The 138,821-nt window shown below is 38.6% G+C and overlaps 16 protein-coding genes across 21 annotated transcripts in view; 4 read left to right on the top strand and 12 right to left on the bottom strand.

The window, feature by feature from the left end:
• LOC144658582 (T-box transcription factor TBX15-like) overlaps positions 1 to 7,435 on the bottom strand; it is an 8,856-nt gene extending 1,421 nt beyond the window's left edge. The window contains exons 1-6 of the mRNA XM_078519026.1: positions 7,065 to 7,435; positions 6,813 to 6,975; positions 4,567 to 4,668; positions 3,669 to 3,840; positions 3,236 to 3,403; positions 493 to 557 (exon numbers count right to left, since the gene is read on the bottom strand). Of these exons, the coding sequence (XP_078375152.1) occupies positions 493 to 557; positions 3,236 to 3,403; positions 3,669 to 3,840; positions 4,567 to 4,668; positions 6,813 to 6,975; positions 7,065 to 7,224 (830 nt within the window). The 5' untranslated portion in view covers positions 7,225 to 7,435. The remainder of the gene's footprint in view (positions 1 to 492; positions 558 to 3,235; positions 3,404 to 3,668; positions 3,841 to 4,566; positions 4,669 to 6,812; positions 6,976 to 7,064) is intronic.
• Positions 7,436 to 19,378: 11,943 nt separating this feature from the next.
• Positions 19,379 to 22,835, bottom strand: LOC144658588 (neuropeptide FF receptor 1-like). The gene is made up of 2 exons (XM_078519032.1): positions 21,977 to 22,835; positions 19,379 to 19,857 (listed from the first exon to the last, which is right to left on the bottom strand). Exons 1-2 carry the CDS (start codon positions 22,709 to 22,711, stop codon positions 19,474 to 19,476), a joined length of 1,119 nt encoding a protein of 372 aa, XP_078375158.1. The 5' UTR covers positions 22,712 to 22,835; the 3' UTR covers positions 19,379 to 19,473.
• A 4,646-nt stretch (positions 22,836 to 27,481) lies between these two features.
• On the top strand, positions 27,482 to 37,212 carry LOC144656509 (uncharacterized). The gene is made up of 7 exons (XM_078516730.1): positions 27,482 to 27,539; positions 28,254 to 28,395; positions 31,416 to 31,620; positions 32,256 to 32,427; positions 33,810 to 34,222; positions 35,386 to 35,547; positions 37,076 to 37,212. The coding sequence occupies exons 1-6, from the start codon at positions 27,482 to 27,484 to the stop codon at positions 35,542 to 35,544; spliced, it is 1,149 nt and encodes a 382-aa protein (XP_078372856.1). The 3' UTR covers positions 35,545 to 35,547; positions 37,076 to 37,212.
• A 106-nt stretch (positions 37,213 to 37,318) lies between these two features.
• On the bottom strand, positions 37,319 to 39,913 carry LOC144658573 (major facilitator superfamily domain-containing protein 6-like). The gene has a single exon (XM_078519017.1). The coding sequence runs from the start codon at positions 39,691 to 39,693 to the stop codon at positions 38,095 to 38,097; it is 1,599 nt and encodes a 532-aa protein (XP_078375143.1). The 5' UTR covers positions 39,694 to 39,913; the 3' UTR covers positions 37,319 to 38,094.
• Positions 39,914 to 41,663: 1,750 nt separating this feature from the next.
• Positions 41,664 to 48,792, bottom strand: LOC144658613 (uncharacterized). The gene is made up of 4 exons (XM_078519073.1): positions 48,686 to 48,792; positions 48,513 to 48,572; positions 44,189 to 44,595; positions 41,664 to 43,089 (listed from the first exon to the last, which is right to left on the bottom strand). The coding sequence occupies exons 1-4, from the start codon at positions 48,702 to 48,704 to the stop codon at positions 42,823 to 42,825; spliced, it is 753 nt and encodes a 250-aa protein (XP_078375199.1). The 5' UTR covers positions 48,705 to 48,792; the 3' UTR covers positions 41,664 to 42,822.
• A 4,556-nt stretch (positions 48,793 to 53,348) lies between these two features.
• On the bottom strand, positions 53,349 to 60,830 carry LOC144658590 (solute carrier family 35 member F1-like). The gene is made up of 7 exons (XM_078519035.1): positions 60,764 to 60,830; positions 57,351 to 57,648; positions 56,571 to 56,730; positions 56,323 to 56,479; positions 55,263 to 55,315; positions 54,680 to 54,834; positions 53,349 to 54,220 (listed from the first exon to the last, which is right to left on the bottom strand). Exons 1-7 carry the CDS (start codon positions 60,826 to 60,828, stop codon positions 53,993 to 53,995), a joined length of 1,116 nt encoding a protein of 371 aa, XP_078375161.1. The 5' UTR covers positions 60,829 to 60,830; the 3' UTR covers positions 53,349 to 53,992.
• A 52-nt stretch (positions 60,831 to 60,882) lies between these two features.
• On the top strand, positions 60,883 to 65,391 carry LOC144658614 (ras-related protein Rab-39B-like). The gene is made up of 3 exons (XM_078519074.1): positions 60,883 to 60,975; positions 61,259 to 61,582; positions 63,246 to 65,391. Exons 2-3 carry the CDS (start codon positions 61,390 to 61,392, stop codon positions 63,755 to 63,757), a joined length of 705 nt encoding a protein of 234 aa, XP_078375200.1. The 5' UTR covers positions 60,883 to 60,975; positions 61,259 to 61,389; the 3' UTR covers positions 63,758 to 65,391.
• Positions 65,392 to 66,854: 1,463 nt separating this feature from the next.
• Positions 66,855 to 75,732, bottom strand: LOC144658559 (uncharacterized). 3 transcript variants are annotated; one of them, XR_013571740.1, is made up of 6 exons: positions 74,069 to 75,732; positions 73,374 to 73,562; positions 72,864 to 73,088; positions 71,833 to 72,043; positions 70,525 to 70,679; positions 68,041 to 68,177 (listed from the first exon to the last, which is right to left on the bottom strand). XR_013571740.1 is itself a non-coding variant. In XM_078518999.1 (5 exons), the coding sequence occupies exons 1-5, from the start codon at positions 75,701 to 75,703 to the stop codon at positions 67,927 to 67,929; spliced, it is 2,511 nt and encodes an 836-aa protein (XP_078375125.1). In that variant the 5' UTR covers positions 75,704 to 75,732; the 3' UTR covers positions 66,855 to 67,926. The 3 variants fall into 3 exon arrangements, 1 of the variants encoding a protein (XP_078375125.1); XR_013571741.1 differs by having other exon boundaries at positions 70,525 to 70,676; XM_078518999.1 differs by lacking the exon at positions 70,525 to 70,679 and having other exon boundaries at positions 66,855 to 68,177.
• Positions 75,733 to 75,849: 117 nt separating this feature from the next.
• Positions 75,850 to 80,191, top strand: LOC144658617 (protein jagunal homolog 1-like). The gene is made up of 3 exons (XM_078519077.1): positions 75,850 to 76,121; positions 78,371 to 78,860; positions 79,878 to 80,191. The coding sequence occupies exons 1-2, from the start codon at positions 75,940 to 75,942 to the stop codon at positions 78,720 to 78,722; spliced, it is 534 nt and encodes a 177-aa protein (XP_078375203.1). The 5' UTR covers positions 75,850 to 75,939; the 3' UTR covers positions 78,723 to 78,860; positions 79,878 to 80,191.
• A 55-nt stretch (positions 80,192 to 80,246) lies between these two features.
• Positions 80,247 to 82,906, bottom strand: LOC144658612 (interleukin-1 receptor-associated kinase 1-binding protein 1-like). Its single transcript, XM_078519072.1, has 3 exons — positions 82,607 to 82,906; positions 81,344 to 81,615; positions 80,247 to 80,567 (listed from the first exon to the last, which is right to left on the bottom strand). Exons 1-3 carry the CDS (start codon positions 82,817 to 82,819, stop codon positions 80,294 to 80,296), a joined length of 759 nt encoding a protein of 252 aa, XP_078375198.1. The 5' UTR covers positions 82,820 to 82,906; the 3' UTR covers positions 80,247 to 80,293.
• A 1,057-nt stretch (positions 82,907 to 83,963) lies between these two features.
• On the bottom strand, positions 83,964 to 87,524 carry LOC144658576 (uncharacterized). Its single transcript, XM_078519020.1, has 3 exons — positions 86,821 to 87,524; positions 85,541 to 86,143; positions 83,964 to 84,879 (listed from the first exon to the last, which is right to left on the bottom strand). The coding sequence occupies exons 1-3, from the start codon at positions 87,047 to 87,049 to the stop codon at positions 84,251 to 84,253; spliced, it is 1,461 nt and encodes a 486-aa protein (XP_078375146.1). The 5' UTR covers positions 87,050 to 87,524; the 3' UTR covers positions 83,964 to 84,250.
• Positions 87,525 to 87,683: 159 nt separating this feature from the next.
• LOC144658558 (uncharacterized) lies at positions 87,684 to 128,314 on the bottom strand. 3 transcript variants are annotated; one of them, XM_078518996.1, is made up of 18 exons: positions 128,000 to 128,314; positions 126,338 to 126,436; positions 123,996 to 124,550; positions 123,479 to 123,595; positions 122,049 to 122,241; positions 120,320 to 120,468; positions 119,816 to 119,879; positions 119,560 to 119,705; positions 97,628 to 97,710; positions 96,709 to 96,795; positions 94,569 to 95,355; positions 93,927 to 93,964; positions 93,007 to 93,243; positions 92,666 to 92,714; positions 92,201 to 92,268; positions 89,424 to 89,524; positions 88,651 to 88,756; positions 87,684 to 88,127 (listed from the first exon to the last, which is right to left on the bottom strand). In XM_078518996.1, exons 2-18 carry the CDS (start codon positions 126,432 to 126,434, stop codon positions 88,041 to 88,043), a joined length of 2,964 nt encoding a protein of 987 aa, XP_078375122.1. In that variant the 5' UTR covers positions 126,435 to 126,436; positions 128,000 to 128,314; the 3' UTR covers positions 87,684 to 88,040. The 3 variants fall into 3 exon arrangements, with proteins under 3 accessions (XP_078375122.1, XP_078375123.1, XP_078375124.1); XM_078518997.1 differs by having other exon boundaries at positions 92,201 to 92,265; XM_078518998.1 differs by lacking the exon at positions 96,709 to 96,795.
• LOC144658600 (uncharacterized) lies at positions 103,886 to 110,326 on the bottom strand. 2 transcript variants are annotated; one of them, XM_078519051.1, is made up of 6 exons: positions 109,973 to 110,326; positions 108,318 to 108,416; positions 106,037 to 106,591; positions 105,461 to 105,576; positions 104,736 to 104,928; positions 103,886 to 104,030 (listed from the first exon to the last, which is right to left on the bottom strand). In XM_078519051.1, exons 2-6 carry the CDS (start codon positions 108,412 to 108,414, stop codon positions 104,017 to 104,019), a joined length of 975 nt encoding a protein of 324 aa, XP_078375177.1. In that variant the 5' UTR covers positions 108,415 to 108,416; positions 109,973 to 110,326; the 3' UTR covers positions 103,886 to 104,016. The 2 variants fall into 2 exon arrangements, with proteins under 2 accessions (XP_078375177.1, XP_078375178.1); XM_078519052.1 differs by lacking the exon at positions 109,973 to 110,326 and having other exon boundaries at positions 106,037 to 106,583; positions 108,309 to 108,416.
• Positions 112,288 to 116,086, bottom strand: LOC144656233 (vacuolar protein sorting-associated protein VTA1 homolog). The gene is made up of 5 exons (XM_078516474.1): positions 115,920 to 116,086; positions 114,418 to 114,468; positions 114,343 to 114,346; positions 113,688 to 113,978; positions 112,288 to 112,834 (listed from the first exon to the last, which is right to left on the bottom strand). Exons 1-5 carry the CDS (start codon positions 116,069 to 116,071, stop codon positions 112,634 to 112,636), a joined length of 699 nt encoding a protein of 232 aa, XP_078372600.1. The 5' UTR covers positions 116,072 to 116,086; the 3' UTR covers positions 112,288 to 112,633.
• A 963-nt stretch (positions 128,315 to 129,277) lies between the features above and the next one.
• Positions 129,278 to 136,175, bottom strand: LOC144658606 (vacuolar protein sorting-associated protein VTA1 homolog). Its single transcript, XM_078519064.1, has 6 exons — positions 136,051 to 136,175; positions 134,342 to 134,436; positions 133,416 to 133,549; positions 132,510 to 132,585; positions 131,818 to 132,114; positions 129,278 to 131,026 (listed from the first exon to the last, which is right to left on the bottom strand). The coding sequence occupies exons 1-6, from the start codon at positions 136,145 to 136,147 to the stop codon at positions 130,826 to 130,828; spliced, it is 900 nt and encodes a 299-aa protein (XP_078375190.1). The 5' UTR covers positions 136,148 to 136,175; the 3' UTR covers positions 129,278 to 130,825.
• Positions 136,176 to 136,335: 160 nt separating this feature from the next.
• On the top strand, positions 136,336 to 137,761 carry LOC144658610 (parkin coregulated gene protein homolog). Its single transcript, XM_078519071.1, has 3 exons — positions 136,336 to 136,498; positions 136,596 to 136,676; positions 136,808 to 137,761. The coding sequence occupies exons 1-3, from the start codon at positions 136,427 to 136,429 to the stop codon at positions 137,423 to 137,425; spliced, it is 771 nt and encodes a 256-aa protein (XP_078375197.1). The 5' UTR covers positions 136,336 to 136,426; the 3' UTR covers positions 137,426 to 137,761.
• Positions 137,762 to 138,821: the final 1,060 nt, after the last annotated feature.

Genomic DNA, 138,821 nt, shown 5'->3' with positions numbered 1-138,821 from the left:
TTTTAAAAATTGTTTTTTTTTTTTTTTTTTGACCCCAAAAAAATTTTTTTATATGTATCCCTACTTTCAAAACCCCCAAAAGAGGGGAGGTTTACATGCTCCCCCATATTCACTGGGTAATATAGATTATATGGATAAGTGCCCCAGCTGCGTTGGTCTGACATTGGGGTAAAGATTTGCTTTTTAGTCCTCAGCGCTTATGAAGTGCTTTCAAATAAAAAAAAAATAAAAAGGGTAAAAACTTAAAAGATGTAGTCCATATGTAAAGCGGCTCCTGCAAAATATGTGAACTGATCTTGGTTCTGGGTGCATATCAAACAAGGAATAGATTTTATAGATCGGGTCTAAAATACGGTTATGGAAAATCATATATGTTGGGCTGAAATAGGGTAAGTGTATTGTGAAACGGGCGGCACTCTCCTACCAAAAATTCCGAGAAGCTCCTTTGAGAAAGATTCGTATCAAACATGATCAGCTTTGTCGTGCACTAACCTTACTCTGCCTGAGTCTCTAAATCCTTTTGCAAATGGGTTACTGTCAATCTTTAATCGAGTAATCTGAGAGAAAAAACATCATATCTTAGGGCCTGATGAGTATAAAGGAAGAAAACGAAACCGTGGGCCACTTGATAATTTAAAACTGCATATGGGAGCAGAGGTGACCCCTCTGCTGCGAAAAAAAAGCCTGATCGCAGGTTAAGTTGAGAGAACACTCGCCTCTCATTATGGTCATTTTGGCCCGGGTTCGAATTCTGGACCTGGCACTATAATGTTGTTCGGTTTTTTTGTTGGTTCTTGTCCTTGCTCGGAGGGTTTCAGTTCTTCTTCTTCGGTTTTCTTTCCTAAACAAAACCCAACTTCCCAAATTCAAATTCCATTTTGATACGCGTACACTTAATAACGGCCTCCTGAAAGCTCTTCTGTATTAAGTGGGTAAATAAAATTACATAAAATTAAAATTACATTCCCTATACGTATCTCTCAATGCAAGCAACGCCTCATATTAATGCAGCCTTAAATAATCGCAAGAAACAGAAAGATATAAATCATCCGATTCAGATAACCTCTCAGAAACAATCCTCTTACCAAACCAATTAGACTTGCTTACAAGTCAAGCGAACGAGCCGAGCGCGACTAGAGCGCGAGAGCTATTTAAGAACAAGTTTATCTAATTCCTGCCATTCATACAAAGTCGCGGACCTTCAAGGCAAGAAGGCTCTATATTGCGCACAGTTGTCTTGGCCACACAAAAACCAAAATTCGTATTAACTCTACCTCTTTAATACGGACACTCAGTTCCATAACCAACAAGCGGATAATTTGTTTCCTTAGGTTTATTTTCATTGCTAAAGTTACCTGGATGAGATTGTAAAATTAGAACGATTGCGCATGAGTAGTATAAATTTCTTTCAGACAAAAGAAAGCAAAAACGCTTGTTTGTGAGGTTTTCAAGAGAGAATATATAATACAAACCCTTTTCTTAGTAAAAGATCGCGATTTTTAATACAGCCGCTACGTGAATTGAGCAAATGCCTTGTCGTTTACTCACAAAACAACGTCATAAAAACACGTTCATTGTCACTAAAGTGCGCCGGCGAGGAGACAAATGAGTCCTAATTGCCGCCATTAACAAAATTGATGTAAAACGTTTCCAAGTTCAAAGGCACCGAGTCCATTATCAGTGCATCGATTGAGCAATCAACGAGTAAGCGGCGGAGTAACGTGCCGACGAGAATTTCAATAATTCCGGCCAAGATGTGTTTACAGAGAGAGAATTGTAAAAACATACTGTTAGCGCCTGTTCAAAGGAAAACATATACTCTCAGCGCCTTGTGTGAAGTTGTTGTTTTAATGCTTTCACCACAATTTGAATGACTAATCGCCGACTTAAGTGCAGCGGTTTTTAAAAGACAATACCAAAGACTCTCTAAATACAAAATTTAGAAAGAAAAAGAAGAGACAGAATATAAAATTTATACTTGAGATTTTACCAAGTAGTTGCGCAGTTGAGAAACAAATGACTTATTGTAGTAACTGCCCACACACACGGTTATATTTGTGATGAGAAAAACAGAAGTTTTTTTAAGAGACCAAAAGGAAGCCGTTTAAGGTCTTTAACCTTGTAGATGACCATACTGATAAAACGTGCTATTTCGATGGAAAACATTTGGTTAATTACCATAATTTTCTTCTTCTCTCAAACCATTCTCCCTTTCAACTTTGAGCTTTGAAGCAATATTGCTCACACAAGCTTGACTATAAAGGGTCGAGAAATAAAAGCTTAATGTAGGGAATCAAAGGAATTCTGTACTGAAATTTTCCTAAATGGAATTTACTGGTGTGAAATTACGTTAATCAAGTCTATTTTTACTTATTTTCCAACTATTTCTGGCCAAGGGTGAATAAATACAGCAGGGCCAATGATAAGCTCATTGTTGTTTTGCTATTGTTGATGAGTTCAGTGCTTTCTTTTTTACCAAAAGACAACAGAGAATAAAACGCTGAGCGAATACCCTACACATCCCTTAATCAATGATAATTTCTTTGACGTCATATTTAGTTAACTCATAGACACGTACTACTTTGATTTGTAAGGCCCTATTCTCCCAGAGGAGACATAAGGAAGCAGATGATGATGACTTTGATTTGATGTTGTCATAGGTTTTTCTAGCCTACGGTTCAGCCGAACGTGTCACAAAACCCTCTTGCAACGCAGGCTAAGCCGTTTTTCTCTTTGACTGCCATAGTTCTGTCAATTAAACGACCGAATCCTTCTTTTATTCTCCTTGTTTAGCATTGAATTATCTCCTTGTGCAAGCACTTCGATACATTGAATTCTGCCATTCGCAACAAATCGTAACAACAGAAACAACCATAGTTTCAACGTGCTCTTTCAATCAAATAATTAGTTTCCCTAAACGAATTTTACATTCCTTGTTAGCATGAGTCAGTAAACGATTACGGGCAAACTTGCAAAATGTAATTGGCCACGCAGGGGCCGCCTTTAAGTCGGTAATCAGCCACGGGAGGGAAAGCATCAAACAAAACGATCAATAAACTTAAACTAATTGATATTCTGTGCTTAGCAGATTACTAACTGGCTTATGCTAAAACGATCAGACTGCTCATTTATAGTTTCTATCGAGTTTGATATCTGGCGATAGAAACTTCGAGCTTGCAGCCCATTGTTAAAATACACCTCTGTCATATTTGCGCACGGTTTAATCACGTGTTACCTGTTGATTCTGGTACGCGGTGACCGTCGTAAAAACGGTGTCAGGGAAGACGAACGTCTTTTTCAAAGAAGAAGGTCTCTCCACGTCCACTGCGACCGTGTCGGATGTGTCTTTCTTTTTAATAATGTGAATTCTCGGTTGATATTTGTGCATGGAGTGCAGGATAATCTAAAAATAAAAAACGAAAGAGATATATATATAACAAGGGAATTTATCAGTCCTCTCGTATATATATTGAAAAACTATAGGCACAGTTATTATATTATTATGGTCATTGTGTTCACAGAGGTTAACAAACTCCTTTTGTTGTAGGGAAGAGTGCTTACGAAAGATGACATTCACTTGAAAATGACCACTGTAAAGTTTCATAGCAATACTAATTACTTAAATGTTTGTAAAACGTTCAACGGAAACCCTTTCTCCAGTAACTTACATGTCCTTGTTGATCAAGCTCGTTATTGGTCAGTTTGACTTTATCGAAAGAAACAACTTGTCTCATCCACTCCTCGCCAAGCGCGGGAGAATCTGGGTGAATATACACGCGGCCTGGCATGGGCGCGTCAGCATTTCCCGCCACAACCCACTTGGAACTGTGATACGCGTACCTGTGGACGATGTTATTACTGAATTTAAGGTACGTAATACATACGTACATAGTTTCAGTATTTAGACACGAAAAATCACCAGTAAAATAACAAAATACATAGTTTTCATTTGTCATGCGAGTACCCAAAGCAGAAAAAATGCGCTTTGACCTTCTTTTTGCACATCCCAGAGAGTTACCTTGTCCTATACGGTTTTGAAGCAATACTATAGAAGGGAGCCTCTATAATGGAAACTTCGCCTCGGGTCAAACATCCAAGAGTTTGGTTGTACAAATATACTATTGGAATTTCAGTAACTGACGTGGAGATGATTTAAGTGTTCTTCGTTAGTTTATTTCATATGCAGCTGGGGCTGAGTTTCATGGCCAAATGGTTTTGATAGCTGAAAATTTTTCCTACAAATTTACAGCGTCTTGTGAGTGGTCCATGTTATGCTCCCACAAGACTCCCATTAAAGCAGTAGAGTCTCTGGCTTTCCAATTTTTTAAAGTTAGAATTAACAATTTTTTTTTTAATTAACAAATTTAGAGCCAGAAAAAGACGGCAATATCAAATCAAAAGTTCATCGTAGCGCGACCTCTGTACATACAAATTTCTTCGTTCTTTTACAGGAATCGCGTAGTCTAAATTCGTCATTTGTTTACGCCATTTTGCGTGTGCATTTAGGCAGTTGTTTTCTCTATATAGCGCGAGTCCCTTAAAAGTAATGACAGCCGAATCTCTCACCTGTAGCGTTTGTTGTCAAGCGGTACCACATCCATCATAAGCATGTAGTAACTTTTGGGATCCAGTCCTGAAACCTTGACACGGATGGCGGGAAACATGCGCCTAGAACATGAAGAATGAAAGCTTTGTCAGTGAATTTCAATTCTCAGTGGGAGCTTCAACCCAGGCTAAATGTTAAATGTTACATTTGCCAAAAGAAAAGAGGTTATCGTTGTTTTCTTCCCTACATCATGTGCGACTTTTGGGAAACACTTACGAAGAAAAAAAAAACCATGAGAATTTGAAAGACCGGCAATATTTTTACATAACGATATATTAGAATTGTACAAAAAATACAAGATGTAATTCTTTTATGAAAACACAGAACCTAAACCATTTTCATATGTTCATGTCGCTAATTTGTCATGACTGAGGTCATTTTATTGTCTCTCTCAGAGTGCTGTTTTTGTCTCGGTCATGTGCGCCGAAAACTGAATCTTCAATCTGGGTACGGTTTCCGAATTTCGTGGAAATTCCTCGCAATCACCAGCAGCATTTGAAAACCAATTGCACCCACCGAAAGAACTGAGGCATTCGGCGTAAGTTGCAGAAATGACGAATACATGTATCACCCATTGTCAAGCAAAAACATAAGTTATTAGAAAACAAAACAGAGCAAAAAGAATAAAAGTACAAATTGAAAGACAAAATATCATAAATCAGGAATACGTTTTTAATAAAAGTTTAATGCATGCCTTATAGTGAGAAGTCCTCATACCGAAACAAAGTAACGATTGGGTAATGTTATATGTTGTTGTTCGCATTCTTTCCTACTTGACACGGATTGTGTTAGATGACATGCTTCATTCCACGACCTTTCAACTTGTGTAATTAGAACATTTCTTGTCCTGTTTACCAGCTTGTTTGGTTCTTTTATCATTCAGGATAACCTTTTATACCAGGGCAGTCTTTTAGTTAATTTGTGTAATTTCTTGCTGCTTTTCATGGCAATAAAGTTTTGAGTGTGTGATCTGATCGGGACGGGTGGAACGGGTGTCTCATTCCAAAAGAAGGGGCTTGCATTGTGGTATAAGAATGCCAAAGTCCATTTGACTAGAAGTATTTCATCTGTATGTGATACAATAGGTTTAAGGTTATCGTAACTACCTTTGAGATGGAACAGCTTTTTTGAAGTGTGAAGTACTCCAATCATGAAAGAGATCATTTCATCAGTTTAATCGTTCCAACTGATAAACCGGGGTAAAGGCGGGTAAAAATAGAAATTTTCCGCGTCAGTTTTAAGACAATTAGGAAACAATTTTTTGGTTGATGATTTCGATACGATAAGTGCTTTTAATAAAGGCTTGTTCAGGGCTACGTACAGGGATTTTTGTAGAATCGTACAAGACTAAGCCAAATATTTTTTACGAAAAACAGTAAATTTCTGAAGCCTACCAAAGCAGACCATCTAGAATATGACAATTTTCTTGTCCGTGGAAGACATTTATTTTAATCTCGAGAAGCATTTTCCACATCTGAACTAGGCACGGAATTTGTTTGAAGAGTATTTTGAACCCTTATAAAATAAACCAGTGTCATCTGACAATTTTTAGTTAACTCGTTGGCAATTAAGCAAATGATTAAATGATGCGCTCTGTTTTCGTTTCTCTTTGATCTAGTGCCTACTCCGACCTTCTTAAAACAACGAAATTCTAGCATTTAATGGCTACTAGCGTTAGAACACCGTTTGCAACTAGCTGACCCGCAAGGACAAATTATACTAACGTTTCCATCGATCTGACTGCGCAGCGATACAGAAAGCAGGAGTGTGAAAAACGGAAGAGCTTAAAAGGACTTATCAGTTGTTTAGATCCTTAAGAAATCTCTAGTATTTCCGAGCTTCTGTAGTTGAAGCGATCAACTGTACAGTAACAAGATTCTTTGAAGGAAAATGATTCCTAATGTTATGACTGCGTGGAGCGAGCGGGTCTTGGTGCTGTCTTCTTCAGCCTTAATCCCGCACGACATCTCCTATCGTCTTCGTGTCCTGATTCATTCAGAAAAGAAACGCCCAAATGAACGTCAATTTTGTTCCTCATTGAACTCATTTCCGTTAATATTTGGCTGCGTAGCTCTGCTGTTTGTTAGGATTAAAAGTCCATTCTAAATTACTACCTAGTCAAGGCAGCGGTCCTAAAGCCAATTTCTTTTTAAAACCACTTCATAAAGATAATGGCAGAAGTTTAAATAGCTCTTATTACCCCTACCTGCCTGCTTTGGTAATTATCATTTCGGTGCCCAGCTCAAAGAAACGCTGCCACAAATCCCTCATTTGCAGCTCGATGGTGATGTCTTCGCATTCCAAAGTTTCTGTAGATCCAACACGGCTTTGCATGGCTTGCATTGAACCTAGAGCTTCGGTAGCCAGATCTGAAAGCAGAGAAGGAAGAAACATTGAGGTTGGCGGGTCGAATTGAAATGCGTGTGACTTCGACCACCCGATTGCCTAAAAAAATCACCTTGTTCAGAGTTCTCGGGTGATCCACGACCTGTCGAAGCTGCCATTCTTGTGGACAATGTCTGTTGGTTTGTGTGCTCGGAGGAAATCAGCGACTCAACGGAGAAGGCGTTCGCTCGAGAAGATAGATTGCCATTTGCGTGTGATCCCGTGTGATGCATGACAGTTTAAAACTATGATTTGTCTTGGAACGCTACACAGCGAGTCGGGGCCAGAGTGAAAACGACTTTACAAGATGTCTAATTTATGATGGAGGCTATCTTCTGATTATATCAATTAACCGTGATAATTAGATTTATTATACACCACAGTCATCACTCTCCTCGGAAATACCAGAGAACGCTCCTATGATGAGCAACCTAACCGGCATCAAAAGTGCCGCCTTGTCCACCCGTGGAGCGTGGGAATACGAGACTGTTATCGCCCGGTTCCTCTCCAATCACCAGCCAACTGCTTCAGCGTGAAGTTTCCGGTGTTTAGCGTAATTAGCCAGACAAAACAGACAAACCAGAAGTTTCCATGAGCGATGACGAAACACTGATTTCACCGCATAAGGACGAGACACCAGACAGCCGGCAAAGCGATAATTTGAAAACAACACTTCTGAACAAGCTGTTATCCCGCTAAAATAACTCCTGCAAACCTCCAATAGTGTTATTTTGCTATCAACTCTTTTCCTGTAAGTATTGGATTTTATTATTCCAGACAATTATTGTAGCAAGCAGAAATTCATTAAATTGTCATACGAGTAATTTTTTCCTGATGACCCTCATGAGCAATACTGCTGGTAAATTGTCCTAAATTTTTTTTCCATATGAGCTTTGACGGGGCCGGATTGGCTGTGAAAATGATGTCAACTCAAAATTAAACTTTTTAAAACCATTAAACGTACTCAGACTTGTGATTACTTTGTGAAGGAAAACAAACTCATAATTCTCTTAAGTGTTGATATTGTTCATCTTCGACGCTCATGTACTCGGGGTTATGGTATTGCCCCGGGCGGTATTTTTTTTTTTGTCGGCAAGTCGCACAATTGAAGTAATTAACCATTGGGTTATACGTTGTCATACGCGCTGGAGTGATAATAGACAACATAATGGTTTGTGGCGTGGAAATGGAGTGCCAAATTGTTGACGGAGTCGATTTACCCTCACAAAAACCTCTTTTCAACACGCGCTCACCATTTAGTCCGCTTTCAAAATATTATTACACGACACAAGTGGCTTAGAAAACATTGGGAGACCCTTGAGTAAACTCGTGTGGTTGGCGATGTTGTTGAAAATAAAAGACCTCACAGATGTTTCTTGTCCAAAAACATGTGTCATTCGTTTGAGCAATCCTTAAAATGTAGAATGCAAAACCCCCCCCCCCCCCCCCCCCTTTCCCTCTTTTTTTTTTTCCGTTACCCCCCCTAACCGCTGTTTTTCGTTTTCCTCAGGGTTCGAGTTACCGGGGTTCAACTGTAAATCAAATGGTTTCAGAGGACATAGATTCGCAATTGTCTCAGTATTGGACAATCAGCTCTCATTGAGCCCAGATCTCTTTCTCTGCAGCTTTCCTTAATTTCTTTTTGAGACTTTGAAGCTTGAAGTGTTTTTATACATCTGGCATTTTTGTGAAACGCAAGACTTCCAAACCCCGGGTTGTAAACTACTGAGGACATAAGGAATTTTTTCCTGAAATTCCAACCAAACTTGCAGAAAACGGAGAACTTGAATTTTGAAAGTCATTGTTTCAATACTTCAGGTCTAGATGAACACCTTTTTATCCAAAAACTTCTGAAGGGGTGTATGTCGGATCGACATAGTAGTTAACCAAAACGAGCTAAAAAGTTAGTTAGTACACCATGATTACTACTAAACAGTAAGGTAGAATCCCCCCCCCCCCCCCGGGTAGAACCCCTGGTTATCATAATCTCTCCGTTAACAGGAATTTCAAACTAGTGGAGAAATGATTCGTAGTCGGCAAAAAATTTTCAGGAGAAATTAAACCAGAACTGAAGTTACACTATCTTTTTATGGTCAGAAAGTTTCCAGTAAAAAAAACTACTTTATTTCAGTACAAATGTCCTAGACGAAGTTTACTTTAGGTTATCAGAGTTGTTGCTTTAGGAATTTACACCTTTTTACTTCATTAACAACGTGGAACAAGTTGCAAACAGAATCCCTAATGTTATCAAATTGTTCATTCATCCTTTAATGCGTTGTTTTCCGTGAGTACAAGATGATCGTTTCCTTCCAGACAAGGATTAGTCTGTCGGCAAAACAACGCACTTGACCAATGGTTTATAATCTCTATACTCTGCACTTTAAACAGCAAACTAAACTTTTGTAAAAAAAAAAAACTGTTGGTACAGGTCGAAGTGACTACGTCTTTGTGTGCGTTTTTTTTTTCTACTGCTTCATGGGTACAAAGTTTATTTGTATAAAACAACTCTATAAGCTGTGAACGCAATCAAAATTTTTCGGCCCCGTAGTTTTCACATAATGACGGAATCACCACATCGAAGCGGCTTAAAGTTTTTAATCGTTTTTTTGTTACCTTGAGAAGCAAGTCTTCTTCAGCCGGCTTTACTACGTCACACATTCCAGGCAACTTTTATCACAGTTGTATAAAATAGAAACTAACTGATAAATTGTACACAACTTTGTAACTTTACTCTCAATTTTCGGCCGCCAAAAAGACTCGAAAAAGATGGGTGGCTTGCCTCAGTCAGTCAGTTATTTCATTACAATCCCGCAGATCCACTGGAAGGCATCATGTGGTGGACAAGTCGTACAAAATGCTGAAAGCTATTTTGTACTCTGTTAGCTCGTCAAACGTTCTTTTACATAAATTGTCAGTTGCTTTGATTGCTTTTTCCCCTTGTAATTAATCTATAAATACTTGTGATCGATTTTCCCGACTCTAATACTTTGGCATTTTGTGGATCGCTTGTTGTTGATGACCCAGCGGTGGGTACAGTTGTAAAGACGATTTATGGATAATCCAGTGAAGAATAAACTCCATACCTCTCACGGACCGTGGATTATCACCGTGTTTAACAGCTTTTTTATTAACCCGTCTCTGTTCACTGCTGAGCGAAAACGTAAACCTGCCGCACACAAGCTGGAACAACATAAAACCTGCAACTGTTACATCGTATTGAAACGTCATTAAAGGCTTTGATGTATATTGCATGTGTAGAATAATGCGTGAATTGCCTGCCACTTGCTTTAATAGTTGATGAGGTTTTCTTTCGTGATTTTCAGTATAGGATTAGACGCAGTTTCACGGATGGCTAACGAGATATACATACATGGATTACTCCACGAAGAGCGCGTCCCGGGGGGGTACTCCATATACTGGCCTATACGGGGAGGCTCCGCCCGAAAGGGGTACCTTTTTCAGGCTCCAGGTATATAAACGGGTAGGGATTTCACAAGTTTAGGTATATGAAAGGGTAGGGAAATCTGCCATAATGATATTTTAAAAGGCCTTTACATTAAATATTTCGAGCAGACGCAACTTTTGGCTGTATCGTCGTAATTTATTTAGCGCTACATAAAAATGACAAGAAAACTTCCTGTTTTAGGTTAATGTGATGTCGTGTAGGTATATGAAAGGGGTGCCTTTTGGCAATAAAAGGTATACAAAAGGGGTACCTTTTCAATCAAAATGGTATATAAAAGGGTAAGGGGTTAGATATCCGGGCCGAGCCTCCCCGTACAAAACTTTTTCGAGTACCCCCCCCCCCCCGGGGAGCGCGTACGCGTGCGAAACTCCGTCGAAGGATAACGCGCGCGTACGATTCATTTGTACAAACTTTCTCTCATGTAATGACGACACTTCTTTCTACCAATCACGGAAGAGACATTTTTGAACCTGTTTTATATAAATATTTCCGCCTAACTTTTTATGCCCGGCATGATATGCTGCCAATTTATGATTGGAAAAGTCGAGTTTCCAATTGAAGTGCAGTTTATCGTGAGTTTGACTTTGGGCGAAACGCGGCGTCCAAGATGGATCTGGATCGAGAGAGAACATTTTGCGCGCAAGTTCCACGCCTCTCGCTAAATCTCTCAATTCGTGCATCGATATCTCTAAAATACAGAGGCTTTTAAGTCTAGGAACGTAATTGCAAACGTTCACTTTCCTTTGATATACCGTCTTGAGGAGGGGGTAAGGGGTACTAACCACAAAGCAGATAATGTACGTACAAATCCAGAGAATTTTCTAGGGTTAAAATCTTTCGAGGGGATAAAAGAAAGGGGTGCGTATTAAAAAGCAAAGGTTTTAGACATGTTACAAGGGTTGTTAGTTTTTAATTTTGCTAATGATTTTAATACAATATACATGTATTGGCGTAATGGGTACGCATCATCGTGTTATAAAGGGCATGGCTTGAGAAATTTTTACTGAACACGATGGGTTTTTTTTTTTCAATTTGTTTTAGTCTGGAACAATGTAGCACTGCCCCGTTTATTCGGTGATCATCATTGTTTGCTGAACATGTTATTTTTACTCTTTTTGGTTTTCAGTTTGAACCAACAATAGAGAGCGCATGTTATGAACTCATTTAAAAAGTAGAGGCTTTATCTGATTGTCCCATATTAAGCATTTTATTGATTTACTGATATATAGTTTTACAAATATTTTCCTCCCATAATAAGCTTGATCGTGCGTTGGCAAGGACAGAGAAATGCAATGCCATCCTAGAAAACTTTGCAAACGGCTGATTAATATGACAGTACTACAACTTTGTTACATGCGACTTTTGTACATATAGCGCGCGTTTTTTCACGTCATACAAAACTGTCATACAACTATTACTACATTACGTGGGGCTCTAAAACGTGTTTCAAAATCCCACGACCCAACCTCGTTCCCAGGGCTTTTCCCTTGGTAATTTGGAACGGGTGGGTTAAATTACCAAGGGAAAAGCCCTGGGAACGAGGTTGCCCAAGACTGTGATTCAGGACAATCGCAGGCAAGTTGTAGGTTTGATTTACATAAAACAGGCTTGTCACATGTAGTAAAGCTGCACCGTCTAACTATATCGTCCCAAATGCACATGCGTACATTGTGTCGCAAGCGCTTGCGTTTCCATTCTCGTCCCCAGAGTAGGCTATTACCGATAGTGCTAGCACTTTTTTTTGGCATTATTTGGCTTCGCGAGCATTTTCTTTTACATTTTATCCCAAAAAGCACTGCTAGCATTATTTTGGATTTTCGACTGATTATTTGTATAATTTTGTGTTAAAAAGCACAATCTGACTTTATTTATGGCGTCCAATGCCTCCCAAATGCATTTTGCCCTCTTTTTAGTTAAAGGAGCGGAGGAGGCCTGGGGCATAGGTTTGATAGGTCAGCGGTTGCCTTCTAGAAACCCAGTCCGTCACACTCGTTCCAAAGATGACGTCATCCACGTTGTCATCGAGGAACAATGGTAGAAAGCCAGCCAAGGCAGAAAATAAGAAAAATGTAACTGAAAATCTGAAAATGTAATATTCTATGCTTTACAAAAAATGGAAAAAAGTGAGCATTTTTATGTAACCCACGAGCACTTTTTGAAAAAATTAGCATTATTTTAGCACTTTTTTGGCAAAAAACAAGCACTGCTTTAAGCGTTTAATGTTATTTTACGAGCACTTTCGGTAAGAGCCTACCCCAGAGTCCACTATCCTTCGGTCCTTCGTGGGCTCTGGGGACGAGAATGTTGCGTTTCACGAAAAAAAAACACATGTGGTTGATGACATTTTTAATAAAGTTTCTATCTATCAAAAAACAAAATTATGCCATAGTTATGGCTGGGGTGAGCAGTATTACCTTACTGTTACTTATTTTCGCGGGACTTAATTTTCGCAATTTTCGCGATTTCCAAAAAATCGCGAAATAAAATACCCGCGAAAATTTGTTTCAAAAGTTTTCTATCGTATTTTTTATGTTAATTTCGTATTTTTGGCCAAATCGCGAAAATAAAGTCCCGCGAAATATGCCCGTTCTATTTTCGCGAAATTAAGTTCCCGCGAAAATAAGTAACAATAAGGTAGATGTTGCAAGTCAAGTCAAGTTGAGGGGGTCGGCTCTACATCAGGATTGGGTTCCTCCCTGCCGACACCCTATTGCAATAGTTTTTTTTTTCTCTTCTTAAATTGCAATAAAGTTGTTATAAACATGTTGTGATTTAATTGGATTGGATTGGATTTAATTTAATTTGGGGTTCCGATCCATCATAGATAGAGAAAGCAGGGATAATGTAGTAAGAAAGTCCCATCACCTTACAATTTCAATCATACACCTTCTTTGATGGTTTGACATACATTACATATATTACACGTTGTATCAGTGTTACCTGCAAAACTGTCGAATAACCAGTTTATTATTCCATGACACTGATTTTTCTTGTCATATAGTTCCAAAATAGCGCACTTCCTTTTCATACAGAATACTACAGCGTAATAGTGAGATACAATCAATTGTTAAGAAAGTAAATAAAAAATAATCAATTTGATAAAGCTCCAAATTCTTAGAACTAACAAAAAGAACCGCATAGAAATCAGTAATTCGGAGTGAAACACTTCTAGTTGACTGGATTTGTTGTCATTTGTGACTAAGCTCATGCCAAGCTAATTTACATGATAAGTTTGCCAGGAATAACAGCAATTGACGTCAACAATAGCAAAGATCGTGATAACAACTTTCAGAAGTAAATATTGAACACGAAACGTTGAAATAGCAGGAAAGAATGCTTCAGCTAAAATAATTGCTTGGATGTGTCAGTACGGATTGGATGTGTATAGTGTTAGGCAAAAACAACAAAAAGACGCAATCTTCAGCTGAGAATTCTTTGCAAAGCTGTTTTCAAGTGCGGTCCACTGAGCTCAATCAATTTGTTTCTTCAATTAACCCTAAGAAAATTCATTAACATTGTGGAATTGTAATGAAGTGAACGCGTGATTCATATTTTTGCTTTTTAAAGATTGATGCAGGCTTTCGGTTTCAGTCAATTTAAGAATATTCTTAATGGAGAAATTTCTGTTTAGCATGGCCAGAAGTAATTCTGTTTTGTGAAAGTAATTGTTTTAGTTTACATTTAACTAAGTGTTGATCAGAATAATACAGTGAATACTACAGCGTAATAGTGAAATACAATTAATTGTTAAGAAAGTAAATAAAAAATAATCAATTTGATTAAAGCTCCAAATTCTTAGAACTAACAAAAAGAACCGCATAGAAATCAGTAATTCGGAGTGAAACACTTCTAGTTGACTGGATTTACAATTGTTGTCATTTGTGACTCTGTTGTCATTAACAAGTCCATGCAAAGCTAATTTACATGATAAGTTTGCCAGGAATAACAGCAATTGACGTAAACAATAGCAAAGATCGTGATAACAACTTTCAGTAGTCAATATTGAACACGAAACGTTAAAATGGCAGGCAAAAATGCTTCAGCTAAAATAAAGAGATGTGTATACGGATGATCACTGATGATCAGTTGATCAGTTGATTTGATGTGTATAGTGTTTGGCAAAAACAACAAAAAGACGCAATCTTCAGCTGAGAATTCTTTGCAAAGCTGTTTTCAAGTGCGGTCCACTGAGCTCAATCAATTTGTTTCTCAAATTAACCCTAAGATCTAGAACTGTCATTAACATTGTGGAATTGTAATTAGTGAGCGCGTGATTTATATTTTTGCTTTTAAAAGATTGATGCAGGCTGATTCGGTTTCAGTCAATTTAAGAATATTCTTAATTGTGGAATTTCTGTTTAGCGTGGCCAGAAGTAATTATGTTTTGTGGAAGTAATTGTTTTAGTTTACATTAAACTGAGTGTTGATCATACTTTGCTTTCAGCCATGATAATTTTGAAAGATTGATTGTTTAAAGCTAAACCCAAAGGAAACCGCTCGTCTGATTTGTACATATGGTTTTCTTTTTACGCTTACTACAAAGGCTGACTACAAACGATTAATAGTCCACTTCAACTGATCGATTAAAAGGAAAGGGTCGTTAGAACAGGAGTAAATATAATTACCACGCTAAGTGTAATAATGCAAAAAAGATGATTTTAACAAGACAAAAGCCACGTTCACTTTACGTACAAAAGACATGGCGGTTAATTGTCTTCTGACTATAAAACTGAAAAAAAAGGCTTTTTGCGCAGTGCTACAAGTTTTAGCGGCTAAAAAGAAGGCGGCAATATTGTTGGTTTCTATTTTTACACCCTTAAACAAACAATGCTTTATTTATTAAGACCCTTGAGACATGCTTAATATCCTTTGAGAACAATTCAAACGATTATAAGATTAACCCAGATATAGATATACGCGGTACAAAACCAAATTCGTTTCAATCATTTGGTTTATCGTGTCACGTTCACAAGGATTTTCACTTGACGCTGAGTTTTACTGCAGCCATGAGTTATAATCGCAAAACTTTTCGATTTCTAAAACTTGAGAAATCGTGTGATTTCGCCAGGAGAAAAAACGACGTCGAAGACAAAATGTTGGACACTAAAATGAAAGTCTTGGAGAAAAAGGAGCGAAATACACGCCAGAAATTGTTCGAGATACGTCGAGAAAAGTACTCGCGATCGTTTTACAAGAGCCCAGAAAGACCAAAATTTGTTGACGTTAATGTTTGCGAGACCGAAGAAGATGAGAATAACAAACTGAACTTGATTACAGCCTCTGGCGTTGAGCGTACAAAAAACTCTTTGAGGCGAAGAGCAAGTGTGATAGAGGAACTAAACCCTGGGCAAGTGGTACGAGTTTGCGTCTCGTCAAAACTCGAAGACAAAGTGACGGGAGATGAAAACATGTTGGCATCAAGTTCGCTTCCTCCCATTGGTAAAGCGCCGAAAAAGAGAAGGCACTCGGTCGCCATTGTCACTAACTTCGGACAGCATAACATGGCGGATTTGTTTACATCAGTGACAAGTTACATGCAGTCCATATCAGAGGATAATGAAGAAGCCAACATTAGCAAAGACGAAACTAAAGAAAAACATTCAGAAACTGCACTTGATGAAATAGGTGCATGGAGAGCTGAGCAAGATAATCAACTTGACCCTTGCCTTGAACAGCTTAGCAATTTAAGTTTGCAAACTACATTTGCAGAAGAAACTAGCAAAGATTGCAGTTCAAATAAAAACAAAATATGTTGTGGTGAGAGAGTTTCGGGCTCAAATGATTCGAAATCAGAAGGTCTTGAAAAAACGAAAACCAGTTCTAGCAATTCTTCGTCTGCGCCATCCTCTCCTAAAAGGAAAGTAACTCACAGTAGACAGAACCATGACTTTCCATCTTCTTCTCGACCTCAGAGCAGTAGAAGCTACAGTGATAGCAGTCTTCAGGAACGAGTTGCTTTTAGAAAATGTAGCACACCAGTTCCTGTTTTGTCAAAAAAACACTCTCGAGTACGAAGGGTAGATCCCAACACCTCAGGGGCTTTCCGACTTGAAGCCGAATCGAAAATGTACGAAGGTGCAATGGGTCACAAGCGGCGATTCCGGAGTCTTTCAGCAGGGAACGGACCCCAAGAATCTGCTCTCACAGAGAAGGAAGCGAAAATGGCCGAGCAAGTTATCATAAGGCAAATTGAAATCAAAGAAGGGGCTGAAAAAATGAGAAAGCTCTCTATGCAGCGTTTCGGTGACTCGAAGGACGCATTAAAAGTTCCCCGTCGGCATAGTTCCGCAAACTCACCCACGTACGCACGAAAAAGACTGGAGACTACCGCAAATGACGTTAACAATAATCCCGAGGGATCCCCAAGGCCAGGAATAACCCGAAGGCACACAGATAATCCACAAGTTTTAAAAAAGATTGTGAAAAATCAGTGTAAATATGAAAAAGGACAAATCACAATGGAAAAGGTTTTATGTAAACTGTCGGGTGACATGCCTGATTGTAGATATCTACGATGTGATCAAAATAAACACGATCAGTAGTAAAGAAATTATTCTACATGACACGAGCGTGGGACAAAGAAAGAATCTGAGTCCCCGACGGGAATCGAACCCATGGCCTCCCAGATACCGGTTGGGCGCTCTAACCAAATTTTAACAGTCTTACTTTTGAAAATGTATGTAGCTTAGCATACGAAACGTCAAGTTTATAAAATGCGATTTTTCATAATGTTTATCACCGCTGTTTGTGTTATATTTTTAATCAAGTTACGATCAGTAATGTTATGAACTGTAATGGGAGAAATCATAAATATAACCCTTCAGTTCAAATCCGAAGGCGTTTCACGCACAAGCTGTATAATACGAATTCGAAGAGACTGTGTCATTGTTATACCTATATGCATTGTATAAGGTGAAAGCACAAGGTCAAAAGACTGCAGCGCTTTGGTATCAAGTATTTCTTATGAAACAATTGAAATGCAAACCTAAGGCACAGGGAACCCAAACGCTGTATTAGTTATTTATAATCTTAAAATAAAAATGTTCTTATTTACCTGCTTTCCGGTGTCTTCTTTTTGGCCGGTTTGGGGGAGATTTGAATCAGAGCGAAGGCGGTTTACGTTGTGAGTTTCAAACGTTAATCGGTCTGTCGCAATTTTTTATTATCTATTACTCTTCTCGTGACCGTTAAATTGAAACACGAAACTCCTCCGCGAGGAGGGTTAATAGTATTGGTGTTGGTAACAATAATAATTGAAACTTGAGGTGCGTCGTATTGACATTGGGACAAACTCGCAACGTAAAGCGCCTTCGCTCGGATACAAATCGCCCCCAAACCCAACCTCGTTCCCAGGGCTAAGGGAAAAGCCCTGGGAACGAGGTTGCCCCAAACCAGCCAAAAAAAAGAAACCGGAAAGCAGGTAAATAAGAACAATTTTATTTTAAAGTGATGTATAACTGATACAGCGTTTGGGTCCCCTGTGGCTAAGGCCGCTGGCACCAAATACGCTATATACAGGGGAGGATCCAGGATTTCAAAGGGGGGGGGGGAAGGGGGGGGTGGATGGCAGACCATTAGGGCCTAACCCTAACCCTAACCCTAACCCTAACCCTAACCCTAACCCTAAGTGGCGGCAGACGGCGAAACGTGGCGTAACAACAACCAGACATGAGCGAGAGCTAATTTTTCTTTCTTTCTTTATTTTATATTTCAAATAAAGTGACATTTCGAATTTTTTTTTACTGAAAAATGGGGAGTGGATATCCACCCTATCCACCCCCCCCCCCCCCCCCCTATATCCGCCCCTGATATAGCTAGGGCAGATTAAATGGCCAATACATTTGATAACCTAGCGGAATGCATGCATGGCCCGGGTATCAATGCAAAATGTCCCAAAACATAGTTAAATAAAAAATTGTCTTGACAAAAGTTGTTTATCCAATTGTGAATGGCAGGTTTATGAGATAGACAGTCGAGTCATCAGGTTAAGTTAATGTAGTGTGGTCAAAATTGTTGTATTAGCTGATGAATTTGACCGTGTTTTAAATAAAGATTATCTATCTACATTTAAATTTACACACGAGTGATCAATTGAGCCCGGAATTGAGTTGCATTAAAATGCCCACCAACTAGAAGGAACTGTGAGTCATGGCTGAGTTTAGTCTATTTTATAAAGTTTTGCCAAACACACGTTTTAAAACTTAATGTCAGCAAAGAAATTACTTCTATCAATTTAAATGACAAAACCATAGCTTCATTACGGACAAATATGTCATACATGCGTTATAATTAAAAGTAGAAAACAAAACAAAGTGACTTTGAAAACTGTTCATCTTAACAGTTTTTCAAAAACCCATATGGCAATCCATTTTAATATTCCTTAATTTTTGCCCTTTTCCGGTACCTTAGCTTCTTTTCTATTTAATGTCCCTTCACTGTTCTAGGTGGTTATTTATATATTTAACATGATGAAAAGATCGAAAAAGAGAATAAAGGGGTTGAAAGGAAAGGACGCAATAAACCCGGCAATAAGACAGACCACGAACATTGCGTGCTTGAGTATTGCGCCTGGATTGGGTCTCCTAATAATTCATCTAGTTGAAACCAAGACCGTGAAGTAGGTTTGGATACCCGGTCTAAATAAGCATAGATTTTACGATTTTATTTCTCCGTTTACTCCATAGTTTTTGCCTCGATTGAGAAGATATATCAAACACTCGAGACAGCGTTTCATCGGCTATCCAAATACCTCGAATTTCGTCAAAAATACTCCATGCGCGTTGTATTTTCAACTCTCTTCTCGGTGTTTTGATCTCCCAATAAAACACACCGTCTCTTGTGTTTGATTTATTACATAAAGTACAGTACAAGAATTAAGTTCTGATTACGGAACGTTGTCGTGTCTGCTGTCGTATTTGTCCAGTCCCTGAGTCTCTCATCCGCGCGCCCTTTATAGGGGTTGAACCCTTGTCGTATGTGTTTCATCGCCACAAGCATCTCATGCTTGTCATCATTGTCAGAGGCATGAAACCCTTTCCATTACGATCGCTTCACTTGTTGCAAACTCCGTTCCCTCACGAGTCTCCTTATATTTCACGAGGTAAACTCTTTTGAGCATGTTATTTGGGAGCCTATCTTTTACTCTCATTTCATCAAGCGTCTTCTGGTGGGTTTTTCCTTTTTTCACACATCGGAAAAACGCCTTAAATCCTTTGCCAAAATCCTGGTTTAGTGTGCCGTAGATAATTGGATGAGCAGCGCTGGTTGCAATAACGAGGAGAACGCAAAGTTTCTTAGCAACGGAGTTTGGATAACCAAACACGCCGAGAAGCCAGGTCACGTGATAAGGGAGTGTAAAAAGTGCATATACAGCAGCTATTACGACCAACATTTTTATCACCTGAAAAAAATAAAATGTTTAAAAACAGTGATTAAACACCTCCAGATATAGGACCAGTGTCTTGTTATATAGCGACGAAGGTGCATGGTGCATTGTACAATATTTTATATGTACTCTAGATAATTCATAATTTGAAATGAACATGATGAAATGATCTTAAAAATAAGGCCATCCCAAACCCACTCCCAGATCGATCTTTTACGCGGAACTAAGCTGCCAGTTGAAACTTACTATTAAACAAGCGCCTCGCTTCAAACAATAGATGAATGCTTTCTTCTTGACGGGGATTTGTCAACAAGATAACGCTAATACCACTCTTTCGAGCTACCAGGGCCGATATAAGCGACAGTAATCCTTTTGAAGGGAAATTTTTCTAGACTGTACATGGCCCTCTATTTTTTCGTATTTTTTCGTTCAATGAGCGCGATGGAAAAACGGCGAGAAAACTGCACGACAGTGCAAAACGGGAGGTGCGAGGGGGTGGCTCAAGCCCGCTTTGCTCACCGCTTCTCTCGCTTTCCTTGTGTTGAAAAATAGAGAGGCTGCTAGAATTTATCAACAAGATAAGGCTAATACCACTCTTTCGAGCTACCAGGGAGCTAAGCCGCCAGCATCTCGCTTCAAACAAAGGATGAATGCTTTCCTCTTGACGGGGATTTATCAAAAAGATAAGGCTAATACCACTCTTTTGAGCTACCAGGACCTATAATCACAATATTCCTCTTGACGGGGATTTATCTAGACTGTACATAGTTCTCTATTTTTTCGTATTTTTTCGATCAATGAGAGCGGGGAAAGAACAGCGAGAGAATTGGACGCTAGCGCAAAACGGGAGGTGCGAGGGGGTAGCTCAAGCCCGCTTTGCTCACCGACTCTCTCGCTTTCCTTGTGTTAAAAATAGAGAGGCTGCTAGAATTCAAGTTATCAACAAGATAAGTCTAATACCACTCTTTCGAGCTACCAGGGCCGATATTAGCGACAATAATCCTCTTGACGGGGATTTTTCTTGACTGTACACAGCCCTCTATTTTTTCGTATTTTTTTCGATCTATAAGCGCGGGAAAAGAACGGCGAGAAAATTGGACGCTAGTGCAAGACTGAAGGTGCGAGGCGGTGGCTCTCGCTCGCTTTGCTCAGCGATTCTCTTGCTTTTCTTGTGTTGAAAAATAGAGAGGCTGTGGACAGTCTAGAACTTATCAACAAGATAAGTCTAATACCACTCTTTTGAGCTACCATGCAGGGCCGATATAAGCGACAGTATGCAAATATCGACTAATGATGTTTGTTTATACAGTGGAGTATTCATTTGATGCATACGCTGATTTTATTCAAAAATAGCCGCTGCAACATGTAATTATTCTCTAACTGCGAAAAAATGTAGTAAACTTGGCGTTTTGATCAAACACTTTAAATGTAATATTTAAAAAAACCCGTCTCATTGAAATTATATTTTGCAAGTTTGTTCTTTATTTGACTAAGCTTTATTTGTGCCAAGTGCTGTTTGATGTCTAAATGTTATAATTATTTCTACCAACTCGACAAAAATAATACTTTTCTCAGGGTAACATCGAGTAACTCAACATGCCCAATATTATTTTATTAACATAACTATTATTTTTGACAGTTCATTGATGAAGGGAATACAGTTTTCCTGGAAAAAAAATAAGGTCTTTTGGTTTGGAACAAAATTTCCCTCACGTGGTAACCATAGCAATCCTCTGCTTTTAGTATTGCCTAATTGAAGCCTATTGTAATTTTAAAACCGACTTTAAAGTACCTAAAGCTGAACAAGTAAATTCTTCTTCCATGGACCAGGCAAAATCGTTTTTTTAAAAAAATGACTTCCAGGAAACATATACTTATCTTTGGAAAGCATTTTTTCTTACCGCTCAGTGGCCATTAGAGTCAAGTTAGCGGCCGCGCAATTCAAACTGTTTTTTACACTGATTCGGTCCCGAAAGTGCAGATACGTAGATGTGAAATAAATATGAACGTTATTAGCTGTGCGCTTTTTTAGTAAGATATTTGCAAACACAGAGAAAACCGTGGTGTAGGATTCAAATTTAAGAAATGCTCAAAAGAGGTGAGAAATGTCACATTGAACTAATTATAAATTTACCTTTTTGTTCCTTTCTGAGCGTTGCCTGCTTGATGTGACGTGGTCCAGCCTTGTGCTCAAGCTAAGATGACCGCATATGCGAGTATAACACGACACGATAATGGTCATAGGAATCACAAACTGAACCACAAACAAACACAAAAAGTAAAATCGCTCAAATTCCGCACTGGGCCAAACATCAGTGCAAACTGGACGGCCTGTTTGGCGTTCAGTCACGGTCAATGCGAAGTTGAACGGCAGAGTTATAAGGGTGGAGAAAATCCAGATGAGCAACAACGCATATTTGGTAATTTTGATGGTGAACCTTCGCCCTAAGGGATTAACTATGGCTCTGTATTGGTCAATGGTCATCAGTACAAGTGTGGCAGACGACGCAGTAATAAAGAGATAGGTCAACATTGGAACTATCTTGCATAAAAACGCCCCAAAAGGCCAAACGTAAGAGTTTTCTTGGTACGCCAGGCGAAATGGAAGATTTACCGTCAACACGGCAATATCGGCTGCGGCAAGATTACAGATGAACATGTTGCTAACAGTTCGCAGTTTTCTTCTTTTGACGACCATTCGGAACACGAGCACGTTTCCAACGACACCGAACAAAAAGACCAGAGAATAACAAAACAGTTTTAAAATTTTGAACGATAAACTCTCCGTCGGAAAGCTGCGGGTTTTAGTCGCGTTAAAAGTGTCAGTTGCGGAGTCGTTATTTGGAAGAAAAGGTTCCTGGAATTCCATGGTCAAAACGGGATTCTAAACTGACAATGTTCAAGCTGGTGACTTTGGTTATACTTAATGAAATCCGCGGAGTCTCACTTCACCGCCACCAGTTGTGGGCAAAAGATTGTGGTTCCAAGAGACTTTCTTCAACACCTTCACGGCTTTGATATTCATGAGCTTTAACAGCGCTCCAATGAATTTCTTTGGAATACAGATGGTACCGATAGCAGCTGTTTGCCTGACTTGAAAAAGGTTAGACAAAGATAAACAGAAACCGTGATTTTAAGCGGTTGCTGTGTTTTCTTTTCTATAGACAAACATTTCATGGGTTATACCCAAACCAAATATAATGACTAAATAATATGTAAATGGTTTGCAAAAACAAAAAACATATTGAAATTAAAATGTGCCTTATTTTTCAATATTCATGATCCATTTTTCGCCTTATTTAGTTAACGCTCTTTCATCGAGTTTAGTTAATAAAAATAGACCGCTTTTCTGAAGCTGTAGTTTTTCATGAATAAATGATGCGAAAAAAGTAACCAGAGACACATTTAAATGACTCTTTACTCCAAGCGTATTTATTTGCTCCGAACTGCATTGTTTATCAACAAGACCTAAACAGAAAAAGAGAAGGAGTACTTTTAACTGTAAGAAATTATACTTTATCTACCGGAGCAATTATATTGATTGACATCCTTTATGGGGAGAAAGAGAGCCGCTTGTTGAATAATTATCTCCAAGAGTTTTAATGATACCGCTGAAATTAAACTAGTTCGAGTCGTTGGAGACCTAAATCTCCCAGAAATGGATTGGTCAACAATCTCTGTTTTTCGTATTACTGAACAATAATAAACACTGAACAATACTAACGATAAGTCGATGAGCGTCATACTGGACGAATAGACGGTTTTTCTGGGGCTGCAGTTTCCATAAATAAATGATGCGAATAAAGCACATTAAAATGACTCCATACTCGAAGCCGATTTATGTTCTCCGAACATATTTATTTATTTATTTATTTATTTATGTTTACTTATTATATTTATCCAGGATAACCCTTCAGTGCATACGTACTGTTATCAACGGGGTCCTGCAAACTTAAATTAAAAATATATTAAATAAAATTACTGAATATATAAAATGAAATTCGTATAAAAAAGGGATCATGCACCAAGTAAAAACTCTTTAAAAAATACAATAAAATTTACAAGTAAAAATCTTCCAACGCTTTCCTAAATAAAAGTCTAGAATTAATGTTCTTTATCTTAAAGGTAGTGAATTAAAACTCGAGGCACCTATAATATAAAAACTACGGCGCGCAAAATCAAGTTTGACTTTGGGTAGTTTTGCTGTTTTCCCGGCCGTTTTTCTAGTGTTTACGGCGTTATGATTTAATCTTTCAAAGTAATTTTTAAACGGAGAACACACAGACTATATTGTTTATCGAAAAGACCATAAGACAATATTTGTCGATGAGCATTATACTGCACGAATAGACGACTATTCTGCCCCGGGCCCCCCGGGATTTTCTGGAGCTGCAGTTTCCATAAATAAATGATGCGAAATAAAGGAACCATTACAAAGACGCATTTAAATGACTTCATACTCGAAGCGGATTTATTTCCTCCGAACTACATTGTTTATCGAAAAGACCTAAATGGCGTGGGCACTCGAGAGTTCTCCGAAAGGAGTGACGTCATCGTGCGCGAACAATTGCTTAGCAATCTCGAGATGAACACTGTGGGCTCAGTCCGGTTTCAACTTATACGTGGCAACACTGAAAGTAACTTCAATCGATTTGAAGACAAAAGTGCAAACTGCTGAGTAAAAGTGAATCTAAGCTCTGATTTAGGAAGGGGGAGAGAGTTTACAATTTTATTTTAATAGTCACGGCAAATGGTTTTCATTTAGTTTATTTCTCTTTCGAGAAAGACAGTTAAATATTCTTTTCATGGGATAAATACTCACGAAAAGTTCATGTAAATTGTTTTCAGTCGATTAGTAAGTTACACAAAGTACACAAGTATCGTCGTAAAGGATTATCACCCCCAGAGCATACAAAAGAATCAATACTACCGCGTTTCCGACTGACTGATTTGCGGTATCTTCAGGGACAATTAGTATCAAACCTAGTGCGAGTACACAAAGTCACATGTCACGTCAAACTCGTTGCCAGAACTTCTGTTTCTATATATATACTGGTCAGCAAAAGTTTGGAGAAAGTGGTTTGGGGACGAGCTAGACTGCTTTGAAAGAAGGTAAGTCTAAATACACGTGCTTGTCGTTTTTTAATGACGTCCAATCACGTGATAGGCTCCCACGCAAACACTGGAAAGATTGCATGAACAGCCCAAAGGAGGGTCTACATAGGAGCCTATACGATGGAACAAAGGCAAGCCTTCGTTTGTATTGTAATTTTTTTCATATATAGTGACCAAAAAACCTGATAATTTTACGGGTTTTTTAACAAGGTTGATTTAAATTTCTAGCACAGTAATAAATTTTGGATTAGCTTTTACACTTGTTTCCAAGGATACTAAACTCGTTCGCAAGCATTTTAATAGCCTCAGAGATTATTTCTAACATTGCATGGTTGAACGTCCAGAGATATTAACAAAATACAGATTACAAACCTGCTTACAATATGATAATACACTTTCATTCAAAAGTACGAGGCGTAACCTAATGGGCTTGGAGATCTCGGGTACTGAATAAACTAAACTTGGCGTTCAAATATATTCTGCAAGTCGTGACGCAAACTGTATTGCAAAACTAGAAAAATATTTTTAAAAAAGATTTTCAAATTTTCTTTAAAAAGAAAAACCAGGACAGCTGGGTTTTTAAGCGACGTTCATTTATTTATGTATTTCATAATTTACAAAGACGCCATCTTTTTGCAAAGTAAATTATCCGACAACTGAATGCTTTTTAATTTCTTAATAAATACAAATAAGGAAATGACACCGGCTAAAACCCGTTACGAGCATGGTATGGTACATAGCTGGCATATTATTAATTTTATGTTGTATTATGCTTCACAAAACTCCGTACTTTACCGGCTCAATAATCAATCATTGTGATATTCTTATAACAACAAGATTATTCGTAATAATGATTATTAATAGTCATTGATAATTAAAAACATGAATGACAAGTTGGAGGAAAGCATTAGGATTAGCAGGCGTCATCAAGTATATTTTAACGTCCTTGCTGGATTAGCCAGATATTTAGTTTTTTGTTTGTTTCTTTTTCTTTTTTGTTCGTTCAGTTTCGAAAAACACTGGAAAAGGCAATAGACTGCTACTTTTCCAGAGTTTGTCCAATGACCAAATTTTCTTTGAGAAAAACACTGAAATAGAAAACTGTAAAAATCATTATTTGATAAAATCATTATTTGATAAATATGTTGTGTTTTTGTTTCCGCTAAATTAACTATTACCTTATTGTTACTTGTTTTCGCGGGACTCAATTTTCGCGATTTTCTTGATTTTCAAAAAATCGCGAAATTAAAGACCCGCGAAAATTAATTTTAAAAGTTTTCCATTGTAAATTTTATGTTAATTACGCATTTTTGGCCAAATCGCGAAAAATAAGTCCCGCGAAATATGCCCGTTCCATTTTCGCGAAATTAAGTTACTGCGAAAATAAGTAACAAGAAGGTAGAACTATATCCACGTCGCTCAAAATTTAGTTCTTGTGAGAATCCTATTTGTAAGATTTGATTTGAAGCAAAATTAAGAAATAGAAAACATTTTGCGTGTTTGTATCGAGTTATAAAAACATGGATGAAAGTTTTGGAGACCGAGAAATGCTGTGGGATCGACATAAGCCGCCTGCGAGTGGAGTGTTTCCACGGCTTTTTCGAGTTATCCCACACTTTCACAAAATGTATTCTAACTCCGAAAGAAAAATAAATCTAAATCACTCGTTTATTTCAATTATCAAAATGAAAGTTCTCTTTGCCCGCGCTATCATTGCACATCAACAGCTCGGGTTTGGTTTGTGTTCCTATCGAGTTTTTAGTAGACGCTCAGCCGTGTTCCATTGAAAATTCGTGAATCTGATTGGTTCTTTCATTGTTTTCCATTCGCTGATAAGAGCACATTCAAACGCGCGTTGCTCTTAAAAGGAAAATGTTTCTTGACTTTTGGCTTAAAATTTTAAACATCTGTAGGTTTGGGACTGCAATTCTTTAGAGTGCCTACTCAAATAATTAAACTACTCGCGCTCGTTTTCTACGAGCGAGAGACGACTTGGCCGCACCTCGTTCACTATTTGCTTAAAGAAAACTCGGGCTAATAGTCGAATTGTTAAATAGAAGTGCAACTTTTAGCGCCAGCTTTCTTACAGGGTGTTTTCTAAATACACTTAAGCAGAACTGAAAAAAAAAACCAGCAAATCTAAAATGTTAGGTACAAATTTGCTTTGATTACCAAGGGAGTACTGATCATTTCGCTACAAAAAGCTCAACACGATATAACAATGACCAACAATGCATTTTCATTACGTCTTACCTCAAACTGACAATTAAAACAAAAGTTGTACAATATGTACTCCTTCGCTAGCAGTGGTCGTCCATGCTTTTTAAGCTTAGGACGGTTTACATCAATAAGAAAAGTCTCAAAAAGCACTTTAGGTCTCTTAGTGACGAGGCCATGTATTGTTCTTAAAAACTTGCACTTAATGGAAAGTTCACTAAATGAGTTTCTTCACATTTAATTCATCGGTAATAAACCGCTAAAACTGCTGCGAATCTGTACTGCTTTTAGCATAGAATCGATGAACATGAATGCAATTTCTGTCTGGATTTTAGTTTTCGTGCTTACAGTTGTCACACATGAGGGTAAGTCATTAGTAATTTACCTTTTAATTTGACAATATAAAAATATTTTTCACTGTTGTGAGGTACGTGCGGATATATTGCTCCTCAACCTTGCGGCTTTTAAACCGGGCTAAACAAATCCAAAACAACCAACAGTTTTTTTTTACTCTTTACTCTTAGAAAATAAGACCATGTTCAAGTAACATTGCTACTGACCGGGTTTAAATGGTTGGGGGCTTTTATCGCGTCCAATTTTTTTACTGAAAAGAAAACCGCTATGGTTTATGAGTTGGAATAAATCCTTTCAACTGTACACTCACTTTTTTATTATTTTACAAAGGGTTGTTCGAAATAAAAATACCACCTCTTTTAACTCTCACATCTGCTTACTGAAGTATAAAAGTTTTTGTGGGATTCCGGGTTTTTGCCCCTTTCCTTCTCTACCCTTATTGAAATATAGGAACAGGAGAAAAATCCATGATTACTGTTTGATTTTTAACCATTTAATGGTCACATAAAAATCTTTTAAGTTTGAGCTTGTGTAAACTCCTTCTACCTTGCGCCAAGTACAGCTTTTCTGTAGCATGTAATTTTTATCAGAAAGGAGAGCTAATCTGGTTCGCAAAATTCAAACCTGCTCCTCCCGGAATTAGGACTAGCAAGAATTGCGAAAATATTATAAGTCTTAATATTATAAGTCTTCAACTTCTAACAACAGCGTTTCATTTTCTTTAGCATTTGGTCAAAGTTGTCCCGCCGCTTACAAAGCTATGGGCTGTTTCAAGGATTCTCGGCGACAAAGAACTCTTCCCCATAACATCTTGAATGAACGTGGCACCAAGGACTTCTGGGTAACCTATAACACGACTCTTCCAAGGTAATTGCTGTTTTCCAAAAGTGTACTGAGAATTAGAGCCACTATGTAAGCTTCAGTTTCCAGCTTAAGAGAATAAGTACTATCTCGACTCTGACAACAGTTTAATGAACAGAAGTTTTCATCGGCAAAAGCTAATTGCTATGAGCTGACGGAGCTTTTGCGAGCGTTCGCGCTTGTTTTTGATTAAGGTGGCCCGCGGGTATTTAGGAGGCTGACAGGTCCCTTTTTTAAGCGCGTTTTAAAACGGAAAAACGTGAAGCAATTGCTTAGATTTTTGAGAATCTGAAAGAATAATGCTTATATTATATACCTTTTTTTATAAATTTTTTTTTTTTTTTTTTAAAAAAAAACCAAAATTCAAAAAAACCCCCCAAAAACACATAACCAAAAAAAAAAATGATAAATTTTATGGCGATCAAACTCGATTTGTTTAAGTTATGAGCGATTCTCGGAAGCCTTTGTTTTTAATAAAATGCGATTATTTTGAAATTGCCACGGTGAATTTTTCTGTAATTACCCCAAAACGCTGCCAAACAGTTGAAGTTTACTCACAACAACTTACAGGAAAATCCACTCCGTAGATTTCCTGAACGAGCGACATCATAATTTTGCCTTTAAACACTGTTGTGTTTTGCGTCTGTCTTGACCGTTGCATATATGTGATACTTATACTAACCCAGTACCAGCCAGTTTTGAAGGTTGTCGAGCCGATTCGTCATACGGTTAGAATTTCGGTCGCAAAGTCGGGTACATTTGCTTTCCAAGTTCTAATCGCTTTGTAAACCTCGCATTTCGAATGAAATTATTCTGTTGTTGTTTGAAGAGAGGTGTTACTTCCAAATTCCGCACGATCTTCTACCGTCAGGGAATACATGTGTAGGAACGGTATTTGTCATTTTAGTAGTAACCGGGGGGGGAAGCAACTTCCCATACATTCTCTTATATGAAATCTGAGCGATGCTCTCACAACTTGCAAAGCAATCATCGGGGCGGTAGTTAGCGGATGTCTCTAAGGCGCATGAGCAGCTCCTTTCTTTGTGAACTTGCCAAAACAAAAACATGGGACCAGTGAGAGAGTTCGATTTTTTTTATATATGTAGTAATAAAAAAGACTTTCTAAGTTTTGACTTTAAAGCAGCGAAAATTTCTCCGGAAAGGTTCTTGGTGTCAATATGTGGTGTTTGTTATGAAATAAAACCATCACGGGAATGGTAATGAAAACGTGGCGATCGAATATTCCCGCGCTGGTCGGAGCTATTGTTCTTGCTCTATTGTTTGAGGTTGTTTGTTGACTTGGTCTTTCTTTGTTTTACTTCATTTACAATCCCCATGTGGGCCAGTTGAAAATCGTGGTACAAACATGTCAAACATTTGCATTTCAGCACTGAAAAGTAGCACGGCATCACAAAATTCTGCGTTCTTAAAACTACACGACGATGACGAAATTTTCGGATTTAAACAGCTGCTTTTAGATTTTTAGTTAAGAGAATTGAACCCCTTTATAATAAGTGATTCCACGACATAGCAGCTTCCATTTCGCGGGAAAAGATTGCCTGTTGCATCATCGTCCAAAAACCGCTGACTACATCGTGAATTGATCGCTTTGCAAGTTGTGAGAGCATCGCTACTCGGTCCCAGACCTCGTTTCTTCCCCCCCCCCCCCCCCCCCCCCCCCCCCTGGTAGTAACTATTTCAGGCTGTGTTTTTTCCAAGTGGCAAAATTAAGATGGTGTGGAATTTGAAAGCAACACCTCTCTTCGAAAACAACAGTATAATTTCATTTGAAATTCGGGGTTTACAAAGCGACCAAATCTTGGAAAGTAAATGTACCTGACTTTCCGACCGAAATTCTTCAAACCGTATGATAGGAACACGCTGAAACTCGGCACAAACCTTTGCTATATCCTGTTCTAGCTGCAGCTTTAAAAAAATGAAAAACAAATCGACAAATTTTCCGCAATTCTAAATAACGTCATTTGTTTGATATTTTCAAAAATTCGGCTGAAAACCATCCATCTTTATTGACTGCTAACATTTGATGTATATACACGATCTTTTTAACTTTTCCACACAAGATTAAGGTGACATCAGCCTTAAAACTGGCTGGTACTGGGTTATTATAAGTACCACATTTATGCGACGGTCAAGACAGACGCATAACACAACAGTGTTTAAAGGCAAAATTATGTTGTCGCTCGTTCAGGAAATCTACGGAGTGGATTTCCCTGTAAGTTGTTGTGAGTAAACTTCAACTGTTTGGCAGCGTTTTGGGGTAATTACAGAAAAATTCACCGTGGCATTTTCAAAATAATCGCATTTAATTAAAAACGAAGGCTTCCGAAAATTGCTCATAACTTTAACAAATCGCGTTTGATCGCCACAAAATTTATCATTTTATATAATTTAAGCATTATTCTTTCAGATTCTCAAAAATCTAAGCAATCGCTTCACGTTTTCCCGTTTTAAAACGCGCTTGAAAAAGGGAACTGTCAGCCTCATAAGTACCCGAGGGCCACCTTAAATGGCCAAGAATCCGAGGCTCTTAATTACGAGAACGGCGACTTAGGGTTTTATAAACGGGAAATTTAAATTTGAGTCCATGACTTTATGGCTAATTTGCATTATACGGTATGAAGACCAACATGGTGGCTGTCGTGAATATGGCCTTTTGCTTGATTAGTTGCAAAGCTGACAACTGCTGCTCAGTGTTTGTAAACGTAAAACACTCTCAGGGACTAGCTAGATATTAGCCAAACAGGTAGTTTAAAGACTGAAGTTTTATGCGCAGTATATAAATTATATCTTTTTAAGTAGAGAATTGCAAAAGAATAAGATATTCTCTTGAGACTTATAAGAAAATGGCAAATCCCGCCACGCGAGCACTCAAATTTGTGGTCAGGAAGCCAACAAGGCCCTAAAACACATCTACAATCTTAGTCAAATCGATACCGACATAACGCCCTGGCTCCAACAAGTTTCCCTAGTTTATGTTGTTGATTATCGTTTGTTTTATTTTAAAGCTTGGTCTGTCGTTGTGCGAGCAAGGCAAGAGACATGGGCTATCAATACTTTGGTATCCAGTATTACGGGGAGTGCTGGGCAGGCAAGGACTTCACATCCCCCAAGAGGAAAAAGAGTTGTATAGACGAATACTATAAAAAGTGTAACAAAACTGGTTCAAACAGGATATGCGCTGGAAAAACCTGGACGAACTTCGTGTACGAAGTAAGTGTACAAAACAGCATTAATATTATTTAGCTTTTAATCGCAATTTGTCTACGTGAAAAAGTTCTAGTTTACTTCTAAACTGTAATTAATTCGCCAAAGTAAAGTATGGCAAATTTGAGTCTAAATTAACGCGCATCTTGAAAAATGTTTCATTATTTAAAGGGCTCCTTCAAATAAATGATAGTTGCGTGCATTGGAAAAATGACTTGAAATATAGCGAGATAGTTTCTTGAAGATAAAATGTAAGGCTGATGGAAGTATATAAAAATTCCAATATTTCGAAGACACGGCCTTCTTTCTTCAGAAAGGCCATGAAAGGCCAAGAAAGGCCAAGAAAGGCCATGCCTTCGAAATATTGGAATTTAAATATGCTCTCATACCGTTTAATCAGCCTTCCGTTTTTACGTCGTTTATTATTTAGTTATAGCTGATTAGACCCTCTACAGTGGAAGGATCCGGCACATGATTTCGCCACGGTGGTCCTCTCAAATGTACTTTCGTTTTCGACAGTTTCTTGAATCCAATCATATTGCGGCCAACAGAACGTCTATAGTTATGTTTTATTTCAATCACCGCCGCGAAAATGTTCATTTGTTTTATCAATTTATCGTCTGGTAATGCTTCACTTTTAGGTAGCTACAGCACAGCCACTTACAAAAACAAAGCAAAGCAAAGCAAAGCCAACCACAGCAAGACCATTAACTGAAGTAAGCACAGCAAAGCCAACCACAGCAAGACCAACAACTGAAGTAACCACAGCAAAGCCAACCACAGCAGCACCAACAAAGCCTAAAATAACTATAAGTAAGCACAATTTCATAAAAAGACGACAACAACATCGCAAAGGAATGGCGCTGAATTCTCTACGCACTTTATTTAGCAGCCTGCGCGCGCACCTCACTTGCTTGCTACCAGTAACACGCGGCCAATATAGGAAAGTACAAAAAGCAAATTTTACGCGAGCGCAAGCAAAATTCCTGCCATTAAAGGGTCATTAAATCACGACTGAAATAATGTGTACATGGTGATTTGGTTGCTTTACCTTTGTCCATGAGGTTTAATTCGTGAACCAAGTACAAACGCAACCAACAGAGCATTTTTTGCGTTGTTGCCGTTCACGCGCGCCTGATCATGAAAAAAAAAAAAAAAAAAAAAAAAAACCATAAAATTCATTATCATTATCATTAATTATGCCTGACACTTTAAAACAGCTTGGGCCGTCCCCTTTTTTCTGCGTTTACCGTCGAATGCGTTTCCTAATTTTCGGTCCGTCGGTCGGATCCAAAAATTAATCAGGAGCAAACTGGAACTAAGAGCTTGGAAACAACGAACGTGGTCACAAAAACAACATGGCGGTAATGGGAGCCAATGGAGAACCGAGAAAGGTTAAATTGCCGAGAAAAGCGAAAACAGATGAATCCCAAACACTCTTTTGCAATCTGCGAGCATCCACGACTTTCCTGCAACCGCTGGAATGAAAAGTCTTGTGATATTTCTAATATCACAATTTTTTTTTTGGAACACCCCAAAATTTGTTTTCTTTTTCCGTCTTTTCCGGGTTAATATTTAAAAATCGCGTTTCGCGTTCCGGATCTTCTCAGGCTGTTGTTAAAAATGACAATATGGCGGATTGTGTCTCTGTTCGGTCGGACGACGGTAAACAGAAAAAATGGGACGGCCTTGACTTTCCAGGACGCCGAGTTGTTTGGCTTTTAGCAAAAATCAATTTTCGGCTTGCATTGCATTTGACTCAATCTTGAAAATCGCCTATATTTATAGAGCGATTTTCACTTGAAATTCGGAGGTAATTCGCGTTTTCTTTGGTTTTGCATTACTACACTTACTGACTGCACTTAGTGATTTCGCTCTACTTTCTCGACCAATCACTCATTAGTAAAACCAAAACCAATCATAGATCTATAGATCATGACTCACTCACACGGGTTTGCCATTCGGCTCGTTTATTCTTTTAATTTGTGCCTGTGTCATTTGTGATTTGAGACTGATAACTTTGGTTTTGGTTTTACGAAACTCAATCAAAAATCGCCTACATTAAAATTAAAACAAAATTCGGGCGAGTTTAATTACATACCAAAGCTTTCTCGGAAATTAAGCCGTCTGTCGTGTAGAGCAAATTGTAATGGACTAAACGCATCTCCCTGTGTTTCATCTCTTCTGTGTTTCAGAATGTAAGGTGCCGCTGGACATTGCGTTTGTCGTCGACGCATCTGGAAGCGTAGGAGTCCGAGCTTTCCAGCTTGTCAAGTCATTTCTTAAAGAATTCACACACTACTTCAACGTGTCCGCGAACGAGACTCACTTCGCTTGCCTTCACTATGACCACAGAGTTCACCCGGATTTTTCATTTAATGACACACAGTTCTACAGTCCGGCAGCCCTGGACGCCAAACTTGACAACATGACATATCCCTCAGGTGCCACGCTGACTGACAGAGCATTGTGGGAAGCCAAAAAGTTCTACAGAAAAGATCACGGTGCACGTGACTTTCACGTGATACCGCGTTGCGTGGTTGTCCTTACAGATGGTATTACCTGGGGTGGCAGTTTCCGACTCATACCACCTGTGCATTCTTTGAAGGTACAAAGTAGCCAGTAAACCGAACCATCTCTTAAAATGTCCTAACGCTTATAAATAAAGCACGTGTTCTGTGCTTACTCCAGTTATGGAAGCTTGGCAGAACTAGGAGCTCTGGGAACTCGAGCCGCAGGCGAGTGTTTCCACAGTTTTCAAGTTCTTCCGAACTTTTGCGTGTGTTTATGTAACTTGATAGCAACGCGGAGAAAACGTCTATTTCTTTTTATAAAACGCTGCGAGAAAAAGAAAGCAAGTAAATTCTCGCACCATCAACACGTCAACTGCTCGAGCTTGTTCTGTGTTTCTATTGAGTTGTAGACTTCAATATAGGGTCTCTTTACACGACCCTAGGTTGGCTATAACACATGATACCAGCCCGGGTCGGCTTGCCGCTGGAGTTTTCACTTGTATTTTCTTGGTGTACACACTCCAAACATTAATTTTTACATGAACCCAAGTTCCCTAGTACTGCTGGCGCTGGTAACCAATGTTAGTTTTTAATACCACGATGCTGCCCCGGGTCAGCTTTGTTGTCACGAAAAACTGGAAATGAGAAACTATAAAAAGAAACAAAATGCCACTTTTTTTAACAAACCCTGGTTTCACTGAACGGTGGTGGCTTATATAATGGAAGAAGAAAACAAACAAACATACTAAACATGGTTATTTGTAACAAAATGCTAACCCGGGTTGGCCATTTACGGACTCTTTACATGGAAATTGTAAGCCCTTCCAGCCGAATCAACCCGATCCGCAAAAAAGATTACCCGGCAAGAGGAATTAACTCGGGTTGGAAAGTTTTTTCGTGTAAACGCTTACAGAAGATTGACTGTAATAGGGTTACCCGGGGAGTGCGGTGATTCGTCCGGGTTAGCAACCAACCCGCCGGATGTGTAAAGAGGCTTCTTATTAAAGGTGCGGCTTTAGCGCGTACTTTCTTACAGGCTGTCTGTAGAACAAACTATGGAAGTTGAAATTACAGTACCTTGAATATTTAACAAAGTTTTATTCTTCTAAAGTATCATTTTTCTTTTTCTTTTCGACGCTTCGGGCCTCACGTTTCCGCCGAAAAGGACAAGGGGGAGGGGACAGGGAACCACCTACTACAAGGGTACAAGTGCAATTTGAAAGACTGTGAATAGAACTTTAGACTTTTGTTTGTACAGGTTGCATCCCACGTGAAAATCGTAGCTATTGGTGTTACTTGGCAAGTGGACGAAAATGAACTGAAAATCATGGCCGGAGACCGTCACTACGTGCTGGTGGACAGTTTTGATGATCTCGCTGACGCCATGGGTGAAGTCTTGGACAAAGTGTGTACTTAACTGGTAAGTGGCATTTCACAAATCAGTGCCAAGTTTAACAAAAAGGAAAACTTAGGTCTCCAAGCAGAGGTAGTCGACCCCCGATGCCGAAAATTCGAATTTTTTTTTCCGAGTGAGCGTGTGCCACTGATTTTTTCCAGCTTAATTAATTTATTCATATGTTTCTTTTCACACATTCTCTCAAAACTAATTAATTCTAGCAGTATGAGATCTTAACATCATTTGCACCAAGAAATTCCGAGCTCCCACGAGGCTCCTGTCCCTAAGTAAAAATAATAATAAATAAAAAAAAAAGAAAAAAAAAAAAAAAAAAAAAGACCCCCGGGACGCAACAAAGAAAAAAGGAGGAAAATACCCGGAAAATATATGAATTTATATATTAATTTCAAAAATATATCACTTCATTAATGTTCAATGTATGTAGCACTGCTGTGCTAATTGAGGACACTGTAAATAGATAAACAAATATAATTTCAGTATAAATCGAACAGAAACTTGTTAAAAACCCCAACTGGCAGGAGGTTGACCAGTTGGCTATTTACATAGCGTGGAGGAGTTGAATTCGGGACGACCAAACACAAATCCATCTACCCAGGACCTCAAGATTTCAAGCCCAGTGCCCTACCTCCGCTTTGGTTCTTGAAGGGTTCTTGTTCCAAAAGTGGTGTCCACCCCCCCCCCCCCCCCCTCACCCCCTTCTCTTTCCTCAATAAAAAACTGACATTATACAGTAATATAAATTTTTACTTCATCTGAAAGATATCATTGAATATTATCAGAAAAGTAAATAACTTGAGGAAAGTTGCTTATTAGCCCAGGTCCCCATTACACATGACTGACTTGAACATTGATGTCAGAAGAAAGGCTGCGAACAATTCAGGCTACAATGGGATTTGAACCTGTGACCTTTGCAATTCTGGTGCACCGCTCTAGCACTGAGCTACAGAGAGCTACTCCATTGGGAGTGTCTATCATCTACTAGTAAATTATGTTAGCCCGCAATGCATGCTAAGGGCTAGATAACTTTTATACGGATGAATCCTGCATGTATAGACCCAATACAAATATGGCGGCTGTTTATTTTCGGCTCCCAGAAAAATCATTTGTCAACGAAATTAAATTACTTTAACTTAAAGATAAAGTCAAAGTAAATAGTGTGAGTTCAAAGGCTATACTTCCATCTAATGGGAAGTTACAGGGTTATTTATATTGCCAAAAACATGAAGACGAGGCTAGGTAGGCCAGGGTGACTTTACTTTCATTAAGTCATTACTTTGCAGCCATTTAACCCAAAACACTGAAACTTATCATCATTCTCACAATAGCATAATATTTCATATATATTTAAGTGCCATCATCAGCGTTTTAACAAACTTACCAAACAACAAAAATGAATGACAACCATTTTTGCATAGGTCTATACTGATAACATTTCCTGCAGAAATAACATTTCAACTAAAGCCATATAAAATAACATTCTTTCTTATGTCATCCAAACACCATTTTAAATCAACATTTTTTTACATTGCAGAGATGTTATGGAGGACAAGACTGCATTTTCAGAATCAGATTTTTCATATGAAACACACCAGGCTTTTCATGCAAATTTGAGCAGAGGAAATGGGAATCATATAAAATGTACCAGTTAAAAAGGGGCTATTTAAACAATGAGCAAGAGAGCATAATCAGGTTTTGGAAGTTGTTAAATTGTATGCCAGTTACAAATTGCAGCAGAGGTTGTATTAAATTTTGATCAAATTGATAACTATATGTGTAATCCCCAATGTTTTATTTAACAATCTCTTAAAGTAAATCCAATAAAAAATGTTAAACTTAACAATGTTTGTGGTGCTTCATCGTATTTTAAATATCATTCCACGACTAGTATTTATAAAAAAAATTGCAAACTTTCAGTCCCCAGCCAGAGTAAACCTCTTGCATCAATACTTGCATACACTCATGCTATTACACTTAATAACTGACCCCAACATGTGTTTTGGGGAACACTGAGGATCTCAGGAAAACAAAATCCACTGTTCCCCATGTGGTATTTCCTGTAAGGTCAGTTATTAAGTTAACTAAAACCTTACAACTGAAAACAATTTTATGCTAACATTCAGTGATGCGTCTACATTAGTCACCTAGTACCACACACATCAAAAAAACCTTACAATATACCTTATTTGGGGGTGATTGAGGTCATTGTCCTGTGTTACTGCGAAATTTGCTTGGTCTATAAATAAGAGATTAGTAGTATTCAGGGCTCGAGACTAACGGTAGCTAACTAGCCAAAGGCTACTAAAATTTAGGTTTTGGCTACCAGGTTTAGCATTCCTACTAGCCATTGGCTAGTGAAAAACTCAGAAAAGTCAACTGTTCTTGATAGAAATCAATATACCTGACAAGTGAAAAATTACTTTTGGCTAGTAAAATCTACATGTCACTAGCCAGTAAACCAGTGAGTTAAAAAGTTAGTCTCAAGCCCTGGTATTCTTTTTCAGTGCACATGGCATACAAACAAAAATAATAATATTATTGTTCACTCGCAAGTCACAAATCATCTTCAGAGTCCAAACTTATCTCTTTCATCTCTAAATCCCAAGCATTGTTTATATCTTCTTCAAAATTACTCTGAAACTGGGTATAGTTCACTTGAGACTTTTTCTTTAACAACTTTTGTGAGATAACAAAAAATAGACAGGTAACTGCACTTGTCACAGCGAGACTTCTAAACAGCACTCTTGGCCCATATTTGCTGTACACAGCTCCTCCTCCTAATCCTGCAATAAGTTTTCCAAGACCAAAATGTGTTGCCGTAACCAGACCCATAACTGTAGCACGTAGCCCCTCGGGTGAAATCACACCTCCGTAAGATGTTGTAGCAGCCCACATCGCTCCAAATGTCACACCATGAAGAGGTTCAATGGCCAACACATACCAAGCGTTGGGTATGAATGAGTATGACAGATATCTAATGGTATAACACACAAGTGTAAGATATAAGACACCATGGTGACCAATCCATTTGATTAAACCTCCCGAGTAAAACATTATTGGGACTTCAGCTACACATGTCATACAAAGGGAGAGTCCCATAAGTAAATGACTTCCATTGATGTCTTGAAGGAACCAGAATAGGAATGCACCAATTGTTGTCATACAGGTACCCATGATGAGAATTGCAATCAAAAATATCACAATACGACAGTCTGAAAGAATGGTGCATACATTCTGGAAGATATTTGGTTTAGATTTTCCCTCTAAGTATTCCAATGGTAACTTGAACACTGTCATTACAGCTAGTATATTAAACAAAAGGAATCCACAGAATGCTATAAGGAACTGACTTTGATTTGAATGCTGGGCTGACTGATCAATTGTAAACCCTGAAATAACGGCAATGCTTCCCCATCCTACTGCACCCCACAGCCTCTGTTTGCCGTAGTCACCACCTCTGTCAATATCAGTCAAGTACTTTACAGTAGCTGCATCGGCGAGGGAGTTGGAGTTGTCAAACAGTGAGGACACAAACACAAGGATGATAAGAACTAAAAATGTATCGTTATTGTTTTGACCATTTCCTGTAGTGTTGACCATTTCCGACATATTCAAAACAGAATGATTTCCACAATTTCTGTCCACAGCAGACACTGAACAGTTTATTTTATCACCACACGGCCTCATATCACCAGTGGAACTTTCCCTTTCAGATTTATTCCAGAATGAACTGTTGCTACATAAATTTCTTGCCAGACTTAATTCTTCATTGGGGCGAACAAACAAGAGGGAAAACTGCAAAGTAGTCGAGACAATGAGCATTATTAGCATCGCAATTTTGTGTTTACGATACTTGTCTGCCAAAGCTCCGAATACAGGTGCTCCAAGAAGACGTGCCACTGGCTGCAAACCGATAATTATCCCTGTCTGTTGTGCTGACATTCCCACGTGGCGAAAAAACACTGGAAAAAAGGGCTTGATACAAGCTTGACCGCTGAACACGAAAAAGTAATAGAGCTTCAACACCAAAAGGCTTTTGTTGATGTGACAAAAGCGGCCCGGATCAATTTTCTTTTGCATTCGAATTGCTGTTTGTCCCTCAGGTCCTTTCATTTTGCCGTTCACAAATCGCACTTCATCTTCGGCAGCCATTTTGTTTTTCACAAAATGCGATTTACTACCAGGCGCTCCCTTGGCGCCCCCTCCCAGCGTTCCTGTCGTTCCTGGATTCCTAACGCTGTCCACAAGTTGCTCGGCAACTTTTCATGACTTTTTGGCGACTTATTTTGTGCAACTGTCTCGCATCTAAAAGCAATCTTATTCCATTATAGGAATTATAAGAGATAGGAGCGTCATTTAGTGTTTAAATTGGTCTTTACCATATTCAGAAGATTTCCGAATGTTTCCTGAAGGCCATACGAACATTTTCGAACTGGGGAGACTTCCGAAGCTTGCCGAGGCCATCCCAATAAATTGTTTCGTTTCCCATCGCCTCGTCTTTTGTGATGATGGGTCGGTCGGTCGGGCAAAAAAAAAAAAAAAAAAAAGGGTTCCAGAGAAGGCCGGGCTGCTAAGTAAGAAAGTCTGATTACAAAGTCAACTCGAAAACGTGGTCTTTTCGTTCGTTATTCCTTATCAAATGTCTAAACAGTCTTAAATAACGTAGTATCGATGTTTATTAAAGACAAAGACATCATATACCAATCGTTGTTAATAAAACAAGATCGTGTGCTTGAAATTGAAGTACTTGCTTCTTTAACTAGTGAATCTGGAATTTTTTTTTTTTTGCTTTTCGAAAAAAATGGGTCGGTCGGGCGATGGGAAACGAAACATTTTATTGGGATGGCCCGTATCATAGGATGATCTTTCAACTAAATATCGACAAATTTTGACTCTCAGTCGTCAGCAAACGTGCCGTCATTGTTAGCTTAACTTGTTAAGATTTTTCTTAAAGACTAATGAACACTGAATGAAGTGATTTAGCAACTCCTAGCTGTTGCAATAAAATTTGCTAAACCGGGAGTTAGAATCTTTCTTTTACAATTTAGCATATTTAAGAAATGTGGACAGTCTTATTGAGATTTCCGCTCATTTTGGTTTGTGTCGGGCATTTAGAAGGAGCGTTCCCTGCAGAACAAGTGGTATACAGCACAGAACGCTGGGCGCGAACACTTAACCCCTTCTTCTGTAGGCTAGCAAGAGCGAGAAAAGTCAGAGCCAACCTGATTCAAAAAATAAAAAAGATGAAAAAAAGATTGAAAGCCCAGCTTTTATCAGTGACTTGTCTTTGCCCTAAAATTCCCTATTCTACACCTCTACTAACAGCTGCTGATCTCCGAAATTAGTGGTGGGTCCAGAATGTTTAAAAGGGGCGGGTGGAAGTAAAATAGAAAATATGAATATTCCCGAGCGACGTACATCTTCTCTTCTGGTTTAATCTGCCCTCGATCGTGCCCGTATCTGGAAGTGAATCATGAAGCAAAACCTAAGACCAAGTTGGTCATCGCTTTCCTCGCTTAACTTCGAATATTTGGAGTGATGATGATAGGGCTATGATGCTTCTCCATCGCAGGTTACTCCCCCAATATTCTGTCAGGTTAATTGTCCCAACAATTTACCAGTACCCATTGATACTCCTGAGGGGGGGGGGGGAGGCACTGTGAGAGCACAACACAATGACCCCGGCCAGGGTGCGAACCCGGACCGCTCAATTTGGAGTTCAGCGTACTAACCATCTATTACACCGCCGCACCTCGGCACAAGCTGAATCCGAACTGCGACTTCAGCAGTCTCGTCGCTACGTGTGTACACTACTTTTATTCTGACTAATTGTCTTTCACTGCGGTTGTCACAAGTGTCACGTAGCAGATGAACCCTATATGTGATTGGTTAACCTACCTAGCAAACGCAAAATAATAAATTTTACGGGAATCACTGCCTCCCAAAAAGCACGCATCCTATATTGCGGGGGAAAAACACCCACCCCTTACGTTAAAATTACTTTTTGTGCCTGCTGTACACACCGGTTAGGTAAGTATAGAACATAACTAATCTTTGTTTCTATTATCCTTTCTTGGTTTGAGTCACTTACGTCTAGATATTACTGAACAACAACGACAACATTTTTGCAAAAATAAAAAATAAAAATTTTATTTGCTAAAGCAAAGAAACAACACAACAACAACAACAACAATAGCAACCAAAGAGACTAAGTTGGCTGCCTTATACAGTTAAGACTCGATGATGTACAGTTATGCGGACCGCTACCACTCGCTAAAGTTTTGACTTTTTTATCCAACTATTCGCGAACTATATTTTGGCTACTAATTATTCGTCCCTTCTAGCCTTGCTGGATTTCGATCATCCTCGTACCCAGGGTCTTCGTTCCCTTTGACCAGCGGCCAGGAAACCCGAGGAAACGATCGTTTCGTCAAGCGTGCGCAGTAAGGAACGAAGACTTAAGGTACACGAATGGATTTCGATTTGCCAAGCAATGAAAATAGTTGTCAAATTAATATACTTAATAATCCGGCATAAACTTTACTGATTGGCTATTATGACACCATACTGTATCTGGTCCTCGTCGTTTTGTTTCACAACACACTTTTAATTATATTAATTTTTTCTAGTTATAAAGCAGTATCACTGACTAGGCATAACGAAACCTACACTAAATAAACTATTCTTGTCAAACAGACAATTGTGCAAAATCTGAAGAAAAAAACCGGTAGGAAGCAGAGTGAATTACTTGATAAATAGTCACACCCTTGCGACCCGTTTGGTGACTGACTTGAATGAAGATTAGGTACCGGTGCTAAACAGGGGTCTTTCCCGGACATGAAGAAGTGACTGATCAAATGTCCCCCTGTGGAAGGGGGGGGTGGGGTTTTCTACTGAATGTTACTCCTGCTTTGGATATCATACGGCTTTTTGAATACGTTGCATTTTTTATCATTTTTTTGGACATCTCTGTAATTTTTTTAATAGGTTCTGGTTGCCGGATTTGACCAATCAGAATCCCCACAGTGTGGCGCTAAGTTGATACGTCATCATGCCGCCGGCGGTTAATAAAACTCTTGTTTAATTCACCACCCACACACATCACAGATTCTGATTGGCCAAATCTAAAGGAAGCCAACAGAACGTCGTCGTCATTAAGATGTAAAACACTTAGTTTAAATTTGTCTAAGCGGCAATCGTATGGCGCTCATCAGTAATAACTTTCATATACATTTTTTTTTACAAACAGCAGTTTCGATCAAATCTTGCGCCACGTCAAATCTAACCACAGATCAGTTTGACAGCTCTTTTCACCTCGCTGTTACCACAGTTGCCATCGTCATCATCATCATCATCCTCGTCGTCATCATCAGCATCGTCACTGCATTCACAGTCATCATCATCATCATCATCGCCGCTGCAACTGTTGCTGTTCCTGAACCGCAGAATAAAATGGCGATCCGGTCGTCCAGTGAGTATTTCAAACGCTTCTGTGTTGATGGTGTTAGCTGGACCAACTCCAAGGCCTACGACTCTGGCTCCGAACAACTGAAAGGTATTTAAAACAGAATCTCGAGTAAACATCTGTAGCTGATGAGGCATTATATTTTTACGCACTCAATCCCATTATACAGCTAATTCGAGAAAGGTTGTCGGAAAAAAGCACAAAGTGCACGCGGCAGCCGAGGTGGTCTGGGTAAAGTAGGGCTTCTGCACGTGCTGAATACTAAATCACAACGCGAATACACTTTTTCTTTCTCCGCATGTCACGGTCTCCACGCTGAGTTAGAAAAATGTCCAAACTCAAAAACGAAGAAATACTCAGGCTCGAGTGGAAAACAAAACTGCAAAATACTTGTTTTTTCCTCTAGGTATGCATCAGATACCAGACCACCTTCGCGGCACTTTTGCTATTTCCCACAACTTTTCTCGAATTATCTGTATACTAACAAAGTCTGAGTTTCGACGCAGATTTCAGTACTGATGACGTAGCTATAGAGATCCGTGTAACGTTTCTTATTATTGGCTGACTGTTTTTGAATTTTCGCGCGCAAGTAACAACCAATCACAGACACTACCCGGATCTCTGTAGAGTTACGTCATCACTATGGAATTTTTCGGGTCCAATCCCAGAGGTTTCTTAAATAGTAAAAGAATGGCCTTAAAAAGGAGTCATACCGGGTTAACTGACAAACGATAAAAAAAAATTGAAAAATGATGGCCTCTGAGGGATTTTTTGGAACAAGGGGACATGGTCATTTATTCCACAGGAACAAGGGATCGATATTTTTCAGGTTTTTAAAAACAAAGGTTATCTTTACTATTAACGGTAACGTTTCGTGAAAATTTAAGGGATTTTTATAGGAGTTTATAAATGGGAACAAGAGAGAAAATGCAAAATTTTAAAGGGATCATTGTGAGCAAATAGCACCGTAAGTGACAAATTATGCTTTGATCTCTTACTGAGAAACAACAAACTTCCAAAAACACGCCATTTTTATCACTTTAGACAGAAAATCGGAATTAAATTTGAATCAAGTGATCATGCAGATACTGAAGACTCTGTGAACGGATAAATGTGATTCCCGTGTCACGGAAATCATTTTAGAACTGAGCTGACTATAGATTGACTGTTAATTCCACTGACCGTTCTTAACTCCTGTGCAGGTTGCCTCAAGGACTCAGTGCCACCATAATTCACCCCATCAGTGAGAAATACAACCCTGCGAGGTACATTTCGGGATGTAGTATTAAACAACCTCTTTGCTTCTGTAATGGCTTCCTCGATTGTTGTAGCTCCCATTGTTAATTGTAAGCTGGTTATTTGTTGCTTGATTAAATTGCGCCATCTTGCTGCACGATCTTCAAAGCTTGACGCCATGCTGTTAGTGTTATGATCAAATCCAAATATGACGAAACGAGCTGCGGAGGTGGCTGAGATGGCGATAGCATCCACTACCTGCCGAAGAAATGTCTGCTGCTTGGTGAAATCACTTCTGGTTATACTGCCAGAGACGTCCACAGCTATTATAATATCTTGCTGCCTTGTACATACTTTAAAGAAACAAAAACAGATAGTTGAAGTGTTAAAATTGTATCTCCAAGGATTCTAGATCCAAAATAACAAAAAACTGTCAGAATATAAGTGTCACATCAAAATACTGCCCAACAGTAGAAAGTTGTCCCTGGTAGGAGGGTTACCCTCTCCTCAGAGCCATCTTTTGCCGAGCATTTATATGAGAAAAGTTGTCCCTGTTGACCGAGCCAAAGCTTAGCCCTCTCGGTTCAAAAGACTGGTGAGAGTTGTTTTTAAAACTCTTATATGGCTGCCTTTTCTAAAATCAGGAACGCTTAACTGAAACATCGATCAAGGCCATTTTTTGGACGAATTTACCGCCGATTTCGATTTTATATTATCCACCATTTTGTTTTGGCCGATTGTAACGTTTGTGTATGCTCTATACGCGTCACCTTGTCCTTGGTAGGCGAGGCAAAAATAACCAAACTGTGGAAAAAAGTTGGCTTCCTTCCTAGGGTCAACCTGCCTTCAAAGCGAATGGACACCCTGCCACCGATCCAACTTTGCATATAAACGGTTCGCAACTATTTCTAAAGAAACGTATGAAAAGCTCTCTCGCCCGGGGTGGTTCGGTATGGAGGGTAACCCTCCTACCAGGAACAACGTTTCTACATATGAACAGGCGCTTTAAAGTTAAAACCACCTTGCTCAGTTTTGGCCTTGAATGGATACCTAATCTGATGTACAGAGGTTAAAGATACCTAAATGAAGTTTTTAAACAACTTGGTTCCGTACACTTTTTAAGCCGGAGTATGTTTTTCTCTTCGTGTAATTTATTGGGGATATATGAATATTTATAAAAGTAATGAATCGAATGGCTTAGGGGGGGCCCGACCCCAAAAAAAACCCAACAAACCAAAGCCCTATCTGCCCACCATACTGGTGTACAAATGTGGTACACTGACATGGCCATTAAGGGCCTCGTAAAGGTGTTCAGTTGTGAAGTTTTCTGTACATTTTAGTAGTCCACTAGTACTAGACACTAGTTTTTATGACATTAGAGGTCACCAGATACAAACCAAACAAGTTTCAAAGAAGAACTGTTTAAAACACGGACTAGAGCTCCGCAAGCACTATACTGGACACACATGGCAACGTACAGTAGAGACAGAGGGGGCTTAATCCAAAGCTGGAACACCATCCAACAGCTGGCCAAAGACAGACAGTAGTGGAAGAACTTTGTTGCTGCACTACGTGCTAATGGGCACAATGGGCAGTGAGTATGTGAGGAGAGCTCCACAAAAACACTTGATGTAGCAATTCATCTCTTTGTTAACGTCAGTGCTTTAATGGTTAGAGTACATGCAGTGTTAGCATATCACTGTGACTTATCAACAGATCTGGCGTGCAGGAATGCCACAAAGTGTGCAAGAATCGTTGAACTTTAACAATATCAGTCAAGACACACTTGAAGCAAGTCAGGGAACGATAACTTAGATCCAAATGTTGAACAACAAGTTTGTCAAATGTTGTATACTAGCTACGTTCGTTACTTTAAAACAAATCGGTTTGCCATTTTTCGCCATCAAGACATAACAAACCTTATCGAATTGTATTTGCCGTTTTCCAGCGCTAAGCTAATATAACGTTTCAGCCTTTTATTTGCAAATAAGAAAGATTAGTACTTCTATGGCGAGGAGTTCGCTCGTGACGAGTTAACATTCTTAATCAAATATAAGTAATGACCACAATATTAACCTTACTTTGAAAGCTTTAAACAGCACGCTTATTTTTTGACGTAATTCATGCTAGTGCCTTCTTCAAAGTAAAAAAGAAAAAAAAAATGATATAAATAAACAGCTTATTCGAGCGCTGTGTTTTGAGCCGTGATTGGGGATTGTGGATAAAAACAACGCAATTGCAATCGGCTACAGTATTCATTACACGCACAATCACTTTTTAAAAGATGAAGAAAAAAACACTTGTTTAATGATTATTAATGTTTATTCAAAAGCATTTTAAGCATGAATTATTCCGCATGCATAGGTTCGTATTAGCCCGGTTATTAATAATAAAAAATACTGATTTATTTAGTAGGAAAATTATTGACTTCACACAATAAAGTTCAGCCGATTAACTGCTTACAATGGAGCAAAAATGGCAGAGAGTTTCAAGATCAGAAACTAATCTATGCAGTGCTTTGCGTGAAAGATATCTTGACAAAATTGTATCGTGCTAGAGTGTTGCCACAACAAAACGATAAACAAAGACTTATCTAAGTTTCATCGGTAATAGCCTTAAATTCATTGTTATTTTTATTTCGAACAAAATGAAACCATTGTACTTTGATTAGTTTAAATGACTTTATCAGTCGTCGTTTTTACACTTACTAGAGTTTTATTAGGCTTTATAAGTAGCGGACTTTATTAGTTGAGTTCATGCAGTTATGTCAACCGCTTTAGTTCCTTCCGTGTATATATCGGTGATTTTTTATTTAGCACGGCTCCAGATTTTAGCACTTTGACGTTATCTTATTTCAGTATTGCCCTCTGTAACCAATTCTCACCGGAGTATTAATTTATTAGCGCTTTTTCCCTTCCATGTTTTGCCCTCCTTGTTCTCGAGTTCCTGGGAGTCCCTACTAACTATTTCACCACATTTGTGGTTAACCATAACACTTCTGTTAATTTCACAGCCGAATTTAGCCTGTTGTGGTTGTTCTAAATTGGGCTCAAGCTCTCCTGGACTTTATTGTCTTTGTTGGCGACAGGAAACACTGAGTTATATCGGAGAAAAGGAAATTGTACCATTTTATACTGACTTGCCGGTTTAACCACCTTAACAGAAAAGGCAGCTTGCGTCGCGCAACAGTTTATATTTTAACATCTATAACTTTGATTAAAATGAGTGGGCTGTGCTGTGTCAGAGTAAGCGACCATAAATTACCTTTCTGTGAAGATTTTGTTCTCCGTCTTTAAACTACACTGTGTACTCAGATTTAACTCTACAAACTGATATTAAAAATAGCATGCAACATTCTGACTTACGCAACAAACCTATACGCGGACACATTGAACTAGCTGTACACTGGTTCACTCCGTTTCAAACAGACAATGTTGTTTTGCTGGAAAGCCTTGTATATTGGAACAGAATTCGATCGCTTGCAATACTGTTCTTTTACTCAGTGATTGTTTACTTCGCCTTTTCTTTAAGGTTTAGCTTGTTTTTGAAGGCAAGGAGGGATCATTCCGTCACATTTCCCGCCTATCAGGGGGGGCAAAATTATGGTGCGAATTCTAAGAGATTTTCTAGCTAGAAAATAACAGCCGACAACAGTCGTAAAAAATATACGACAATATAATTCATGCGAGAAAACATTTTCTTATCAGACAATACTGCTTTGATTTCAAGAAATTGCTAGCATGTTTTACTTGACTTCTACCTAAAGTTATGTCTGGGGAACCCGACCATTTAAACCCTTCATGGACATATTTTTAAAACTGACTTGAAAATATTGTATCGTGACCTTGAAACGTTTAAACTTATTATGAGAGTGAAAACTGACCGATACACTCCAATGTGCTTATTTCACTCGAGCCCTGTTCGATTGCGGTTATTTGCTCTAACGATTGACTAACGCGTCCAGTAAAATCGAAAAATGATGTGGTTAATTTAGCAACTGAAGTTGAAAACAAACTGAGTGTTTTTCACTTTTCCGCCGACGCACAACAGTTCCTTTAGAAACTTTCAGTTACTCGATCTATGCGTTGTCATGTTTGTTGCAGTCACCGTGCTATATCGTAGTGAAAACTGAACGATAAGTTCACACAGTCGATTTTAACTGCATTGGTTCGTAACAAAGGCGGTAACGTGTGCAGTAAATATTATAAGGATAGAGAAACGAACCCTGAAACAAAATAAAACTATATAGTTACTCAATGCATTCACTTACAAAACTGCCCTTCTCCTCCGCCAACGCACAAAACCACAAGCAAGAGAGCAGCGTATGTAACTGAAAAATAAAAAAGAGAGAAATACTTTAAAATCTGTTTCGAAAATACGTGCGTGTATCTCCTCCTCATAAAACAGAGAAAGCTATTTACGACACAGATAGAAAGTTCTTACCGGTTCTCGCCATTATCATCGATCTAGAGAGTCCGTACGCTTCTAATATCTGCCAAGTTTTTTGGTGGAATAACTAAGACACAATTTCGTTTTTATATTTAGGGCATACTGACGACCACTTAGAGTCTGTCATTTATTCATTCTGTCCCATTACTGGTTAGTATTGGTGCACTCATTTCCGCAGCCGCTCTGCGACAATTAGTTATTAATAGGTCAAGGACGGATATTTCATGGGAACATCATCTATAAGATCACATTTTAATTCTGATAGGTTTTTTTTTCAAATTTCATATGCACCATGCACCTAGGAAAGTTTTAGATTTTTTCACGCCTACAAGTTGTGGCAGACCTCGCCTTTCGTTTGAGACAATAACTTTTACAAACAACATTTAAGGGGAAAGTTATGATTATACGTGGGAAAAAATCCTGATTATGCAATCATCATTATGATCCTCTGTTCTAATTATCAATATTTAAGATTAATGTTAATAATTCCACGTCCTGTTCTTTGTGTAAGCGTGTATTGTTTTTATATAACGTAATAACTACACAACAAGAGAGTTTTTTCACTTTTCAACCGTATGAAAGATTTGCTGATGTCGAAGATAACACGCGATTTTAACAGATGTACTCCGCCAACATACTTCAAATGTAACAATTGGTTTCACTGAAACTGGATTTCTACAGATAACAAATCATTTCAAAATTATGAATAACAATGATATAATTGAGTTTATCTTAAAGATATTAATAACAATTACAAACGAATTAACGAATACAAAGGAACTGACAATAGCAATTACTGATAAGTGAGTTTTGCTTTTGGAACCACTACCTGAATGACACTACAGTAATTAGTGTCTTTGCACAATACGAAAAGCCTCCTTGATGATGTTCACTTACAACACTCTTCGCGAGTGAAAAGCTAGCGTAAGAAAAAGGGCCTTACAAAGTAATTTTGAAACGTAATTTTCGTTAATTTTTTTTTTATTCTTAAAAGCACAGTCATACAACGTGTGGCTTGCCACTGATCAGTACGAAGATGTTTTTTTTTTTCTTTTTCTTCTGCTTCGGGTTCAAACCCCAAACTTAAATATTATATTTTTCTTATGGTTAATTGCGACTTTTTCTCACGCAAACTGGCAGGTCCCTAGTCACGATGGTTTTTCTTAGTGCTTAGGAAACTTTAGATTTTGTGCAAGCATTAGAAAATGCTCTAATAATCTCTCTTTCAGTTTCACTATTTATGCAATTCTTCAGTTCAAGGATTTCTTAACAAGTTCCGAACGAACTGCGTAATTTCTCTAGAGTTGTTCGTGCTTTGATCACGTAACCTAAATGTCATCCCTTACATCATTGACGTTTTAAGTGTCACACAACGGTTCTGCTAAGTCATTTTACTGCATATTCACATCTTTATTTACCGCCAAATACTTGATATTTTCAGTACCCACAGTTTTGCTGTACATGTGGTGTAGAGCATTGTCGCTTAGCTGGTAGAGCAACCGCGGAATATTCGTACGGGAGTAAAGCCGCAGCGAGGACATAGTTTTCTTTTTTTAAAAATTCGTATGGGTCTAGTTCCTTAATGGGGTTAACGCCTTAAAAAATTCATGGCTCGCGTCCTGTACAAGACTAGAAGCTGTAGTAATATATATCAACTTCCTTTCTTGAAATGAAACGTTTCTGAGTGCATACTCATGTGTTTCGAAATCAACTCCAAAAAACAAGCTGGATGTTGTTAGCAGTCAATTGACCCGGCCGCAAGTTGAATGACAAATTTCCGTGCAACTTTAAATTTGTTTGACTGACAAATGAGAAAAAATGATCCAAAGTTTTGTTGATATTTAAGTCACTTTGATCCTTTCCCATCCAAACAAGATACACAACACTATTCAACAGTTGGTTGTCACTAAGCCGATATTACAAAGACTACCCCCAAGTCACACAGAAAGAGCTTAGATTGACTTGCTAACTGGTTGTTTGATTTTCCGGCAAAAAAATTTGCCTGTAAGACCTGAAGCAACTATGGAGATTCATGATACAATACTTGAATAGGTTCACATAGTAAGAAATAAGTTGCCAAATTTTAGCTTTGCTGTGTGTGAAGTTTCTCCATTATTGCAGAGGTATGATGAAATGGATTTTCTGAAAATTGCATCACAAATAACAGATGATTTTCCTTCAATATCGGCAGTTTCCCCTTCGGTTTCCCCTTTTAAATTTCTATCATATCAGTATAAAACTAAAAAGCCCAAAATATATGAAACGCTTCTCCTTTTTACATTTAAGAAAATCGACGTTGATTTGGAGCCGTTAGAAACTTTCGTCACGTTCTACCGCAGTGAAAAGTGCTGAACCGAAAATTGCCTCGAAAGATAATATAATATATTTCGTCTTTTTCTGTGTCTAAACAGCTTAGTTGGATCAATTGTTCGTTAACAATACATTTAAGTACGGAAGTCTCTTAATTTGTTTGTGGTTCACGCCCAGTAATAGGTTCTGTGCCGAAAATGACGTGGGTACTTCAATTAGCGGTTACCTGCCTGTGACCCAATAGCCGATTCCCTCTATAGCCGCGCCTGCAGGGAATCACGGTAGTTGTATGTGCATCGTTGCTTAGTCTCGCGCATGGTTTGATGAATACAACTACCGTGATTCCCTGCAGGCGCGCTATAGAGGGAATCGGCCTATTTAGAAGCCACTGAAAAGACGTCCGGCGCTCGGGTTTTCTAAAATAGAGCTGAGCCTTACGCAGGTGAACAACCTGTTTCGTCAAGTTGAGAGCTAGAGAGATCCGCTAAAAAACTTACTAACCCAGTAATGGCTATATTTTTCCCAGACTGGCTATACGACAACACTGGGAAATCTCGGGAAAACAAAAAATTGGAAAAAAAAAAAAAAATAATTCGGTTGGAGTAGTTTGCCCTAAATCCTAACAGGCTAACGATCCATTAGTTTTAATGTCGATTTCAGGCATTAGCCTGCGTTTTATACATATACAGTGGCATAAAAACGTCATTATAATTAAAATTGTGCTACGCTTTCGGAACTGCATGTACAACTGCCGAATCAGCACTGCTTCTCAAGACAGAGCAAAGTTGGATTAAACCGGAATCTGCGAAATATTGTCCAGTAGTGATCGATTTACTTTTTGAAAATCTGTTATATAGGGTTCTGATACAGCGTTGATTGGAGACTACTTTTCGCCTTCCTGCCGACTACGTAGCGCTAAAATTCACCCCCAAGCCCGGTCACCCTCATGATGCTGTTTTCACGTGGGAATTCTTTTAATATTTGCTCTTTTCGGAATCCTTTCAGGATAAAGCTTACAAGTTTGCACTTCATAAGTAAGAATTGGAGTGAGTTGACGTAGATGTGAATAGGGCTATCGCGACGTTGTTTAAGTTCACTCCTTCATTTGTCTCGGCGATATGACCAAAAGCTCAAAACAAAGGAATAATATCAAATACAAACGTAACAGGTAGTTGCGGTCGCTCACAAGACTGAGGTCTTCACAAATAGTAATTAGTTTGAGAGAAAGTCGGGCCCCTACAGTTGTGGTAAAGGGGGTGGTCACTTACGAGAGATGGTCGCTAAGAGACGTATTAAAACATGGCAACATATCACTTAAGATTAAAGACCGGCCGCTTTATAGAGAAGACACATGTACAGACCCTCGGATGACTCAGCAATGTGATGTCCATGATATGCTTGGTGATAAACTTGAGAACAAGATGACTTATTTCAACATGAAAACGCTGAAACTCTGAATGAGCAATACCGTTAATGTGCGAGTCTGCACGCACGTGCATCATTAGATATTTGTTATTTGCCCTCCTTTGCGTGCTAAACAACATCACGAGAGCAACATCTAATGGAGATGGCGAGAGTTGTAAAACTCAAGTTCCTCGGGAATGATAACCAGCATTTCTGGATATATCAAGACTGAAGACCTCAATTGACGGGACTGAAGTATTAAAATTGGATGGGTCAGTTTTTAAAGTCAGTATAATTTTGAAAAGAACTTATTTTAACGACGTTGCGTTATGTCCTTTTAACATGTAACGCATGACCAGCGAGTGTCAAATATTAAAAACAACAGCGTAAGGGTCTTTTGAAGTGTTTTGGGCGTCAGTCGTGCTCTGCGAGGTACCTTAAAGGATTTAAGTAATTACTTAAGTAATAATACTTCTACTGTCTTCCGCTCAGACGTAATGTTTTTAAAAACATAGTATCTAAAACGAATACATTCTTGCTCCAATTAGCATTATTTTTATCTAATTCAAAGAGCTGATGGGAAATTCAGGCAAAAAAACTTCCCGGCAAGTCATCACAACGACAAAAAAGCGAGATCGGGAGTGGAGCATGTTACATGTTTATGTTTGATGTGGAGAAAATTGTTGGGGGTTTTGAAACGGTCCATTCTTGAGCTTATTCATAAACTGGGAATGTATTTTTTTTGGAGGGGGGATGGGGGGGGGAGGGGGGGGGGGGGGGGGGGGAGGGGGAGTGCGGAGGTGTTTTAAAAATCACTACTCCGTTGCATCTCCCGGACTTTTTCCACGACAACCCGATCCTAGGTGTTTTGTAAAAGCCCTGGGATCAAGTTCGTTTTTCTAAGCCGGGTTTACTGACTGATAGATTGTCTATCTGATCTGCAGCATGAAAGCAATAAATAATTTAATAATACACTATTTATAATGATATAAAAATAATAAATTGAGTATTAACAAATAAAAATTATGTCAATGTAAATTATTAATAATGACAGACCTCAAAACATAGCCCATGATTTTTCCATTTTTCACATTACACACTGTTGTCTGTATGTACATACAGAGTTAAATATTATTTCTGTTTTTATTTGCTGGCTAAACGAGGGAATAAAAAAGAATAAAATGTAAATAAACAAAGCCCTTGCTTTTTTTTCTGTACAAGATCAATAAACACAGACAGCTGGCTTTCAAGTTTGCTATCAGTTATTAAATAACTAATTTAAGGTTATGAGTTATGCATGCACAATAATTGTGATCAATCAACTCAGAAAAAAATGGCTTGACTGCTAGCATTTCAAAGTCAAGTTCTGGAGGACATTTCATCTGTCCTTCCATGTCCCATATAATGCTGAGTTAATTACCAAATATATTCAGACATCCCTAGAACGTTTAAGCATTGTGTGACAACCATGATAGTGACTGCAAAGGTGCCTGGGATGATATATTCTATTCAAATTTCCCTCATAAGATTGATTTCAGGTCGTCTTACTTTAGTTAGCAGTTTTTCTTTTATACATGTCATAAACTATCATAAAGGAACAGTTCTTAATTCTTGACAGCACCCAGTAGTCAGTACAAACAAAGATGATGATGATGACGATGAGTTGTCTTCCATATGCTGGGAGTCTTCCTCGAGTTGTCTGTAAGATAAGGACTGGGTAACAGAAGAGCCAGGCTGGCTGGGTGTCGGCTTCAGATTGTATACAATGACCCCAAGTATTATAAATGCTAATGATCCAAGGTACAGTGCTGAGAACTGAAACAAATTTTAAATGTAAGCTGTAAATGTTCAGGCCTCACAATTTTCTTCACATATTCCTGGGGCACCAAACATAAGTGAGGTTTTTCTTTTCGTAAAAATGGTAAAAAATGTAAAATAATGTAAATTTTGTTTACAGTGGTCATGCAATAAGCTTCCACATAGCTAGTTTCAAGGCATGCCACTGAAAACAGAGGAAACAAATACTTATAATGAACATAACATGGTTAAAAATCCTAACTGGTAGGAGGCAGACCGGTTGCTATATACAAAGCATGCTTGACGATTTGAATTCAGGACAACCAAGAACAAATGCAGCTACATACTGGTAGGGTGGAGGGCTTGGTTTTTCAAGTCTTACAACTGAAACTACTCTTACTATTATAAAATTGCCTATTAGTAAATTATAAAGTAAGGTAATAACTTAAGAAAATCAGATTCACTCTGATCACTAACCTTGTAATGGAACAGTAATAAGCCACAGAGTAAACTATAGAAGTCTGCCGTCAATAAAGACAAGTTCACAACTGTGGCACTGCTGAGCTTCATGGCCACTGGCGTCAGATTGTAAAGTGAGAACAAACAAATGCCAAAGCCAATTATGAAGAAAACTGAAAGAAAAAACAAAATCGCACAGCTGTTTTGCCAGATATTCTAACACATTACTTGTAATATGGTGTACAAAAGAAATACTGTACCACTTTTTTGGTCATTAACTCTTTTAGAATACATTTTATCTAATATCAAACTTTTCAATATTGTAAGTCTGATATAAAATGTAATAAATATGAATATATTGTTATTTTTATTGCATGTACATCAAAATTGGTTATCCACAAACAAAAAAAAATGGCAGCAACTTTTATTCAAATTTCTCACTGTTATTAAGGATATCAATTTTCCAGTTTGGAAAAAAACTGCTAAAAAGCATATGTTGGCATTTAAAATCAGAAATTAAGAAGTAAATGATAACAAAAGTTAAACCAATATTAACCAAATGAATAAAATATGAAATAAAATAATTACTCAATCAACCCACCAACTTTATAGTCCCATTGAATGGCTGACAGTTGATGCCTCTCAAGAATCACCCTGTATAGAATATGACAGATAAGAATTATTCAACTAAAAAAAAGTAAGTAAGAAAGAGAATTCAATAACAATAAAAGTATTACAGAAAACTATGCTAAGTGATATCAAATGTTAATTATATTGGCTAAAAAAAAACAAGAGGAAAAGTTAGAACAACTTCAAACGACTTTAAAACATCATGCCATGTTCCTTCTTCACCCAAAAATTCCCAGGGTGTGCTCTCTTGTTCCCTAAAAGTATTTTGTTGATTTTTGTAATCCCTGTTCCCTTAAATATCAGAAACACAGCTTTTGTTCCCATGTTCCCAGCTTTTTTTCCCTACGCCATATACCCTCTCTTAGGGCCTCTTCACATGAGCCCGGCTTACGGGTCTCAGTTACCAGGACGGATTTTGACGTCTGTTCATATGGAAAATATTAGTCTGGTTGACAGGGATAAAATTTAAGAAACAAAACCAAAATAGTGACACATGAAGTTGCATCTTTCGCGGCTATCGTAGCTTTATCGACCCTTGTAACTTTTTTTATAAACCTAATTCGCATATTTCTTAAGTGGAAATGGATACAAGGCAAAATTATGCCATTTTGACCACCCAGTTACGAAAGGGAAGCTATTTTCTCAAAAAAAAAAGTTGCATCCCTGCGACCGGGCTGGAGTGTTCATATGGGAAAATTTTCTTCCCGGTTGCCGATATCTCAGTTGCAGAAACCAAGATATCAGTAACCGGGCTGGCTCGCCATCTCATATGAACAAATCAAAAATTTTTCAAAGAAAACAGGAGTGAGTCGAGATCTCGCTAATTGGACCAGCCCGGTCAACCGGGATCATATGAAGAGGCCCTTAGACAGGCAAATAAGTGGGTCTTGCATGTCCCTGAATTGTTCCTTGTTCCAAGTTATTTTATGGCCATGTTCCCTTGTACCATGAAACCCCTGGGAGGGAAATAATCATATTATTTTATGTCATATATACATGTACACTTAAAACGCATCTGTTTTAGAACTCACATCTGGATAGCCGAGATGATACTCCCAAACAGACCAATCATGCCAAGAAATTCAACTCTGCTAAAGTTCTTGACAACAAACTCTTGTGCAACATTGGAAATGCCATACAGAATGGCACCACACAACACGAGGACATCCCCTATTGCTTGATTTTTACCTGCCAAGCGAAACATTTGTAAATTTAATTAATCTCTTAAAATTCTAAAAATATATTCAAGATTAATCTTGTAAAAAAAATTCAGTCCCACCTGAGCCATAATAGCGAGAGCCATAATAATCTGCTACTACGAGACAAGCAATGCCAGCTAAACAAATGAACACTCCAGATACATGTATACATTGATAGCGTACTTTTAAAAATATCCATGACAGCACCAAAACTGAGACTGTAGAAAAACAGTCCAAAACCTGCAACATTATGAGAAATCTCATTTTAACCATAATAATATTATTGTAATAAAATAGATAACTTTACAGTTGCAATCCCAGTGACTGGACATTAATTAATTAACCATGGCATGAGTTGCTAATTATCAGTAAAAATATCAGTTTTGCAAAGAAAATACATAAACAATTCTCTATACACTGGCTTGTAAAAAACATTTGCTATTTGGGAGTCTGATGAAGAATTAAAGCATTTATTAATGCCTCTCTTAAAGACATCTGGGGCATTTGCATTGCAAAGTTCCTCAGAAAGATTGTTCCATAGAACAGCATCACTGTCAACTGAAGCTGTGGTTTGGGTAGTCTTTCCTTGGTTTTCAGTAGAGAGATAAATTATAGGCCCTTTAATTAAACTACCAAAATGACAGTTTTCTCTACCCTTTTCTATACTCCAGCTCATGGAAATGCCTGCCTTTTTATATATCCACAGCCTGATAAAGGTACCCCTTTTCGAGCCTCCCTGTATGGTCTACTATGGAGTACAACCCTCTCCCAACCCTCCCTAGGTAGAAATCTTGAGTCTTACAATCTGTCTTAGAAAAATCACTGACTGGACTAAGTTGCATTCTTAAAATGTGACTGACCTGAATGCTAGTAAGATTTGTGTACTGGTAAGCTTTCACTACCAAAAAATTGGCTTCTACATCACAGAGTGCTAACAGAAAGTATTTCCATCCCGTTTCTTTTAATCTGGTTTTGAAATCCCTAGGATGGCAAGCCAATGCTGTTGTGTATACAAATCCTAATAATAAGTAGTTCAGGAAACTTTGTGTGGTTGGAATCTCGATAGCGTAATTAGTCACTAAGAGCTGACTGAACACTCCTGTACCACAAACAAGCCATGACAGCAGCTGACCAAGAGCAAGAATTGAGAGGAATTTCCTGAAATGTAAAAAGTATTGCTTAGAGGATAGTAAAATCCCAAAGAGGGGGAGGGAGGGGGAGGGGGAGGGAGGAGGAGGGGGGAGGGGAGGGAGGAGGGGGGAGGTAGGGAGGGGGAGGTAGGGGAGGGGGAGGGGGGGAGGGAGGAGGAGGGGGAGGGAGGGAGGAGGGGGAGGTAGGGAGGGGGAGGGGGAGGAGGAGAGAGGGGGAGGGCGGGAAGGGGGGGACATGAGTCAAAGGATGGGGTCTTTTTAGTTAGCCTAAAGAGCACGGATTTCTTCTGGAAAACCAGGATCAAGGATCGGGGATCGAGGATCGCAAAGTAAATAAATCTATATACCCCATTAATCTATTAAATATTAATAAGAAAATTGATATATTTATCTTGGCTATAGCTATTTAATTTTATTTTTATTTTGTTTCGATTCAATCCTTGATCCTCAATACCTGACTCTCAATCCTGGTTTTTCCAGTAAACCTAAATAGCATTCCATTTAAAGCCGGCCGCACACTAGAGCATCTAGCTGAGCTAGCTGCCTTGTGTGCCGTTTCTCACCAGATTTCTCTCATGTGCGGATATTTTTCATGAGAATTTTACCTCGCGAGGCCTTGAGGAAAATATCTATCGTGTTTGATATATTTTGCGATGTGAGGGCGACGTGAGCTATTGCTCAGCCAGAAATATCAACTGACCAATAAACACACGCAGTATGCTCACATGATTCAACACAGCGGCTTCTGAATCAAATGTGCTAAGCACTTTCCTCGCTGTCTGCGGTAAAATGTGCAGTGAGTAACTGGCTGAGCAAACGGGCACGTGAGGCGAATAGCTCAGCTAGTTGTTCTAGCGTACGGCTGGCTTTACCTGAAGATGGCAGTTATCGCATGGCTCACTAGCCTGCGAATACAGCCGCCTCTCATTCGCATCCCGCAACGAAGAGAGACGTCTGCGATTCACGGCCAGAAATTCCATACTGATGACGTTAACCACTAATTAGATTTCCCACACCACACGCAGTTGGTCTTGCATAATTATATTTTTTGTTTTCAGCCGCACATTACTTGCTTGATCACAAAAACTTTCAAGGCAGTCAAGGACACATTTAGGGGTCATTTACACCGGACAACTTCATCGCGAAAATTAGAAATCCCTATACGAGTTGCACATTAGTAAAATTTGGAAAAATAAGCTGCGAAATCACTAAATGACATTGATTTGGAACTTGAACGCAACTCTCGGAGGTGTTGGGCCGTAAATACCGGTACCGCAACGATCATAACAATTCTTCTGAGTTAGTTTCTTCTTTCCCCACTGTTTGTCAAATTAAAATTCTGTTTTTCTGTAGCATTTATTCTTTGGCTGTGATTGGTTCAGGTCGTTCAGGTTATGTGTGTTTCACATTTTTGTTGCTTGTTTGTTTTGCCGGCTGCCTTTATGTCAACAATAAAAGTTAGGTGACAAAATTGATCTATTTTTAATGGCCGCAGTGGCGCGTCCTTTCTGTACATCTTTTCCAACTTTGAGGTCGTTCATCTTGTAATAAAGCAGTTTCTTTTTGTTTCCCAATTACATATGAATTATAGATATTATAGAAATTCTAAGGTATAGCTTCAGTGTAGTTTCACGATCCTTCCCCCGGTAAACTTTTAGTCCGCAATAACATCCGGTTTTTTACCCGTTTTTTACCGTTCGTGTAATGAAGTGTTATATTTCGCTACATTATGTAAATTAACTAGCTGACCAATCAGCGCTCCTGTCCGGAATCTGGACAGATTTACGTCATCAGTATGGAATTTCTGGCCGTGAATCGCAGACGTCTCTCTTCGTGTTTCGCTCTTCGTTGCGGGACGCGAATGAGAGGCGGCTGTATTCGCAGGCTAATGGCTCACTGCCTGACTAGCACTTTAGTTAGCCTGAGAAATTATGGTTACTTTCATTTGCAGGTAAGGGTATTACTATATCAGGGATCCATATTCGCAGTCGTCCGGTCGTCCGAGACGACTAAAACATCGTATGGACGACCAAATGATTACATAAACTGGTCCGCTGGACGACTTAAGTTTGACTTAATGAAAAAAAAAAACAATTATTAAGTTTTCTTATGAGTTACTTGCGTTCTGACCACTTGTCATTCATTCATAACTTTTCGAAAACAGAACATAATTTGCAACTTTCTGTCGCGATAAAATCATAATTTTGGCCGCCATCTTGGCTGATGCGGTATTTTCCATCAATGAAATTATTGCAGGCTCAATTTTCAAGCTCTCAACCGCTGATATTTTGTACTGCAGCTGCATCCGCGGATCCGCGTAAACACGAGGCGATCGCATCAGCTGATGTTTTGATCAAAATTTGCCGTTATCTTGGTCTGGCGCCGCCAGCAAAGAAAATAAAGCAATGTTAACACTTCAGAAAAACAAACCAAATATGAATAAGAAGAGCAAAAGCGTTCTTTTCTTCCGTGGTTGCAGTCGAAGAGGCCCTGGCTTTCATTTGTGGCCGCATCATACGCTTCCGCAACATCGCAAGCCGCTTGGGGGCGTGATGTTTTGTGAAATTTGTAACCGGCAGCCAAGGTAGACAAGTAAAAAGTCTCATTAACAAATACTTGTGAATCAAACTCTATTAAAAACAGATTCGTTGTCTTGAAGATTTCATGTATACACAGTGTTACATACATGTGATAATAACAAAAAAGTCAACTTTTCATTTACTTGTTGTACGGTCGCCATTCTTCACTTTTGAACGGGCAAGTAAAATTTTGCCAGGGCAAGTATGTCATCTTGCATACTTGCCCGGCTGACGACTTGGAGAAAAAATGAATATGGATCCCTGCTATATTATTATTTTATACAATTATATATTTAAAAGATAAAGATATCCTGTTATTCCTGTACCAAATGAGTAAAAAAATTAATTTAAGCTTGTAAAAGAAAAAAAATGCTGAGCTGAACACGTTTCATAGCCGGCCGCTGGCATGCAGTACTGCCGGCCGGCGCGCAGTGGTCAACAATTTTAAAATGGTTGATCGACGAAACATTTTGACTAATTTCTCTCTTGTTTTTTACTGACAAAAATGATTTAGAAAAAAATTGCTTCAATTGAAACACTTACCGATTGAAAATTCTGTCGTAAAATGGCAGACTTTCAACAGCACGTTCGTCCTGTTCGTCCGCCATCTTGGAAATAGGCCAAATTCTATATTTGGGCATGATGACCAAATTTGAAATCTACTGAATTCGAGGTTGTTTTGGAGGAAGGAAACCTTGTCGGAAGACATCGTTTCGAGTTGTAAAAGACTTTTATATGTGCTTGTCTTTTCAAAGGTAGGACATTTGTTTTAAACTTTTCTCAATTTTAAGCGTTTATTAAGCTGGGATATGATATTGCTGATACTTTTTTGGCTCAAGTATGGCTATAGTTGCCTGTCCGTATCTCATTCTGCTCACTCCAAAATCTAAATTTAGAAATTAACGTGTATCTAATTCAATTCTTTGTACTTTGTACATCTTTGGCTTATATTCTTTGCTAATGCTTGATTGGGAAGGAAACTAAACTTTGCTCGACTGGATAATGCAATTAATTATTCTGTTTTGTTTTTCATTGCAGAATTTTCCAGATCTATTAAAACAAGGCGTACTAACCGGTGGTAACCATGTTTTTATAATTGCAAATGGATGAATAATTCTTCACGTTTGTAAATTTGAGGTGTTGTAGCTCGATAATTGTACAATTTGAGAATGAGTCGCCAACGGAGTGCTGATGCGGCTCGATTCAAACCAAAATATTTTTACCAGTTCAGGATTATATTAATCGGAGATAGCACTGTTGGAAAATCGTCTCTTTTGCGTCAGTTTACCGAGGGACAGTTCATAGAAAATTCCGATCCAACAGTCGGTGTGGACTTCCATGTCAGAGTTGTGATGCTATCATGTGAGTTACAAGCTTCTTCTTATTGCTATTACTGTTACATTAATTATAAGCTCTTGCTTGTTGATATTGTGACTGGAATTTTCGCCGAGAAATTTAACCTTCAATCGCTGCATGTGTATCTTTTTCCAAGATGAAAATCGATCTTTAACTTGTTTTGCGGTTGCTTGCCTGCTGAAGTTAAAAACAAAGCTTGGGACTATTTTGCAAAGATTTTGCCATCAAGAACTTCCAACTCGTTTACATTTATTTTTAGTAGCTGCATTTTTGAAGTCAGAATTCTCACGGGAATTCTATATCGTTCTTATCCACTCGAAAGCGTTGCATAACTAGTATATATGATACCGTACTCTAAATTTTCTTTATATACATTTACTGCATATTTGACCCGTTTGGGCGATGAAAAAGAGAGAAAATATGCTTTTGGACTTTTGCTAGGTGTCTTAACATCATTATTCTACTGAATAAAAATTGTCTTAACCTGCTAGATCCTTGGAAAAATGTACTTGCTAATTAATTTATTGTAGATACCAGTAAGCAAATACTGACATCTTTGAGCCTCTTTATAACCAATGCAAGGATTTAGGTAATTGGATTAAGTTAATCCGGCTTCTTTTTTCTCTTTTTAACTTCACTTTCCATTAGCTTGAAGTGAATATCCCAAAAATCCTTGCTTGTACATGTAGTATTTTAGTGAAACTGACTTATTAGGAAACATATATTAAGTGCCAAAGTTAAATTTACATTTAAATAGCATTTTTCTCATTTTGCATACATGTTGAAACAAAGGCATTTTAATTAGGGGAATTTATGAATATCATGCTGTTGGGTTCATGGTATGTGTGTTTTTGTGTGATGCATTATGCTCATGTGAAACTCAATAGCAACACAGTTAATAATTGTTGGTGTTACTATTGTTATTGGATGAGGTTGAATCCCGGGGGGGGGGGGTACTCTATATATTTTTGGGTGGGGGTGTGCCGCTGGGACTTCGAAATCCTTACCCTACACTAGACCCTGTTCAGCTGATCTCGCAACCCTTTAATACTAGATTAAACACCAAAAATCGCTACCCTATCCCAGACTTGCCATTTTCAGAACTGTCATCATCTGTCAACAACGTTGCCGCGATTATTTTTTACGTTTAAGAAGGTCTCTTCCTCTTCCGAGTTTCTATTCCTATTCTGGACTTAATTCCTAAATATGACAGCAAGAATTTTCAAGGCAAAGCTGGTTTAAAGTGTCTTTCAAAGCCTAACTTTGCCGGAAGAGAGGACTGTCATACTTTTGGAATTTGTCCTTTTATATTACTCTCCTTAAAATATCAACATGTCAGGTAGTAAGTCACTAAAAATCATTGTTGTTAGAACTGGAATTTAACTATACAAGTTAAAGATGTCAGACATATTATAATCAAAATATTATGTCAGAGTAACTCCCCAACTTGCATTCAGACAGGGCACGTGTCCTTTCAAACCTATCTTCTGCTCAGACATGTTATTGTTTTAGTATTCAGATGAGTAAATTGACCTCAGGTGACCTCAAATAACAAGTCTGAGCCAATGATAGGTTGGACAGAACACTTGCCCTATAGCAGCTACTGGTTGTAGAAACGGTTTATTTCAGTCATGATTAATTTTATTGTGCCGTTGATCTTGTTTTATAGCTGATGTAAGAATAAAACTACAGATCTGGGACACTGCAGGGCAGGAGAGATTCCGCTCCATTACTTACTCCTACTATAGAAACACTGTTGCATGCTTAATAGTTTACGACATTACAAGTAGAGAGTCATTTCTTAACGTCAAGGACTGGTTAACGGAAGCAAAACAATGTGTTGAAGAGTACGATGTTGTATTCATGTTGGTTGGTCACAAAATTGACAAAGAGTCCAGGAGGGTGGTTTCTACAGAGGAAGGAGAACGCTTTGCCGAAGCAAACAATATGATGTTCATTGAGACCTCAGCTAAGGTTTTATGTAACATTGAGGAAGCCTTTATCAGTGTGACTGAGGAAGTATATAAACGAATGGAAAGGGGAGATTTGGGATTGAGAGATGGATGGGACGGGATCAAAGCTCTGCCAATGCGTCCCACTGATGTTCTTGGAATTGGACATGCTGCTTCCGCTGAGGACTTACTGGAACAACAGGAATCTAGACGGTGCTGTCCTGGCTGATCTGCCGTGACACAGATTATTCAACAGTAATATGAGAGCTGCCTTGACCCTTCACCCACAGAAAAATGATTAGTAGAAAGATAAGTAGACTTTTCAGCAAAAAGGACATCCTTTTCATATGCATGGCAGTTTCCATATTGGTGCACTGAAACAATGACATGTATCTCATTTACTTAAAACTGAAACTTACATTGTTTGAGAGCACTGGTATGGCTGGGCTGTCATAAAACCTGTGTCCGACCTCTCTATACCATTAATTATTTTGAACAGCCCCCCAAAAATCTTGATTTTAAAACCAAATATTCCATTGGAGAATTCTACATATTTGTTATTCAACAAAAATTTTCAAATTGATTTTGGAGAAAGAGTTAAGTCAGTAATAAAATGATAAGTCATTAACAATGCATTTAATATTGAAATATTTCTAGCTAGTGGGAGAACTACACAGATAAAACTAATCACCTACTACTGTAATGGGGAAATTTCACATGCTCTGAAGTAATTCTCATTGGGAAGAATACTTAGGCTTATAATCGTTAAACTGTTACCCAGAGGAACAAGTTTTACTTTTATTGGTCAGAATCCAGTCACGATAACTGTAAGCAATGATGGTGCTGGTGTGGAAATATATTTTGCAAGTGTAAAGTACTGTGAGGTCTCTGATTTCATAGTACAAGTTGGCAATATTTTGGTACGTCCTTTATAAGAGGATACACTAACATCGTACTGTTTCCCTGAGTGACGTGATTAAACCACCTTAGGATATTGATGATAATTTCTAAAAGGAATATCAAGCACTGACAATATTGTAATAAGTCACAGTATAAGGGGGCTGGCTTTAAATAGCTAACACCCATCAAAAAACATTTTCTTAAATCCAAAATTGTGTGGTTCCAGAAAATGTCCATACTCTCCCCATAGAAGGGATTGACTATTCCTGTGGGTGGGAGGGGTCTCAAGAGGCTAAAAACTAGGAAATGTATGAAGCTTAATTGGAATTTCCAGAGGGGTGGGGGGGTCTTAGGAGAAAACCCTTCCGGGGGGAGGTATGGATAATTTATAGAACTACACATTCTGAAGAGTACTTTACAGTTTCTCATTTCAGTGGATTTTTTTTAGAGGGGGGGGGGGGAGGGACTGGAAGGGCAGGGGAAGTGGGTTCCTTTAGCCATAGATGTTTGATGTAGGGCAAAAAAACTGTTTGAAATATTACAAACTGAATTATTAGACGTATACTAATAAAATATTTTTAAATATTGTATCCAGTTCTTAAATTATGTACCTCAAAGTTTTTTTTACTGTGTTGCAATGTTGTGAAAAGATACCATAATATTATCGTCCGCTGTTTTATTTTTTGGTGCTTTTAATTTTTTTTAAATTCATTTGGTTATTTTTGTTCATTCAAGTGCACAAAGGATTTTAAAATTTATAACAGCTTGGATTGGTACATTTAACTGGGTAAAAAAAAGTGTGACTAGGCAGGTTAGTCAGTGGACTTAAAACTCAAACACTGGAGTTTCTTTTAACCTCAGTTGAGGGGTACCGGTACGAACCTTCATAAAACAGCACCTTTAGAGGTTTTAAACCTATCTAAATTTATTGAACTTTCAATAAAATAACACCACTCCTGCAAATACTTTGTGTTGCTTGTCTGAGTTGAGAGTATTTTTGCTCAACCTCACTGACTCTGCTTAGTTTCCTGGAAAGGAACTTTCGAGAATATACAGAGGAATGAAAGGCCATTAAACCCCTCTAAGGGCCTCTTTACACAACCCCAGATTGGTTGCTAACCCGGGTTGAATCACGCAACAGCCCCTTTTCAGTCAATCTCCTGTAAGCGTTTAAATGAAAGGTCAATCCTGCCTCTTGCCAAGTAACCCTCTTCGCAACTTGGGTGACCTGGCTAGATAGGTTGGCATTTTGACATAACTAGCCATGCATGCTTGTTTTTTTCTTTCATTATAAGCCACCACCGTTCAGTGTGACCTGGGTTTGTTAAAGAAACTTTAAAGTGGTGTTTTGTTTCTTTATAGTTACTCATTTCCAGTTTATGGTGACAACAATGCTGACCCAAGTCAGTATTGTGGTAAACTAAACTTCAATACAACCAGGCAACTTGGTTCATGTAAAAATTATTTTTTTCCGCAATTGGCAGCAAACCAACCCAGGCTAGGCCCTAAAATGGGGACTCCCTTGTGACCAGAATAATGTAAGGTGTAGAAGGCTTGGTGGTTAGTGTCTAGAGGACCTGGCTCAAGCCTTACCAGGGTCCTACTCCAACTATGATGAACTACAATCTGACAAAACCTTGGCACAACTGCTGTTTTTCTCACTTGATCACATGAAAAAATTAAATAATACCCCCTTCAATTGCTGCCTACTTTTGCTCAAACTGAAATGCACTACACAAGGTGTTGAGGAATTGTGCTATTCGACTTCGAAGTGGGGGTGGGTGTTAGCCTTTTGTAGTGGCAAGAGTGAACGAGAGGCAGCTATATTTGCAGGCTAGGTGAGTGTGCCAATGCATTTTGTCAATGATTGTTGGTACAGTATATATGTTTGGACATAATTTTTGTAAGAGTATTTTATTTTGACACTGGCCAAAACCACCAGAAAAAAATTCAGGGCTTCAACGGGATTCGAACCCGTGACCTCCGCGATACCGGTGCAATGCTCTACCAAGCCCTGAATTTTTTTCAGGCTTCTTTATTCCAATTGCTTAAATTGGTAATTCACTGCGATGATCATTTATCACTTTCATATACATCCGCAGTTCATATATGAATCATTTCATATACATTACATCACTAATATTTTTCTTCAACTATTTGTAGAGACATGGTTTTCCCACCCCGAGACATGCTTCAATGGCATTGTCTCAACTCGGGTAGAAGGACTGTGAATTCTACATGTAAAAGCAGGGTGTTTCAGCCCTTCTAGCCGGTGAACTCGGTTAGCTGGGGCACCTTTCCTCCATGTAAACAGGACCTTAGAATCAGTACGACATTAGTAGGAGGAGTCAACATTTTTTTTTCAGAGTATAAAGACATAAATAGAGGTTTTATTCCTAGTAATTAAATCAACACCACGATAAACATCTACAAACATTTTTAACATTTTAATTTGCAAATTATTCACACAAATGCAAACATGATCATTATCCTACTACATGTATTTTGAAATACCCAGAGTCTTGACAGTAGAAATTTATATTTGTGTGAGGGAATGAGCATATTTTTTGTGTGGTTTCTCTAGTTTTTTTTTTTTACCAAATCATAACCTTAACACACTACTATGAGCAGCCCTTTTTCTCCTGTATATGGTAGAGTGAAAAACAAAGTAATATGAGTGGGAAAATGTCCACACGAAAACTAGCCAAAATTGTATACATTGTAAACTTTATGAGAAAACTCTTAGAATAAGTATAACTGAGAAATCTTTGAAATAGTATGTAACTGTAATGATCACTAGACAGTCAACTACACAATAGTGACATTTGAAGAAAGAAAGGTTAAACTAAAACCTATCAATACCCACATCCTGAGATTAAACTTTACTAACAGTAAAACTAATTATTGCCTAACAACCACCGTAACGTGCATGTCTCTTAATTTGCAGTACTGAGAGCTGAAGATAAGGTGCTGATCATAATCACTCTTAGAGCTGAATATTATGCTGAAATCTGCTTTAACTATGAAAGGAAAGTAACAAGAGCCCTTTGTTATGTAATACACTAGGAACTGTAAAGTTCTGCAGAAAAAAAATGAATGCTCATGAAAGTGAAAAAAATTATTATGTACAATGTCGTCCCAAAAGACATGCTCATGCCTTGGATGCCAATAACAGATAACAAGAAACCAAAGTAACAGAATTGTAAAATTAATTTCCCTTTTTATCACATTTTTTGTCATAACCTTGTGAACAGTACAAGCAAACACTTACACCTAACATGGCTCATCCTCGGTGTAAGAACCTGTGAAACTCACCGGTGACGTAAAACAAAGAACGAACAAAGCAACAAAGAGCGTCAAAAACAATAAAGAGCAGGAAAACAAAAGCTCCAAAACAAAGAAACATATCACAGGTTCTTACACCAAGGTAAACCCCCTAACATCTTATGTTATTCAAACTATACAAAATGTTATATGCTACACATTAAATTATGTATGCTATAATGCTGATATATCAGCATCTTCAGGAATGAGGCCAAGACCTTTGAGAGCATAGATGGCTGCATTTGCCTTGGCCTGTTTCTTGTTGCCGCACACAACAGCAGGTTGGTACTCTACGCTGTTAACTAACACTTTAAACAGAAACTGTTTGTGGTGTGCAGGTCCATGGTCGAACACTAAAGAATAGTCTGGCAGTTGCCATTTTCTCTTGCTGCAATACTCCGCCAGGGCAGACACTGGGTGCTTTCCTGGAAAATAAGATTGAGATACAAAATTAGCGCGGGTAAAAATGGACGAATGCTTTACAAAATGCACATTGCTTCACCAATATGCGAGTCTTGATTTAACTTTGTTCATGTTAACTCTCCACCTCACAAAAATATGCTGTGCAAATTGTAAACAACAACAGGCAAAATGCTAATGTATCCTTTGAATGCATTATTTGGTTTGTCATGAAACACTTAGTGAGAGCTCAATCTCCTTACCAGAGCCTGGGTTCCCCTTGACCAGCGGTTGGGAAACTCAATGGCTCTTGGCTGATCCAAAACCGGAACCAGCCGGATGTCCTGGTTCCGGTTTTGGATTAGCCCAGGGTTTGTGGTGAAACCAACCAGTTTTCAACAGCCAATCAGATTTGGTCGCCTTTGTGGCGAAGCCCAGAGGTCCCGATCCCTGTCGCAGACAAGAAGGATTGCAGCCTCTGGGGACGAGATTGGCAAGAGTTAAGACATGTAACATGCATTACAACCAAATAACCGCCACAAAGAAGGATACACTGGAACACAAGTGGCTATCTCACAGAACAAAACAGGCCTAGTTTGGCCCTTTGCCCCCATTTGGTCCCCTGCAGAATGTTATTGTGTATATTGATATTTTGAAGTTGACAGTGCTATCCAAACCTTTCTGTGACAGAGGCAAAGATTTGACAGCAAGGAAAGAAAGATATCCACCAATACAAACAGGTTTATAGTTACTGTAAAACACAGCAGAAGATACAATTGCAACTTGGTGGTTGATACCAAAAATATTTTTTTGTCTGGAATGTTATACAGTAAGTTTTTTTGTCTGGAGAAATCATGCTCACAGCATGCTTGCTGCACAGCTTCCCATGAAACCTAATATTGAAATCAAAGGGCCACTTAGATAACAAGAACAAATCAGATTGCAGAAAAAAATACCAATGAAAGGGACCATACATGTAGTCTCAGCAATTAATTAACTGGTAATTGTGGCACAGTGCCTAAAAAATTAATAAGATTTTACAAAAATATTGCTCTTTGATGCCATGCCTCATAATTTTTCATGATTCCTAACATGAACTTGCATGCATAGTATTCAAGAAAACAGCCACCACTGACAAAGAGATTTGTGTGTGCCACTGCTGCAAATAACATTGGGTTTCTTAAGTTGTCTTCTTACTATAAGTGGTCATAATGTTTATCCTTGAATTGTCAACAACACCTTCATTACCAATGATGTTTTTAGCCGTTTCCCGGGAAAACAGATGGATATTAGTGAAGCTAATACAAAAATTGGAACCCCAGCCAACTGGAGAACAATTATACAGAAATGGTTTGAGCATTGTATAAAAAATTTCAGGTGCCACGCTTACTTCTTCGAGAATGTGGAAATGTGGTTTATAAGACGTCATCCTTGTTGTATCGGTGGATATAAATCTTTCATTGTAGTCCATTCCAAAAATGAGGAGAGAAGAGGGGACAAGTTTGTAATATCACAATCTTTGAAAAGGGAACACGTCCATTGTCATGGAGGTATTCAGTGTTTGGTTAAAAAAAAAAAAAAAGAAAAAAATGAATGATTGAATAAAATGAACATGGTTAGATGATCGTTCATTTACAGAGCTATAAATACACATTTTGAAACAAATCAATAAACATTTAATATTGATTTGTTTAAAAGAGTTATACTTGTAGCCCTGCAATAATTACAGAGTTGTCCCAGTCCTCTCCTCATTTTTGGTATGGACTATGTGGGTGACCTTGGTTCTGGATCTTTCATTCTTGAATGCTAAGATTTCAAATTTCAGAACTACAGCTTAACTCTTGAAACCACTTGACTTGCATTAAGAAAGAATCGCAATAATGTAAAAATAGAGGTGTACATGCCCAGTACCTTTACAATTCATCTAATTAAAAATGTTTAGTCTACAATGGAGATTCAAAACAAAGCATTCAGTTGATTATTTTTCTTTCATTCAACATATTTTGTATTTTTAACAATAATATTGCAGATATAAAATGTGGTTACCGGTACATGTATTTGAGCATATATTATACAAAATTAACGTATGTGCAACTTAAAAAAAAAACACGTAAGTTTTGAAAACAATAATCTGATTATTACCCATGATCAGATGACATGCAGATCACACAACATCGTGCAGAATGTAGGGCTTGGACCTTAGAGTTTATGTGTTCTTGAAAATCACTGTAAAACCATCCCAAAGATGAAAGTAGTAACAATTTGATGATTCATTGAAAAGAATTTAGCTCTGAGTGAAAAGTTCTGAAATTCACTTAGGATTCAATCAAGAATGAAAGTATCCAGACACAAGAGGCACCCATTCATATTTACCTGACTGCATCATTAACAAGTCTTCACATGACGACCATATGATGGAACAAGCTCCTTGCTGTGCTAAAATTCTCAGCAACATCGGATCAAGAGGCATTGCAAATTGAATTGCTTGTATACAGGCGTCACTAGGAAAGGGCTGAAGCCTTTCACTGCTGGGAGAGATTTATTTGTTTTTATGTATTAGTGTAGAATGGCACAATTCACTGGGCCATTCTACACTGTACATTGATGATGATTTTCATGCTCCATTGCTTAAGCCGGACGGGTTCAGGTACATGAACAACTGTAATAGTCCTAGGGCTTGTTAACACTGGTGAAGGGGGTTAAGTTACTGTCCCTTGCACCTAAGTGAGAACACATGCCGTCGAAACATGTTCTAAATGGGTATCAAACAAGGCATGATTGGTCGTCAAACATCTGAAGTTTAGCAGACCGTAACGCAAACTTTCACACTCTAAATGCTCACCAGGTACACTGAGTACGGGTGAAACTTAACACTAGAAGTGATTCAAGTGAACCTGCAAATGCATATCGACACAGATCAGGATCAATTTTTTGGTAGAAGTCTCTAAAATTATCCAATCTTTCCGCCATTTCAAAACTGGAATGTGTTGAACTTTCAGCGCAAAAGTTGCCGTTATTGTCTGCCAAACTTTAAATGTGATGACCAATCATGCCACGATTAATATCCAATTAGATCATGTTTTGGCAGCACATGTTCATGCTTAGATGCAAGTGACGGTAAAATAACTAAAGAACAAAAAAAAAATGAAATTAAGGGGATAAAGAACATTAATCAAAATGAAAAAAGAAATAAAGACAGAACCAGTTTACATTGTGTAGAAAGCAAAGAGAAGCAAAGACGTAGAATAGGCTTTTATTTGGACAGCAAGCAATTCAAATTCCAATGCCTCTGCAGTTAAAGACTAATCATGCATTGTGAATACATTGTACATCTTACATGCACATGTAAATAACCCACATATTGAGTACTTAATGTGTAACAGCATTACTGAATGGCAAATAAGCACACAACTACTATTTAATTATTACATCATTCTAATACTGTACATCAGCTTCACCACAAAATGTTTAGATAGAAATTTTGCAAAATTCAAGACAAACATACATTGTAAACTATTTCAATTTATTTTAAGACATTTTATAAGTAACATTAACTTTTGCTTTTCTTCACAAAACCACACTAAAATTTTATTTATCTTAGTAATACAAAGAAAATTAAAATGATACTGCAATAATACTTATTGAATCAGAGAATTAACCAAATTTCTTTAGGTAACATACCTTGCAGGTCCAACACAGCAGAAGCCCCTTTCTTTGCGGCCTTTTCCTTCCCAGCGCTGAGACCTTTCCTGTCAATTTTGACAGTCAGAGCAATGGGTTCAGCATATCCTTCACCCCTCTTACCAATCACTTGACCAGGTTTCCAACCCATCTTTTGAAGAAGCTTCATCCCAATGCCTCCACTTAATGGTGTGAGGTTGTGAAACATGTCCTACACAAAAGAAAATTATAGACAATGTTACTCGATTTACACCTCTACTGCCTTGCTACTCACTACTGCAAAATTTTCAAAGGCAAATTTCTCTTAAAAATCATCCAAATGCATCTGATTGTTTCTTAAACAGTGGAATCGAATAAGCTAACATTATAGCTTGCACATTCACCAAGCAGTGAAACCATTCTTTTAAATTATTTTCAAAAAGTTACATCTACATAATGATTTGTATATCACACCACTTAAAACTTAATATGAGATGTCATGTGTGTGTTTAACCTGATAATACATGTAAAAAGTCTGTCCAAGCCTAAGTGGCCCATACAGCCGGAGCTTATCCCGGTTTCCGTAGCATTAAGCGACTAGGAGTATTGCTACTCCCCCCTGGATGGGATGCTAGTCCATCGCAGGGTTACCCCCCAGCAGTAAGTTCGCCGGTACCCATTTATACACCTGGGTGGAGAGAGGCACTGTAAAGGTAAAGTGTCTTGCCCAAGAACACAACACAGTGCCCCGGCCAGGCCTCGAACCCGGGCCGTTCGACTCGGAGTCAAGCACGCTAACCATTAGGCCACCGCGTCTCCACAAATAATATAATGTAATAATACATGTACAGTGCTAAAAAGATACCATGAAATGTGATACACTGATAAATAGAGACCATGAAACTACACTGCTGTAAGTCCATTCGACAAGGACATCATTAAGTTTACAACTTGCTCAGTAATATCAACTGTATTCAGATCAAGTGTTGTACATGTACCTGTAGTTAAGTTTCAAATAAACATCAATTTGGTTGTAAAAAAGTACAATGTACCTTTTTGGCCCATGCCTGGAAGCCTCCTTGCAAATTTTCCTTTGGTAGAAGATTCTTCACAAGTTCTCCAGTAAACTGCCCTGGCTTTACATTTGACTGGCACCAATTTTGCATCTTCATTTGAATTTCCTGTAGTGTCAATAAGGCTTCAATATCATTAGGGTTACTCTGAAGCCGACGCTGGGATTCCATCCGCTTTGCAACAAGCTCACTGATGTCAAATTTCTAAACAAAAGAAAAAAATTAGCCAAAAACATGTCTTGCATGCATCAACCTAAGCAATTACACTAACCATGAAGCTGCATTAAGTTTTAGGTACATTTTGCGCACTCAACTGAGTGAGAAAAACGTTTTCCGCTTCATTTGTACCTCAGCCTGCGGAAAACAACACTTTCTTTCAACATGAACATAATTACATATCAATCAAATGAAAATGAAAATGGCTGCACTACATGAAACAGTAAATTCAAAGTGACCTGACAACTCAAGCTCATATTAAAGCAACTTTACCTCAGCTGGAGGTGGAGCAAATACTTCGACTTTGGGCTGTGTCTGAATGGCAGAGCCATCCACATCAGTGACTACACTAGCTCCATCACTCACATCCTCTTTTTCTCTGTGCCTACTGCCACATGACACTGGAAACTGCTCCTGTAGAGGTTTGTTTGGGTCTACAGTTGGCACAAGGGGTTTGTTGACCTACAGACAATAACAATGTAAGGTCAAGTTATTTCATTTCTCATGCATAATTATTTCTGGCTTATGTAACTGGTCCTCAGTTTATTAATGCCATATATCAGCTTGTGGAACTACATGTACATGTAGTTCTGGCCGAACTATGTGTACTCTTTTTCTTGGAGTAACATTTGCCAACCCTTCCATTTCTGAGTGCATTGTTTTCACTGCAAGGACACACTGGAAGTGCTATTACGATGGACAAAATTACAACAAACATGTGACTCACAGTCACAATGTTTGTTATGCCATGTGAATACACTGTATACACAAAGACTTGCCTTTCAAGTTTTCATTGACATGATCAGTGATACAAAATGTACCTTGATCTTATAAAAATAATATAAATTGAAGGTTCATGTAAATAGGCTAGCAAGTGTCAACAATCTTTGGTTACAGTCAACAGATGTCCTTAAAAAAAATATTAATTGGATATTTGCAGCCCCGACTGCATTTACTTATCAACTTACTGGGAAGATAACTGGTGGTATGGTGATGTCAGGCTTTTCTTTAACCAAAAATGGGTGATGTGCTACAGGCTGCAAGTTATCCTCCTCTGTTTTAGCAGCTGCACCAGCACCGTCATTGCCAACACTCTCCTTCTCCTCCTGCAACTTCTTACAAAACTCAGTTAGTTCAGCAATAGTTTTGCCTCCGGCTCTCTGAGCAACCTTTACTTGCTGTGTGGAGAGATCACTTGAAACAGGTTTATCAATTAAACTGGATACTTTAGTCACTACTGCTGCACTTGAAGCTGGTAGTGTGTTACCAGGCTGTGTTTTTTCTTTTGACTTTGACCGAGTTCTGCTTTTACTCCTGCTTCTTTTTCTGTCTCTTGAGTATGAGCGGGACTTTGACCTGGATCTCTTTCGCCTTCTTTCTCTGGATATAGATCGTGATCTCCTACTTCTTAACAATGATCTTGATCTAGAACGTGACCTTCTCCCCCTAGATCGTGAACGTGACTGTCTCCTCCTTGATGAACTCCTTCTTCTTGAACGTGATCTACGAGATCTGGAGCGTGATCTTGACCAGCGTCTTCTAAAAGAGCCTACACCTCTTTTCCAACGAGGGGAAAACCTTCGAAAATTATTCCTAAATACAGGAGATTTCCTGCGTGACCTAGAGCGTGATCTCCTGCGTCTAGGTGACCTTGACCTTGAACGTCTAGGCGATCTAGACCTGGACTTGGAACGAGAGCGTGATCGCGACTTTGACAAACTTCTTTTGCGGTGTCTTTCCTTGGAACGTGATTTTGATTTTCTTTTAGAAGACTTGTTTTTGGAGTGTGACCTTGATCTAGATTTCTTTTTATGCAATGATTCTTTAGAGCTTGACCTCGACCGTCCTTTAGTTTTTCTGTCTCTAGAGTGGGACCTTGAATGTCTTTTTTTAATGCTTCTAGAGGACTTAGTATCAAGTGACTTTGATCTACTTCTGGAGTATGACACACTCTTTTTTCTCTTCAAATTATTAGTTCCACCCTCTGAACGACTTCTGCTGCGAGATCTGTCTTTTTCTTCTTTTGCAGGTGTTGACATTGTGTCTAAGCGACCTTCATCTTTGTCTGAACATACATTTTGAACAGAACTCCCAAGCTCTGTGTCCTTGCCATCCAAAGTTTTTGATTCACAAACTTTCTGATCATTGGGCTTTTCCTCAGAGGCAGCCTTTGATAAACACACTGTTCCATCCGTGCCATAAAAGTCATCTTCCTGCGTGTCTGACTTAGCACCGTTGCCATCGACCGTTTCAGGAGTTTTTTCTTTCTCCAAAACAAAATCATGTTCAATTTCTTCTGGTGTCAATGGTGATTTAGAACGTCTCGAGCTTCCATTCGAACGAGACCGTGACCTTGAACGAGATATTGAGCGCGACCTGGATCTAGATTTATGTTTTCGTTTTCTGTGTTTCTTCTTGTCCTTTGATTTAGACTTGGAGTGTTTCTTGTGCTTATGTTTTCTTGAACGCTTCTCTTTTGGAACGTCTCCATTCTTTTTGTCTACCTTTGACGAAGAATCGTCATCTTCGTCTTTTTTACCACTCTCTTCCATCAGGTAAACCGATTTTAAAACGTTCGCAAGCTCATCAGAAACGAAACTCATCTCTTTTTCCAGAAAAAAAATATGGCGGCAAATTGTGATAATCAGGTAGGCATGCGCTCTGCATGAAGCCGCTGACCAGGGTCGTTGTGGACAGCCACTTTAAGGACCTTTCATGTGATCATACATGGAGTACTGACTGAGAAAGATTAGTCAGAACAATCTGGGTCTTTGTTGGTAGTTTTGCTGGGCAAACTCGCGTTTTTAATACCTGTTTAGGTGTAAATTTTACAGCAGTAATGGCCTCAAGAGATGGGCCCCGTGCTGTTGGCACGGATGGTTCAGACTTTGCTCACAGGCAGCGTGTAGCTTCGCACTACAAGGAGAGTGTTCAGTGGAAAAGCAAGATGAAAGCTTGTCTTTGTTTCCATTTAGTTCTGATCACGGGTGTTGGCGGTTGGATTCTTGCTGCTTACAGTGGGTGAGTTCAAGATAAAAATACAGCTGCAGGGCCCAGATTTATTTTTGTACAAGAGTCATAAAATTCATGATCCGCCATTAGCTCAAAAACAAAGTTCAAAATTGATTACAAAATTTATTGATAGTATGCACGTGGTAATTATTTCCGTCTAGTTTGACCCCCTTTAACTTTCTCAAGGCTGTAAATATCCTGGAAATATGTTTTGTTGCAGTTTGTTAACGAAAGGACACATTTCCAATACAACAAAGTCACCTATTTGGTTGGGCATGCATTATACTGCTGTGTGAAGCATCCCCTGAAATCGGTGTTTCAAACAATGCCAATTACCGGTAACCCCCTGCCATCCCCTTTCCCCAATCCCCAATATTTTTTTCTGGTCGCCCTAACAATTCATTTAGATAGATAGATAGATAGATAGATAGATAGATAGATAGATAGATAGATAGATAGATAGATAGATAGATAGATAGATAGATAGATAGATAGATAGATAGATAGATAGATAGATAGATAGATAGATAGATAGATAGATAGATAGATAGATAGATAGATAGATAGATAGATAGATAGATAGATAGATAGATAGATAGATAGATAGATAGATAGATAGATAGATAGATAGATAGATAGATAGATAGATAGATAGATAGATAGATAGATAGATAGATAGATAGATAGATAGATAGATAGATAGATAGATAGATAGATAGATAGATAGATAGATAGATAGATAGATAGATAGATAGATAGATAGATAGATAGATAGATAGATAGATAGATAGATAGATAGATAGATAGATAGATAGAAGATAGATAGATAGATAGATAGATAGATAGATAGATAGATAGATAGATAGATAGATAGATAGATAGATAGATAGATAGATAGATAGATAGATAGATAGATAGATAGATAGATAGATAGATAGATAGATAGATAGATAGATAGATAGATAGATAGATAGATAGATAGATAGATAGATAGATAGATAGATAGATAGATAGATAGATAGATAGATAGATAGATAGATAGATAGATAGATAGATAGATAGATAGATAGATAGATAGATAGATAGATAGATAGATAGATAGATAGATAGATAGATAGATAGATAGATAGATAGATAGATAGATAGATAGATAGATAGATAGATAGATAGATAGATAGATAGATAGATAGATAGATAGATAGATAGATAGATAGATAGATAGATAGATAGATAGATAGATAGATAGATAGATAGATAGATAGATAGATAGATAGATAGATAGATAGATAGATAGATAGATAGATAGATAGATAGATAGATAGATAGATAGATAGATAGATAGATAGATAGATAGATAGATAGATAGATAGATAGATAGATAGAAATAGATAGATAGATAGATAGATAGATAGATAGATAGATAGATAGATAGATAGATAGATAGATAGATAGATAGATAGTTTATTAATACAACTTCGCAACCTAAAAGGTTGAATTATGTCATATTTACAAATTTATAAAGCTATAAAAACTAACGATAATTTATTTATAACATACTCCTTGCAAAGAGAGAATTTTGCATGCATGTACATTAGTGTCTTGGGCACGGAACTTTATAAAATGCCAGGTGTGGGGGACCTGCAATGGCCTTGCAGAAGAAGAAGTATCGTTTATTAAAAAACTAACCCTTTACTCGTACTCATCTAATGCTACAGAAAGTGAAGCCCTGGCCAGTCTTGTTGTTTCCTGTTCTTGGCCACGACACTTTCCTCTAAAAATGCCTTGTTCAAACCAAAATTTACATCACATGTAAATGGGGTAACCAGTCAATGATGGACTTGTAGCAACAAGGGCGAATCGACCTTTAGGCGAAACTACTTGTAGGCGAAACAACCAAATTCCGACTTGTCCCCAGCTGTCTCTTATGCGAGAATTGCAAGACGCGAAGGATGAGTCTCTTATGCGAGAATTGCAAGACGTGAAGGATGATAATTCCCTAGTAGACTCACAACAGGCTCAAAAGATGACTGGGGACAAGTCAGGAGTAGCAACAGTGTATAATACTATTCACTACATTGCAACAGCTGTTGACAAGTATTGACTGTGAATGATTTTAGCCAATCACTCAAAGGTTGATTTTATAATTTTAGTGGTTTAGAAATGTTTCAGTTTGAGAGACTGAGCAATAATAATTTTAGGCCTAAGTAGTGAGCTTATTCCATCTAGTGACTACCTTATTGTTCTCTTTTGACCTACAGAATGGTAAAGGCACGTCCACAGCCATGGGAATTGGCATGGTTATTAAGCATTGTTCCTACAATTGTAGGACTTGTAAGTCTCCCAAAGAACAATATAAAGCAACTGTATGTCTATGGATTTGGAACTCTTTTCATTGGAGTTGGTCCTTTAGTATATGGTGCCTGCATCATGGTACAAAATATCTTTTTCAACGTCAGTCAGGGACGAGCCCCAGCAACTCAAGAGTTTCAGAATGCACCAATGAAAATGGCAGCTTCTGCTTTCATGATCCAGTTTCATGGAATCAGCTTGTACTATGCAAACAAGCTTATCAGTGCTTGGAGTTCCAAAGGAGAGAAAAAGACCTCATAACAATGGATCAAGAAAAAACAGTATGCATGTAGTAGCTATTTTAACAGAGGGAATGAAGAAAACACTTTTATCAGGAAATGGCTGGAGCAAGAGTTCAAAAACAACAAACAAACATAAATAACTGGCAAACAAGTTAAGGTGGCTCCATAGGGTTTTGAGATATCACGGCGCGCGCACAAGTGATACCCATCAAGAGATCATTTTCGCGTTATTTTTTTAACTAGTTAAATAAAAGCTGCCGAAATATTAAAAACAAGGACTAAAATATGTTGTGTATTATTTTTTTTTAAATAACGGCCTTTGTTTTTGAGCTATATCTACTCAAAAAGTCCTGTTTTTTGGTGTTTTTCTGGCTTTGATCTTAAATTTCTTTAATTTTCTTCGGTGAAAATTTTTTAAATTCTCCCAACGGATTGAATGTGATGAGAAGTAACTTTTAAAAACAAAAAAAGTAGGGGTTGTCCAGGTCGTTTTTGCGTTTTTGGTTATTTTGTGTTTTTTTGACTTAGCCAAAAAACTGGCTTACAAATTTTTTTTTAAAAAAACGGCAAAAGGGGCAGTTAAAAAGGTATTACATCTATGCCAAATTTTAAGGAATTTCACCGAAGGAAACTCTAGTAAATACAAGGGGAAAATTTCTATTTTCGCCCGAATAATAATTACGTCATCAGAATAGAAATTGTCCAAGATCGCTATTTGAGCATGCGCGAACTTTCGAACCATACGAGTTGATGTGTAAAGACGAGCGTTCCCCGTTGTTGTCGGTTTTTGTGCGAATATCTGTTAACCCAAAGGTTAGTTAGAGACATACTTTAATCCTTTATGTAGCAGAATCTCTGAAATTCTGCTCGAAGTATCTCACAATCGCGGAGACTATTCTTTATTTTCTCTTTTGCTTTCGATCGTACGAACTTTACAAAAGCGACCAGAAGCACCGCGGACATTGTAAACACCTTTTTAGGGTGTTGTAAACTCTTTTATCTTCTCAACACAGGAAAGCACGGGTGTTGTTTCATTGACAGGAAGCAAGTCTGGCGTTTTCTCGCCGAAAATTTCACGCTCGCGTGAAGCCGCCATGTTTGTTTTGATTTGCCGGCATTTCAAGCTTGTACTCATTCTTCGCGCGGTCAAGAAACCCTATGGAGCCACCTTAAGCACTGTGGCTTACATGTATAACAAAGCTATACAAAGTTGTTGTTAAGAGTCATGCTTGCTACATGCAAAATGACCTAGAGTATTCTGCTGACGACTAGTCTTGTATGTAGATGGGACTGATGGCCATTTAAAAGCTTATCACTAGTTGACATATTTTAAACTCACTGATATCTGAAAACTGTTCTCAAAATGACATTGAAAACAACAGTGATAGCATTGGTAAGTTGACTGGCTACTAAAAATAACACATTGTATAGTTTTTTATTTCATAAAAACAGCTTATTGAAATAAAATTGTGCTCTATGCTTTAAAAAGTGTTTTATTTCAATCTATAAATTTATACACAAAAATTACTCTAAAGAGTTAAAAGAAATGTCAAAATATTATGCCCCCTTCAAAAGCATTTTTACTATGGTTTACTTTCTTTTGCGAACTTTTGCCTTTTCTCTAATCTCGAATATAACAAAGATCTTAACAATGACTGTCACTGTTGTGATAGCAACCTTCTGCTGAAAAGTTAGTTGTTCTTCTGCGTTGTCGCCGCGTGATGGCTCTGTGTGATTTCCTACAAACTCTTCATAATGTTCTTCCCGTATTAGAACAGGTGGACCAAGGCACTGATTGAACATTTGAACAACTTCCAGTGCTTTGTTCTTTGCATTTCTGACCGCACAAACACAGGCTTGCCGTCTGAAATAACAAGGATAAAAATTAATGTCAGGCACTTCACACATGGCAAAAAACACAACAGGTATGACATAGCTCTGACAGAGACACTGAAAAAGCTCAGGGCACACAAGTAATAGTCTCTTCACAGATGTTTCCTAATCCCTCATGGTTTGTATTTTACTTGAATGTGTTTTCTCAAAAACTTTAGAGAAATTATAGAAGGTCTGTGAACAGAGTACACATGTCAGGACCCTTGAAATATTAACCATTGATAGCTAGACTACGAGCAGTCCCTATTTTTTCGCAGAGTCCGTATTTTTTCACAGAGTCCGTCGAGCATTCGCCTAAAAAATAAATGACTGCGCGAAAAATGAGGACGAGGGGGGCGTGACCGCGCGAAAAATGTCCCCATTTTTCGCGCGGTCACGCCCCCTCGTCCTCATTTTTCGCACGGTCATTTATTTTTTTGGCGAATGCTCGACGGACTCTGTGAAAAAATAGGGACTGCTCGTAGTCTATTGATAGCATGTGGTGACAGTTTCTGAATTTAAACCAGTAGTCCATTTGTGAGCACTCGAAAATTAATTCGATTGCTTTATGGTACTTAACCATTCAGGGGGGTGGGGAATTCTGATCCATTCAATAATTTCTTGGAATTCAGAACTTGTTTTTAAAAAAATATATTGTTTGTCACCTTTAGGTTTCACCTGAGATATTGATATTTTGTTCATATTTTCCCTTGTATTCAAAGTTTATTGTTTTCCCTGTAATTGTTAAATTATAGGACCATGACATACCTTAATGAATCAAGCTTGCTGGCTGTATGATATAGCACAGGGCTTGATACTCTGACTGTCTCATCAAGTTTTTCCACAAGTAGGTTACACACTTGTTCACACTTAGAAAAATCTTGAAACTCTACGACTACTTCAATTTCCATTTGATATAGCTTCTCAATTCTGTTCAATGTTTTATGAATTGTAAAGTCTTTGACGTGGTTAGATTTAAGTGTTTGTAGCACATAGTCCACTCTGCGATTTACACTGGTTTTAACTTCTTCAACAGACTCCTATTCAATAAAAGAAATTGGTAAGTATTGAATAACAGTCATACATTGTGTATGTGGTTTCCTATTCTTGGTGACTGTTATGTGTGTTTGCTAGAAATTTCATAAGTTTATATGCTTTATAAAGCTGTTTTGAAAAACGTTTTCCTACAGAGGTGCTCTTTCACCTCCCGAGAATGTACATATTCATGATTTCAACATCTACAATGTATATTGCTTAGACACTGTCACTTTTGATCAAACAACAGTTACCCATAATAAACACCTTTCATTTTTTTCCATATGCTTTTATGCTTCTGTAACCTGCTCCTCTCAGGGCCATTCCATTTTATATCCATCCCCCTGCCCCCTATAGATGAGATTTTCTGACTTCAAACGGGCTTTGAAAGTCATTTCTGAGGGGGTAGCCCTCTCGACATTCTTTGATCTTTTGAATATTAATGAAGGGGTTGGGGAAAAGTTGACTTTTTTTCTGAAGTGGTTTTGAAAAACCGGGCTGTTTCTGAAGGGGGTGGGGGGAATCTGACTTACCGGTACCTCATCAATAAGGGAGGGGGGTGGATATAAAATGGATTGGCCCTCAACACGGCTGTATATTTGATAACTGCTTTGGCTGGTCTTTTTGGGCATATTCTCAGCACCTGTTGTATTCTATTAAATGAATGTAGACTGGGTTTATATAATGATGAACTTAAGCAATTGATAAAATGATCTGTCAGTTAAAGGTGGTTGAACCTTTCTTGTTATTGAAGGCATCAACATGATCACACCAATGCAACACTTGGATATTTGCCTGGTGTTCTCAGTCCAACGATAAAAGTCTCTTTAATCATGGCGCAGTGGTATACCTCCAGTTAAACTGCTGTCATGACACCCAAGGGTTACATTCCGTTGCCTTTAAAGACTTTAGACGAGACTCCCACTCCCTTTACACTTTTCTGAAACAGTTTTCCAACGTTATTCAACTCAAAGAAAAGCAGAAGCAATCGCTTACCTTAGCGTTGGAACACACGATCGAGACCTTCGCTTTATCTGGAGGCAAACTGACCTCTCCAGTTTCCGTTATCTGAATTTCTCGCCTGTTTTCAAACGTTCCTTCGTGTTTACATTCAGTTTTTGCCTCGTTGACACCTTCATTTTCACCCGAGGAAGTAAACTGAGCAAACACCTGCGCTGGACTATGCTTCTTAGATTCAAATCTGCTCATTTCGTTCCTTGTATATGTCAAGAGTTGTACAGAACGCCGTTGAGAAGTAAAGCTTTTAGCTTGGTTTGGCTTTTCAATTCTGAGGCTTTTCTGCACAGCAACGACACAGACTCGCTTAGAACCCAGTACTCCCGAGCAGTTCGCGGCCAACTTCGTCCCCAGGGTCTTCTCCGCGACGTTATTTGCATCTCAACTTCCAACTTTATGAAAAGAACACTTCTTCGGTCTCTTCGCATATAAATACAGCTAATCAGCTAGTGGCTAATTCGAGAAAGGTTTTCGGAAAAAAGTGCACGCTACAAGACAGAAAGGTAGAATGGGTAAAAGTTGCGGTGTCTGACATTTGCAGAATGCAGTTAGCCTACTATTCACTCCGGTTAGCAGGCTGGCCTAAATAGCACTTCGGTTAGCCTGCTCCTTACGGTTAGCTTTCAATCATGGTAAAGGTAACACAATTTATATTCTCTTAGTCTGCATTCTGCGTTCTGCATTCTGCATTCTGCATTCTGCAAATGTCAGACACCGTAAAAGTTGAGAGCTACTGCACGTGCTGAATACTAATAAGATGACAAACGCGAACAAGTTACTTACCCACGCATGTAATCGGTAGTGCACTCTGCTAATTTTTGCTCACAAAATTTTGAGAAAGTTTTTTCACTTAACAATTAGGCAAATGCCGCGAAAAAAGCAATAATTTTTACCTTTATTTATTTATTTATTTATTTAGAATTTTTTGGTAAAAATAGAAAAATGCGTTTTGTTTTTGAAAAAACAGCAAAGATCGATAAATTATAGAGAAAACATATGGCCGTCTGGAAAAGGCTTGTGGCGCCAGCCGTCCATACACGGTTTGCTCTATTTTATCTATCTCGTAGATCTCGCTAATTTTTCCTCTCGTAGATTTACGCACATAAAAGTCAACATTGAAACTGTCCCATTGAGGCTAACCTGCGATCAGGCGTTTTTTTTTCTTCCCCCGCTTAGTATTAGGGGCCCGCGCTGGACTTATACGTTGTTCCCTTCGGCCCTGACGTTGACTTATCCCTCTGAGAACGTGGCATGTAAATATAAACAATTGAGGGTGATCAAACAACTACTCGACAAGACTCAAGGCCATCCAATACATTAAACAAGGGATTTATTCATCATATTTTTTGTTGTTACAGTAACAAATCGATTCCACATTCTATTCCCTTAATATTGATGTCAAAGTAGCCGTGTATTCCTCTCTTGACTAGACCTTTCCCGCATTTCAACGAACAATGGCGCTGAGTCGAGGTAAGGGTGGACAAAAATACAAGAGATGTATGAAAAATGTCCACCCCAACCTCGTTCTGGTGTTATTGCTCGTACGCACTGAAGTGGAATGCGGTGAAGGTCTATTGTGGATACATAGTTTCTTAAATTTTGCTCCACTTTAACTCATAAAAATTAAATCAAACTTTGTTTTGCAGCTTCATTCCAGTTGTAAACGGAAACTTCCCTCAAAGATATAGATTTTTGCTTCGTTACGAGCCTATTTATCTTTAAACTGATTGCAGACACTTTTTTGTTTGCTAATGCTTTTGGGAAAGGATGAATTCTCTTGTGTCCTATAGTGCTTCCTGTCTCGGGAGTTGATATCCAGCCATCTTCAGTTTCCAACTTCAATTCGTACTCCATAACTAACTGCCCAGATTTCTCAACATCTTCCATGAGTACAACAGAACCATTCAGGCTTTGAAATGCCTTAAACTTCCATATTTTTTCCATTCCCACATGCAGTTTAGGGCTTACGAATTTGCTTACAGGGTGTTTATACAACAGTGCAATCGCTTTGCCCAGTTCTTCATATGCGGAGAGATCTTTCTTGGGTACCAACCCGTGGGTATCGGGATTGAGGTTTAGAAGCAAGGTGCATCCATGTCCCACGCTTGTCAGATATTCGCGTACAAGCCTGCGGATACACTTCACTGAGTACTCCGTGTTAGGTTGCCAAAACCAAAAGTGTTGACGAATCACTGTATCACAATTAGCAGGGCAAAATAATTGACCCCAGGGATTTCCTTGAATCACTTTTCCTGTATAACAAAAATTATGTCATGAGAACACATTCGCAGCCTGTTTTTAAAACCAATCCAAGCGGAAGGACGTAAAAATTAAGAGCTCTCTCGTCCTTATGACAAAAGTAATTATGTGCTTTACTAAATTTTGTTAGTTTTGCTTTTGCTGAACGCTTCGTATCTAATAAACGCCTCCCTTGAAGTGTATAGTATGTATTAGACGCTTCCCTCTAATAAACGCCTTGTGTCTAATAGACGCCCCCCTCCGAGAATCTTCTAAAAACCCAAGGAAATGCTCCAAAGAGTAAAGTCATGCCATTTAATATTTAGTTTCATGCTTTACTCGGAAATCAAAGAGGCCAACAACGCCAACATGGTTGACCCCGATGACGATGAAAACATCGATAACATGTTCGATATCAAACTATGAACGACATCTCTAGGTTTCGCATTAGCAAAGATTAGATAAGTCTCCAACTCACAAACCCTGTTTTTAATCTTACTCCGCTAGCAAACTACGCATCCTATTTGTTACAGTTAAGAAATAAACGCCCCTCTCTAATAAATGCCTCATATCTATTTAACGCCTCTCTAGGACACCTAAAATTTAATAGACGCCTGGACGTTTATAATATCATTAACCGCACTTGTAGTTATTTCAGTGGAAGCCTACACTCACCGTCATTTGTCTTCATGGAACATTTTCCTTTGGGTACGGCATACCAGTGAGGTAAAGGCGCCATGGCATTCTCGTTGCCAACCCACCGCAAGCCTTGATCCCCGGCAAAAGTGGGACATTCGTCACACAACGAGTTATTTGCGAGCTCGCGTATGATTGGTCCAACATTAGGACTCACCCCTGGAACAATACCAGCATCAAACCAAATATAGAAAGGATCTTTATATGGTGAGTTCGCATTGAATAACTCTCGCATTTGTTCTTCTACCACTTTTTGATAGCGCTCTTGAGTTGATGCGTCCCCAGTTGTATAGTTGTCCACCCCCATATACCAGTTGTTGTGCACGCTGTAAAAGAATCCATAGTCCAGACCATACTTTTGGCTGGACTTCATAAAATCAGACAGGATATTGCCCTTGCCGTCCCGCCATTTTGTATATTTAACAGAGTATTTGTAGTTTGTTTCGCTCGGCCACATTAGGAATCCACTGAAGTGATCAATAGTAAAAATGATGTATTTTGCGCCAAAGCTTTTCGCCGCTTCAGCCCATTGATCGGTTGAGAGCTCTTGTGGATTGAAGGTGTCTGCAGGCGCCACAGAACCTAAAATAATAAGAATACAAAAATGATGGGAGACCTTAGTATTCTAGCAGATGTGTAGTTACGGTAATCGTCAATTCACAAGGGATGTTCGGAGACAGCGAGTCTCGCTTTCTGGATACCCTCAACATCAAGGATCGAGGGAAAACAACACTATTTGCTGTGATTCCGTCGGGAGGGGGTACTCCCAAATATAAGATGTGTGTGTGGGGGGTTCGATTTTATACATAAGTCTAGTGTTTAAGCTGTTGCTTGTTACAATAAAACTGTATTCACTTTTCCCCTGGGAGTTTAAAACATTGCCACTTAAAGGTCTTGTCCAATCGAAAAAGAATTAAACTTAGTTCAACTGACTGCCGCTTTGGCTTAAATTTAGAGTAGAATTTATTGTTTACATTTTCTTAAAGCGAACCAGTTGAAATCGGTGTATAAAACTTGGCCAAATAATAAATTTTTACAGTGCGTCAAAACAGTGTCCATGTTTTGATACATGTTTAACGTTCTGAGCGCAAACATGACGGTTGCAGCATGTAATTGTACGTGGATTATGGGTAGGACGTTTTCCACTAATTTTTATTGAACGAATTATTTTACAGAAATCAAAAAAACAAAGCCCGGCTACGGAGTTCTGCCACTTTACTTTATACCTCTACTAGTATGAGAAAGATTGTATTACCTACCTGGTTTCATGTAGCGGTCAAATGTTTGCATGTTGAAGTGAACAATTGCTCCTACTTCATAATCCAACCATTTTGCTTGCGTTTTAGTCGGCTTTGCTACCTTGAATTCGCTTGAACCTTTTACGCAATGGATAGACAGAATAATGCTAAAACATAGCAAGTTGTGAAGGTTTGTTATTTTCATAAACGAGTGTCTAATACCATTTTTCTGGCCGATAAAGGATGCCATTACTTTTGTTTCGCAAGTAAGCGTTATGACTAAAATTGAACAATCGTTCTCACATTGACGACGGGATTTGAAAGCCTGGTGCGAAAATTTATCATAAAAAGAACTTTAGAAACACAAGTGCAAATTAAGGTACCTGCCTAGGTACCGGTGGTATAGCGGGCTGGTTTATTTGCGTTTCAGGCTTCCATTAATAGCGCAACCAGCAAAACAGGCAGGAACTAAACTGTGTCAAGTCTGTCAACCGTGTATCATGGGAAAAGATTTCAGCCAACCATATTCGTACAATGTACCTGCACATGTTCTTTGCAGTTTTCGCGCCTTTTATTAGTTTGCCAAACTTCTCAGCCAGTGTAACAACCAAACACGCAACCAATCACGCTTATTCGGACGAGCCAATCACGTGACCGAGTCCGAGATTAATCCAAGCGCCTTCACAATGTGGCCATTATCGGTGAATGCTCTGGGAACGAGATTCAATTCGAATATGGCTATTCGGCGTGCTTGAATTGTCCAACCAGTACAAGTCAACACAACGTTAACAGACAATAGTCCAAACAAAACCAATTCAACACCTCTTTTAGGTTTGTTTTTAGTATTTACCTGGCAAACGTTCAGGATAAGGAATGACAACAACTTTCAAAATTCTACGTTTAATCATCTTTTGAAATTCTACCCATTATATATCGTAATGATATTTTTTAAATTTTGTTTAATATATATAATATAATTCTCTTAGAATACGGCTTAGGAAAAAATGGTTAACTTACAGTTTGAATATCTAAAAGTAATAAAAAAACAAAACACTAAAATGTGATTCAGTGTGGAGGTGAGAGTATTTTTAAAACGGTCTTAACTAAGCAGGTTTTTCCGTCTGCACATAGAACCGTCAACAAAATACCTATCAGTGGGCCCTAGGTTCGAATGAAAACTCTGTTCATTCCAAGTTTGAACGAAGATAAAAGTTCTTCTCTTGGCATCAATCTGCTCGATTTCAATTAATTGCTGTCTCGTGTTTCTGACTTGAAGGTGATTTGAGCTTCTCCAGTTTAATTTCCAGCGATGCACGACTTTCCATTATCTGCGAATAAAGAAAAGAAATAAAAAAATAATGGGGTAACTAAATGTAATTATTATACATTGGTGTCACCAGCTGATTTTGTGCTCACGGCACCTTCTGTTTCTCTTACGTCATACTTACAGACATGATTACATATGGGTGACGTCATACCTACAGACAATAGTTTTATGTGCAGAAGTGACGAAGGGTGCTATAAGTATATTTTGTGCGCGCTCTGTCCAGGCAGCTCAGGGGCTTTCGGTTGGTTACCGGCCTCAGCCCCCTCGGCTTCGGCAGATATGCTTTGGCCTTGATATCGCTATCAGCACCTCATCCAATAATTGTTAATTCACAACCAGTTACAATTAATGTAAATGAAGAGTTCCAAATCCGTTCTGTACCGCCTTCCGTTGATGCTTTCATCATAGAACAAAATTGTAAATTCTTTTTTGGTTCTTTTCGTGTTTGGTGCCACAACAGAGCGGGATTTTTTTTCAAAATAATTATAAGTATCTATAATTACTCAGTCCCAGTGACAGCCTACCGTTTTAAGGTCCTCTTGAAGTTCGCTGTTAACTTTTGAAAGTGCAGCATTCTTTTCCTTCAGATCATTAATTCTCGAATTTAATTTGTCCTCCTTGGTAAGGGGCCTACAATGAAAACAGAATAAAAGCAATAAATGAGTATCGGATTTGGCAATGGAATGCATTTATCGTCCCGAATTTTCTAACCTTTGAGTTCTCCAACCTCCTGATAACTCGAAACAAAGGCCCGGGGGGGGGGGGGTACTCGAAAAAGTTTTGTACGGGGAGGCTCCGCCCGAAGATCCAACCCCTTACCCTTTTATATACCATTTTGATAGAAAAGGTACCCCTTTTGTATACCTTTAATTGCAAAAAGGCACCCCTTCCCCCCCCCCCCCCGGGAACAAAGGAAAGGAATCTGAGCCAGTCTTAGCATGTGAACCTCACTTATGGTGGATTTCCACTGACGCGTAAATTTTTACGTGCGTGAAAAAAATTAGAGACAATGTATGAACGGCCTGCGTAAACGTGTACGCAAGCCGTTCATACATTGTCTCTAATTTTTTTACGCACGTAAAAAATTACGCGTCAGTGGAAATCCACCTTTATTCACGTTTTCTTTATTAAAATCCATTTCCAACCTCGTCATCATAAGACATTCTCACTTCCTAATGGGTTCCACACATTTGTGATTTTGTTTCCTGTATTACAAAATTAGTCCATTATTCTTGGGTTATCTGTGATCAAAGCATCCCAGGTAGGAGCAAAAAACTTGACATGACACTAAGCTCACCTTACAATAACTTTTGGCGGTTCCGTTTTTAGTTTTCTTTCTTTTTCTCCATCTTTGTCTAGTCGCCTTCCTTGTTTCAAAGTAGGAGGGCTTGGAGGTTTCTGTAAGAAAGGTGAAAATTGAAGTATAGCGGTAAACGATGACCACAATTCCTTGTCAAAAATTAAGAGACTCGGCAAAAAGACCCCTAGCCTGGGTGCCAGAGGCCTTTTTACCGAATGGTAATGAGGTTATGTTATGGGCCGCATTTTCTCACTCGAACACTCACTTGATCACTCACTGGATTCTGATATCAAACCGCAATTAATTCATCATTAAACGAGAAACGTGCTGACAGAAAGGTCCTTTAAACGCATTCAGCACATGTCAATCAGAAACAAATTATTTTTTAACCTCGTTCCAGGGTCTCTCTCTTTCAGGGAACTAAATAGAATTTCACAAAACAAATAGAAAGAGGATCATTTACACTTATCCTCTGGTGATAAAAGAGAATAGAATTCGCTCAACGAAGCCTCAGAGCATAGGCTATCAATGACCCATTCACGTAAGAAAACATTCAAAGACGCGTTTTAGTGAACACAACATTCATGCACGTTTTTGTTTCGCGTCACATCATCTTCGTGTCACGTCATCCGTTCTTGATCTTTTTGAGTCGTGCAGAAACGCGCATCTCTCCCTCAAATTTTATTCGCTGCTAAAAATAACGCTATACGTGCTGGCAGAAAAGTAAACATATTAATAACAAAACAAATTTACTTAATGCTAAAAAGGATCAAAGGTTACACTTAAATATTTTTGTGATAAAATACGGAATTCGCGCTATGAACTTCATATAGTTACGCTTAAACTGTTATAAAAAATTATTACGCTCGCCTTGTGACGTGGTTTAGTCAACACAACATCCACGGCACGTTTTTGTTTCGCGTCACGTCACCTCGTGTCACGTCATCCGTTTTTTCGACTTTTTTGCTTGTTTACAAGCGAAAGTAGGAGAATAACAGTTATGTTAGGGAAAATTTCACATTCTTGTAAACTCTCAAGGGATTTTTTTAATTTCTCAAGGGACTGTTTTAATTTCTCAAGGGATTACTTTCAGCTGTGGGTGATCACTTGCGATCTCGTGGAAAAAACGTGACTTGTCACATTTACAAACGTTATATAACAATTTTAAAAGTGACATGTCAGCTTTCTTATCTCAACGCACGTGTGTCTGAAAGGCGATCTATAAAAAGCGTCGCACAAACAATGGATTGCGTAACTAACGCTAAAACACGAATAACTAATCACTAGCACTTACATCGTTTAAAAAATTACAAACGTCAAAAATAAACCATACCAAAAAAACTCGCTCTTTTCAAAGATATTTTTGAAGTTAAAACAAATGCAAGAGATGGGGGCTTCTTTTAGCTTAGGAGCGGTTAAAAATTAGGCCAAATTTGGTCGCTACAAGCGCCATTCTATTTCGTCATCAGCCTAGGTCGTTAGGGGCGTGACCTCTCGTTGACAGCAATGTTGCATGAATCGGCTTTACAACATGCGATCTTATCGACGCAGTTCGAGTGGAATTTCAGTCAAAGACAGCAAAATTCTTTCGTATTTCATCTTCAAATATAATTCGAAAGCATTCATTGTATATATGGCTTTTGTTAAATCCTTCTTAAGCCCACGAAGAAGCTGTCTTGATATCCGACCCTCGCAGAGCCTAGACAAAACGCAGCTTGAGTGTATCGATTTGTTTACGCCGCAATTATATGCGCAATGTTTTCTCCGACAGTAGTCGGAAATATCTGTATTTTTGTTCGTGCTTTTTCGTCGCAAAAACAAAGCGTCGAACGCATATTTTGTTGTTTCATTTGCTAATTTCGCTGCCGTAATCGACTGCCTCGAAAGGTCCTTGCAATTTTAAAGTATAGAATTGTCAGATCTCGGTGAAATTTGCACTGTTTATTTGTGTAATGTTGAGAAATATGTGTATAAATACCCGGCGCAGACGAGCCATTTTTGATAAAATTATATGGCTGCATTTCCTCCGCGAAGATAGGAAATTGTTAAACTAAACTACAAAGCAACTGTAATGATAAGTTCGAAGAACAATGCACAGGATAAACCTTCGACTCATACTTCATGCAAAAAAGTCGGTATCTCGAAGAGACTTTGATTCATCTTTTGGAGTCGAGCAGATACACGAAGTGTTCGGGCGTATCTTTTCTCTCAAATTTTTTCCGCTGCTCAAAAATAACGCTATACGTGCTGACAGAAAAGTAAACATATTCACAAAACAAATTTACTTAATGCTTAAAAGGATCAAAGGTAATACACTAACCGGTAAATATTTTGGTCGTGAAAACTGAATAGCGCTACGACCCCTGCGAGCACGAGCCATCAATGACGCAACTCACGTGGAAAAATAAAGCAAAGTGAGATTGTTTTACTTTATTGGACACTTATTTAGAAAAAATGCGGAGGTCGGCACTTCATTCATCGAATTACCATGAGGTTGCTCGAAGAGCCTTTGATTGACATCGAAAGGACTGTTTGGAACTTGAACTGAACTCCATGTGACGTTGACGACAAACTTTTCATTTTTTTTTTTTTGCGGGAAAGACACAATTTGTGACCGGCGAAGCCACGCCACGATTGCCGCTGACAAATAGTGTCTTTTCTGCAAAAAAGAGAAAGAAAAAAGCCTCTGCCACCCAGGGTTAAAGCCGACCCCGGGACATAAATTACTATGGAGCAGCCAGTGGTACCAAAATAATACAGAAAGCCCAACCTACCAACTTGGGAACTGGTCTGGGCAGAGCTTCCTGATTGTGAGGCGGTCTGCTAGGTGTAGTAGCAGCTGCTGCCAAAAAAGATACAAGGATAAGTGGAGACTAAACATTGATCAGAATCTTACATCTCATCAGAATGTCAATGTAAACACAGCTATACAGGTTATGAGAATTAAGTAATTGAACACCAGTGAAGGGTTGTAATCAAGATGCACAGACACAAGGAGGATTCGTTTGTTGGTATCTGGCAAGTGAAGACTGAGGTCAGTTCCTCGTCTTCCTAGCTGATTGCCGAGCAAAAAAAAAGAAATGAGAAAAAAAAATTCTCTTCTGTGTTTTGCTTCTCACTTAGACAAGGTACCTGACAAAAAAGTATAGACAAAATGAACCCTGAAAATATCCTCAATTACGATCGAGAAATGATCAGAGAAAGAGTAAGCAGTGTCAATGGATTCTAACCCATCTTACCTTCACTGGGAGGTTTCTGAGCAGGTGGAGGTTGCGACCAGACTACCTCCTGAAACAGGAAAAACACAAACAAAATAAACAAAACATCAAGGCTTCATTGGTTTCTCAGGAGATGTGCAACACCAGGGTTCAACTGTATGTAAGCAGTGGTGAGCTGTCTATGTTTCATGTTAAAAAGAAAAAGTTATACAAAAGAGGATTCCTTTGGTAAAAGAAATGACAACGTTTCTAATTTAAAAAATTTTTCTGTTGCGCAAAGTGACTAAGAGTATTTGTTTGTGAGATGCAGTTGAATTACTACAAATTTATGTCACAAGAAAAAAATGATCAAGAAGTCTTACACGAGAATGGTCCAGTGAAAATGATCTTCTGTGCTGTCCAGGACGAGGGGATGAACCTCTTCTTCTTTCTCCCTGTGATTCTACAAAACTCTCAAATCTGCTGAAGTCAGCAAAATCTTCCTGCTTCTCTACTTTAGTATGATTCTCTTCTATTTTCTCTTTGCTTCCGGTGGAACTCTCATCTTTGTGCCTTGGTGTTGATGGTTCACTCTTTGCTGGAGGTACACTGTCACCAGTCTAAAAACAAATAATTCCAAGCGTATTTGTTATAATGCAGTGGGTGGGGTGTCAATTGGTTCAAGGCACATGTTCTGGGTAGTGTATGAAATGAATTGTGCTTATTGCCTTAAGTAACAGTCAGGTTGAAATGTTTATAATCACAAGGATTGTCAGGGCCAAAATGCCTATCAGTGATTAAATGCCTATATGCAACTGCCGGTATCCTCGTAAGATATGCTAGGCAGCCAGGTTACAAACACTTTATGACATTTTGTCAGGCCGCATCAAATCGACAGCACCTTTTTTCTCCTGCATGAGCGTAGATTGGGAAACTTACCCAACAACATGACATCTGGGCTAATAGCGTGCTTAAATATCTTAAAATCTAGTTGGCAGGAATTTAGGGTTAATCTGTATTCAAACTTTGCCTACTGGTTGTGCATCTTACGGGAACTTTACCAACATCTGCATTTTTTATTATTTTACACACATGAGTGGGTGGATAGAAGCACAGGGTGTTCATTAGGCATCGGAGATCGGAGAATTCTCCGGCTAAATTTCAAAGGCCTGTACCTATTTTTTTATAAGATGCGTAACCTTTAAAAATCATCCTCCGGTTACTTTACACTATTCTCCTCCTATTACAATTCTTAATGAAAACCCTGGAAGCACTAGACACTGTCAGAATAACATTCACATACCTGACTTGAAAAGCTTGAAGATGAAGATGGTGGTGTACCTAAACACACAAAAACATTAAAGATAAGTAATTAATATTATTAACCATTGTAGTCACTATCTGTCTTCTCATTGGCTAAGAGCCTACAGCTAAATCTGGGAATCAGCGCAACCTACAGACTAATCTGTTGGCGGCAGTTTATTGAATAATCTGTAGGTTGGGTGCAATGCATGATTTCCAGAGCAATTTCAAGTTCATGTATGGTGAGTGGCATCTTGCATACAGCAAAGTAAAAACATGGCTACAAATCGATTCCCTTCTTCAACCGAGCAAGAAATTAAAAAATGCTGGATGATAAAGGCTCAGAAAACACAAAAAGATCGACAAAAGTTGCGAAGGAACTGTTCCACAAACACCTTGAGGTGAAAAACATTCAGGAGCCGGACATTAAAAAGGGATTAATTAGCGCAAGTGTTGAAATCGTTTGTCATTATTTTCTTTAAAACAAAACATCTGTATAAACTTTATGCTGAGGTTTGAGATAAGAGGATAATGGGTTAGTGTCAACACTCTCATGATAAAAATTAATGTCCACTAAAAAAGAAACCCATTTCACCTTGTAATTCAATTTTAACTAGTACATGGCTGAAACAAATCACTGTACCTCTATTTTCCTTGGCCTTTGTAGCAAAGAGCTTGTTGAGATCCAACGAAGAGGACCTTGAGTGACCTTTCTTGTTTCTAGGTGGTGGGGGTGGGGGATCCTTTTTTCCTTCTGAAGACACAGAGCTCGGACCCTCTTCATCCACTGGTGTTGAAGGCAAACTAGACTCATTTTTATTATTAATTTTTACATCTCCAGTTGACCTTGGTCTCTCCCCACTTCTCCTGTTTACTCGATACACTACTTCTTCCTTGCCATCATCTTCCTTTGGCCTTTCTTCCTCCTCTTCCTCCTGTGCTAGAGGCGGAGGAGAGGGAGTCTTTAATCCATCAGGTGAAAGCGGTGACGTGGGAGTGTCCTCTTCAGGTGACGACGGAGGTGATGACGAAGGTCCATGTCCTTGATAGATGAACTTACTGGTGGGTGTCCAGCCTTCACGGGCTTGTTTTCCTGAAGGTGGTGGCAGCAGCTGACCAGGACGAGCATCAAGCAGGCTCGGTTTGATCACTGCTCTTGGTCTTGCTATCTCAATCTCTGCCGTTACTGCTTGGCTAGGACTGGTTGGCCCAGTCTGCAGTGCTTCAGCTTGCTGGGCAGGAGATTGAGGCATGACAATATGAAGAGGATTCACAGGTTTGGGACCAGCAAGATTGGTATTCCTGTGTGCAGGTCCATCTGTAGCTGAGTCTTCTAATGAAGTTGGATCAGAAAGCGATCTGGGCCTTGCAGCAGTGTCTTCATCTCCTTGAATGTCACCTCTTTGTGGTATGGGTTGGACAACGGAGTGCTACAATAATAACACACAGTTGATAACATTGATCATCATATGTACAGTCAAACTACTTCTTATGGACACCCCTATAATATGGAGACCTCTCTTATAGGGGCAGTTGACTCGCTCTGAAAACGACTCACATTAACTCTATTATAATACAGACACCCTTCCCTGACCCTTTGGTGTCCATATTTATGAGGCTTGACTGTACCTACAGATAGCAAATATGACAACAAGAAAATGCACCATGACTTTTACAGGCCTGTGTAAATATATATTCTTGAAATTTGATGACTTTTGTGAATTTTTTCTAGATACTTTTTCCATTACAGCATAGACAAATTTCTAGTCATCCATCACCAGATCGTCCTCCCCACATAGGGAATGAGGTCAGAAAACTGTAATCAAAACTTTTCTGGAATTTTTCCAGATTTCCAGCTTTCAAGCTCTCTTTGATTTTCCTTATACACTGTTTTAGATTCCTGGGGTCAGTTGTTCAAAGGGCAGATATAGCGCTTTCCACCGGATAAATTGCTGTCTGGTGGATAACTGCTGACAAAACAAACTATTCTATCCACTGGATCTAGTGTATAGTGTTCAGAGGCGTTCCCAGCCTTTTTTTTGTTTGTAAGCCCTGGCGTGGCATAATTCAGAATATTGGCAATATGGGCGCAAGAGCGCCCATTTGGAGCGACGAAGTCGCGACTTACTAGGGGGGTCGGCGGGCATGCCCCCCCGGAAAATTTTGAAAATTTAAGTACTCTGAGATGCAATCTGGTGCAATCTGGATGCTTAAATTTGGCAAATGCCAGGATTCCATATTGAACAAGAAATAATAAATATTAAACAAAATGCAGCTGTGGTCAAAGAAGTAACGAGAACGTCATAAAACAATAGGTTTAATTAGCAAATCTGCACGTGCATCATGCATTTTGGTACATTTCTTTGCCGTTCTCTGCAAAACAACAACGTCAAATGACCAAATTCAAGGTTTAAAAGAGAACAGTTTTGGGTCTCGAGAGCGAGTTGTGATCCAGTAATGCTCTTGTAAATACGCCTTTCAACAAGTCTACACTAAGTCGTGAATCGTTCTAATACAACTTAAAAAAATTATTATACTGTCCGAACGACTTGTAAGCCGGTGCTTATTTGCTTAAAGGCAGGTACGTGCCTGGTGTTATCCACCCTATTGATAAACTTGCCATGGCCAGTTTGTGAAAGTTGACATGTCAATTCTGTGCCTGTCATTTTTAAATCTTGATTGGTCCAATTAAATCGATTTCATCATGGTTCTTGGTTACAAAATGATCTACATAACCGTAAAAAATAATCATGACAACATAGTCAGAATGTCAAGTCACTTACTGCCTTCTTCCTTACAGCAGAGTTGCTAAAGTTAGCAGGTGGCGAAGTAGCATCGTGACTGTGAGAACCACTAAAATGATACCAGTGCTGTGCAGACAGACAGACAAACAAGTGCAAGACAGTGGGTGCAGTGCTTGGTGATATCACAATCATGTATTTGTTATGCAGTGCAGTGCTTAATTATTACAAGCAGAACTGAATAAGTCATCTTTACAAAACCAATAGTAAACTACTGACAAATAGCTTAACACAAATTAAGTCTCTACTGCCTTGAGTAAACACACATTATGCTCAATTACTTCCCTGCCCAAGCCAGGGCATCTGAGAGTTGACTGAAAAATTCTCGAGTGGTTACGGGTAATTGTTCCTTGTGTAAAAATTCAACACCAGTGACAACCAATTAAAAGCAATACACAGCTCTTTGCAAAGCTACAGGTTGTATGCTATCAATATGGCATTTTTCATGTCAAATCACAGATTAATATTTCTCTTGAACAGAAAAAGAATTGAGTCAACCAATATATTGCATTCTTCTAAGGATGCATCGCCAAGGAAACACAAGGGAGTTTATATAAACTTCAGCATGCATCTGGCAATTAACAGGATCCATTAAGTTTACCCATCAGTGCCAGATATACAGGATCCATTAAGTTTACCCATCAGTGCCAGATATATGGCAGAAGTTTCATCATCAACTCTCTCACAAAGCAATGCTGGTCATGCTGGCACACATTATGAATGACAAATTACAATTATTTTAATGTACTTAATAAAATTAATTGTTGAATGAGTACCTTCAGATGATGTTTGCTATTAAATGAAGAAGCATCATGCATAATTTGAGCCCAGATTTTTGAAACTAGATCTCAATTACATTTGACATTCCACCGAGAAAGTGACACTTTATATGGAGGCTTACCTCTGGAGAAGAAACCCTCTCTCTCACTTCATTTTCTACATTTTCCACTTTTTGTTGTGAAGTTTCAAGTGGATGTATACCCACTGGAAAACAAAAACAAAAACAAAAACAAATTAAAACATTTCCAGAGGCTGTTGTTTTTGGATATTCAGACTGTGTTATTATGGTGTACTTCTTTGGCATGCCAACGTAGCAGCTGCAAAATGATACAAAAAGTTAATAACATAAATTTACTCAAAATATCATTGGTTTTCAAAATATTGCTGATCAGGCATCCCAGTTATTTTCAGTCACTTAACATACTTCATATCCACACACACACACTTCCAACTTCACACCCGCTTTCAGTGTAACATACATAGCTATCTTTCTACATCCATCTTCCGTCTTTTGATTTGCTACAGGTTTGAAATTAGCCAATCAATTCCGATGCATACCGGTGTTGGTTTCATGCAAATGAGCCCACAAGTTAAGAAGGCCATGCTATCAGACTGTGATTGGCGGATTTTAGATCCGTCTTGTTTGTTTAGGACGTCAAAAGATGGATTTAGATAGAAAGTCACTATGCACGTAACACTGAAAGCAGGTGTAATAGCATTGCATTAATCTGGTTTAGTTGGACATTAAGTCTCACGAATAACTGTTACTTCAGCCTTGTGTTTGCATCAACCAGTCTAAACACAGAGCCTTACTCAGTACAGCCAAATCCTGATAGCTCAAACCCCTTTTTTAGCCTCAATATCTGCAACACCCCATCAACCTGGACCTTTGTCAATTCCTCTCGAAGGTTCAGGTTATCGGGATTCAACTGCATTGCTATTTAACATTGTACCTCCAGCTTCCTTCTTCACTGGTAACAAGACAGCAGGCAAAGTTGATGGCAACTCCAAGCCATGCCGCAGTGCTACCACAAGATGCATCGCAATACAGAACTCATCTAAATTAAGAGCATTATCCTTGTTTATGTCTGACAGTTGCCTGGAAGAAAAAGAGCCGAAAATAACTATAAATTATTGTTTCACACCTGGCGTTAATAAAACTATTTAATTCCCAAATGAACAACAGCCACAATAATTGCTAGAACTCACCATATTTTGGACAGCACCTCGACTGGTAAGCTAGACTTCATGAAAGTCCCTTGCTCTAGGACCTGAAAAATTAAAAGTAAATGATGGAGGAATAAAATAAATCTGTGACTACATGTACATGTTGGGCTAGGTCACAGTTTTTTAGGTTATTCTATTCGGGTTTGGTGGGTTTTTTCTGTTCTCACTGCTTGCCCTTTACATTTTATTCTGTATGTTATTATCCTCTTTTAGAATTCCGGTTGATCTGTAGTCTCACTTATCGTCCTTATGTCTTTATCTCTCTTATCCCATTTTTTATTTATTTATGTATTTTCTACTTTTCTCTTCACTACTATACTCTTTACTCTTACCTCGACTTCTATCTTATCTCTCAAGTCAAACTTCCTCTCTACTACACATTACATTTTTTCAACTCGACGCAATCGTGTACCCAACTGTTGTATCCTACTCGCTGGACACCACTTGAATCTGCTTTACTATTATGACTCTACTCCCGCATCTACGTCATGTACGCTACTTACTGTTACTGTATCTTTCTCTCTCTATCCTCTAACGTTCGTGGACTGGTCTCCTCTCACTTCTATTGTCTCCGCCATGCTACTGTACGTTTATATAAGCTTATGTGACTGTTCTCTCTCTCCACTCGACTCAACTGTACTCTACTTACTGTACTCTACTTGCTCTAGTCTACTATACTTTTCGGTCTCAACTTACGCTCTCTCTCCCTCTCTCTACTCTAGTTTTTCGTCTTCTTCTCGCTGCTCTACTCACTCCTCCACTCTGCTATATTTGTCGGTATCTCTTAGCTACTCACTCATACTACTCACTATTCCTGACTTTCCCTCTATCACTTACTCTCTCTAATCTACTCACTCACTCCTTCTCCCTACTCTCCACTCACTCACTCACTCACTCACTACGGCCCTATTTTATTCTAAACTTTACGTAAGCATACGTTTATAACTTACTTCTAGGGCCCTACGTTTTCATTCCAAACTTTACGCTTTACGGCTCTACCTTTTCATTCTTAACTTTACACTTCTACGGCCCTACGTTTTCATTGTTGACTTTACACTTCTACGGCTCTACGTTTTCAATATTCTAAATTTAACTTCTACGGCCCTACGTTTTCATTCTAAACTTTACACTTCTACGGCCCTACGTTTTCATTCTAAACTTGACACTTCTAAAGCCCTAAGTTTTCATTTAAATTTACGCATTTATGGCCCTACGTTTTCATTCTTAATTTACACTTCTACGGCCCTACGTCTTCATTCTAGACTTAACACTTCTAAAGCCCTAAGTTTTCATTCTAAACTTTACACTTCTACGGCCCTACGTTTTCATTCTAAACTTTACACTTTTAAAGCCCTAAGTTTTCATTCTAAATTTACGCATTTACGGCTCTGCGATTTATTCTAAACTTTACACTTCTACGGCCCTACGTTTTCATTCTAACTTTACACTTTTAAGCCTAAGTTTTATCTTTTACATCTAGGCCTACGTCTTCATTCTAGACTTAAACTTCTACGGCCCTACGTTTTATTCTAAACTTTAACTTCTCGGCCCTACGTTCTTTCTAACTTGACACTTCTGCCCTATTCTTACGCATAGGCCTTCCTTTTACACTTCTAAGGCCCTACGTTTTTATTCTCCTTCTGGCCTTCTCTGCTTGCTTCTGCCCTAAGTTTTATTCTTTTACGCTTTACGGCCCTACGTTTTCATTCTATTTATCTGGCCCTAGTTTTTATTCTAATGACACTTCTAGAGCCCTAAGTTTATCTTGACTTCGCCCTAATTTTCTGTGGCCCTACTTTTTCTTTTACTCTAGGCCCTATATTCTAAGCTCGGCCCTAATTTTCTCTTGAACTCTGCCTATTTACTATTACGCTTCCCCTACGTTTTCTCTTACTTCTACGGCTCTACGTTTTCTTTCTAAGCCTAAGTTTTATATAACTGCCTACTCTTAGCTTAACACTTCTCGGCTCTACTTTTTCTAACTTACACTCGCCCTACTCTTCATCTAGCCTCTCGGCTCTACTCTTCTAATTTACACTTCTACGGCCTTACGTCTCATTCTAGATGAACTTCAAGGCCTATCTAATTTACGCATTTACGGCCTTACGTTTTCATTCTAAACTTTACACTTCTACGGCCCTACGTTTTCATTCTAAATTGAACTTCTAGCCCTAAGTTTTAATCTAATTTACGCATTTACGGCCCTACGTTTTCATTCTTAACTTTACACTTCTACGGCCCTACTTTTCTTCTTACACTTCTCGGCTCTACTTTTATTCTAAACTTTAATTTTACGGCCCTACGTTTTCATTCTAAACTTTACACTTTTACGGCCCTACGTTTTCATTCTTAACTTTACACTTCTACGGCCCTACGTCTTCATTCTAGACTTGACACTTCTAAAGCCCTACGTCTTCATTCTAGACTTAACACCCGGGGGGAGTACTTGAAGTTTTATACGGGGAGGCTCCGCCCGGAGATCCAACCCCTTACCCTTTTATATACCATTTTGATAGAAAAGGTACCCCTTTTGTATACCTTTTATTGCAAAAAGGCACCCCTTTCATTTACCTACACGACATCACATTTACCTGTAACGGGAAGTTTTCTTGTCATTTTTATGTAGCGCTTAATAAATTAAGACGATACAGCCAAAAGTTGCGTCTGCTCGAAATATTTATTGTAAGGCCTTTTAAAATATCATTATGGCAGATTTCCCTACCCTTTCATATACCTAAATGTGTGAAATCCCTACCCTTTTATATACCTGGAGCCTGAAAAAGGAACCCCTTTCGGGCGGAGCCTCCCCGTATAGGCCATTATAGAGAGCACCCCCCCCCCCCCGGGACTTAACACTTCTACGGCTCTACGTTTTCATTCTAAACTTTACACTTCTGCGGCCCTAAGTTTTCATTCTAAACTTTACACTTTTACGGCTCTACGTTTTCGTTCTAAACTTTATACTTTTACGGCCCTACGTTTTCATTCTGAACTTTACACTTCTACGGCTCTACGTTTTCATTCTAAACTTTACACTTCTACGGCTTTACGTTTTCATTCTACACTTTAGTGCATTTCATTCTTAACTCTACACTTCTATGGCCCTACATTTTAAGTCTTAACTTTACACTTTACACTTCTACGGCCCTACGCCGGTTTTCCTGCTAAACTTTACGCTTTTACGGCCCTACGAGTCGTGTCGAGTCGAGTCGAGATGGAGTAGAGTAGAGTGGTGTAGAGTACAGAAGTATAGAGTAGTGTCGAGTAGAGTAGAGTCGAGAAGAGTAGCGTATAGTAGAGTCGAGTAGAGTCGAGTCGAGGTGGAGTAGAGTAGTAGTTGAGTCGAGTCGAGTCGAGGTGGAGTAGAGTGGTGTAGTGTACAGTTGTATAGAGTAGAGTAGAGTAGAGTAGAGTCGAATCGAGTCGAGTAGAGTAGAGGTGAAGTAGAGTAGAGTGGTGTAGAGTACAGTAGTATAATGTAGAGTTGAGTAGAGTAGAGTCGAGTCCAGCCCAGTCCAGTGGAGGTGGAGTCGAGTCCAGTCTAGGCTTTGATTGGCCGGTCGAGTTAGTCGAGGCAGAAAAAACTCCACCAAAATATCGTATCCAATTTTGGGACACATTTGTATTTCTATTTTTTTTTGGTTAATTACAAGCTCTAAACTTCAAATTGGCAGAGCAAAAGTCTTTCGTTGGCAAAATCACGGCAACTAAACAAAGAATAGATTTTTTTTGAGCAAGGCAAATGACACTTTCATGCAAACTGAGGAAAACTTGAAAAAAGTTAGGCCAATGTGTTTCAGTTTACCCGAACACAATCTTTTTTAATCTTCTCAAATTTTGCCCATCCATACCATCCATGCCGCTTTTTGGCCTTTCTGTGTTTCTTTTGAGTTCTTCTACAGTTTTAAGCCATTGTGATGTTTCAGCTAATTCTATGACCAGTCGGTCAGTGCCGAAATTGCCTAAAATTGCGTGACATAGCCCCTTTAAAACAAAGAACATTTGATCCTATTGTCTTTAAATAAACCTGTACCTTTATCTGGAGTACTAGTTGTACCTATCGGTAAGTGCCAACAAGCGAAATACTCATGTTTGTTCATAAGAACAGATATTGAATGGTTTTTGATAGAACTATATTTGAAATGACCACTGTTATGGTAAATTGTATTTTAGTTAAAACAAAGAACATTTGTATTTTAGGTAATATGCAATAAAAGGGCTATTTCTCTGGTGTTCATAAATGACACAGGCTTGATAGCCTGCGTAGCAGGCGCCGTAGTTTCCAGCGCGCGTATTCTCGCGATCGCGCACTCTTTTAAACACACTAAAAAACGTACACAGATGTCTGCTACGCTAACTTGAACGGTCAAGGATTATTTGGAGACAAAATGACTGTTTATTCAAGTTAACATTACATTTGCCGTTAGAAGCAAACAACTTTTGACTTTCTTGTGTGTATGACATGCAGTAATTTTAGTGAGCGTCGCTTTGAATTGATGTTATTCCTACGCGGAGCGAAAATGCGTGCCAAATATAATATAAACGGTATTTGATTTGGAATAAATCATCGGTCAGAAATTACTATAAATACAATCAACACTAAAAGGAAGCATTTACCCGACTTCAGCATTCTCATAAGTCATCTATTTGAAGTCAACAGTCCGTTTTGATTTTCATGTTTCTCTCTTCGATCGTAAATCAAAGGACTCCAAAGTCGAAAGATTATTTCATCGCTTTGAAGACCTTGATCGAATATTCTGTAGGGTATTCTCTTTCGATTTATAGTTCCCTAAAGGTGTATTTATCGGTAAAGGAATGAATGACCACATTGAAAATTTTAACAGCGAGCCGCGTGGACGCCATTTTGGTCATTTGCTCTCTAGCAAGGAGTGAGAGACTGGGAACCAGTTGGGAAGAACAATACAACCCAAATATGGGGTTTACTTACACCCAAATATGGTCAAAAAAGTCCCTTACGCAGAACGTAAGATTTTCTCTGCCTATACACTCATACGCACACGGCTCTATGATTCTGCCGCCTCGACAGCCTCACCTCTTGGCTCGGCTGTCTCGTTGGCAATTAACACTATTGAGTTGTTATGATTTAGTCACTGTAACATGACAATCACTATCAATAATGTAGGTTACCTTTTACAACTCCATCTTCAGCTGGTTGAAGTCTTTTAAACTGTTTTGTGTAGTATTCTCTTTGTTCAGGCAAGATACGCCACACATTGTCTTCAGACTCTTCTTCAAGACTACTTATACTTTCTGCAAAGCTTGCTAGTGATGGAGCCCTAACAAATACCATAATCAGGGCATGTGAGCATACTGTGAGAACCAAACAAAGATGTAAACTGAAAAAATTGAATTTTACAGTGCAGGAAAAGGCCTGCAATGGGAATTATTGTGTTGTTCTAGAAAAAAATCCATACCCTCCATGAAAGGCTTTATGGTTTGACTCCCCACCCCACCCTTCAGAAATTCCAGACAGGTTTAGCTTCACACTTCACCCACCCCTTTGGAATTTTCAATGAATTCTATGTGATGGTAGGCACAGTGGCCTAATGATTAGTCCAAGCAGATCGAGATCAAAATCAAACAGTCAGGGTTTGAGCCCTGCCAGGGTCATTGTGTTATAATCTTAAGACACGCAAGACACTTATCCCTTTAAGTGCCTCTCTCCACCCAGGTGTATAAATGGGTTCTGGCTAATTTAATGCTGGGGGATAACCCTGTGATGGACAGTAGCATCCCATCCAGGGGGAGTAGAAATACTCCTAGTTGCTACATGCTTCGGAAACCGGGATAAGCTCCAGCCTGATGGGCCACTGAATGCAGACTTAACCTTCCTTTTACCTTCCATGCAATGGATATGGATATTTTTTGGACAAAGAAGTTCTGTTGGAGTTGTAATTATTAATTTTGCAAAGTCTCCAATTTTGATAGCATAACAGCTTTTACAACTTTCTAGATCCATTGGATATGATAATCATGTTTACCTGAGAAGCACTTCTCCTTCTTCACCTGCAAGCTCTGGTGAACTGCTACGATCAACATCTTCATCACTTGAGCTGTGCTCTTCGTCAAGTTCATAGGACCACATGTTTGCATTATGTGATGAATCATCTGTAGAGAAGGCTGCCCACTGGGTATTGTTGCCGTTCGCTGAATTTTCACCTTCCCCCCATGTCCCTATTAAAAAAATAGGCGACCATATTAACAACATGAGGTATTTTCTTTAGAGGTGAATACTTTGCAAACAGTTTCATTTGTTTATTTGATCTCACACTCAATATACTGCAGGATCCAATAACAATCAACTGATTGACAGAAGTTAAACACATGACCAAAAGATGAGCATGTTTTGAGCTAATCACAAACACACACATCAAACATGCAAAGCCCAGTATTCAACCCTAATGTGCGAGACTGCTGCATACAAACAGCTACTGGCCAGCATTGCCTAACTTACATGTAGCCTGAATTTCATTAAGCTCAATTAAAAAAAAACACACAGTAGAATTCCATTTTCTTGAATCTCCAAGGATACAACAAATGGGTCGAAAAATCTGACAGTTTAAGAAATCGCAGGTAAAATTGCAGTGTTTGACTGACGGAAAGGAAACCATGTTTGGTTAGAGTTATAGAGTGATTCGAGAAATTGGGAATCCACAGTATCCCTACTACAGCACTAGTTTCTTGTATGTACAAGGTTAAGACTTACTTTCTTCCCTGGGTTCGCTGCATGGTTTGCTGCCCAAGAGGATTCTGCCGCATTGTTCAAAGGTGGAGGACTAGTTGATGATTGTCCCACCCAGCCAGAGCTGTGTGCTTGTTCACCTGATCAGAGGAAAAAATTAAATACATGAAAAATAATTTATTAATATCTGATAAAACTCTATTCTCATTGGTTGAAGTTATGGTCGATGAGAGTATAGTCCACATGCAGGCCACCCTTATGTGTTTGCAGTTAAATCTCTGTTGGCACAGGAGATCGACAAACTATAGATTATTTAGTGCTTTATTCATACATGTAACCGCCATAGGTTTCTTTAAATTTCTATAGTTCTTTAGTTTGTTCATAGATTTAACTGCGAATGTTCATAGATTTAACTGCGAACACATAGGGTGGTTTGCCTGTATGTATAGACCACGAAAGTGACATAACCTCTATTGCAATCCAAAGCAAATTTCGGAAACTTGAGAAATTGACTGTTGTGACTTTTCCAAAAATATTAAAAAGGTTTGACTGTAAAGCAAAATCCCAGCAAGTAATGATTCAATTAATTTTAATAACTACCTCCAGGTGTAGCTGAGGAAGGCAAGGACTGCGCTCTCGTCAGCACATGGGCGTGGGGTCCTGCCACTATTTGACCACTGTACACCACACCTTGAACAGGAGTTCCACCAGCTTGGTGATACTGTGGCACTGCAAAATGACCTTGCTGGTATGGTTGGGCAACAAACTGCCCTGCAACTATTTGCTGTGGGGGAGGCCCTGGAGACTGGAAGGCAGCTGGAATAAAGTGAGGCTGCTGTGTTGGTACCACATAGACGGCAGCCATTTGCTGCTGTTGTTGCGGCCAGTTTGCTCTTTGTTGCAGATGTTGAGGGGGAAGTTGCTGCAGTGTGACTGGTCTAGGTGGTGGAGGAATGACAACGTTTCCTGGGTAGACATTTGTTCCTGGAAGATTGACTGCAGGGGATCCCACCGGCGACGTTATACCTTCAGTGTCAGGGTTTACTGCAGCCATATCAACCATTTCAGCAGGCTGTACTTTGGACGAGCTTGTCAGTGAATTGTTATGTTCTTTCTTCCCATCAGCCTTTTTAAATGCCATTTTCTTCTTTTTCTCTGTTTTAGAAAAGAAAACTATTCTTAAGCCTTACAAGAACAGTGTAGTGTCAGTTGCATCTATAGTGAACATGTCATGAAAAAATTGTTCTAATTGGGTATCAATTGAAAGGTAACACACAATTAATTGTCAACACTCAAAGAATGTCAGACAATGTTTCACATGACTGATCACCAAAAAAAGCTGGCAATAAATAAATTAATATTATCCTGACATAAATTTTGTCAAATTTCACTTTTTTACACAGCAAAGGCATCTTTAAAAGTTTTGCAAGACTTAAACTTCAATTTTGAGTCTTCTGCATTTGTAAACTGGATGAAACTAAATGGTTTACAGATCCTTCTGGAAAGTAATTTTAGTTCTGCTAAAATTATGTTAATTTAATGCCTCACTAAACATACAGTCATGTAAAAATTCTTTACCTTTTATTGCCATGGTGTTTTATTACAATGGTTAGGGAAGCAAAGCCATTTTTGATACCATTTATGTTTAGCATTATTCCAAAAAGAACAGTAAACAAAAAAACAAGATTACTGCTTCAAGATCTGATTTCCTTGGGCATAACAGACTAAACAATTCACATGTACAGTCATGTATTTGCAATTTTGACTGAGACAATTACAGAGCCAAAATTCCTACTTTCTAGATTTCTCGGTCATATGCAGTTCTGTACCTGGGATCGCATTATAAGAACCCTCCTACTGACACATTGTCTATGTTGTGGTTCAAATTTATCTTTGGTTTAAAAATTTTCAAGCCAGTTATTGTCTCAAATTCATTATCATAATCTGAAACAATCAAACTGGTTTGCCACCCACTGGCTACCGGCTAGTGCATGTTTACAATAATGCAGGGCTGACTGATTGAAATCAGTCACTCAGACAAGTGCAGTTGTTTAGGGCTTATAAGCCAAAGCACATTAATAATTTGCAAAGATGGACATTGTTGCTTACATTAGTGGTCACTGAAGGGAGGATATAATTACAGAGTTTTGCCGAGAGAAAAGTGTGGTAGTACATGCATAGGGAGCTGGTCCCTTTAGAGACTGGTCGTAGATGGAGCTTCAACTTGATATGCAGTTAGGAATAAATTATTATACTACCGTAATGATTCGATTTAGTGCCCTCCTTCGAATAAGCGCCCCCTTCTGAATAAGCGCCCCCCTTCGAATGTGAGTTTGTCAATAAGCGCCCCTGTTCCAATAAACGCCCCCCATTCTTATAGGCGTCCCTATTCTAATAAGTGCCCCTATTGTGGATAACTTCCCCAACTGAAGTCATCAACGTCGAATAGAGAAATTTGCAAACATTCACTGTACCGTACATGTATTTACTGCTAAAGTGAACAATTCTTTTAAAAGTAACTGAACTTTCAACAGTTTGTTACTGTTACAGTTTCTGTTATTGTTAGTTATTTTAATAATTATTAAACTTTTGTTATGGACATTTGGTTGCTTCTCAAAAATTAAATAAGCGCCCTGTCCCGAATAAGTGCCCTGTCTCGAATAAGCGCCCTCCCTTGAGGTGCCAAGAGTAAATAAGCGCCCCGAGCGCTAAATCGAATCATTACGGTATTAAAAAATATGCACTGTAACCCTAAAAGAAATCAATGTTCCCATGATATATATGGTAATTCTTTAAATTTAATGTACAGATTAATAACATTAGCAGAATTTAATCTCAGACCTGTCTAAATAATTTGATAGAACCTGAAGACATTAATTACCTGCAGTATCAGGGAACTTTTCTTTTTCTCTCTTTTTCTTTTCCTGTCTGTTATTGCCATCATCATCCCCTTCTTCCACAAGCAAGGTTCGGTTCATATCTAAAATGCCGTATTCATATCAACAGGGTGCAAAGTAAGTAAAATTTAGAGCTGCTATTTTGGGCAAGTTAACAGTAAGATTTGCTTTTTACACCCACTATCAGTGTTACGTGCATAGCGGCTTTCTATCGACATCTATCTTTCAATGTGCTAACCAAGCATCATGGATCGAAATCCGCCAATCACAGACCACTAGCATGACCTTTTGACCTTTTGGGCTCATTTGCATAAAACGAACAACGGTATGCATCTGTTGCGATTGGCTCATTTTAAACAGCACGTCGAAAGATGGTATCGAAAGATGATGTCGACAGATATAGAGAGAGAGAGCTATGCACACTGAAAGAATTTTGAGAAAGAACAACAAAATGTGTTTGAACAACAAAAGAAAGGCACAAGTTCCTTCTCCAAGATGAGAATAAACCTTAAGCAATCTGACTCTTACAAGTAATTTAGTTAATTTATGTCATGCTGTAATTTATTTTCTATTTAATTTGGCAAAATAAAATGGTTGTTGTTGTTGTTGTTGTTACACTGAAAAACTTGAACATCAGCCCGACTTTTTCAAGTTTAAGGCTTCTTTTCTATCTGCTCGTAGCCAAACCACTTTTGAAAATTTTTGTGACTAGTACAGAGCATTTTAGCAAGGTGAGGCCACCATTAGTGGATTTCCAGTTAATACCGACACCTTCATTGCATTTTCAAGTAGTGCCAAATCTTGGTGACACTTTTCCTTTAAGCTCCCCTCTCTTTAAATTCCCTTCAGCAAAACCTCCCTAATAAGCCCCCACTCAAACATCACCTTTTTCATATAAAGTCCCCTTCGAACTATATAAAGTTCCCCTCCCCTTCCCTAGATAGTAAATCCTGCAACTTATGAACAAAAACTTATGGTTTTTTGACGTGGTAATGCGATGGATTGCCTCGACTTCGTGCGACGATTGCATTTGTTCGTGGTTTTGCTTGGTTTTATATGGTTTTAAGTTAGTAAATTTCCATTGACTATGATCTCAAAATACAGGAAATGGCATCTTAGAGGCCTGTATTTTTATTTTTTTCCGGGGGTGCATGCCCACGGACCTCCTAGAGTCTCACATCTTCTGCGCTCATGGCCGCAACCAAAATCTCCCGTTTTTTCATCTCAGAGGGTTGGAATATCTAGTAAACTCAATGTGACAGTTTTGTTTAGATAAATCAAACTCGCATTATGCAACTTAATTTTATCTTGAGCTTCCTAACTGAACTTTCAAAACAGGAACTTCAAAGCTTATACAGTAACACCCTTTACATTATATACAAAATAAAATTTGTTCTTCCGATAACAAAAAAAGGAATACAAAATATTATTTATTACATTCAAGACTGATATTCAAGACAATGAAATTGTATATTGAAGTTAATCTGTGATGTTATAAGCTTAATTGCTCGTAAGACAAGATTTATCAATAAATTTATACGATTTCAACAAATGATTAAACAGCTGTGTAACCCTGGACTTAAATAAACCAGAAATACACACCAATGGTCTAGAAATAATATAGCTAAGACATTCTTACCTTTTGCGAGTCTATTTCTTGCAAAGCAGTTACGTTTTTGTCCACTTTGCGTCCAAATTCGATATCCTCTTCTGCAACTCTATGTCTAAAGCTCACAATTATTGTGGTTTTCGCTTTCAGTACGAAGCGAACTTGCCTGACAGGAGGCCAAAAATAGGTCATTGCGAACAAATAAGCATTTTCTACCATGTATATATCTGTACGATTGAATTAAGACTTCTAGTCAACCAAATATTGCACGATTTTACCAATTTCCTCCACTGAGTAGCAGAAGTCTGCGGCCATATTGGAACAAGTCACGTGCCAAAATACACACTCCCGGATGACAATGGGGCGGAGAAGTCGGATGAAGTCCCCCGTGAAGGTATAAACCACTTCCGGAACCTCTTCCGGTATATACGACTTTTGGGGGACAGTGCCAAGGGCAGTGCGTTAATTAGTGTGTTCAACCTTAAATATTATTTTATTCTAAATATTTTTTATTGTCCATTCGGATAGAATATTCAAAGATTAACGGGACGGATCACTCGAGGCTCTCAAAAATACCCTTCTTGAAATTACTGGAAAGTTCTCACTATCCGCCGAACGTGCCCGCTGAGTTGAAGAGTGAAGCATCTCCGGCTGAGTTTCAGCCTGGGGACGTTGAATTGGATAAACACGGAGGGCTGCCAACTAAGATGAACCACGGGATTTCCCAAAAGTAGAAATCAGTATTCTTTGTCATTCTATGTGATTAATTGACGTCTGCGCCGAGCGCCGGAGTGGCGAGCCGAACGATGGAGTTGCGAGACGCGCGAAGAAGTCGCGAGAAGTTTTCCGCCAGCATTTCCTAGGCCAGAAAACAGACTTTGAGAAAGTTTAGACTTCTCCCAGACATCGTTTCCAGTACCTTCTCGCATCGTTGCTTCCTTTTCCGGTTAAGCGGGAAATTGAAAAATCAACTTTATTTAAATGTCAATGTATTTTGCACCGTCAATGTATTGAGGACACCGTATCGACGTTGATGAGAATTTATTCACAGGCAAAGCCACCGTTTCACTTTAATATTGTAAGCTCATGTTGTCACCCCACTGAAACAATATGTTGCTTAGCGAAATTTCTCAAGCAAATCGCAGGTTCGGTCAAATCAGAGACGGTTTTCCGAAAAAAATACTGAGCTCAGAACATTACTTTTTGTTACATGAGTTCTTCTTGTTTTAGCTCCCCGGACATGTGAAGTTCTAAGTACCAAATGGTTATATGTAGATGTAGAATATTCAAAGAGAAAACAAATAGGAAGGAAAAACTTCTTTACCATATGTAATAACCGAGCAAGAAAAAATAACTTCATTTCTTTTCTGGCAGTAGATAGCGTCGGAAATGCAAAAACATCTTAAGCTTCAGTATTTTAAAGAGGGTGTCGTGTGATAATCTTCCTGGAGAAAAACTTATCCAAGAAAGCTATGAAGCTATGACCAGAACTAGTACCAAATGGTTAATTATATTTTAAAAAATCTGAATGTGAATCACGAGCAAGAGTTTGTCCCGCGCCCCCGTACTCTCCCTCAGACCCCGCTCTTCCGCTCGCGGAAACCCCTCTCGGGAGCTCCTCGGAAGCCCTGTTTGCAGGCTACAGAAAACGCGATTTTTGTAACCTGACAAATAACTTTTTTAGTCACTTTTTTACTCGAATAAAAATTACAAACCTTATTATGTTTAATGTAATAAACGTTAGTTTTTCTAGTTGGTCCCCATGTGCCAAAGTGGACACAATGAACTTGCAGTCAGGCAGAATAAGAAATTTTCGAGCAGAACTTATCCAAGCCTGCACTTACGGGGTCGACCATTTTTACGGACTTGCGGTCGTTTCGCCCGATGGCTTTTTACGTGTGATTTGAAGAAAAACTGATCACGTGATGTAGAAAAGGGTGTCATGTCTTACTGTAGCTGATTCCAGTCAAAAACAGGACATTTGGGGGAACAAGTGCCCTTCGGCAAATATTTGTGATGAGCTCAGGCTTTCCCGTTGTCGCACGTACTATTTTTTTAAAGTTTGGAGAAAGAATATGCCTTTTTGATAAATTACAATCTGCCTTGGCTCTGAGACTAATACTGTCCTTCGCAGCCGTGATATGTGACAAGCCCAAAGAATGGCTGCAAAGGAGACTGTCACTGAGGGCCTGATTACATGGCCGGAATTTCAGCCCGGTTTTCCAGGCTGAGATTTCAGCTCGGCTTCTAGAACAAATCTTCTTAGAAAGACATTTGCGATTACATGAAGGTAGTTTCATTACAGCCCAAGCTGAAAAACGTAAGTTATCCCGCGCTTGGCACAGGTTGCATATATTTTGCTGAGTACATTGTTTTGTTTTCATTGTTTCTTGGTTTCCGTTTTACAACGGTCATAAGCTATATAATTAAAATTTTTACAATGATCTAGAGTAACAAACGTTTTAAGTCATTTGATATTTTCTTCCGTGAAAACTAGGTTCCTGCAATTGGCTTTCGCCCAACAAAACGGCAACAGTTTGTTTTTTATATGTGTTGGTAATGCCTGTCACTACTTGCTCTTGGACTTGGAAAAGCTGGTTTTGGCATAACATAACTCATTATCCAACAAAACGTTTCCTTGCAATGCATCTCACTGCTGTAAATAGTTGTTTGTAATATTATTCTGGAATGTCACTTCTCTAACAAAGCCAACGCTTTATGTAAATTGTCAATAGCTGTCTTGACATCCTCATACTGCAAAGCACTGGCGGCAAAGCGGCAATATTTTTGGGCTTTCTCGCTGTCCTCAGGAGATAACGTGCTGCTTGGCTGAGTGGGAACAACAGAAGCAGCAGGTGCTGCAGGGTGGGCGGCGGCTGCTGGAGGAGGAGGCTAGAACAAAATTAATGAAATTTTTTAGAAGTCTGAACAGACAAACCAAAACCTCCGTTTACAGGTTCTTTGTGTATGCAAACACGACAAACACCGGCCAATCCAAAGTAGATATTTGTATGTGATTCCCAATAAACCTGCCCTGCATGGACACCTCCCACGAAAGGACTCTTTAATGCTATTGAGGATTTGAAACCTGGTGGGAAGTGGGAAGAGGGAGGGGCGAAAACCCATCTGTACACAGACTATGAAGCACCTTAATCTGTCCACTACTGTTTCTTTATTCTTAGATTTTGGAAGTGAGCGCCCAAGCAAACAAGAGCGTGTTTTATCCAACCTCACCCCATTGCTTTGCCACTCTTTGAAATCCCCTGCAGTTTATCTTTTTCTCGTTCGAACTTAAAAAAATAGATGATGTGTCTGTAAACAGACCATGAAGCACCTTAGTCTCTCCACAGACGTTGTTTTTTTCTTAGATTTTGGAAGTGAGCGCCCAAGCAAACAAGAGCGTGTTTTATCCAACCTCACCCCATTGCTTTGCCACTCTTTGAAATCCCCTGGAGTTTATCTTTTTCTCGTTCGAACTTAAAAAAATAGATGATGTGTCTGTACACAGACCATGAAGCACCTTAGTCTCTCCACAGACGTTGTTTTTTTCTTAGATTTTGCAAGCGAGCACCCAAGCAAACAAGAGCGTGTTTTATCCAACCTCACCCCATTGCTTTGCCACTTTTTGAAATCCCCTGCAGTTTATATTTTTCTTGTTCGAACTTAAAAAAATAGATGATGTGCCTGTGAACAGACCAGAAAAATCTAAACAAGAACACCAACAAAAAACGCAAACAAATACTACCTGGTGTACACTGGGCTGACCAGGTGGTGTTGGATAACTTGGCTGATTAGGAGTAAAGGGTTGAGAGGGAAACTGTCCAGGTGCTCCTGCTGTGTTTGTAGGGTAGGGAGGGTACCCAGGGGGTTGCTGTGTGTTAGTAGGGTAGGGAGGGTACGGTGCAGCCCCTCCTTCTGCTTCACCAGTAAAATCATCATCGCCACCAGCTGGCCCTGGTACAGGTGTTTCTCCAGTCTTTAGACACTTGTGGATGTAAGCTGCTTTCCATTTAGCATATTTACAGTGATGTGATGCCTTCAAAAGATAAAATCATTATTAGGATCTGGGGAAATAAAACATGACACAAGCAAGGGAACAATTTGCTACAAGGGTTAAGGTTTAACTATCAAACAGCTTTTCACGTAAGTTATTGCAGTAGTTGCCTGCATCTCAACCAGACTTTACCGGCAACTGAGTTCATCTGCAACGCAGGCTATTGCAGTGGTTAATTTAAATGTCTGTGGTCAATATACCTGAAAGTGTGTTTTGCCTGCCAATAAAGCAGAAAAGCTTCTTTATGTGAACTGGCTCCCAACTTTTAATGTCCCCTATCTCAAGTCTACTACATTGACCACAACTCCTCCAGAATGCCAACATTAAAATGCACAACTATTTTAACCTGTCTGGCATGTGTAAGCTTGGGGCACCAACGAATGTACATTCTAATGTGTTTTATGTCATTATTTCTATTCACAAATTGAAAAATCTAAAGAGACTGGCTGTGTAGAATGACTTGACAACATTTCTGAAATACAAGAAAAACCATGTCTGATAGAAAAAAAAAAAATCATGTAATTTTAATTCCGTTATTTTATTTTTTTGTGGGGCATATTGACTCAACCTCGATAAGTCTACTTAATTATTACTTACATTTTATTTTATAGAGCAGTGTGGAATCCTAAAAAACAAATATTAATAGAAAAATACCAAGCGCAAAACCTGCGCGAGCGACTCACGATTGGTTTTGGTTTTAGTTCTGATTCGCTGAGAAAGTGGCACGAGATTTTTAAGCCAATCACTGAGCGTAGTAATGCAAAAAAAAGAAATAAAATTTGACATAATAAAGCTCTGCTAACACTAACCTATTCTACCTCTTATTCTACATACCTATTCTTTGTTTTCTATTTTAATGAGCCAAGGTTGCTAAGTGGACCCCAGATATAACGATCTTCATAAACGAATTCCCGATATACGATGAATATGTTATATCCGCAATATAAATGTATGGGACGGAACCCCGATAAACATTCCTCAATATAACGATATAATTTTACTGCCCCCTTGCATATCTTATTCGGGGTTCCACTGTATCAGATGATAGTTAGCATGGGGCACTAAGTCAACTATCATAATCGCAGAAACCGGTAGTAACGTAAGATATCCATTAAACTTATTTTATTGACAGTTTTGATTTCCACTTTTTGGGTATGATTCAAAGAAAACAACCCACATAGTTACACAGTTACTGGGTTACACTTATGAATGATCAATAGTAGGGTCCTGTGTATGTACCCAGTCAGATGGCATGTTTTGTAAGGGTTATACAGCTTAATATTTTAATGGTCAACAAGCCAAAAGCCTAATATTGTCTTCAAAATCTTTTAGTTGCAGGCAGTGTGGGCAAGTGGTTAGGGGGCTGAACTTCAAATCTGATGTCCAAGTCCTGACTACAACCTGGAGTTGTTTCTTGGCAGGATAGCAAGTAGTCTGCCTCCTGCCAGTTTGGATTTTTAAGCTCATAATGTCTATTTAAAACATTTGACTGTTTGATTTGTTCCAGTTTGAGTGGCATTCCTGAGAACTACAATCCCGACCGAAAGGGTTGAGACATGGCTAATTTTCACCAATTTTGGTACTACAGCTCATGTTTGTCAATCCCCCCTCCCCTATTTCAATGTTGTCAATGTTGTTGTTTTATGAAAACTAAGCCTGGTGAATTGCAAACCCCATAAAACAACATTGAGTGGGGGGAGATAACATGTTTTTCACAAGCTTGCCAGGCAAGACATTTGCGAAAAATCTGTGAAATGCGTTTGTCTCAACTGGTTTCGTCCGTGATTGTAGCTTGGTGCAGTTAAGTGCATTGACCACTATAAACAACATTAACATTTTTTTTACATTTTTACTTTTGTTCAGGCAGAATTGTGGTCTATATCCAAAAGTATTGTCAGTGGTAATCTACAAATTAAAACATACTTGTTAAATTTTGCAGCACGATCTTCAGTATCAGCCCACAGGAAGAGTTGCAAAGCTTTCTCGTCAATATAAATCTGGGCAACAACGTCATCAGTAACAGCCTCATACCCCTGGGAACTCAACTCCTTCTTTGTCTGCAAGAACAAATTCATGATTAAATGGGCTACCGCACATGGTTATACATGTTGCAATTTCAAATAATAAATTCATTAATATTAGAATAGTTTCAACCTCCAGTTGTGTCAATATTAGTCACCATGGAGACTATAATTTTGGAACTGGGGAACTCTAATCTTTTTGTTTCTTTTGTTAAGTTGTTTCCTGGGAAAAATTTTGTGGTAAAATTTTGTTTCATTCACAGTTTTCGGCATGTACAAACAAGACGCCTAAAGCTTAATGCTTATAACCGGGCGGTTGATGTTTAACTACTTTATTAGACAAGTACAGCAAAAACTTTTAAAATACCATTTAATTTATATTGAGTAACACGCAAGTCTGTGGATTGCTTGTCCATGCTTGGACAAATTCCTGCTTAGGCTTTCAAATTTTTATTTTTCTTCCGAATACTGAATAACGTAGGTATTGAAAACGTTTTGTGTGCAATCTTGAATAAATGAACTCAAACCAGTTAAATGAGGGTACCAAAGGGGGGTTCGTGATCCCGTTTCACGCTCAAGTTTTAACCAAATTCACGTGTCACGTATACTTGAAACAGCAGAAATCACGGATCACGTTTCTTTTCTAACTATTTTTCACGCGTCACGGACTAATTTTTGCCCTTTTCACGTGTCACGCATAAACCCTTTGCCCCCCTCTTAAATGGCAGTACAAATGATCTCCGACCGAAACAAACAAACAATTTCCTTAAAAACTAAGACGTGTTTTTACATGTAAACATTTTTAAAAAGGTACCACACCAAAAAAATGGGAATAAGAACAAGATAAGAAAGCTTTTCAGCTTTCAAACATGCAAGCTCTTTACGTCAATTTTGGGAAGCAGTCACGCAAACGCAAGTTCTTGATTGCGTGATTCATTGCAGGTCATTTCTCCATCGCCGTTCGGTTCCGACTGAAACTCAAAACCCTTGAATGAAAAACAAAAAATATATATTTTATATTCCTCGCTAAAAAGAGCGGAGTAACCAGAAAATTACAGTATTGGCTCCTGCTCGAATAAAACGAGTAACATAAATAATAAAAAAAACGAATAAAACGAGTCAAATATCAAGAATAACAGAAAAATTTCTAAGGCCATCCCAATAAAATGTTTCGTTTCCCATCGCCCGACCGACCCATTTTTTTTTTTCGAAAAGTAAAAAAAAAAATTCCAGATTCACCAGTCAAAGAAGCAAGTACTGCATTTTACAAGCACACAATCTTGTTTTATTAACAACAATTGGGATGATGTAATGCCTTTGTCTTTAATAAACATAGATTCTACGTTATTTAAAGACTGTTAAGGAATAACGAACGAAAAGACCACGTTTTCGAGTTGACTTTGTAATCAGGCTTTATTACTTAGAAGCCTGACCTTTTCTGAAACCCAGAACCCTTCAAGTGTTCAGTCTTTTTTTTTTTTTTGCCCGACCGACGGACCCACAATCACAAGAGACGGGGCGATGGGAAACGAAACATTTTATTGGGATGGCCTAAACAAAATTACAAAAGAAAATAAAAAGACTAAAAAAGGGCATGCATTAGACCACATTTATTAGATAACAGATGCTGTTAAAAATCTCAACTAAATGTGAAAAAAGATTCAAGATGAGGCGAAGAAACATTTGAATTGCATTAAAAATTTTGAATCCTTAATTAAAAGCCGTGAAAATACTGATGCCGTGAAAAAATTTAATTAATTATACGCGCCGAAGGGCAAGTTTTCATTTTTGCCGTCTATTATTTCAAACGATGGCTTTACCGATTTACATTCCATTCTAGTTTGAAGAAATTATTATATTATTACTTTGCATTTCCATTTTGTTTTATGAGTTCTTGAAAAGTGTGCAAGTAAAGTTTTTACATCAAGAACAAAATAAGGTTCTTTTGTTGTGTAAACATTCAATTCGTCTGTGACACACGACTTTGTCGGCCCAACTGTACACGGATGGAAATAGACAAAATGGACACAATTCTTGCTAAATGAAAAGCATCTTCAAAGTAGAGTCTGGAGCCGTTTTTAAATGCAGGAGCTTGCTGCAAAAACATTGCGTGACTGATGTAAAAAAAGCTTCGACCTCAGCGACCTGTCGAAACAATCACCGGTTTCGGACTCCAGAACTCGCTTGAGTCGAACGCTTGAATAAAAACACAAAAATATATCTTTCACGTTTAACAGAAATGGGGGTATTAGATAAAATTTTAATTGCTCCTGCTGAGTAAATATCAAAAGTGCGGGATCTAAATCCTGGCCAAGAAAGCGGCCGAGTGAACTACTACGACAAATAACGCAAATATGTAAACATCAACATGGTGCCTCAATCTATAAATAGATGCCGTGTTCGTTTCAAAAGCCTAAAAAGGCAACTATTAAATACAAACGTGAAAAAATAAAAAAGAAACATGAAAACGTTTTAGATGAATTTTAATTCAAGATGGGGTCAAGAAACATTTTAAAAGGCAAAAAGATTTAGAAAATTTCAAAAACGTGAAATTTTGCATGCCGTGGTAGAATTTTATTACATGTATTAAATTACCCGCGCCAAGATTTCATTTTAATTTTGCAGACCATTTGTTTTACTTGCTGGCTTTGCGGATCCCTTCACAAATACCATCATAGTTCGTAGAAATACTATACATTACCATTTTGTTGACTGAAGTCTTGGGAAGTGTGTAAGTAAAGCTTTTACATCAAGAACAAAAATAAGATTATTTCGCTGTGCAAACATTCAATCGTCTCTGATACGCGACTTTGCCGGCTCAACTGTACACGGATGAAAATGGACACAATTTTTTTTATTAAATGAAGAGCATCTTCAAAGTAATCCGGCTCAAAAATTCTCTGGCTACCAGCCCTTTTTTTAAAAGCAGTTATGCGTGAAGCTTGCTGCAAAATCATTGCGTGACTGACGCAGCAGTTTTCAAAAAAAAAAATAATAATTGCTTGGACGTGTCAAAAAAATCACCGGTTTCGCAAACCAGTACTCAAACACTTGAATAACACAAAAATATATATTTCACGCTTAAGAGAATTGAGGGTATTAGATAAAATTTAAAATAGGAGAGTGATTTAATAGCTTCTGCCGAGTAAACATCAAGGGTGCGTGATTTGAATCCTGGCCAAGAAAGTGGCCGAGCGGGTCTGGAACGATTTACCGACAAGACTACTACTACTACGACGACGAAAAAATTCCGGGCGATTTATGAACCGGGCCGGCCCAGTCTCCCCGCCCGGTTAATTATAGTATTGCATTAAGCACGTTTAGTTGGACATTTAGTCACATGAATAACTGTTACTCCAGCCTTAGCTTATGCTTGCATTAACCAATCTAAACACACAGCCTTACTCAGTACAGCCAAATCCTGATAGCTTGAACCCTTTTTTAGCCTCAATAACTGCAACACCCCATCAACCTGGACCTTTGTCAATTTCTCTCAAAGGTTCAGGTTATCAGGGTTCAACAGTACCACTATTACATTGTACCTCCAGCTTCCTTCTTCACTGGTAACAAGACAGCAGGCAGAGTTGATGGCAGCTCCAAGCCATGTCGCAGTGCTACCACAAGATGCATCGCAATACAGAACTCATCTAAATTAAGAGCATTATCCTTGTTTATGTCTGACAGTTGCCTGGAAGAAAAAGAGCCGAAAATAACTATAAATTATTGTTTCACACCTGGCGTTAATAAAACTATTTAATTCCCAAATGAACAACAGCCACAATAATTGCTAGAACTCACCATATTTTGGACAGCACCTCGACTGGTAAGCTAGACTTCATGAAAAAGTCCCTTGCTCTAGGACCTGAAAAATTAAACAGATGGTTAATTACGAGCTCTAAACTTCAAATTGGCAGAGCAAAAGTCTTTCGTTGGCAAAATCACGGCCACTTTCATACAAACTGAGGTAAACTTGAAAAAAGTAAGACCAACGTGTTTCAAGTTTACCCGAACACTTTTAATCTTCTCAAATTTTGCCCATCCATGTCGCTTTTTGGCCTTTCTGTGTTTCTTTTGAGTTCTTCTACAGTTTTAAGCCATTGTGATGTTTCAGCTAATTCTATGACCAGTCGGTCAGTGCCGAAATTGCCTAAAATTGCGTGACATAGCCCACTTAAAACAAAGAACATTTGATCCTATTGTCTTTAAATAAATCTGTACCTTTCAATCTGGAGTATTAATACTATTGAGTTGTTATGGTCTAGTCACTGTAACATGAAAAGCACTATTAATAATGTAGGTTACCTTTTACAACTCCATCTTCAGCTGGTTGAAGTCTTTTAAACTGTTTTGTGTAGTATTCTCTTTGTTCAGGCAAGATACGCCACACATTGTCTTCAGACTCTTCTTCAAGACTACTTATACTTTCTGCAAAGCTTGCTAGTGATGGAGCCCTAACAAATACCATAATCAGGACACGTGAGCATACTGTGAGAACCTAACAAAGATGTAAATTTACTGAAAAAATTGAATTTTACAGTGCAGGAAAAGGCCTGCAATGGGAATTATTGAATGTGTTGTTCTAGAAAAAAAATCCATACCCTCCATACCCAGGGTCATTGTTATCCCTCCATGGAAGGCTTTATGGTTTGACTCCCCACCCTCACCCTCCAGAAATTCCAGACAAGTTTAGCTTCACACTTTACCCACCCCTTTGGAATTTTCAATGAATTCCATGTGATGGTAGGCACAGTGGCCTAATGATTAGTCCAAGCAGATCAAGATCAAAATCGAACAGTCAGGGTTTGAGCCCTGGCCAGGGTCATTGTTATCCCTTTCAGTGCCTCTCTCCACCCAGGTGTATAAATGGGTTCTGGCTAATTTAATCCTGGGGGATAACCCTGTGATGGACAGTAGCATCCCATCCAGGGGGGAGTACTTAGAAATACTCCTAGTCGCTACATGCTTCGGAAACCAGGATAAGCACCAGCCTGAATGCAGACTTAACCTTCCTTTTACCTTCCATCAGGGATCCATATTCCCAGTTGTCCGGTCGTCCGAGACGACTAAAAAATCGTATGGACGACCAAAAGATTACATAAACTCGTCCGCTGGACGACTTAAGTTTGACTTAATGAAAAAAAAAATTGTTAAAGTTTTCTTATGAGTTACTTGCGTTCTGACCACTTGTCATCCATTCATAACTTTTCGAAAACAGAAAATAATTTGCAACTTTCTGTTGCGATAAAATCATAATTTTGGCCGCCATCTTGGCTGATGCGGTATTTTCCATCAATGAAATCATTGCAGGCTCAATTTTCAAGCTGTCAACCGCTGATATTTTGTACTGCAGCTGCATCCGTGAAAACACGAGGCGATCGCATCAGCTGATGTTTTGATCAAAATTTGCCGATATCTTGGTGTGGCACCGCCAGCAAAGAAGAAAAAGCAATGTTAACACTTCAGAAAAACAAACCAAATATGAATAAGAAGAGCAAAAGCGTTATTTTCTTCCGTTGTGGCAGTCGAAGAGGCCCTGGCTTTCATCATTTGTGCCCCCATCATACGCTTCCGTCAACATCACAAGCCGCTTGGGGGCGTGATGTTTTGTGAAATTTGTAAGCCGGCAGCCAAGGTAGACAAGTAAAGAGTCTCATTAACAAATACTTGTGAATCAAACTTTATTATAACAGATTCGTTGTCTTGTAGATTTCATGTATACACAGTGTTACATTCATGTGATAATAACAAAAAAGTCAACTTTTCATTTACTTGTTGTACAGTCGCCATTCTTCACTTTTGAACGGGCAAGTAAAATTTTGCCAGGGCAAGTATGTCATCTTGCATACTTGCCCGGCTGACGACTTGGAGAAAAAACGAATATGGATCCCTGCCTTCCATGCAATGGATATGGATATTTTTTGGACAAAGAAGTTCTGTTGGAGTAGTAATTAATTTTGCAAAGTCTCCAATTTTGATAGCATAACAGCTTTTACAACTTTCTAGATCCATTGGATATGATAATCATGTTTACCTGAGAAGCACTTCTCCTTCTTCACCTGCAAGCTCTGGTGAACTGCTACGATCAACATCTTCATCACTTGAGCTGTGCTCTTCGTCAAGTTCATAGGACCACATGTTTGCATTATGTGATGAATCATCTGGAGAGAAGGCTGCCCACTGGGTATTGTTGCCGTTCGCTGAATTTTCACCTTCCCTCCATGTCCCTATTAAAAAATAGAACACCAGAACAACAACACAAGATATTTTCTTTAGAGGTAAATACTTTGCAAACATTTTGTTCATTTTATCTGGCATGTAATACCCCATCATCCAAGTAAAATCGAGTTAAACTCATTACCAATAGATGAGCATGTTTTGAGCTTAAAACAAACACATGCACCACTGGAACAGAGAGCATGCAAAGCCCAGTATACAACAATAACTTTCGTGTCTGCTGCATGAAAACAGCTGCTGGCCAGCATTGCCTAACTTACATGTAACCTAAATTTCATTACGCTTAATAAAAAAATACAGTAAAATTCCATTTTCTTGAATCTCCAAGGAAACTCTGACAGTCTTAACCCTTTCACCACCGGTGGCCCCTTTAGCGGCCAAAAATTAAAAGAGCGTGTAACACCCGTGGCCCCTTTAGCGGCCAAACAAAACAGCTAGAAAAGACCTCTTTTGTTTTGGGAAAAACTGGGCACTACTTTCCATATTTGGAAAACTAATTTATGCAAGTGAAAGCACATGCTTTGAAAACAAAATGGCCATCTGTTTCCACAAACTGAACGATGAAGAAAACATTGTAAAACGAAGAAGAAAACTTACCGCGCAATTTTTTTCGCCATTTTCAGCAACAACCGAAAGTGAAGACAATATTCAAGAGCAAATTTAACCGTGAATTTCAAGAGTTAAAGCCAAATATCTTCAAAATTGTTCGATCGATAACTAGTGAAGATGTGTAAGACATTTCAAGCGAACTGTAGACCGTAAACAACAAGAAATTCACCTGAATGTGACAGGGATGCTCTCAAACGATCTTTACATAATGCGGTAAGAGTTGTGCAGCATTTTCACTGTTTTTTGTATTTTGAATGAAATAAATATAACTGTTTTAATCTATTTGTTGGCTGTGAAATTATCTTTGCAGTGATGTATTTTTTAGTTAGATACGTTGTTTGTAGTACGCGCTAGCTTCGTTTGAAAAATTTGTGCACCATTCCTTCCTGAGAAATCGCCATTTTCTAAATGGCCGGTGTTAGGGGCACTTTTCTGTCAAAACGTGCGGTGGTGAAAGGGTTAAGAAATCGCAGGTAAAATTGCACTGTTTGACTGACGGAAAGGAAACCACATTTGGTTAGAGTTATGGAGTGATTCGAGAAATCAGGATTCCACAGTATTCCTACTACCAGCACAATACCACAGTTGTTTCCTATATGTACAAGTTTTAGGACTTACTTTCTTCCCTGGGTTCAGCTGCATGGTTTGCTGCCCAAGAGGATTCTGCCGCATTGTTCAAAGGTGGAGGACTAGTTGATGGTTGTCCCACCCAGCCAGAGCTGTGTGCCTGTTCACCTGATCAGAGGAAAGACCGCAGAATCATATGAAAAATATTTTTATACAATAACTGAAAAACTATCACCCGCTCATGGTCCAAAGTTATGGTCGATGAGCGTACAGGCCACAAAAGTGACAAAACCTGTACCGTAACCCAAGGCAAATTTTGGAAACTTGAGAAATTGACTGTCACAACATTTTCAAAAATATGATTAAGGTTTGACTGTATAACAAAATCCTAGCAAGTAATGATTCAATTAATTAATAACTACCGGATCAATTTAGGTTTCTGGGAAACTGCTCACCTACCCCTCCCCAAACCTAACATTAACCCTTACTTATCGCTTTGGACAAAATGTTAGGTTTGGGGAGGGGGTAGGTGAGCAGTTTTCCAGAAACCTAAATTGATCCTAACTACCTCCAGGTGCAGCTGAGGAGGGCAAGGACTGCGCTCTTGTCAGCACATGGGTGTGGGGTCCTGCCACTATTTGACCACTGTACACCACACCTTGAACAGGAGTCCCACCAGCTTGGTGATACTGTGGCACTGCAAAATGACCTTGCTGGTATGGTTGGGCAACAAACTGCCCTGCAACTATTTGCTGTGGGGGAGGCCCTGGGGACTGGAAGGCAGCTGGAATAAAGTGAGGCTGCTGTGTTGGTACCACATAGACGGCAGCCATTTGCTGCTGTTGTTGCGGCCAGTTTGCTCTTTGTTGCAGATGTTGTGGGGGAAGTTGCTGCAGTGTGACTGGCCTAGGCGGTGGAGGAATGACAACGTTTCCTGGGTAAACATTTGTTCCTGGAAGATTGACTGCAGGGGATCCCACCGGCGACGTAATACCTTCAGTGTCAGGGTTTACTGCAGCCATATCAACCATTTCAGCAGGCTGTACTTTGGACGAGCTTGTCAGTGAATTGTTATGTTCTTTCTTCCCATCAGCCTTTTTAAATGCCATTTTCTTCTTTTTCTCTGTTTTAGAATTTAAGAAAACTATTCTTAAGCCTTACAAGAACAGTGTAGTGTCAGTTGCACCTATAGTGAACATGTCATGAAAAAATTGTTCTAATTGGGTATCAAAGGTAACACACAATTAATTGTCAACACTCAAAGAATGTCAGACAACATTTGTTTCACATGACCGATCACCAAAAAAAGCTGGCAATAAATAAATGAATATTATCCTGACATAAATTTTGTCAAATTTCACTTTTTTACACAGCAAAGGCATCTTTAAAAGTTTTGCAAGACTTAAACTTCAATTTTGAGTCTTCTGCATTTGTAAACTGGATGAAACTAAATGGTTTACAGATCCTTCTGGAAAGTAAATAAAAATACATAGCCCACACAGTCAGACGACCTCCTGCTATAATTGTTAATTTAATGCCTCACTAAACATACAGTCATGTAAAAATTCTTTACCTTTTATTGCCATGGTGTTTTATTACAATGGTTAGGGAAGCATAGCCATTTTTGATACCATTTATGTTTAGCATTATTCCAAAAAGAACAGTAAACAAAAAACAAGATTACTGCTTCAAGATCTGATTTCCTTGGGCATAACAGACTAAACAATTCACATGTACAGTCATGTATTTGCAATTTCGACTGAGACAATTACAGAGCCAAAATTCCTACTTTCTAGATTTCTCGGTCATATGCAGTTCTGTACCTGGGATCTCATTATAAGAACCCTCCTACTGACACATTGTCTATGTTGTGATTCAAATTTATCTTTGGTTTAAAAATTTTCAAGCCAGTTATTGTCTTAAATTCATTATCATAATCTGAAACAATCAAACTGGTTTGCCACCCACTGGCTACCGGCTAGTGCATGTTTACAATAATGCAGGGCTGACTGATTGAAGTCAGTCACTCAGACAAGTGCAGTTGTTTAGGGCTTATAAGCCAAAGCACATTTAATAGTTTGCAAAGATGGACATTGTTGCTTACATTAGTGGTCACTGAAGGGAGGATATAATTACAGAGTTTTGCAGAGAACTTAAACAGGCTATTAAAAGTGTGGTAGTACATGCATAGGGAGCTGGTCCCTTTAGAGACTGGTCGTAGATGGAGCTTCAACTCGATATGCAGTTAGGAATAAATTATTATACTACCGTAATGATTCGATTTAGCGCCCTCCTTCGAATAAGCGCCCCCTTCTGAATAAGCGCCCCCCTTCATATGTGTGTTTGTCAATAAGCGCCCCTGTTCCAATAAGCGCCCCCATTCTAATAAGCGCCCCCCATTCTTATAAGCATCCCTATTCTAATAAGTGCCCCTATTGTGGATAACTGCCCCAACTGAAGTCATCGACGTCAAATAGAGAAATTTGCAAACATTCACTGTACCGTACAATGTATATATTTACTGCTAAAGTGAGCAATTCTTTTAAAAGTAACTGAACTTTCAACAATTTGTTACTGTTACAGTTTCTGTTATTATTAGTTATTTTAATAATTATTAAACTTTTGTTATGGACATTTGGTTGTTTCTCAAAAAATTAAATAAGCGCCCTGTCCCGAATAAGTGCCCTGTCTCGAATAAGCGCCCTCCCTTGAGGTGCCAAAAGAAAATAAGCGCCCCAAGCGCTAAATCGAATCATTACGGTATTAAAAAATATACACTGTAGCCCTAAAAGAAATCAATGTTCCTGTGATATATATGGTAATTCTTTAAATTTAATGTACAGATTAACAACATTAGCATAACTAAATCTCAGGTCTAAATAATTTGATATAACCTGAAGACATTATTACCTGCAGTATCAGGGAACTTTTCTTTTTCTCTCTTTTTCTTTTCCTGTCTGTTATTGCCATCATCATCCCCTTCTTCCACAAGCAAGGTTCGGTTCATATCTAAAATGCCGTATTCATATCAACAGGGTGCAAAGTAAGTAAAATTTAGAGCTGCTATTTTGGGCAAGTTAACAGTAAGATTTGCTTTTTACACCCACTATCAGTGTTACATGCATGGCGGCTTTCTATCGACATCTATCTTTCCATGTGCTAAACAAGCATCATGGATCGAAATCCGCCAATCACAGACCACAAGCATGACCTTTTCACCTTTTGGGCTCATTTGCATATTAAAACGAACAACAATATGCATCTGTTGTGATTGGCTCATTTCAAACAGCACGTCGAAAGATGATATTGAAAGATGATGTCGACAGATGTAGAGAGATAGCTATGCACACTGAAAGAATTTTGAGAAAGAACAACAAAATGTGTTTGAACAACAAAAGAAAGGCACAAGTTCCTTCTCCAAGATGTGAATAAACCTTTAGCAATCTGACTCTTACAAGTAATTTAGTTAATTTATGTCATGCTGTAATTTATTTTCTATTTAATTTGGCAAAATAAAATGGTTGTTGTTATTGTTGTTGTTACACTGAAAAACTTGAACATCAGCCCGACTTTTTCAAGTTTAAGGCTTCTTTTCTATCTGCTCGTAGCCAAACCACTTTTGAACAATTTTTGTGACTAGTACAGAGCATTTTAGCAAGGTGAGGCCACCATTAGTGGATTTCCAGTTAATACCGACACCTTCATTGCATTTTCAAGTAGTGCCAAATCTTGGTGACACTTTTCCTTTAAGCTCCCCTCTCTTTAAATTCCCTTCAGCAAAACCTCCCTAATAAGCCCCCACTCAAACATCACCTTTTTCATATAAAGTCCCCTTCGAACTATATAAAGTTCCCGTCCCCTTCCCTAGATAGTAAATCCTGCAACTTATGAACAAAAACTTATGGTTTTTGGACGTGGTAATGCGATGGATTGCCTCGACTTCGTGCGACGATTGCATTTGTTCGTGGTTTTGCTTGGTTTTATATGGTTTTAAGTTAGTAAATTTCCATTGACTATGATCTCAAAATACAGGAAATGGCATCTTAGAGGCCTGTATTTTTATTTTTTTCCGGGGGGTGCATGCCCACGGACCTCCTAGAGTCTCACATCTTCTGCGCTCATGGCCGCAACCAAAATCTCCCGTTTTTTCATCTCAGAGGGTTGGAATATCTAGTAAACTCAATGTGACAGTTTTGTTTAGATAAATCACAACTCGCATTATGCAACTTAATTTTATCTTGAGCTTCCTAACTGAACTTTCAAAACAGGAACTTCAAAGCTTATACAGTAACACCCTTTACATTATATACAGAAATAAAATTTGTTCTTCCGATAACAACAAAAAGGAATACCAAAATATTATTTATTACATTCAAGACTGATATTCAAGACAATGAAATTGTATATTGAAGTTAATCTGTGATGTTATAAGCTTAATTGCTCGTAAGACAAGATTTATCAATAAATTTATACGATTTTAACAAATGATTAAACAGCTGTGTAACCCTGGACTTAAATAAACCAGAAATACACACCAATGGTCTAGAAATAATATAGCTAAGACATTCTCACCTTTTGCGAGTCTATTTCTTGCAAAGCAGTTACGTTTTTGTCCACTTTGCGTCCAAATTCGATATCCTCTTCTGCAACTCTATGTCTAAAGCTCACGAATTATTGTGGTTTTCGCTTTCAGTACGAAGCGAACTTGCCTGACAGGAGGCCAAAAATAGGTCATTGCGAACAAATAAGCATTTTCTACCATGTATATATCTGTACGATTAAATTAAGACTTCTAGTCAACCAAATATTGCACGATTTTACCAATTTCCTCCACTGAGTAGCAGAAGTCTGCGGCCATATTGGAACAAGTCACGTGCCAAAATACACACTCCCGGATGACAATGGGGCGGAGAAGTCGGATAAAGTCCCCCGTGAAGGTATAAACCACTTCCGTAACCTCTTCCGGTATATACGACTTTTGGGGGACAGTGACAAGGGCAGTTAATTAGTGTGTTCAACCTTAAATATTATTTTATTCTAAATATTTTTTATTGTCCATTCGGATAGAATATTCAAAGATTAACGGGACGGATCACTCGAGGCTCTCAAAAGATACCCTTCTTGAAATTACTGGAAAGTTCTCACTATCCCGATTTGCCGAACGTGCCCGCTGAGTTGAAGAGTGAAGCATTTCCGGCTAGGTTTCAGCCTGGGGACGGAGGGCTGCCAACTAAGATGAACCATGACCAACCAATATGTTGCTTAGCGATATTTCTCAAGCAAATCGCAGGTTCGGTAAAACTCAGAGATGGTTTTCCGACAAAAATAAATGGACTGAGCTCAGTAACATTACTTCTTTGTTACATTGACCAGTTCGTTTTCTTGTTTTAGCTCCCCGAACATGTTAAGTTCTAGGTCGGGTGAATATTCAAAGAGAAAACAAATAGGAAGGAAAAACTTCTTTACAATATGTAATAACCGAGCAAGAAAAATAACTTCATTTCTTGTTCTAGATAGCGTCGTAAATGCAAAAACATCTTAAGCTTCAGTATTTTAAAGAGGGTGTCGTGTGATAATCTTCCTGGAGAAAAACTTATCCAAGAAAGCTATGAAGCTATGACCAGAACTAGTACCAAATGGTTAATTATATTTTAAAAAATCTGAATGAGAATCACGAGCAAGAGTTTGTCCCGCGCCCCCGTACCTAGTACCAAATGGTTAATTATATTTTGAGCAAGAGTTTGTCCCGCGCCCACGTACTCTCCCTCAGACCCCGCTCTTCCGCTCGCGGAAACCCCTCTCGGGAGCCTGTTCGCAGGCTACAGAAAACGCGATTTTTGTAACCTGACAACATAACTTTTTTCCTCACTTTTTTACTCAAATAAAAATTACAAACCTTATTATGTTTAATATAATAAACGTTAGTTTTTCTAGTTGGTCCCCATGTGCCAAAGTGGACACAATGAACTTGCAGTCAGGCAGAATAAGCAAATTTTCGAGCAGAACTTATCGAAGCCTGCACTTTATACGGGGTCGACCATTTTTACGGACTTGCGGTCGTTTCGCCCGATGGCTTTTTACGTGTGATTCGAAGAAAAACTGATCACGTGATGTAGAAAAGGGTGTCATGTCTTACTGTAGCTGATTCCAGTCAAAAACAGGACATTTGGGGGAACAAGTGCCCTTCGGCAAATATTTGTGATGAGCTCAGGCTTTCCCGTTGTCGCACGTACTATTTTTTTTAAATTTTGGAGAAAGAATATGCCTTTTTGCAATCTGCCTTGGCTCTGAGACTAATACTGTCCTTCGCAGCCGTGATATGTGACAAGCCCAAAGAATGGCTGCAAAGGAGACTGTCACTGAGGGCCTGATCACATGGCCGGAATTTCAGGCCGGTTTTCCAGGCTGAGATTTCAGCTCGGCTTCTAGAACAAATCTTCTTAGAAAGACATTTGCGATTACATGAAGGAAGTTTCATTACAGCCCAAGCTGAAATTTCCAGCCCGGTTTCAACTGGAAATCTCAGCCCGGCCAAACGGGCTAACAAACCTCGTGTAATTGCGTTTTCAATATCAGCCCAGGCTGAAAGTAAGCTTACAGATGCGCAGTGCTGGTTTTCAACGAAAGAAAATGGCGGCCATGATAATTATTCAGTTTTAAAAAGTTCAACCCGGGCTGAAATTCGCCATGTTATAGCAACAAAATTTCAGTCCGGCAGACCGGGCTGAAATTCGCCAAGAAATATTTTATTCATCCCTCAAACTAGATGCGATTTCTTTTGTTCTATTGCCCTAAGCCTCAAATTTAATACATCGAAATTGGCCTATTCCAAGCGAAACTGATACTTCAAACTCTTCATCTCTCGAAAGTAGAAAGGCGTAAATAGTTGCTATTATAAGTAAAAAAAAATCCGCTTTTGCATTTTCTTTAAAGTGTGCTTAACCAATCAAAGTAAACATGCTGTGTCGTGTGTGTTTTTTAACCAATCAGGAGCTTCTCGATACCAATGGTAAAATCGCTTGCAAACGTAAGTTATCCCGCGCTTGGCACAGGTTGCATATATTTTGCTGAGTACATTGTTTTGTTTTCATTGTTTCTTGGTTTCCGTTTTACAACGGTCATAAGCTATATAATTAAAATTTTTACAATGATCTAGAGTAACAAACGTTTTAAGTCATTTGATATTTTCTTCCGTGAAAACTAGGTTCCTGCAATTGGCTTTCGCCCAACAAAACGGCAACAGTTTGTTTTTTGTATGTGTTGGTAATGCCTGTCACTACTTGCTCTTGGATTTGGAAAAGCTGGTTTAGGCACGAAATAACTCATTATCCAACAAAACGTTTCCTTGCAATGCATCTCACTGCTGTAAATAGTTGTTTGTAATATTATTCTGGAATGTCACTTCTCTAACAAAGCCAACGCTTTATGTAAATTGTCAATAGCTGTCTTGACATCCTCATACTGCAAAGCACTGGCGGCAAAGCGGCAATATTTTTGGGCTTTCTCGCTGTCCACAGGAGATAACGTGCTGCTTGGCTGAGTGGGAAGAACAGAAGCAGCAGGTGCTGCAGGGTGGGCGGCGGCTGCTGGAGGAAGAGGCTAGAACAAAATTAATGAAATTTTTTAGAAGTCTGAACAGACAAACCAAAACCTCCGTTTACAGGTTCTTTGTGTATGCAAACACGACAAACACCGGCCAATCCAAAGTAGATATTTGTATGTGATTCCCAATAAACCTGCCCTGCATGGACACCTTCCACGAAAGGACTCTTTAATGCTATTAAGGATTTGAAATCTGGTGGGAAGTGGGAAGAGGGAGGGGCGAAAACCCATCTTTATACCATGCCATAGAAAATACAGCCAATCAGAATACAGGAAAGCCGTTGTATATTCGACGGTATTCAACCCAACCTTCCCATAGTGCGCTGCGACTGTATTCTGGACGAAATTTAGTAAGCGTATTTTCTATGGCATGGTATAAAATAGTTACACAACACTTTCTCGTGGTATACTATGGAATATCCCACTTGTCACTTGTATTTTCTTGGCATACACACTCGCCTAAAGGCTCGTGTGTATACCGAGAAAATACAAGTGACTCGTGGGATATTCCATAGTATACCACTCGAAAGCGTTGCATAACTAGTATGTACACAGACTATGAAGCACCTTAATCTGTCCACTACTGTTTCTTTATTCCTAGATTTTGCAAGCGAGCACCCAAGCAAACAAGAGCGTGTTTTATCCAACCTCACCCCATTGCTTTGCCACTCTTTGAAATCCCCTGCAGTTTATATTTTTCTCGTTCGAAAAAAATAGATGATGTGCCTGTGAACAGACCAGAAAAATCTAAACAAGAACACCAACAAAAAACGCAAACACAATACTACCTGGTGTATACTGGGCTGAGCAGGGGCCGGTGGTGTTGGATAACTTGGCTGATTAGGAGTAAAAGGTTGAGAGGGAAACTGTCCAGGTGCTCCTGCTGTGTTTGTAGGGTAGGGAGGGTACCCAGGGGGTTGCTGTGTGTTAGTAGGGTAGGGAGGGTACGGTGCAGCCCCTCCTTCTGCTTCACCAGTAAAATCATCATCGCCACCAGCTGGCCCTGGTACAGGTGTTTCTCCAGTCTTTAGACACTTGTGGATGTAAGCTGCTTTCCATTTAGCATATTTACAGTGATGTGCTGCCTTCAAAAGTGAAAAATATAATTATATTGCAATAAAACATGACACAAGCAAGGGAACAATTTGCCATGGTCTTACTCTCAAACAACAATGGTAGCCTGCGTCACAGACGAACTCAACTGAACTTTACTGGTGAGTTCATCTGCAATGCAGGCTATTGCAGTAAATTCTTGGTCAAATACCTGAAAGTGTTTACTTGCCTGCCAATGAAGCAAAAAAGCTTCTTTAGAACTGGCTGCCAAGTTGTAACCTCAATGTCCCCTATCTCAAGTCTACTACATTGACCACAACTCCTCTAGAATGCCAACATTAAAATGCACAACTATTTTAACCTGTCTGGCATGTGTAAGCTTTGGGCACTAACGAATGTACATTCTAATGTGTTTTATGTCATTTACCTCTTCTGACAATTCACCAAACTGTGAAAGAACATCATAAAGGAGACTGGCTGTGTAAAATGACTTGACAACATTTCTGAAATACACAGAAAAATCATGTCTGACTTCAATTTACATTTTATTATACCTAACATACCTATACCTATTCTACCTATTCTACCATACCTATTCTGTTGGTTTTCTATTTAACTGTTAGACTGCAAGCCCGAGGTTGCTACCACTCAGATGATAGTTAGCATGGGGCACTGAGTCAACTATCATAATCAGCAGAAACTGGTAGCAAGCCGTATAATAACTTATTAATAAGCAGAATCCTTTGCTGATCTGTTAAACGTAAGATATCCATTAAACTTATTTTATTGACAGTTTTGATTTCCACTTTTTGGGTATGATGCAAAGAAAACAACCCACATAGTTACGCAGTTACTGGGTTACGCTTATGAATGATCAATAGTAGGGTCCTGTGTATGTAGCCAGTCAGATTGCATGTTTTGTAAGGGTTATACAGCTTAATATTTTAATGGTCAACAAGCCAAAAGCCTAATATTGTCTTCAAACATCTTTCAGTTGCAGGCAGTGTGGGCAAGTGGTTAGGGGGCTGAACTTCAAATCTGATGTCCAAGGTTCGAGTCCTGACTACAACCTGGAGTTGTTTCTTGGCAGGATAGCAAGTAGTCTGCCTCCTGCCAGTTTGAATTTTTAAGCTCATAATGTCTATTTAAAACATTTGTTTGATTTGTTTCAGTTTAAGTGGCATTCCTGAGAACTAAAAAAAAACGCTTGGTGCAGTTAAGTGCATTGACCACTATAAGCAACATTAACATTTTTTTACATTTTTACTTTTACAGGCAGAATTGTGGTCTATCCAAAAGTATTGTCAGTGGTAATCTACAAATTAAAACATACTTGTTAAATTTTGCAGCACGATCTTCAGTATCAGCCCACAGGAAGAGTTGCAAAGCTTTCTCGTCAATATAAATCTGGGCAACAACATCATCAGTAACAGCCTCGTATCCCTGGGAACTCAACTCCTTCTTTGTCTATAAGAACAAATTCATGATTAAATGGGCTACCGCACATGGTTATACATGTTGCAATTTACAGCAAGGCGCCCAAATGTGTGACCACTTTTAATTTATTCACATTCTTTCGTGCAGATTTAATCCAATCAAAAGCCGTGGATAGCTTGCAGTTGACTTCTGATTGGATTAAATCTGCATGAAAGAATGTGAATAAATTAAAAGTGGTCACACATTTGGGCGCCTTGCTGTAAAATAATAAATTCATTAATATTAGAATAATTTCAACCCTCCAAGTTGTGACAATTTTAGTCACCATGGTGACTATATTTTGGAATCATGTACAAATTTAAACAAGCTTAAAATTTTTTTGATGGCAACTTCTACATAGGTAGTCACCAAATGGCCAGTAAAGAATATAGTTAAATCGTAGGGTTGTTCAAACTAGTTTGATTTGTCTTTTTCTCTTTCTGATTTGTTACCATTATTACCATTATCCCTAAACAATGAAAAATACATATCAAACTACCGGGTAGTTCGAAATCGTTTATAAACTTACTATGACACATACATACTGGTCTTAAAATCAAATGTCAGAAACTGGTAAACGGTTAAAAAGTTCTGCAAGAAAACATTAATGGAGAAATTGGTTGTCTCACCTGTACAAAGCCTCAATCGAAAATGCATTGAGGTCAACTTGATTGTTGTCATTTCTTAATCAATATTAAGTTTTTGAGGTCAAAACAATACATGTAGCCACATGACTACATGAAGTCATTAAAACTTTAAGCACAGATTTAATACTAGCCATACCTTTTCTAACTGGTCCATTAACTGTAGCAAGAACGCTTTACTTTCTTTTCCTTTGCTATCAATTTTGATGCCTTTCTGCACTGCATGAAGTCGACCTAACAACAGAAAGATATTCACTCTTGTACAAGCAAGTAAATCAGATTTCAGGATGAAGAACCTTACATTATGTATTTCCCACTTTTTAGAATGTACACAAAATATCAAAAACCAATCACAGCATGATGGTAATATCCCCTTCTTTGACTAGACCTGCCAACTCTCACACCTGTGTATTTCCCACTTTTTAGAACGTACACAAAATATCAAAAACCAATCACAGCATGATGGTAATATCCCCTTCTTTGACTAGACCTGCCAACTCTCACACCTGTGTGTGCCTCATGCCTGAAGATCCAAAATATCGATCTCACACATTGACTGACAAATTTGGATTAATACTCTTAAAACCACTTAAATGTAAATTCAATTTAATTTTGGCAAAAAATGACCCAGAAAATGAGCATTGCTATATTCATGTTCAACTGAGTCAATTTCAGCAATTTCACAGACTTCTGCAACGTTTTAAAATCACTATCAAACTCACCCTGCGAGCAGAGCCTCTTTAAACTTCCCTACGGTTGAGATTTGGGAAGTAGAAAGAGGCTCTGCATGAATCTTGTCATTTCTTTGAAGTCACCGCAGCCCCAAAGTTTGGGCTGGTCAGTCCGGATTAAACCGGTTTTTGCTGCGCGGGCATTAATTTTTGGAAAAACTAATGGCCAAGACGGAGCCCACAGTACGCTCTCGAAAGCACTAGAGCTAACGATTGCTCTCGCCATCTGCTACCGTTTATGTGCGTGTGCAGCTTGTGGATCATTTAAGATCTCGTTTTTTCGCAAACCAAGAAGAAATTTCACGATTTAAATAGCACATCTCTACCATAAAGTCACTAATACGACCTCAAGCGGTGCTTGACGTGTTTTTACTGAGGGAACTCAGACGCTTTTCGAAGAAAAAAACTTGTAAAACAAACACTTTGTTCACAATGTCATGTACGATCCGACACGCCATTCCGTGCGCACATGCTAAGATTAAGTGGTCCTCGCGCAAGCTAAATGCGCAAGCATCGCGTAAACCTTGCGCATGCTTAACAAAGATTTTATATGATTCTTGCAGAGCCCCTTCTTCTCAAGCATATCAGTGGAAAAAGAAGGGGCTCTACTCGCAGGGTGTATCAAACTGTGCTGGCAGCTACCGATTATGATTCTTAGGGGTGCAACTTTTCACCACTGACTTCACAAAACCCACTTCAATATTTGTGGACCCCAAAGTAGGCAAGAGGATTCGGCAAATGCTGCCTACTACTTCAGAACATTTCAAGATCCAGGGATGATTAAGTCATAGCCTATAAATAATAATTATATAAATTGACAATTAAGTAGCCATTAACTCAATTCCGTTCAAAGTTTCCAATATTTTTTCGTTCTACGATGCCGACAGGGCCGTCATTAATTACTTGTTACCGCTTTTCTAAGTAGGCTCTTTGTTTCTGGGGCACTGCTAGCTGTTAAACTTAACTTACTTATGTAAGCTTACTTTTGGATTGCTGAATTCAGCTGAATTGCAGAATTGAGAAGATTTATTTTATACAAATTCATCTTTCTCTAAATTTATTAGAACCTTGCCGAAGACCTTACAATGGCAAGCAGAATATTTTAAACCATACTTACAGTAATAAGCCACAACAGGATCTCGTTTATCATATTCCACGGCTGTTTTTAGGTATGGAGAAATCGCTTTCAGAGTCGCTGGAACTTGGTTCGCCATATTTTTCCTTCCTCTTCTGCTGCACTCGCTGTTCACAGTTTTTTCGCAATCGTGGGCTCACATTAGCTCATCGAGGTTCCACGAAGTTCATTTTATGCATTCATCTTACAGCCCCAATTGTACCCGAATTTTCCTTATTTGGAAGTTGGGAGCCCAGTAACTATGGCAACTCTTAGAAAGCAAACATCTTGTCGCTTAGTATTTCTTGTGTTGCTCGAAGCCGTCGATCAGTGTTTGTAGTTGACGAATTAAAAGAGAGTTTTGGAGTCTTGTTCGACGATGTACATGAGTGTGATGCAGCAAACGAAGGACTATCCTTTGCAAACGACTCTTCGAAAGAAAGAGGAAAAAGTAAGTGTGATTCTTGTTTCATGCTGCTATTTTGTCGTGCGAAAGCAATCTTTGTACTCATGCAACGTACTGAATTTGAGTTTCACTGTTCACCTAGGAAAAAAGATCTGTAACAGCGTACCACGCTTCCATTGTCGCTGAACCCTTTACAACAAAGTCAAGATTAACGAATGCAATGGTAATACCAGGATATTTTTGTGTCTTTTTGCTTACAAATAAGATAAAAAACGCATCCAAGCCATGTTAATTCAAGTCTAATAATCAATTTCACATTGGTTGCTAAGGTTGTTGATTATACTTTTCCATCAGGTTGTTCCCGCTCCAAGTGCCGGAGCTTTTAGAGAAAGACCATCAGAAAGAACAAGTTTCAAAAAATGTTACGAGCGAGGCGATTTTCCCATCGCTTTGGAACATGACACGAAGGGGAACAAGATTGCCTGGAAGGTTGAAATAGAGAGGCTTGATTATCATCATTACCTTCCGCTGTTCTTCGAAGGATTGTCCGAAACATCGCATCCCTACGGATTCTTCGCCCGACAAGGAGTCCACGATATGATGGAGCATGGAGGAGCCAAAGTTCTTCCTGTTATTCCACAGCTTATTATCCCGGTCAAGAAAGCACTAAACACGCGAAATCACCAAGTTATATGCACCACGCTCAAAGCTTTGCAGCATCTTGTGATCGCTGGTGAGATGATTGGTGAAGCTCTTGTTCCCTACTACAGGCAAATCCTACCGATTTTAAACATCTTTAAGAATAAAAATATCAACTCCGGGGATGGAATCGATTACAGCCAGCAAAAAAGAGAAAATGTCGGCGACTTGATACAAGAAACTCTCGAAGCCCTCGAGCGGCGCGGAGGCCCCGATGCGTTTATCAACATCAAATATATGGTGCCTACTTACGAATCTTGTATGTTAAATTAACTTTGAGTTTAAGAATATTGTGAACATTGTGGATTATTTACGGAAAATGGTCAACCAGACTTGCAATTTAAGTTTTAAAGGATGATACTGGTTGTATATATATTTTTGTTCTCTTAGTTATATAAGCTTATACTAAGCTACACAACTCTAGCAACGAAAAATGCATCTGTTCTTTTGGTATTTTTATGATCAATGAACTTCAGCTGATACAATTATGCTTACCACTGATATGTTTACATAAAAAGACCTCGTCATTGTTTTCAAACATACATTGTACATAATAAATAGTTTTATCATTTTAATTTCGATTGATCACTGTTCGCTTAACTCCAAAAACAACAAACTCTAGAAATGTTGTTTCCTTGGCGGAAGTAAAATCTGAGATCCATGTACTTTGACATGTACTTTGATTTTTCTTGCTTCATTAATCCATATGATCTGCAAATATTTTTGTGGGTATTATTAATGATGATGCTGTTTTAATGCAGTTAGCCCCTTACAGATAAAGTGTTCTGAAACAGGACTTTTATTTTGGATCTGTTGATGCAATATCTGTCAGTGTATCTGGAATAAATGCTTAATCTAACTGGACAATAGTAATATATTTCAGCTTTGTTAAAAAAACCCATATCTACCATAACAGATGTTGACCAATGTACGCTGGCTTCGACTGTGTGCAACACTCGAAAATGCCACCCGTTTGAGCAATTTAGATCTTGAGGCATGGTTCAAGCAACAAGCTCATCGTTTTTCTTGACTTGGGACTTGATACTCAAAACTCAAAATTTTCAAGGCTTGAGGAACTGTCAACTTACATTTGAGCGGTACTGTATAATTAGACACTAATAAAAGTTTGATACTTAACAATTATTCCATGAGCACATAGTGGATATGAGATGGTAGATAGCCAACAAGGTGTCATTGGCCATTACTGTCTCATATCTAACAAGCACAAGTGGAATAATTGCTTATATTTAAAAAACACCCAAAGTATTGCAATATTTGAGCTTCCTGGCTGTTCTTGCTGACATGGTATATGAGCTCAAATATTGGCAAGAAGTAAATCAAAAATCAAGAGCTGCAAGATATCATGGCTAGTTTCTAAAGGGGCTACCGTATTTACTTGAATAAGCGCCGCAGTCCTGATGCGGCGCTTGGCTTCGTTGAACTAAAAATTGTCAGTACAAAGCAACTCTAAAACAAGCTTGAACACTTCTTTTCATCAAGAGCGATGTTTTGCAGTTCAAAGTGATTTTTTACCGCTTGCCCATTAGTTTTTCAATTCAAAATTTTACAATGGCACACTCGGATGCCGCCCGTTTGGCTTTGTCTTGGGCTGTTCCCGCTCTCTTCTTCTTGCTTGTCTTTTCCTTTCGGCTTGGGCTTCCTTCTTTGG

The sequence above is a fragment of the Oculina patagonica genome, chromosome 6 (genome assembly GCF_052425735.1).
Source record: "Oculina patagonica isolate OP01 chromosome 6, crgOcupat, whole genome shotgun sequence".
NCBI classification, from domain to species: Eukaryota; Metazoa; Cnidaria; class Anthozoa; order Scleractinia; family Oculinidae; genus Oculina; species Oculina patagonica.
Note: the sequence above shows the minus strand (reverse complement) of the source record. Positions and strands in the feature narration are given on the sequence as shown.

What these genes read in the sequence shown, in the direction of transcription:
- LOC144658600 (XM_078519051.1), bottom strand. Translation starts at nt 108,414, where the DNA reads ATGAACCGAACCTTGCTTGTGGAAGAAGGGGATGATGATGGCAATAAC. An exon ending in AAAGTTCCCTGATACTGCAG is followed by an intron (nt 106,592 to 108,317) that starts GTAATTAATGTC and finishes TTTCTAAAACAG; the next exon opens with AGAAAAAGAAGAAAATGGCA. An exon ending in TTCCTCAGCTACACCTGGAG is followed by an intron (nt 105,577 to 106,036) that starts GTAGTTATTAAA and finishes TCCTCTGATCAG; the next exon opens with GTGAACAAGCACACAGCTCT.
- LOC144658613 (XM_078519073.1), bottom strand. An exon ending in CGGAGGAGAAGGGCAGTTTT is followed by an intron (nt 44,596 to 48,512) that starts GTAAGTGAATGC and finishes GTTTCTTTAAAG; the next exon opens with TATGTACAAGGCAGCAAGAT. An exon ending in CTGCACAGGAGTTAAGAACG is followed by an intron (nt 43,090 to 44,188) that starts GTCAGTGGAATT and finishes AATACCTTTCAG; the next exon opens with TTGTTCGGAGCCAGAGTCGT.
- LOC144658576 (XM_078519020.1), bottom strand. Translation starts at nt 87,049, where the DNA reads ATGGCATCCTTTATCGGCCAGAAAAATGGTATTAGACACTCGTTTATG. An exon ending in TGACCGCTACATGAAACCAG is followed by an intron (nt 86,144 to 86,820) that starts GTAGGTAATACA and finishes TTATTATTTTAG; the next exon opens with GTTCTGTGGCGCCTGCAGAC. An exon ending in TTCCATGAAGACAAATGACG is followed by an intron (nt 84,880 to 85,540) that starts GTGAGTGTAGGC and finishes TTTGTTATACAG; the next exon opens with GAAAAGTGATTCAAGGAAAT.
- LOC144658573 (XM_078519017.1), bottom strand. Translation starts at nt 39,693, where the DNA reads ATGGCTGCCGAAGATGAAGTGCGATTTGTGAACGGCAAAATGAAAGGA.
- LOC144658588 (XM_078519032.1), bottom strand. Translation starts at nt 22,711, where the DNA reads ATGGAATTCCAGGAACCTTTTCTTCCAAATAACGACTCCGCAACTGAC. An exon ending in GCTCAGAAAGGAACAAAAAG is followed by an intron (nt 19,858 to 21,976) that starts GTAAATTTATAA and finishes TATTTTTTTCAG; the next exon opens with GTGATAAAAATGTTGGTCGT.
- LOC144658606 (XM_078519064.1), bottom strand. Translation starts at nt 136,147, where the DNA reads ATGGCGAACCAAGTTCCAGCGACTCTGAAAGCGATTTCTCCATACCTA. An exon ending in CGTGCTGCAAAATTTAACAA is followed by an intron (nt 132,586 to 133,415) that starts GTATGTTTTAAT and finishes TGTGTATTTCAG; the next exon opens with AAATGTTGTCAAGTCATTTT. An exon ending in TTGGTGAATTGTCAGAAGAG is followed by an intron (nt 132,115 to 132,509) that starts GTAAATGACATA and finishes TCACTTTTGAAG; the next exon opens with GCAGCACATCACTGTAAATA.
- LOC144658612 (XM_078519072.1), bottom strand. Translation starts at nt 82,819, where the DNA reads ATGAGCAGATTTGAATCTAAGAAGCATAGTCCAGCGCAGGTGTTTGCT. An exon ending in TCGTGTGTTCCAACGCTAAG is followed by an intron (nt 81,616 to 82,606) that starts GTAAGCGATTGC and finishes TTTATTGAATAG; the next exon opens with GAGTCTGTTGAAGAAGTTAA. An exon ending in AGCAAGCTTGATTCATTAAG is followed by an intron (nt 80,568 to 81,343) that starts GTATGTCATGGT and finishes TTGTTATTTCAG; the next exon opens with ACGGCAAGCCTGTGTTTGTG.
- LOC144656509 (XM_078516730.1), top strand. Translation starts at nt 27,482, where the DNA reads ATGAATGCAATTTCTGTCTGGATTTTAGTTTTCGTGCTTACAGTTGTC. An exon ending in TATAACACGACTCTTCCAAG is followed by an intron (nt 28,396 to 31,415) that starts GTAATTGCTGTT and finishes TTTATTTTAAAG; the next exon opens with CTTGGTCTGTCGTTGTGCGA. An exon ending in CACCTGTGCATTCTTTGAAG is followed by an intron (nt 34,223 to 35,385) that starts GTACAAAGTAGC and finishes TTGTTTGTACAG; the next exon opens with GTTGCATCCCACGTGAAAAT.
- LOC144658590 (XM_078519035.1), bottom strand. Translation starts at nt 60,828, where the DNA reads ATGGCGGACGAACAGGACGAACGTGCTGTTGAAAGTCTGCCATTTTAC. An exon ending in CAAATCTTACTAGCATTCAG is followed by an intron (nt 56,731 to 57,350) that starts GTCAGTCACATT and finishes ATAATGTTGCAG; the next exon opens with GTTTTGGACTGTTTTTCTAC. An exon ending in ATCATCTCGGCTATCCAGAT is followed by an intron (nt 55,316 to 56,322) that starts GTGAGTTCTAAA and finishes TATTCTATACAG; the next exon opens with GGTGATTCTTGAGAGGCATC.
- LOC144658617 (XM_078519077.1), top strand. Translation starts at nt 75,940, where the DNA reads ATGGCCTCAAGAGATGGGCCCCGTGCTGTTGGCACGGATGGTTCAGAC. An exon ending in ATTCTTGCTGCTTACAGTGG is followed by an intron (nt 76,122 to 78,370) that starts GTGAGTTCAAGA and finishes TTTGACCTACAG; the next exon opens with AATGGTAAAGGCACGTCCAC.
- LOC144656233 (XM_078516474.1), bottom strand. Translation starts at nt 116,071, where the DNA reads ATGAATTTGTTCTTGCAGACAAAGAAGGAGTTGAGTTCCCAGGGGTAT. An exon ending in CGTGCTGCAAAATTTAACAA is followed by an intron (nt 114,469 to 115,919) that starts GTATGTTTTAAT and finishes CTTGTATTTCAG; the next exon opens with AAATGTTGTCAAGTCATTCT. An exon ending in GTCAGCCCAGTGTACACCAG is followed by an intron (nt 112,835 to 113,687) that starts GTAGTATTTGTT and finishes ATTTTGTTCTAG; the next exon opens with CCTCCTCCTCCAGCAGCCGC.
- LOC144658558 (XM_078518996.1), bottom strand. Translation starts at nt 126,434, where the DNA reads ATGAACCGAACCTTGCTTGTGGAAGAAGGGGATGATGATGGCAATAAC. An exon ending in AAAGGCCAAGGAAAATAGAG is followed by an intron (nt 93,965 to 94,568) that starts GTACAGTGATTT and finishes TTGTGTGTTTAG; the next exon opens with GTACACCACCATCTTCATCT. An exon ending in TCAGAAACCTCCCAGTGAAG is followed by an intron (nt 92,269 to 92,665) that starts GTAAGATGGGTT and finishes CTTTTTTGGCAG; the next exon opens with CAGCTGCTACTACACCTAGC.
- LOC144658610 (XM_078519071.1), top strand. Translation starts at nt 136,427, where the DNA reads ATGTACATGAGTGTGATGCAGCAAACGAAGGACTATCCTTTGCAAACG. An exon ending in TTCGAAAGAAAGAGGAAAAA is followed by an intron (nt 136,499 to 136,595) that starts GTAAGTGTGATT and finishes CTGTTCACCTAG; the next exon opens with GAAAAAAGATCTGTAACAGC. An exon ending in CAAGATTAACGAATGCAATG is followed by an intron (nt 136,677 to 136,807) that starts GTAATACCAGGA and finishes CTTTTCCATCAG; the next exon opens with GTTGTTCCCGCTCCAAGTGC.
- LOC144658614 (XM_078519074.1), top strand. Translation starts at nt 61,390, where the DNA reads ATGAGTCGCCAACGGAGTGCTGATGCGGCTCGATTCAAACCAAAATAT. An exon ending in CAGAGTTGTGATGCTATCAT is followed by an intron (nt 61,583 to 63,245) that starts GTGAGTTACAAG and finishes CTTGTTTTATAG; the next exon opens with CTGATGTAAGAATAAAACTA.
- LOC144658559 (XM_078518999.1), bottom strand. Translation starts at nt 75,703, where the DNA reads ATGAGTTTCGTTTCTGATGAGCTTGCGAACGTTTTAAAATCGGTTTAC. An exon ending in TACCACCAGTTATCTTCCCA is followed by an intron (nt 73,563 to 74,068) that starts GTAAGTTGATAA and finishes TATTGTCTGTAG; the next exon opens with GTCAACAAACCCCTTGTGCC. An exon ending in TGCTGTGTTGGACCTGCAAG is followed by an intron (nt 68,178 to 71,832) that starts GTATGTTACCTA and finishes CTTATTTTCCAG; the next exon opens with GAAAGCACCCAGTGTCTGCC.